Here is a 121,896-nt window from a genome sequence, read left to right as displayed (position 1 = left end):
ATGAACAAACTATTCCTAATAACTGAAAATAATTGTGTCTGAGTCACCATTTGACACACTACGTATATTTCTATATGAAATTTTTGTTTAAGATGGCACTCTGGTAAATATTTAATTCAGGAATCAAATTTCCAATACATGTAGATAACAGAAAAATATAAAATTATTCAGATAATAGAATAAGTCCATAGTAGAGTAGCAGTTCCCGAGTTCCACCCATTACTTACAGCAATAGCAGTAAATCAGAATTTAGTGACTATTCTGCAGATTTCTAAACACTAATCACCTACCCAAAAATATTTCCCTCACCAAACTTGCTCAGTTATTACATCTAATATAGTTGGTTAGTGCAAAACATTTGCATTAATAAGGAGATATACTCCAGCCTTCTCAGGGACATCGGGCCCAAAGAACACAATGTTTAGATTACAACATTTTAACTCCTAAGAGTTGAAAATATTGGACTGAGTCTACACCTTCCTTATTTTGTATCTTCTTCCAGGATGATGCAGAATTATCCATGAAGATCAAGCAGGACAAAGATATCCCCATAAAGATACCTTTTAACCCATATGTTAAGCAACATAGTCTCTCACACATTTCTATAAAAGCTAGTCTGGATTTCAGGCACAGTTAAGCAATTGTCACATACTGAGGGACATCAACCATAGCTCTTAAAACATTTAGCCGAGTTGCTTCTAAACATGTTAGAGCTTTGTAGATACAAGATTATATGCAATAGAGCAAGATGCTCAATACTTAAAAAAAACCTTAAAACAGTAGATACCTAGTTATTGCTTCTGTTATTAGCAAATCTAGTTTATATCAAATTGCACCAGTTCCTACTCTACCTGCCAATAACCAGGAAATCTGAGCAATGGAGTTATTTAAATAATTTATTTCTGCCCGTAGATCTCCTTTACAGAATTGAACATTTAAAGATTTTGAACAATTACACACTTCATATTCTTTTTTGTCACATTCACAAGAAACTTAAATTTTAATAAGTATTGTTTAATTAATATACAAATTTTAATAAGTATTAAATATTTGTATTATTTAATTAGTACACATGTGAAATAGTTTGAGACTAGAGACATAATGGACTCCAATTAAAAGTAGACATCCCAAATATGTATTTTACTGAAGTAAATATCTGACTCCTGCTTAACTGATTTTTAAAAATTCTTCCCATGTCTCATTTTCTATTAGTAAATTGTATCCTGCAAGTATGCAATTAAGAAATACATGCTCAAATCTGCTTACAAGATAGTACCAGGCCTTAATTTCAACACATTCAAGGCTACTGCAATAAACACAAGTCTGCAGATTTGAAGACATCGTTCCCAGCTGTAGATGTTCTCAAATTGCTCTAAGTCCTTAACTATATGTTCAACTTTAATTAGAATGGTGAACGATAGGACTTAGTCCTTTTTTTCCCAGTCCAGAGGGAAGGTTAGATGTTTATTTTGGTATCACATCTTGTGAACTGAACAAAATCCAGAGGCCTTGCCACTTTCTTCATGCTTCTGCCTGCAGCTGGGAAGAGCACCTTCCCTGATCTCAGAAAAAGTATAGAAATGAGGTACTTAATAAAGGCAAGTTCAGCAGTGAAGTCCTTTTCTTCACAAAAGCAGCTAACATGGTTTAACAGAGGTCTGTTAAGGCAGTCTAGATTGATGAATTCACCCACAGTTGTGTTGTATGCCATCTCAGCTAATGAGCAAAGATATTATTCCCTCATCTGGTTCCTAGATTGTTGAATGTACTAATATAGCTTAAGCTTATTCATCAAAATTAATTTTTAGTTATGCAGTTGTTTGGATTTGATTTCAGAATAGTCCTCCAGAAAATAAAGAACCCAACTTCTGCACTGTCCTGGGAAAATGAAGTTCTGTTGGAAAAATTTAAATTCAAGTGTTCTGTTTACTACTATGTATTCCAAAGCATTTTGGGAAGTGCAGCACAAATGTTGCATAACCTTGTTTACACTATGACTGGCTAGTGTAAGCTGAACATGCTATATGCAGAATGCACTGAGAACTACAGCAGATACTTTACTTCTAGCATGTTATGTCAAGTAAATGTGCATATGGACATCTGAAAAACACTGGTTCATCCAAGATGCTTCATACAAGTTAATTAGCACAGGTAAAGTCAATGGAATGTTATATTTAGATTGTTGGTACTATCTACTTGCTGCACAGACTTCAAGCCATTAAATAAATTTCACAGATGTGGCAACTGGTAGTACAAATATCAAAAATGTCAAATTTTGCCATACAGCTCAGGGAATATTTCTTCCTTATTTCAACTTTATAAATTCACAATGAAACGGGTGTCTCCAAGAGCTCTGTTCACAGAACAAGAATCTAGTAATCAGATGTGAAGCTTGAAGGCAGGAGCTTTGCTTATAGATAAGTACAGAAGGAACTACTTAACAATGCAAACAAAAAGCATTTGGCATTTTTCAGTTTCGATTCGGGGTTATGAGTCAATTCACAATGAGATAGTTTATTCAAAGGTATGATGTGTGCAAATCATAAATTATCTGTGATCATCTCAGGACTTTTGAGTTGAGGTTACTAATGTCAACTAAACCTGTCTTTAAAAAGGCAGCTTCTCAACACAAAATCTATATATACAAACCACATATAATGCCAGGGTTTAAAAATTCTGAGGAAAATTATTTTCTGAAGTCTTACAGTTCTTACATTATAAAAACATACCACTTTATGCACATTAATTTCCAAATGGGTTCATATTAGGTGGTACCATCAGTGTGGGGGTCTTTGTAGAAAGAAAAGAAGCAAGACCAGAAAATGAGAGTGTTGTTTAAAAAAAGCCTGGGGTTGCACCTCTAGTTAATTGTCAATGTGGTGCCAGTGGCATTCCAGGAGAGCTGTCCTAATAAGGCTAACACCTAGAGTTCATAATGTTTAGAAGGTTTCCCACCAGTCTTTGACAGCAGCTGTTTTAGTTGAAGAAAGTAAGATGAAAATTGTCTCATTTATGTTTTGTTCTCTGAGCCAATGCCTGCACATTAGCAGGACCACCCCAAACTGTTCCAAATACCTCTTTTTCTCTCCTCAAGGCAGCTTCTAATTGTAGCTCTCTCCCTGCTGAAACAACTTTCTTCACAGCCTGAATGACTTCAGCAGGGCCTGTGGTATATAGCTTAAGCCATGTGTGCATTTCTCTCAAAGACTCATGTTCATCTGATGAGGACAAGATGGAATCTACCAAACCAATATGAAGGGCATTCTGTGGATCCAGTTTCATAGCACCACTCAACAGCTTGAGGGCAGGGCTGCTGCCAAGGATTTGGGTAAGCCTGGCAGCTCCCCCCCAGCCTGGCACTAAGCCCATTTGCTTGTGGACAAACCTAATTTCACTCTCTGGAGTCATTAACCTGTCAATGGAGAAAAAAAAGATTATGTTTAAAGTGTTGCAATGATACAATTTTAGCTTCATTTCAACGCAATGCACAGTTCTGGATAAAAGTTGCTGACAATGAACACCTTTTAATACTAGACACATTAATCAAGTAACAAACAGTTGATTTGCTGCAATTTTGCCCTAAGTAATACAAAACAAAGAGATCATTTTTAAAATGCCCCATAATCCAGAATTTATAAATATTACTCTGTAGATCTAATGTTGACATTCTGGCTCACAAATTTGTAAATATCTTAAAGTTCATAGCATATCTAGCTTAAATATTTTCCTCCAGCTTTTACTTTTGGAAACATTTAAAAATGATAATTGCAGTGGGCAAACATGTATCACACTGTTAACAACAAAGGTGATAATTAAGTATTGGGGAAAATTACAATATTATCAAGCATCTCTTTTTCAAGTGAAAATTAAAAGATAAGCTGGAAATAACAGGAGCAAGCACACACAATACCCATCCAAAAGTTTTGACTGATCTTACAAGTCAGAAGTTGTGGTTGGCAGTGGAGCTGTGAAGACCTAAATGAAAAGCTACTCAAGTACTCTTGTCTTGACAATCCACTGCTGTTTTACTCCCAAAAATCGGTTCCTTTGAAGGCAAAGCCATCTTTGACATGTGGCCACCCAGACATCTTTTAATAGCTCCAGTAATGAATCCGTTATTCTAGACAGATCGTTCCATTGTTTACTAGTTTTTAATCACTATGAAAATCTTCCTAAAACTCAGTTTGAATATTTCTTTGCTTTTCAAACCACTGGTTGCTCTACTACAGACAATTTTGTCATCATTTTTTTTTGTCAGATACCTCTTTCATGGGACAACCTTTCATATACACTTATAGAGTACTATCACATCTCCCCTTTTCTCTTTTATGAATTTAGTAGCCTTTTCTGTATTGCTTGGTTTTCAAATCCTTTATCATTCTGGTAGCTCTCCTTTGAATTTATTATAACTACTTCATGTCCACTTTAAAATTATTGAAGATCTGACTTCTCTACTAAGCTTGGAGGCTGGCTGAAGATTAAATCCCTGCTTTGGAGGTGGGAATGGAGGTAATTGATTTTTATTTGTTATATTGAATTTGGGCTTCTCGTGGTCTTTTTTAAAAAAACAACAATGTTTTCCATTGTAAATCACCTAGAATATAAAATAAACATATGAATGAATGAATGAATGAATGAATGAATGAATGAATGAATGAATGTAGTTCAAGGAAGTTATTACCTCCAATGAACTGGATGCAATGCTTCTGATAAAACCCCCAAATAAACTTTTTACTCACACTCTGCTGCTAGTCCACTAGTACTTTTTGTTCCTGCTTTCACACACTCTCTCACTAAGCCAGATTTTCCCAATCCCATATCTATGCATTTAAAATTAAAGGGATCATACATGTATCACAGCTAAACATCCTACCAGGTCAATTTGGCTCAGTGTTCAGATCTGTCAAAGTGATTTTGAATTGTGCTGTTGCCCTCTGACGCATTAGCTTGCCTCCCCCAAATGTCATCCGTAAATCTGATAAACATCCCTTCGATTGTATCAGGTAGATCATTTTTAAATATGTTGAATGACATTGGGCTGAATACAAAGCTCTGGAAAACTCAAGAGTCCTTTCCTTCAGGTAGATGCAGATCCATTTATGAATTCTTTTTGGATGCAGTTGTTTAAACAGTTTCAAATCCACCAGACTTAGTCCACATTTATCCAGTGACTCCACAAACGCTTCTTCTAATATTTGCTTTTTACCAAAACTCATGCACAGAGGCAGGCTGTGCTTTTTAACAATGGATTGTTTAGTATATGTATTTGTATACGTGTCATCACAGAATTTGGAGGAGCCGTATAGATCATCAAGTTGAGTACATACTTAATTCAGGAATCAGGATTAAAGCATTCCTGGCATATGGGTTTCTAGCCTGTGATTCTCCATTTGTGCTAAAGGAAGTCTATCTCTCTACTTTGCCTTGTGTAATTACACTTACACCGTGCATGTCTTTCCTAAATAAAATAGACTGGAGGCTTTAAATATAAATCTTGAGTTAATTGCAATTATGAGGATGATTCCTCTCTTCCTGCCTTTCCATATCCAAGAAATAGAGAACTTCTATGGCTCTTCTCATCACCTTGATCTCTGAGCTAAAGGAACAGCTGCAGGAAGACAAACAGAAATATCAACTCCACCCCATCTGCACAAATGGTGACTATAGTAGTGTCAAAATTAAATGGAAATCTATTATTTATTTGCTGAGGTTTTTTTTTTTTAAAGGAAATTGCACTAGACCAGAGGTGTCAAACTTGAATTCATTGAAGGCCTCATCGGGGTGATGTTTGATCTCGGGGTGGTGGTGGTAGTGTGGTGGGGGGACGTGGCCAGCTCGATGTCACTCGTGTGATCAAATGCCACATTTGCTAGTACTTTGTTTTGCTAGCACTCTGCCATCAAAAATGGACCTTGGGAGGGGCATGTGCAGCTTTTCTGGGCTCCATTTTCGGCTGTGACAGCCTCCTGCAGCCCTCTGCCAGTGAAAACGGAGCTTGGGAAGCCCCATTTTCGTAGGCAGAGGCCCCGTGGGCCAGTCCTTTGCTTTTTCCAGGGCGGCTCCACAGGCCAGATCTAAGCACCCCACTGGCCAGATCTGGCTGGCAGGCCTTGAATTTGACATCCCTGCATTAGATTTTAGAAAAAGAGTACAAACTTTCAATAGACAGATTGTAATTAATCTCTTTCTTCAAAAAGAAGTTGGCACTCTAAAATATCAATCCAATTCATCGTTGACTGCACTCAATAAAGCAAGGACAAGTCACTGTATTCAGCACTAAGCTAAAAGCCATGTTCTATTGAAAAAATATATCCAGAAAAGTATAGGAACACTAGGATCTCAAAATATCTCCAGATATAGCATCTGAAATCCAGCATAGATAGGGAAGATCCATAAAACCAAAGCACAACATAATACAATACGTGACGTGCGTAACGCACACATACAGGAATTGTAATATCACAACAGCAAATGTAATTTTTTGGTCTTGAATTAATTTTAAACTGACCCAGATAGTGATGTACACTGAAAAGAAGGCTAATGTTTCATGTAGTTAATAGAAAAAAGGTAGGGCATACAAAGCATTTAACTGAAAGAAATAAGTGATACTTCAGAGAGGAAACTGGATAGCTTGCAGTATTTGTAAGTAGGACAGGACAGGCAAACTTTGATAAGAGTAATAATGAATGGGGATATTAATCTACACCTTGGAAAGTAGTAGGAAATGGCTCATTGCAACTATAGTTAAGGCTCTGCTATTTATCCCACTTTGTGGAAATACACCGTCATTCTTCATTGTGCTTTTTAAAAAGGGGGCGGAAAAATACAACATACCATACAATCCTGAAGCTAATATCACACTGCAGAAGAAGATTAGCACAGTTCTTAGGAAGCTAATGACACTGCTATACAGTGTTGGAATAGAACCAAAGAGCTGAATAGGCATGGCAGTGTAAATATCTACTTCTGACAATAGCTACATGTCTCCACAGTTTGTATCTTCTCCAACATGTGCTTGGGATTGTGGAGTGGAGCAGTTTTATGGTGAAAAGGGAAAATAAGGGCATATGGGCCAGAAAAAAGTGAGGATACAAATTAAGGGATGGAAGGAGGCTACACAAGGGAGGAAAATATAAAAGTATGGGACCTAATTATCTGCTAAACAAATAATTCCCTCAACACTGTTCAACTATTTACAAAGTGTACAGTACTATTACTGTTAATCTTCTCACCACTCCTTATCACCCATCCCCTCCCACTTGACTGTTTCCTAGTATGATTTGATTGTTGATTGTACCCTATGACTATCATCAGGTGTTGTATGTTATGATTCTTGATTCTTAATGAATGTACCTTTTCTTTATGTATACTGAGAGTATTTACACCAAGACAAATTCCTTGTGTGTCTAATCACACTTGACCAATAAAGCATTCTATTCTATTCTATTCTATTCTATTCTATTCTATTCTATTCTATTCTATTCTATTCTATTCTATTCTATTCTATTCTATGTGAAATCCATCAGGAAAGAAGACAAGCCTGAGAATAGACAATTGTGGCATGATTTGACAAAAGAATCAGGCAGGACAAACACCTGCATCCTGTCACATTTACCATTCAAAGGCCTGGCCACGGACTTCCTGTCTGGTTTGTTCAGACCTCTTTCTTTCCTTTATGCAGGGGAGCTCAATGCATTTTATAATAATGATGGCTTATTTTAAAATAGTAGACAAAAATTAATATATGGAACCCTATTGACAAAAACAGACCACAAGCAGAAATGTATGCAAACTACCACATCAGGTAACAATGGCCTGAATAAGGTAATAGCTCTACATTTTTAAGGCCTCTAGTGATGGATTTTACATGGCCTTTAAAAAAGGAGAGCCACCAGTGAAAAATCTGTCTGTCTTTCTGTCTGCCTGCCTGCCTACTATTTATACTTACTTCTTTGCACTTACAGACTGTTGTAAGGCAAATGGTATCTCTATTAAATCAGTGAAAATTAGTCTCCTGCACCCCTTTCTCAGCCTCCTATAAACAAACAGTCAGGCCAGAAGAGGACAAGGAACCACTGGTATGCGGAGCATCACTTCTACGGTTGGCATGGATACACAGAGCTGTGCCTACATATGAATACACCTCTATTCAAATCTTCCTTTCCGACCATTCTTGCCAAGTACATTTGCCTACTATGTGTGTGGTTGAGTATACAGTGTGTGTGCATGCATGTGTGTGTGTGTGTGTATACTCTATCTATCTATCTATCTATCTATCTATCTATCTATCTATCTATCTATCTATCTATCTATCTATCTATCGGTATATATATGGAACCCTATATATATATATATATATATATATATATATATATATATATACACATACATACATACATACATACATACATACATACATACACACATACACATACACACACACACACACACACACACACACCACATAAATATAAATGCACATAAAATCCCCCTGGTCTTTTTCCAATTGCTGGTGACCATAAGTAAGAGGATGTTATTGATTTCCTACCTGGGCTAAGTCTTCCTAACACACCTGGAAGGCCAATGTGGAACAGTATACTGAAAAGACAGGCATTTTGCCCAACTCGGTCATCTTCTTGTATATTTTTACAATCATAGGAAAGGGATAGCTAAATGATACAGCTTTCCCCCACTTTATTGCTAGTTGTGCTGAGATGAATTTTTAAAAAATCAAAATTCCTATAAAACCACATCTTAGGCTAGGAGAATTAAACGGTCAGAAATCAAGATTGTAGACAGTCCTATAACTTATAGTGTTCCTTGACTGTAATTATACACTGATATCAAATTTGTGTATCTAAAGCAGGGGTCCTCAAACTTGTCAATTTTAAGACTTGTGGACTTCACTCCCAGAATTCTCCAGACAACTATGCTGTCTGGAGAATTCTGGGAGTTGAAGTCCACAAGTCTTAAAGTTGCCAAGTTTGGAGACCTCTGATCTAAAGCAAAGGGGGTAGGGTGATTTTTCGGGGGGTGGGGGGGGGTGGGGGTGGGTGGGTGGAAGAAAGCTGAGAAAATGTCTGCATTGAGTTGATCACATTTGACCTTGTTTTGAGCCACGTATTCTGATTAGGGCTTTTTGCCAGATTTATATTATGTGAGCTACCTAATAACATAGACTGAAGTACAAGGAATTACATATAGGTCTTATATTCTAAATTCCAATCACTTGTACTTGCTAAAGGCACAAGGAAAAAGTGGGTGGAATGGGAGAATTCTGAACAATGACCAAAGAAAAAAAGGGTACCCAAATCTAACCCAATGTCTTGCAGACATTAATGCAATTGAGTTCATGTAAGTATTTTTATTCCTCACAAAACATTCTCCATGTGAACTTTACAAACTTACAAGGAACACAGATATAATTCTTATTATACTTAACATATGACTGCTTGTTCTAAATATTGTATACCATAAATCAAGGGTCTTCAAACTTGGCAAGTTTAAGACTTGTGGACTTCAATTCCTAGAATTCCTGTGCTAACATGAGTGGAGGAGAAGTTATGGGAGTTGAAGTCCACAAGTCTCAAAGCTGTCATGTTTGAAGACCCTTGCCATAAATAAATGTATATTTACTGTTTTAATTATCTGATATTCTGATCTGGTTAAAAGTCTATGCTCTAAACATATAAAAAGGAAAATTTTCATCACCCCACAAAGATTTATAGATTGCAGATTGATTCGATGGTTACTTGATCAATATCCTCCAGAGGACAGAATCCCATTGGAATATCTCAGGCAGGTATTTATGAATAAGCTGAATCCACCTGCAAGGGAGGGAATTTGGGGCACCTGAGATACAGCATGGGCTATACAGAGTGACCTCATTAAGGCACCTGGGCAGTGTTGGGTTTCATTTTTTTTTTACCACCGGTTCTGTGGGTGTGGCTTGGTGGGCGTGGCAGGGCTAAATCTGTAAAATCTCCAGTCAGAGGTGGCATTTGCTGGTTCTCTGAACTACTCAAAATTTCCTCTACCGGTTCTCCAGAACTAGTCAGAACCTGCTGAATACTACCTCTGCACCTGGGATATGGGTTATTGGCATGTAACAGCCTAGAAAGGTGCATGTAAAATGCCCCAAAGGTGCTTTTTCAAAAGGCAACTGGACTGTCTTTGTTTTTTTCTCTTGAAGACATTTTGTTTCTCACTCAAGAAACACCTTCAATTCTAACTGAATGGTGGGAAATGGAAGAATTTATATTTCTTTTCAAAAAGCACCTTTGGGACAACCATGACCTAGATGACTGAGAATCTCCATAGACATTCTGTATTAAAATAAGAACTTGAAGGAGACTTATTTTACCATTAACAGACAGTTTTAGTAACCTAGACAAAGGAAACAGAACAACATGGAAGGCAAATTTCGGCTGGTATACTTAGGAAATATGAAGGGAAGTTTGTGTAATGGAGATTATTAGGTTATTGCAGTAAGTGCATGGCTTTTAAATGACAAAGATCTAATTATCAGGCCTACAACCACAATGAATGAATCACAATCAAATAAAAATGGTGGGGGACATTGCTTAACATTTTTTAAACAGTTGTAACTAAATGGAACATAGGTTCTGAATTATATGATAGCTAAATGCAGAAACACACATCTTGTTAAAGTTAAGAGTTCTCTTAGGTCAGTGTTTTACAATATAACATTAAATCATCAAACAGTTAAAAAGTAAAGTGCACACATTAAAATATACTTTGTGATAGTTAGATCGATAGACAGAATAATAGAACTAAAGAAAAATTCTAAAATATGTCATAGCAGAATAGGGTAATTAGAACAGGAAGGAAATAAGAGTTAGGATAACACTGCATTTGCTACCACATTTCCTCTGGGACAATTTGGGGAGGAAATAGCATCTGAATGGGGCTCCATAATTATGAGTGATGCTTTGAAGCTTACCTGAAATCACATGCAGTAGTTAGTTCTGCTCCTCCGCCTAGAGCTTTCCCTTGGACTAATGCAGCTGTGATTAGAGGTAACCTACATAACAGGAGAAATAAAAAGGAAACCATTCAAACATTACAAACCTGAAAACACATTATATAAGCAGAAATTGGCCTATTCACGTTGAATAAATTATCAAGCAATTCAAGCAGAAGACTAGCAACTGCACAAGATCTGTGGAGATATTTCAGTGAGGTTTGAAACCCATCCCCACTAGAAATCCAAAAATAGCAACAAAAGGCTGAATGGGGCTGTACAATCCAAACCAACAAAATTAGGTTATTAGAGAGATTTTTAATTAAGAAGAAATTCCTGAGAATGTGTTTGTTAAAGGAAAGAAAACCTTCTCCATGGTTCTGTGAGGGCAATTAGATATGTTGGTTTTATTCAGTGTGGGAAGACAAAGACATCAACTAATATACGATAAATGATGCCAAGAAATAATATCCTTATAATGTACACAATTCTTGATATTTGCATTCAATTTCAGTAATATTTCCTATGAGAAATAGTTTTTTATATATAAATCTATTCAAAGTCCATTTTATCAAATACATTCCAAATATACTTTGCAATAATGCATATTTTTTCTAAACATGCTCATAATGGTGGGACTCATCTCCAAGAGGAATGAATCTGCCTATTGAGGTGAGGTAGACCGGTTGCTTTCATGGTGTGGAGACAATAACTTAGTCCTTAACACCAATAGGACCAAGGAGCTTATAGTGGACTATAGAAGGAATAGATCAGACATCCAGCCCTTGCTTATCAATGGAGACTGAATGGAGCAAGTGGCCAGTTTTAAGGTTTTGGTTGTTATCATAAAAGAGGACCTGCCTGGGGTGCTCACATTACAGCATTGGTCAAAAGGGCCCAGCAGATATTATACTACCTGAGACTTCTCAGGAAACAACAACTGAATGAAAAACTGCTGGTGACCTTCTACCGCTGCACCATAGAGAGTATTTTAACTTTCTGCACCTGTGTATGGTTTGCCAGTTGCACAGTGGCAGATAGGACAGCACTCAGAGGGTTAATGTCATTGCCCAGAGGATTATTGGTTGCCCTCTCCCCTCTTTGGAAGAGCTTTATAGCTCCCGCTGCCTTAAGAAAGTTCAAAACATTCTTAAAGATCCATCTCATCCTGGGCACCCTTTTTTTGAGCTATTACCACCTGGCAGATGGTACAGGATAATAAAACAAGGACAAACAGGCTGAAAAACAGCTTCTATCCTAGGGCAGTAACTCTACTAAATTCTACTGCATAGTGCAATTTAATGCAATATCGGGTTTTCAATTCAATTGTATGGAATATGAAGGATGTGTGTTTGTGTTTTATTTTTATATAGTTATAATTTACACTGAAGATGGCATTTAATTTCATTGTACAAGGTGCAATGACAATAAAGAAAAGTAAACTAAACTAATTCTGATGTATGCACTAATTAATCCAAGGAAGGCTGGAAATGCAGTGAACCCTTGATCTGTCCAGTCAAAACACCTAAAGTAAGTCTACTGAGGATCCCAGCCTATGAGTTCTAAAGCAAAGTGTAAGCCAGTAGTAACCCAATAGTCACTCTTCATCACAGTCATCCCAAAACTCTAAAAATGTGCTGTTGTAATAAAGGCATTCTTTATTATTGTTTTGTTTTGATGTGGCTTAGGGGTTTCTAAGGATCTCTAGCTGTGCTTCTGCTAGTCTCTATTAATTTGAGCAGAATATAAACACTGCGGCACAAGTAAATAAAGACGAGAACTTCCATTGTTGAAGCCTTTTGGCAATGTTCCCCTAAATTATTTGTGAATACATTCAGAAATTAATACATTTTCCCCTGCCCTTTTTAAATCCCTGTAGTGCAAATGGACAAAAAAAAAGTGACATAGCAACAGATACAAAATTTAATTTTAGGGTTGCTTCTTTAAATGTGCTTATTAAAACCTAGTCACAGAAAGAAATTAAGAATACACACTTCTCAGAAAGAAGCTGGGTCAGTCCTAGACAGTGTTAAAGTAACTTTCAACTGCCAATTCAGATGGCTTTTATCCTTGGGAGATTGAGGGTTGTCTTGTCCTTTCTATATCATTGCACGTCTTGGCCCTACTCTTCAGCACAGCACAAAATTACTTTACTAAGCATTTTCCTCCTAATTCTCTTCATTGTGTACTATCTCTATGTACCTCATTAGCCCATTATATACTGTCTCATAATTCTTGTCTGACCTTGAACAGGATTACTCAATACTTTTTTTTTTATTAAAGTAGGTTTATCACTTCATGGAAGTGATAAACCTACAGCTTGTTAAAGAAATATTCTAAATGATGGGAATGGGATTAAATGTGAAAGACCCACAATGTTTTCCACATCTCCAAGTGTGACCAGGTCAAATATTTCCCCAACAGCCTTCATAAAACTGAACTCAAAAATATGATATAAAATATAATTCAAGAGAAATATGGATCCCTGATTGCTACTATAGATAGTAAAACAGGCCGAAGAGTAGAATCTACTTATGTGGGAGCCTGAAGATAACAGATGGTGGGTAAAACTCATATTTTATTCTCTGCATGTGTTCCATTCATGGATTTACGTAGGTTGCAAAAAGAAAACTTGCCAAATTTTCAAGATGACTCACTTCTATGACAGGGAAGATGGATTTGTAAAAGTAGGGTATGTATATATATTACAAAACCTCAACACTTCTTAGTTTCTGGGATTTTATGTCTACAAAGGGCATATTCCCAAGTCGTAATTAAAAAATAAGACCACAAATCAACAAATTCTAAAAAATCAGGCTTTTTTTTAATAAGAATCAATTATTCTGTTTCCAAATATTTCTGGATCTACCAAAGTGCACCATAACATTATTAGATGATGCTGAAATTTCATATAAACCTTCATATGTTTTGAGGGGGAAAATACACAAAACAAAACACTGAACATTACTACCTCATGAGTCTGGTTAAGATGTTTTGCATGAACATACACATGTTCATTCCATCCTAGAAAACAGAAAGAAAATATCAAGATATATTCTAATAATAAAAAATGGAAGAAACTGCTTGATATATTTAGTGTTAAAAGTATCTTGATTCCCAGTGAACATACAAAGAATACATTTCTCAAACAATCTGCTCAATTTATTCATCTTTACAGAATAACTTTTCAAGGAGACCGGGTTCTTGTTGAAAGAAAGGTACAGAGGGAGAGTCCTCTTTTCTTCTATTCCTATTGCAAACAATTTCAGAAAAATTAAGTCCATCAGTTACCAGAGATTTTATACTTTTGCACAATTTTAGAAGTACGCACAGAAAGTAGCACAATATCATGAAGGTTTGCTAAGACCCTGCTGTTTTTCTTTGAATTTTATTTCATAACCCCCCCCCCCCCAAAAAAAAAGGCTTTTGGCCTTTGCCCTGATTTGGTTGTTATTTTGTCATTCTGCAATATTATAATCAGGATTTATTGACTTTTGCAAACTGATGTTTGATAATTTGCAGTGAAATCAATATACTAATCTATACTTGACCTATCTTGCTGTGCATTATTTTGTCTAAAAATAAAAAATAGTTTTCAAGAATTTCAGAACATTTTTACATATATTGTAGTGCTGTTCTCTGTCGTAAAGCAAAGAAACTCTGCACAAGTAAAGACTTGATCCGAGCGAAGTCCTACCTAGTCTGGAATTCTGTTTTCTCTATGTAAGGTGTTTCTACTCTTCACTGTAATATTTGATAATAGCTTTATCTCCACTCGCATGGTCTGAACTCTAAGCAGCTTAGAATAGAAATCTTTATCCTAAATTAGGAACAGTCATATTACATACACCCTATCCAGCAGTCATCCTTTACCTGGTGCCCTGGAGTTCTGTGCAATCAGAATGGGGACTGTAGCCCAATTGAATAGGAAGGCACCAAGTTGAGAAAGGCTGCAATATAGCTCTTTTGCGACAGTCAAATTGCAAGCGGTGGAAAGAGTAATGAACCTGTAAGCTCCCTCATTAACTCCTGAAAACAACACTCCTGTCAGTGATTTCCTGTAACATTATTGCTTTATTGGCTAGCAAAGTAGTCAAACAGGCCACTAGGTCAGCTGCCACTGTATTACAGGTGAAACTTGAAAAATTAGAATATTGTGCAAAAGTTCATTTATTTCAGTAATGCAACTTAAAAGGTGAACCTAATATATGAGATAGACTCATTACCTGCAAAGCAAGATAGGTCAAGTCATGATTTGTCATAATTGAGATGATTATGGCTTACATCTCATGAAAACCCCAAATCCACAATCTCAGAAAATTAGAATATTGTGGAAAGGTTCAATATTCTAGGCTCAAAGTGTCCCACTCTAATCAGCTAATTAAGCCATAACACCTGCAAAGGGTTCCTGGGCCTTTAAATGGTCTCTCAGTCAGGTTCAGTAGGAATCACAATCATGGAAAAGACTGCTGACCTGACAGTTGTGCAGAAAACCATCACTGACGCCCTCCATAAGGAGGGAAAGCCTCAAAAGGTAATTGCAAAAGAAGTTGGATATTCCCAAAGTGCTGTATCAAAGCACATTAATAGAAAGTTATGTGGAAGGGAAAAGTGTGGAAGAAAAAGGTGCACAAGCAGCAGGGATAACTGCAGCCTGGAGAGGATTGTCAGAAAAAGGCCATTCAAAAGTGTTGGGGACTTTCACAGGGAGTGGACTGAGGCTGGAGTCAGTGCATCAAGAACCACCACACACAGACGGATCCTGGACATGGGCTTCAAATCTCATATTCCTCTTGTCAAGCCACTCCTGAACAACAAACAACGTCAGAAGCATCTTACCTGGGCTAAAGAAAAACAGAACTGGTCGGTTGCTCAGTGGTCCAAAGTCCTCTTTTCTGATGAGAGCAACTTTTGCATCTAATTTGGAAACCAAGGACCCAGAATCTGCAAGATGCTTGAAGTCCAGTGTGAAGGTTCCACAGTCTGTGTTGATTTGGGGAGCCATGTCATCTTCTGGTGTTGGTCCACTGTGCTTCATTAAGTCCAGGGTCAATGCAGCTGTTTGCCAGAAGATTTTGGAGCACTTCATGCTTCCTTCCACAGATGAGCTTTATGGGGATGCTGACTTCATTATCCAGCAGGACTTGGCACTTGCCCACACTGCCAAAAGCACCAAAACCTGGTTCAACCGTGGGATGACCGTGTGCTTGATTGGCCAGCAAACTCACCTGACCTGAACCCCATAGAGAATCTATGGGGCATTGCCAAGAGAAAGATGAGAGACATGAGACCGAACAATGCAGAAGAGCTAAATGCTGCTATTGAAGCATCCTGGTCTTCCATAACACCTCAGCAGCGCCACAGGGTGATAGCTTCCATGCCATGCTGCATTGAGACAGTAATTGCTGCAAAAGTACTGAGTACATATGCATGCTTATACTTTTCAGAGGTCCGATACTGTGCTATGTATAATCCTTGTTTTATTGATTGTATGTAATATTCTAATTTTCTGAGATTGTGGATTTGGGGTTTTCATGAGCTGTAAGCCATAATCGCAATTATGACAAATCATGGCTTGACCTATCTTGCTTTGCATGTAATGAGTCTATCTCATATATTAGTTTCACCTTTTAAGTTGCATTACTGAAATAAATTGACTTTTGCACGATATTCTAATTTTTTGAGTTTCACCTGTATATGGGTAAGCGCTATGCCAGTGAGTTCTATGCAATATGCTTTTGTTCTCCTATGTTTCCATGTAAATTATGGTCTGATGTTAAATCCAAACTGAATATGTTATATCCTGTCCTTGCCACTGAAATGGGCAAACTATTCTGACCTTAATGGCCAAGCAGTCTACAAGTAGTTCTTGTTTAGCAACCACAGTTGGGATTGGGAGCTCTGTCGTAAAGCAAAGCAGTTCATAAATAGGAAATCACATTCCGCAACTATGCTTTTCTTGTCCTCACTCCTTCATCCTTTGGAAATCTCACATGAATGCTGGGATAATTAGCAAAAGGGTTTCTACAGGTAGCTCCTCAACTAATGACCATTTATTCTTCAACCATTTGAAAAATGTTGAAAAAGTTACGACTACTGAAGCACCCACGGTCACATAATCAAAATTACGGTGCCTGGCATTCACTTAGGAATGCAGAATCACTTCAACTCCTGCCACCACCTATCTCCCCTCTCTGCCATATCTAAGCACTTTTGGCCCCTGTGTTTCATGACCCCTGCCATCCTAGGTGACCTTCGCCATCTTCTTATTCCAGCTACTAAGTATGTCTGGTCTGGTCCTTTCTGAAGCAGATGCAGGCCATGCCAGGCCTTCTAGAGGCTACTTGTAGCCTTGTCCAAATTGTGTGCAACCTTCTCACAAGGTATTTGTTATCGTATATGTAGTAACTAAGTTCCAAATTTCCTTTCACACTCTTTATCCATCAAACCTTAAAGGAATTTATTAATAAATTGATCGATCGATCGATTGAATGAACGAATCCTTCTTGCAAGGCTCTGAAGCCTTTAAAAGAAGCTGCACATGGTTTGGACAAGACCATGAGCAATTTGAACAATGGCTATATGAACTCGGGAAGGAGGCTGCTTTGCAAAGGGCCAGGCCAGGCAGGCCTTAGCCACAGTGATGAAGGTTAGCTGGTATTGCAGAGAGCAAGGATGAAGGTTAGCTGGTATTGCAAAGAGCAAGGATGAAGGTTAGCTGGTATTGCAGAGAGCAAGGCGACATGGGTCTCAGAGTGCAGGGCAGTGTGTGTAGCTGGGCCAGGGTGGCTGGGCTGGGGCTTCCTGGGGGGAGGGGAGGAGGAGGGAAAGAAGGGCTGCTTTGCACCATGCCATTGGGACTTCCCTGACATTTGGCAGTCACAGACCCTTATGCTGCACTAGCAGCTAGATTGGGCTAGCTGAAGCTTCCAAGGGCAGTTCTGGCTTTGTTCTGGCTAAAGCTTAGGGGATTCTTGCAGTCCCAGAGCCACAGAACTGCAGTGTATTCTCTCCCTGACCTCCCTTTGTTTACATCGCACTGCAGCATTGCAACTCCTGCCAAGCCTGTTTCTGACCTCCCAATCCCTTCCGCATACTCCTGCATACCTCCCACCCTCTGTAGTCTTAACTTGGCATTCCCTCTACTTCCCACTTAACCATCTCTGTGTGTCTGGACTTACGAAGACCACCAGGACTATTAGGATGGCCATTGCTAGGTGAAGCGGTCACGTATGTCTCATTTTACAACTTCATTGCTTAGCGATGTAACTTCCAGTCCCAATTACGGTCATAAGTCAAGGACTACCTGCAGTTACATCCATTGGAGCATGTGTGTGTGTATGTGTGTGTGTGTGTGTGTGTGTGTGTGTGTGTGTACACATGTGTTTCAGTGAAACCTGGATGATGGTAAGTGCACAATTTAATGAGTTAAGAGAGCATATTTTATATTAACTCTCATATTTTGCAAACTGAGCCTACAGCAGTAGGGATCAGAACAGACTGAGGCCAAGGCTCAAAGCCTTCCTGAACAAACAATCTCTTTCTTGCTCAACCCAATGTTACTGGCTTCAGGAAAAACAGCACTTTTTTGCAATCCATTGTTGATTGCCACTATTACAGAAGTGGGCGGAGCATTCAACACCAAGAGTATCTTTCAGCTGTCTACATCCAAGCCCCTCATTGCCTCCTGCAATTATGTAAACAAAAGACAGTGGCTGAATATAGTTGCAGAAAGAAAGAGGTGCTTGAAAAGAAAATTGATAAAATACCTGCTGAGTTCAGGGACAATTTCTCCTGGATTTAGGGTATTTGTGAAAAGAGGGGAAAAATCTCCAAGGTAGAACTTATTTCCAGGCATGCTTCGGGCTCTAATTTTAGAATTAGCAAACCTTTACAAAACTCAGAAATCAGGTTCCATTCAGTTCAATGGAGCTGAAGTAAAAGTCCTAGGATTACACTCTAACAGTGTAACCATCTGGCCCCACGGAGTTCCAAAATATTAAAAGTCCTACCGGCCTATCCCAGAGTTTATATTTGTTGTCAGACCCTGACTGATGCTTCCATCTTTCTTTTATCCTATTACTACAAGCAATGGGAGAAAAATAATGTACGCCAATCCAAAACATAAATCTGAATCCTTTGGGGGAGGATTGATAGCAGGGGTGGGATGCTACCGGTTCTGTCCGGTTCTATAGAACCGGTAGCTCTGAAGAGCAGCAGACATAGAACCGGTTCGGTGTTTGCTGCTGTTTGGCCCACCCACCCACCTGGGCTCTTACCTGTCCTTTATTTCCTGCTTTTTTAACCTCAGCTGCTTTGCACGGCATAGCTGAGGTTAAAAAAGCAGGAAAAAAGAGGCTTTTCGAATGCTGTGCACCTGCGCGCAGTGCTTTTCAGCTGTCCAGGTGGCACAGCCTAAGGTTATGTTACATAAGGTTATGTTACATTGGGCACATGCGCATGCAAAACATAATCACCGAACCAGTAGTAATACCGGTTGAATCCCACCTGATTGATAGTATTCTTGTTGGAAAAGCTACTCCATGCAATCTCAGAAAGGAGGTATTCTTGATGTTCTTTGAGCTTGTTTTGTTTTCTTGCAGACGTTTCATTACCCTAACTGGGAAACATCATCACAGCTAGTCTGATGATGTTACCTAGTCAGGATAATGAAACATCTGCAAGAAAACAAACACGCTCAGAGAGCTTGTTTCAACCCTGAGCTACAAATATTCTTCTTTATTGAAATCTCAGCCACCAAAATTGTCCGTGTCATCCTTTCCCTCACTTCAAATCACCAAGGATTGACTGATACAGTAAGGTCTATGGAGGTTCCCACAATGGTGTGAAAGGTGTTCAGAGATTCTCTTTGAGGAAAAATTATCTCTCTCTTCAGAGAGATCTCTCTTTCCCCAATTTGCTTTCTTTTCCATGAGCTAAACTGCAATTTAAGGAAAGGAATCATGTTTGAAAAATTAAACCAAGTCTGTCTGTCTGTCTGCCCCCCCATCTCTCTATCATCTACCTACCTACCTACCTACCTACCTACCTACCTACCTACCTATCATCTATCTTTCAGTCTATCATCTATCTTTCAATCTATTATCTATCATCTTTCTATCTATCTACTGTGTTTCTCCAACAATACGACCTCCCCGAATAGGAAGACCCAGCATGTTTTCTAGGCATAAAATGAAATTAAGCCCCTCCCCCCAAATTTAGGCCTATTTTAAAACATGCAAAATGGGGGGAAGGGCGGGGGGACTTGCTGTTAGGAGTGCCCCGCGGGCAGCAATTCCTTGCCACCAGCTGCTCCTAATGGGTGATCATGGCAGAGCGCGGAGAGCTCCCTACTCCTGCCAAGCACCTTTGTGGCAGACCCAAGACCTTCAGCGCCCACTGCTGTTGATTTCCCTTCTGCCCATGCCAGCGCCGCGTTTGGAGCTGCCACTTCCACGTTTGGAGCACCGCTGCCATTTGGAGCTGCCGCTTCTGCATTTGGAGCTGCCGCTGCGTTTGGAGCTGCCGCTTCCACGTTTGGAGCGCTGCTGCTGTTTGGAGCTGCCGCTTCCGCATTTGGAGCTGCCGCTTCCGCGTTTGGAGCAGTGCCGCTGTTTGGAGTTGCCATGTCCACATTTGGAGCTGCCGCTACGTTTGGAGCTGCCACTTCCGTGTTTGGAGCACTGCCGCTGTTTGGGGCACCACTGCCATTTGGAGTGCCGCCGCCACTCCAAACACGGCGGCAGCTCCAAACGCGGAAGTGGCAGCTCCAAACATGATGGCAGTGCTCCAAATGGCGGCGGCACTCCAAATGGCAGCAGCAGCTCCAAGCGTGGCGGCGGTGCTCCAAATGATGGCGGCACTCCAAATGGCAGCAGCACTCCAAACACGGAAGCGGCAGCTCCAAATGTGGCGGTGGAATGGGTAGAAGGGAAAGCAACAGAGGCGGGTGCCAAAGGTCTTGGGTCTGCAGCAAAGGTGTTTGGTGGGAGTAGGGAGCTCTCTGCGCTTCGCCATGATCACCCGTTAGGAGTGGCTGGTGGCGAGGCTGCCCGCAGGGCACTCTAGATGAGGATGCAAGGGGGGGGGAATTAAGTCACCCCCGAAAAGACAGCCTAGCCATTTTTTCGGGGCTCAAAAAAATATAAGACCCAGCCTTATTTTATGAGAAACACTCTATCTATCTATCTATCTATCTATCTATCTATCTATCTATCTATCTATCTATCATCTATCTATCAATCTATCTATCAGCTACCTGTTTCTATCCAAATTAAATACACTGAAGAAAAGAGGCAATAACTCAAACACTTGCAAATTGCCATTTGTTTCTGGTATGCCAACTGCAAACTTAACACCAAACACAAAATTAGGGCAATGTTTAAGTTCTGTTCTGTTATTATTATGTTTTGCAAAATGTTCGGGGGCACCTTTCTTTAAAGGAAAAAAATGCATCCCAATTTGAAGGTCTGTATTATAAATTAATTTCTGCCATCACTTGCCTGAGAGCTGGAAAGTGCTCTCACTGCATTCAGATCAGATCCTGAGCAAAAAGTATTTCCCGCACCACGGATAATAAGTCCTTTCCCATCTTTCCAATCTTCTAATTCAGTAATTCTCTCCTGTAGTTCTATCATCATTGTGCCTGCCGTTAAGAGAAGAAAAAAACCAGTCAAATAACATCTTTAGGGTATACCTTTATAACAGCAATTGAATATAAATGTATAATTTATCCCTTTATAAATGCAATTATTATTCCCGGGAAGGAAAATTGCAAGGCAAAGTTTAAATCAAAGGGACAGAGGAGATAGGAGAGCTTCTCTACCAAAGCAGTATAAGTATCAGCTACATCCACACATCAAACAACATGCTGCCAGCAGCAAGTGACACTGCTGAGATCTGAGTATGAAAAGCAGATGCTCTTGCAAATTCAAGAAAGTGTATGTGTGTGTGTGTAAGAAAGAGGGAGGGAGGGGGGAAGAGAAAGGGAGGGGGGGATTGAGATTTCAACCATCCTTGTTCAAGTCAGAATGCTACTGTACAACTTAGTGATTAAATTTCCTCCCATAACTGATAGGCATCACTTTTCACATTTAAGTTTGCCCACTATCAGATTTTGACATTACCTGTAAATGCATTCATAAACCTTGGATTGTTCAGCGTAAGGAGTCCAATCCCATCATCTTCTTTGGACAGGTTGACAGATCCACCCATAAACTGCTGAAGCTTTTTCTTTATTTCATCTTCTTCAAAACCATGACTATTGTTATACAGACACAGCATTCTTGGCTGGAACAACCTGCTCTTAGGAAGCCTTTGGAAATTCTTCCATAATAAAATATTCATATCTGAAAAGGAATACATAGGCAGTGGTAATCTTGTGTATCTCAACAGTATCTCCAAATCAAGCAACTTGTTCTGCTGAAGAAAATCAACATCTCCTTCAACTTAATAACAAGGTCTCAAAACCAGTCTTAGATACCGTGAACAAAGAAGTAACAGAAACTGGTACAAACTAATAGGGAGAACTGATTAGGGGAGAAACAAGGACTCTCCTCTATATAGGCTAAGAATAAACATGCTAGGAATAGGCAGGTTTCTGAGTTCTTGGTCACTCATAGCAACCCTGCTTTTACGCTGTTGCTGCCCTTGTTATCAGTTGAAATAAATTCAGCCATCAATCCACACAATGAAGAAAAATCTATATAGGAACCCTCAGTCTACTGAGTGCATGGAAGGGTGTGATCAGCTTTAATAACTCCATACTTGACCTCTATGTGAATTATTTTTACAGAGAGCTGTAGACAATGATAATTTTATATGCAAGCACTTGTTTTTGTTTAATGTTTTAAATTCAGGTGTAAATTCCCCTTAGGTGTCTCAAAGCATGCAGTTTTGTCACCATGGCTGGACCAAAGCTGGCTCCCACTTTTACGATAGATGAAACTGTTGTGACTACTTTCACTGTTTTGCTTCCTGTCCCCATCAACTTCCAGGAGGTCCCGAGTTTTATGTGGACTGCTTTGGCCTGTAGAACTGGCTGCTCAGATATGTCTTCATTATCGTTCCACCAGAAACCTGGGTCAGAGAGGCTGCATTGGCTCTGACATGGGCAGGTCAGACCCCTGCCTGAACTCAGCAGAAGCTACCCAGATGTATTATTATTTTCATTGGGTTTTTTTATTTATTTAAACTATTTATATGGCTCTCCATCTCACTACTGTGATTCTGATGAATAAATACAGTGGAACCTCGGGTCATGAATGCTTCTGTCCGCAACCAAATCGGGTTCCGACCAAAAAATCCACCCGATTTTTGAATCAGGTCACGATTGGAAAATCAGGTGGCGAACAAACCCGGCCGTGGCAGATTCCCTTTCCGTGCCTATTTCCCCTTCTGTGCCATTTTTTTTGTCCGTGCATGTCATGCTTCCAGTCACAACCAAATCGGGTTGCGACCATAGTCCTGGAACGGATTACAGTCGCAACCCAAGGCTCCACTGTATATCATTCCATCTTACAATTAATGAGAAACTACAGAAAACAGCATTCCGTGCACCTTTGGCATATAGCCATGCTGGCCATGTGATCTCGGAAATTGTCTTCAGAAAATGCTGGCTCCCTTGGCAAAGAAATGGAGATGCGCACTATGCTGTAGTGTCAAACATGACTGACAGGGTGACCTTTATCTTCACCTTTACAGCAAACCAATCAAGAGGATTTACCTAATATCCTGGCCCAAATACCTCAGCAACAATCAAAGCTTTAGCAGTGTCACAGACATCAGGATCTTTAGGAATATGTTGTTCCACAGACAAGCACCATCGCAAGGAAGATACATCTTCCAAATCCCAAATCCGACTAAAAACTTTACTAGGCTGAAGACCCTTAAACATTACTTGCCCTCTGTCAACATGGAGATTCTTCTTTACTTATAGCACTTGGAGCTAGGCTACTTCTGACTCCTGTCATAACTATCATTTCTACCATGAGAAACTCTAACTTGCAACATTAATTCTACACATCGTACTTATAAAGGAGTCTGGATTGAATGGACAAATGCAGGAACATGTTATTCATGTAAATAGAATCCAATCAAAAGGAATACATGAAGTACGGCAGGCTAAATGTAATCAGAAGCCTTCTTGATTTAGGACAAGTTCAAAATTATCTGAATTAAGAGTTCAGAAATCAAACTTATGAATGTGTCCATGTCTTCCTCTGGCTGAAGTTTTCCCCAATATTTAAATAACACAAGAATGTTTTTCATTAACAAGTCAACTGGAATTGCTGGCCAGATGTCACTGTCATAGGGTATTCAGGCCACACAATGTGTAATAATTTAAAAATCATAATTTATGTATATATGGGTGAATACAATCATATAAAATTGTAAAAAGAGAGACTATGATAGAATCAAAAGTCCCGCAGCAGTTTGTCAGAAAATCGGTGTAATAAGAACCTGATAGTATAACCCAATTTTATTGAAAACTAGAGACAGAGGAAAAAAGGCAGTCCAGACTTCCATAATAGCCCCTGAGAAGCATGAAGATTTAAATTTCGAACTCATTTCAAGATTCAGTCCCAAATTGAATAAGCTGATCTCTGAATCCATAGAGGTCAGTAGGTTTAATTGCCAATAATTGCATCAATTTTTTGAAGTATCAGAAGTCTGTCAGTTACCAAGGTATAATAAAAGTTCCCTAATTCTCTGGGGTTAGAGAATTAAAAATGGACTAAAAAGGAAGAATTAAACACAAGAATACTCATTCCATGTTTGGAATGAAACTCATTTTCTATGCAGAATTCACTCCACTGTACAAGGCAAAACTACTCGGGTCTGCAACAGAGGAGGGCTCTTCAAAATGCATATAGAGTCACAGCGGTTCACAGGCTTTTCAGCAACATCGCTATGGTAATCACTATGGGAATTGAAAAGGCAGATGATAAATTGGGCATTACACCAACTGATACTATGAATCACAATGAAATACTTTAGACCGGATTCTACTGCAGAATGGCCTTTTCCCACTATTCTATTACACTAGTCGCTGCATGGCATTATCTAAGTTAAAACCCCACAAAAAGAGAGAGCAAAGCAAGCATAATATTGAATCTTATTCCTCTTCAGTTTAAAATGAACCATTTTTACAATCACGGGGATATTAAGATTAGGAAAAGTAAGGATAAAAAGTATCTCGCTCATTCTAAGGTGAATAGTGGAAATAGACACAAAACCAATTTGTCGGTTGTTGTGGGGGGAGGAGAGATCTTGCCAAGGCATCTCTGCAAACTCCCGCTCTCTGCTGCTTTCCATATCAGGAAGCCAATTCCACAGGAAGATCAGAACTATATTTTATTGAAATAAGCTACAGTACAGGGAGTCTTCGAGTTACAGCAACAATTGAAACCAGAATTTTGCAAGGCAGTTCTTAAATGAGTTAAATTTTATGGCCTTTTTTTGCCATGGTTGTTAAGTGAATCACTGTAGTTAAGTGAATTATGTGACCATTAAGTAAACCTGGCTCCCCCCCCCCCTTCGATTTTGCGTGTCAGAAACTGGTGGGGAAGGTTGCAAATGGTGATCATATGACTTCAGGATGCTGCTACCCTTGTAAATATATGCTGGTTGCCAAGTGTCCAAATTCTGATCACACGATCATTGGGATGCTGTGGCAGTCAAAGTGCAAGGAACAGTTGTAAGTCACTTTTTGGAGTGCCATTAGAACAGTCACTAAACAAATGGTTGTAAGTCAATGACTATCTACAATAGAATCAATCCTGCAGGCCTGATTGTACTTTACCTCCCCTCCCGCTTACACCCTACAGCAATGATGGCTAACCTTTTCTGGACAGAATTCCCAAAGCTGAAAGTGCACACTGTGCATACGCCCTCTCCATGCATGCGCAAGCAGCCCCCATACACATGGCCCCCACACACACGGCCCCCCACGCATGCGCACATGGCTCCCACACACGTGCCCTTGCATGCACAGCAGAGACCCGATGATCAGCTGGCCAGTGAGACGAGCGTGTGCATGCGCTGTGGAGCTGAACTAGGGCGACGGCTCATGTGTCCACAGGGAGGGCGCTGCATGTTACCTGTGGCACATGTGCCATAGGTTCACAATCACAGCCCTAGAGAATCAGAGAGGAGCTTGCCTGAGCCATTTTTGAATACTATACTGTAAAGTAGTGGTTCTTAACCTGGGCGATATCGCCCCCCAGGGGGCAATTTCATTTTTCAGGGGGGTAATGGAACGAAAAGGGGCAACGCGGGGGTGAAGGAACGGAAGGGAGTGATATGGGGGCGATGGAGCGAAAAGTTTTGGGGACACTTTTGAGACTTTTTTCGTACAGTGAACTGCTGTATATCTGTCATACAAAAACATCAGATCGCTCGCTATTAATGGATTGAACTGTGTTTTAAAATGTTCCTCCAACTAGCTTCAGTACAAAACACTGTACATATGTGAATACGCATCACTCATCTTCATGCACGTTGCGCAGCAGCCTCTATCACTCTACCCATACAGTGGCGCACCATTGGCCAGAATGGGCAGTGATGGAGGGGTGAGCGCTTCTTTGGAAACATCGCATGCTGAGTGGCTGTCCCCTGTGATGTCAACATAACTGTTGAAACTAGGTTTATCGACATCCACATGTTTTATAGTGTTCCAGTGCAGTCGAAAATTTAATTTGCAGTTAGTGCCTTTCATTTTGAAGACCTCTCAACATGACCGAGGAAGTGTCACCAATATTCGATGGAATACCTGAAATTGGGATTCATTCCATCTCATTCCAACATACAGCTTCCATTTTGTCTTCTTTGTGAGAAAACATTTTCAATTGAAGCGATGAAGCCTTCCCGACTGAAAGACCATTTGGTAAGAATTCATTCGGATAAAGCCGACAAACTGATATCGTTTTTCCAATCCTTAAATTGAAGAATTATTTCCCTGTGTTGTGATTGAGAGGTTATGTTCAGGGAGGGGGGTGATGATAACTTCCTCAATGGCTCAAGGGGGCAATTCTTTCAAAAAGGTTAAGAGCCACTGTTGTAAAGAAACCTTTCCTAATTAGAATATTTGAGAGGTCAGATAGCTACAGAGGTCAGATGGCTACTTATCAAGAAAATTGTAATTATGGATTTCCTGTATAGACAGGAAGTGAGAGTAGATTATCTTGGAAGACCTTTCAACAATATGATTACTTTAAAAAACTGTAGTCATTCAATTGTTTTCCTTATGATTTGTTGCTATCATTTTCAATTGCTTTTATTGATTCAAAGTTTTGCCGTTTTTTTTCTAATAATGGAACAGCAAACTTTTTGGTAGCCATACAGTTATTTATAATTTTGTGGCTTTTTATCTGAAATGTATTAAATCACTTTTACGGCTCACATTAGTTTCCTTCTATTGCCCATCTCATGATATGGAAACATGTTACCAGTTTTTCAGCAAATATGGTTAGAAGGTACACCCCAATAGCCCAAAAATAAGTGTTAAGGGGCAACCTGCAGCTCTGGTTGCCCAGTCTCATATTAACAAGGAAGGAATGGGAATGTTATAATCAGCTGAAGAAAGAAAAACATATTAATGACATTTGAACTTATCAGGCATGATATTCCCCTCTGAAAAAAAAATCGGGGCCGGCCAAGAGACCCCGTGCCGCGCGCCAAGAAATCGCACACACAACACCAACGCTACACCCCCTTCCTTTTCAGCCGGTCAGGTGTGGATCAGCTCCGGACCTGGGCAGCTGCTTCCCTGGTGGCGGGGCCGAGGCCACCGCCCGGGGAGCGCCCGCTGCTTTCCCTCGCCAGGGACAGGCGGTGGCGTGTTGCCCTGCGCCACGTGGCCCCCGCCTGGCAGCACGCTTCTCGGCACGAGGCAGCTGGGTTGCTCAAGGAGCCCGGCCGGCCAGGTGAGGGGAAGGCAGCGAGGGCAGAAAACCCGCTTGGCAAGGAGCCAGGGAAGCCTACGGGCGGAGAACCAAGAGCGCTGGGAGGCAGAGATTTGGTCGAGGCCGTCAGACGGAGAGACGACTGGTCTGTGGCTGCCCAGCTCCCTTTTCCTGCCATTCAGCGGCCTCCGCTCGCACCGCCCAGCCTTTGCTCAGGTGTCCAGCTGGGGCTCTGCGCACCTCTGCTGCTGTCCGAGCCACTGCGCCTGAGCCTCTGGTGCCGCTGCTGCCATTGCAAAGTGCTGCCGCAGCTCTTCCTTTTTGCCTACTATCTACTGGGCTGCAAGTAGCCACCCTTATTTCATACCACTTCTCAGTTTCACGCGCATATACAAGGGGTATGGGTGGAATAAAAATCATCAGGAGAAAGGAAAAATTAAATATCACAGAGATATTTTAGAGAATAGGAAGGTTAAGTATATGCTCAAAGCCACCCCCACCTTAACTAACATCAAATTATAACTGAACAATTTCAGTTACTAATGAAGAGCATAATTCCGTTCCTTATGCTGTGAAATACCTTAAACACTCAAACGAGTAAATATTTTTTTCTAAAGCACTATACTATATTACTGTTTTTAATAGAAATTACATTAGAAGCTAGCAAAACTCTATCTTTCAACTCCCATAATAAAATATTTAAGCTCTTAGACAAATAAGAAATGAAATGCGCAAAAGTATTTTTTTTTTTTACAAATTCAATCTTCCTTTTTAAAAAAGGGACAGGGGTACCAGAATAGTCATAACCAGAAAGAAACCCATGTGCTTCACATTTTTTGCTTTTCTTCAAAACTTATCACATAAGTTCATTTCTCTAACTTCATTTGATTTTTGTTGTTCAAACACTATTACTTTGAAGAGCTCAATATTTTGGTTGGTTAATCAAGTGTTTTCCAATTTACACTAAATTAATTGTTTACTATATCGCTTTATGATGGAGAATATATCTATATGGTCATTAAGAATTGACAATGACTTGATACCATATAATCAATCAATTAAACATTGCTTATAATAGACCAGTCTTTTTTAAGATGGTGCACTTTAGTTATATTGGACTGCAATCTTCATGGATAATGGAGGTTGTAGCCCTTAACGTCTGGAGAGAACTAACTTGATAAAAACTAATATTTACTATAGCAGAGCTTCTTGAACTTTGCTATGCCATAATTCCTTAAAATGATAAATGAATCTGAATGATTTCATTGGTGCTAGGGATGAGTAAGAAATAAATATACCACTTAATTTTATATTTAATGTTTAATCAATATATACATTAAACCAAAATGAGACATTTCTACTTTAAAAGATGCAACTTTTCCATAGAAAATAATCAATACAACATACAGATGTAACTCGAAAAAATAGAGAGAGAGAGAGAAAATATATGTCTGGAATACACTACCTGACTGTGGTTTCTTCCACAACCCCCAAAAACTTTAACCTTATACTATCTACTATTGACCTCACCCCTTTCCTAAGAGGTCTGTAGGGGGCGTGCATACATTTCATGTATTCATAACTATGTTTTTACTTATACCTTTTTTGTAAGCAATTGACAGTCCAAATAAATAAAATAAGTAAATAATCAAGCAGCTTGAAGAATAAAAAGCACAAAAAATAAACACACCCACGTACGCCCACAGCCCAACAGAGAAAAATACCTAATTCTTTCTCTTCCTTCGTAAATACAAAACGTAATTTGGGGACCATACTGTACAGCGGTTAATCTTCAACTATTTCCTCGAGTTTATGCGGAGTATGACTTTGCCAACTTAGTCTCCCATTAGACTAGAAGTCAGACACAGACACGATTTCACTTCGGGAAACAAACTCAAAACGAAAGATTATAAACTCTGTTCCCCTTCAGGTCTAGTCGACCAAGCTCTTTTCAACCACACATGTTACTTACAAGCATTAAATGAACTACTTGAGCGATCCTGCAAAACTACTACTACTACGGACAAACGGCGGGGGGAGGAGGGGGGGGACAAGTAAGAAAAGGCAATTGAGACTCAATCTCCAATAATCCCCCAAAGCTGCCCAGTGTCTAGTAATAAGGTGCGAGCAACATCGGAGAGAAGAGAGGAATCCACCACGGGGAAAAAAGCACAGACCTCTAACCTTGTTCTAATACACGCTGCCGCTTCCCAGAAAGCAAAACTCCGGTGTTACAGGAAATAAGCTCCGGAGGGAAAGCGCCACTCCGAAAAAAAAGAAATCCTCAGCCCAACAGACGGTGGGGAAAAATCCATATAGTGAAGCGGTGCGGTGAGAAGAAAAAAAACTTTTTTTGATCAGAACTCTCCGTAACCCTAAACCAGTATTGCCTAGGCTTGGGTGATGGATGCTGGCAATTGTAATTCAGCAATACCAAGAGCTTCATGAGTTTGTTCAAAATTCCTGTCCATCACGTCAGCGGGGCAACTTTCTAGGCATCCTTTCAGTAGATCGAGGGATTTTTGCCCATTACATTAATTAAGTCACAGCACAAAAAGGGAACATAAACAATTGTGGGAAGGTTCCCTTGAGCTCTGTGGTTTGACATTTGGTAATTGTATAGTGTATACAGCCTTTAAAAAGCAAAAATAATTGTGACCACAGTGCTTTTCCAGAAACACAAATTGATTTCCTCATAATGGGAAAATTATAGATAATTTGATAAGCATTGTTAGTGTTTTCCATTTAATTTCTGTTCGTTAGAACAGTTTTAGTAAAAACAAAATAATGGATTTAAGCAACTTGTCTATAAAATTTGTACATGCTTTATAGAAGAAAAAGAAATATATATATTATATGCAAGCAGGTTTTACAGTGTCAGCTAAATTAAAAATAATGTCACTGGCTGTATAAAAGTGAGTCTGTCTGCATGAAGCACACATAAAAAATCTTAAATAATCCTTTTTGGAGAGGGTTGTAAGATGTAGATTTCACATGGAAATCCAATCATAGTTGCTCAGAATTTCCAACATTATTTCAGAAATTCCTACAAATGTCAGAACTCAATTTGTTGATTAATGGTGTTAGTTTCCAAGTTCATATTATTACTTCAGGATTATATGGGGTTTGAGTGGTCTTATAGACCTTATGTCCCAGACAAGAACTCAATTGATTTTAGTGCTATTTGCTCCTATCTAAGACTATTTTGGATTGCAATCTTAGATTTGAGTTCTGAAATAGAACCTAGTGACAAAATTAAAAGGATCATTACAAGGGACATTGGGAGTGTAGGAAGTTAGCACCCACCCCTCTCCTAGAAAAATGAAATATCCTAGGAAATATTAAAAAGGCAGAATATTTCCCCTAAAAAGAGTAGAAACTTAGAAGCAGAAACTCACCTCAGAAGCAGAAACACAGCCCCCCTCCCACCTTTGCTAATGAGCCATTACTCTAGCCTAGGCCAACCTATTTTACATAACAAAGATCTCCAGGTAGAGCTATAATAGAAATTGCCCAAAGCCCTTTCATTACATCATCATCCAGCAAGGCTCAACCAACCCTGGGACTCAGGACATCCTACAGAATTGCCTCTGCATGGCGCCATGGGAGTCTGACAACCAATCAGAATACAAGCTCAAATTCAAATCCCAACAGAGGGTATAAAACCCAGGCACTTTCAGCATCTTAGCCCTTCCTTCTTTTCCTTCATCTTGAAGCATGTGATCATTCTTTTCACTTTGGAGCTCCAAGCCATGTGGTCTTGTCCACCATTAAACCATCTTTCCAAACAGCCTCCATGTTTTCAGTGTGAACCCAGAAGGATATTTCTTCCAACAGGAGAAGGAAGAACTGTAGCATTAGAAATTTATAAAAAGAGAATTTTGTAATCTTTACATTACAAGAGGGGAGAAACAAATGTTCCATAAGAAACATTATCCTGCCTCTCTTCTGGGAAGAACAGTTCAGATTCACAGGTCTTTTCATTTCTATTGAAATATATTTGCTTATAGGTGAAATAGAAGTGGGGGGTGGGGGTGAGGAAGAGTTAGAAAATATGGAGGTGAGTTCCAGGAATACCTTTAAACAAATTGGAAAACGGAAAACTTTAATCTGAACTGAAAAGACAAGATTCACAAAGAATTAACATATTTAAGTAATGGATCATATTCTCCAGCTGTTCTCACAACAGAGATGTCAGGCCTGTGTTGGAATGTTGTCTGGATTCCCAGGAGGGAGGGATAGCATTTGGGATGACACAGTGATATCCAACTGAGTCCAGTTCTTCATTTGCTTATACCTAATAGACAGAATCTTGCCAGAGTAAACCTTATAACCTAATACATATATAGTAGAAGATTCTAAGGTACAGGTACTCTGAAACCCACCACCACCACCGCCCCATCCAGTTGGAGATTGCACAGTCTCTTATTTGGGGCTTCTTCTGGAATGTGCTGCCTCCCCCTTGGGAAGCCATCATTCCATCACAATTGTTTATTTTCAATACAGCTCTGTCCATGAGGAAGACAAAAAGTTGATATAAGGAATTTTGATAAGTATAGATATGGGATGAAAGTCTTAAGTATATGAAGATTTTCCTTTCCATTAGCCACGGATAAATAATAATCTTGTGGTGTTTCATTTTAGTATTCTTAAACTAATGAGAATTCAACATACAGTCATTTCCTACCCCACCTGAGTAATAAAAGAGACAGGGCTATACTATAGCTCTCAATCTTCCAGGGAAAAGGGAAGAAGAATGGCTAAATATGGACAGAACCTCATCTTACAAATATATATGCCCATTTTGAGCAACCAATTATTATCAGTGATTCTCGTAATAGTGTTGCAGATATATTTATCTAGATTAACTCACAAGTATAATAGCAGTTAATAGCAGTTAAACTGGATTTAAACAAAACTGGATTTGAATTCTTTTGATTGTATTTTGATCATTTTTATCTTGTATGTCAGCTATGATATATATTTGTTAAATAAATAAATGATTTCTATGGTAAAAATGAACCATTCTTAGCTTCAAACATCAACAAGATACCCTTAGGCATCATGCAGAAAGCAGTCAGCTTTATAGAGTTCATTTCATAAAGTAATTCCTATTATCAACCACCTTATAGGAGCATGGTGGCTTACATGGTTAGGATGCTGGGTTGACAATCAGCAAGCCCATATTTGAAACTGGAGTGCTGCTGCATGATGAGGTGAGCTCTTGTTATTTGCTCCAGCTCCTGTCAATCTACCAGTTCAAAAGCGAGTAATTGCGAGTAGATAGGTACCACTTCGAACTGACACATTAATGGGGACGTGAAAGAAGCCCCCAACTGGGCATCCCCTGGGCAACAGTGATGTCACTGCTAATCCTTTCAACCCCGAAGTGCCTCAGTACTTCCAACACAAATGGGAAGGGATTAAGCACCTTTTCCTGAGCAAATACACAGCTATCCAAAACTCAGAGCTTCATTAACTTAGTACAATTTATAAGGAGATAATATGAGCCTTAAGGGCGTTTTGTATATGCCTACAAACTTAGTATTTATTAAATCTCCTTCACAGTCATTTCTGGAATGTTTGAACAATGCCTCACCACTTGGTGGCATATGTACATTTCTCTACAACTTTATAAGTGCTACAGTTTGCTAGCCCACAAGAATCCTCCAGCCACGATCTTTGCTGAAATGAACATTGTTGCTCTTGCTAAGCAACCAAAGTGTATTCTTACAGAGTATCAGAAGACAGATCTTTGACCCCAAGGGTCTTTTGGTCTATAATTCTATAGGAGAGAAAACAGGAAGGGAAGAAAATAAGGCAAAGATGAAAGAGGGATGATTTGAGTTCATAGTATACATGCATTTAGGTTTAGTTCCAGTAAAGCAGAATAGAGAGAATAATGAAATAGCTGGGGTTTAGGAAACAATTTGGAGGCCATATGAGAAAGCATCAGAAAAATCTGCAGGGAGGTGAGTACTACCAGCAGTGGAAAGAAAAGAACAATAGAGAAGACGAACTCCTTGAACAGCTGGAAGTTCTGGAGGAGGGGTGAGGATGGAGGGCTCAGAGGTTATGTTGGATCTAGAAAGTCAGTGAAAGAATTTTACATTGGGTGGGTAAGGAAAGTTAAGCCATAAAAGATGCTGTATCTTTGCCAAGGCAATACCAACAGGGCTGTCTTAATGCATGGGCCTGATGGGCGCTTGCCCATGTCCCCACGAGCATAAGGGCGCCATACTAATTTGTGTATGTTAACCCTTTAATGCACCTTGTATCATATAAATATACATATATTATGCAAACATATGTTTAATTTTATCAACCATTTACATTTTTATTCCTGTGAGTAGTTGTCGTAGGGGCCCCAGTACACTGCTTTGCCCGGGGCCCATAATGCTGTTAAGACAGCCCTGAATACCAATCCAGCAGTCCAAACATATCAAGAACTATGTCCCTGTTTAATAAGGCACATTTCCTGAATATTCTCTAAAAATACTCATTTCACACTGCTCTTCATGCAACATACACTTAATTATAAATGGGTCAGCAGATAATCAAGCACTTCTACATTCTATTTTTACACCAGGAAATAGGCCTAATCCTTGGTAATCACTTATTTCTGTTTTAATTAGCCCCACACATTCTTTCAGAGCACTGAAGAATTCTAGAGGAACTGCTTTTTTAATTCCATCTGCATAATTTCCAATTAGGAAATGCTTAATTCTACAAGGTACAAAAGAGGTATTTGATATAGCTTCTTACAGAAGAGTGGTAGACTGTTGTATTATGACTTGACTTAGCAAACAGCCACTTCCTGGTCATTCATTAGATTGAGTCTATATTTTATCCAGCCTTGTAAGAAGGCAGATTTGATGGATCTATTTTGTTTTTTTTGCTTTGGATTGCAGGGCTTTGGGATTTTTTACTAAAATTGTGAGATCTATCAATGGCATCTAATTCTTCTTCTTCTTCTTTTTCTTCAGCGTTTGTCTCGCGCTCGGGCGAGGTCCGCTAATGTCCTTAAGTACTGCTTCCACACCTCTCTGTCTACCACGTATGCCGGGTCTGCCTTTGCGATCTCTAGATCGGCCTTGATCGTGTCCATCCAGCGTTGCTTAGGTCTACCACGCGGTCTCGCTCCTCCGACAGTCACCTTCATTGCAGTCTCGCTCCTCCGACAGTCACCTTCATTGCAGCAATGGCATCTAATTACAAAAGGCAAATCTGGATAATGAAAGCACATACAACCTAATGAAAACTCAATCTTTCCTAATAAAATCAGTTCCTGCTGGTCCTTAAGTTTCACTGTGACCTTTTCCATTTTGAAAGAATATTTTGGAGAAAAAAAAACCTCACAAAAACTGTTCCTTTCTGTGTTAAACTGACCCAGGATTTCTCCACACTTTCTTCTAAAATAAGTGAGCCACACATGACAGCAGTAAAGGATTGCATGAAATCTTTGAAAAAGGCCTACATTGCTTCATATATGACACATTCTTGTAATGATATTGAGATCTACATCAATCTAAAATTATTACAAACCCAATAGAGTCCACGAATGTTTCATTTTTCTCTCTCTTGGCTCAGACTGAAGGATAAGAATTGTGGTCTAATACATGTAAAGAGTATCAAGTAGGCTAAAGTCAGTGGGTGTGCTTAGAAAAGGTGGGATTTAATATCCTTTCAGGCAAAAATGACTTGTTATTTCAGTAGAAAGGATTTAATGAGTAGACTTTTTGTCAAAATCTCTATGGTAGCAGGAACACTTTGAGATAAATGCAGACTGAAAACATCTCATTTCAATGAATTCTTATAGCAGAAGTAATTTATTAGGGTGCCTTTAAGACAAAATACCCTAGTGTTACCAGACAAACAGCATTGTGGAATATTTCCAGTTGTGTCTTCTTTTTGGATGGCTCCTGGTGGGAAAAAAACAACAACAGAAGAAGGTTAGAAAAATGGAAATTAGAAGAATTTAGCCATGAAAGTCAGCTGGGTGATTTTGGGCTAGTCACTCAATTCTCAGCCCAACCCACCTGACAGAATTGTTGTGGGAAAAATAGGAGGAGGAAAATGTGCTGCATATGTTCAGTGCCTTGAGTTGTTTGTAAAAATAATAAAGGACAAAAACAAATAAATCCCTCTGTATAACTGAGATGAGCTGATGGCAGAGTAAAAGCTTCATTTTCCTTTAAAAGATATTCAGATGCAAAATGTTCTCCTGATGCATTTAAAAGCAAAAATTCAAAATCATGATACTTCCCCTAGTTGGAGATCAGGAGCATTCACAGAAGGGAGGGAGATTTTGGGGAAAAAAATCCAGATTTGGGGATTCAAAGGATTGAGCACATGGTCCTGCCCATCATCTTGGGTTTTTTTTCTTAACCTCTCCAGTAGGGATAATGAGATTTTCAATCCAACTCATCTGGAATGTGCCAAAATATGAGAGGAATATTAGTTCTCCTGCTGGAGTTTCCTCTTCTCTCTGTCCCCAAAAGTATGCTTGCTCATGTGTTTAAAATGTATTTCTCATAACAGGACGTCTTAAATCATTAGATCCAGCTAATAGCCTGGTTGATATTTAACACTATGCCATAATGTGTGGTTTTACAGATAATGCTAAAATAAGAACAAATCACTGTCAGGCTGAGGAACTCAGCTATAGAACAATACAGAAGAATTCTAATTTTTATTAATGGTGCTCCAATAATTTAGTACTACAGGATGAATCCCAAGCTTTGTGTCTATCTTTAAAGCTTCTATGAGATTAGAAAACATCCATTTTTGCTGCAATTATTACTTTGATTGAACTGGAATAGTTTGGGGCTAATTTTTGGAATGGTTAACTAAACAAGCCAGGATCAATCTAATAATGCTTCTTTGTTTCAAACAGCAAGTTATTGGTACAGTTTACAGCATAGTTGTTTAATAAGCTTAATAACTAAAAGAAAATATATTCCAGTAAAAACAGATGACCAGTGGAACTTATCACTGGGGGATCCCTCTGCTGGCAGCCATCAGTCAGTAATGTTTTATCTAGATTCATTCATGGAACAGGGAGTTGAATCCAGAACCACAAATCATTACATGATGGTCCAGTTTAAAAGGTGACAAATGCAAGAAAGGATGAAGAAAAAATCAGGCATGTAACTCCTTTTCGGGCAGTATCCTCATGGCTTATTAGATAGAGATCATTATGTCGAAAATGTAACTTGAACAGAGTGTAAGCAGATTTTCTCTCTGTGCAGCAGCCACTTTACATGAAATGGCTGTTTCCAATTCAATATCAACATCTTAAAAGAAGTGCCACATATGCTAAGAAACAACAGGATGTATTAGTCCTTTTATGTATTAAACAATGCTTAAGCACAACTGATCAGTCCTGCAGGTTCCCCACATATTTGCTAAGGAGTTTTGCTATTGCAAAATTAGGCACCTGTCCAACAGAAGTGTGCCTGTTAATATTTAAGCCAGGTTCCCCCCCCACTCCCCCAAAATAGCTCAACTGCCTGCCTGCTGTGGATTTCCCACCACTGACCCTGGTCTATGACCAGATGGCTGTTCAGTCCATACAGCTGTACTCTGCACATGAAAACACGGCAGCACTGAGCTTTCTTTCCCTGGACAGTATTATTAACATTTCTTTCATCTCACAATGAAGGCTGCTGCTGTGTTCTTTCCATATATAGTAAGGTCAAGAAAGCACAGGAGTAACTGAAGCATTAATTATAGGTGACAGGTTTACTGAGTGAAAGCAGAAGGTTAGCAGCAGACAGGAGAAGCAAAGCAGGGAAATTGCTTTAGCATTTCAAAAATTTGTCTGAAGCAGGCAAAAAAAAATTCACTGTAGCCTTCACTCTTTTGTTTTTCCTAAGCTACCATCCCCACCACCAAGTTCACACATCATATTAAACCATAATGTAGTTCAATTGCTTGTTGGCTAAGTGTGATGTGTCAAACCACACTAAGTTTTGTTATAAGCTATGTTACCAATTTCTTGTCAGTATTCTGTCATATCCCAAAGAAGCCTTTTTCGTTATTATTTATTACATTTGTTATTCATGTATTGTCCAGTGTCTTTGGGGCAGCTTTAATGAATTAATTATTTAATACATTGATTTTTCAGCCCATGAATTAGATCAGGGGTGTCAAACTTAATTTCATTGAGGACCACATCAGGGTTGTGTTTGACCTCAGGGGTGGGTAGGGGTGACCAGGGTGGGCATGGCCAACTTGACATCACTTGTATTGGAGGGCACCTGTGGTGCATGGGTGGGATTCAACTGGTGTTACTACCAGTTCGGTGACTAACGTTTTGCCAGATGCGTGCTGCACGTGCGTGTAAAAAAAACCTTAAGCTGTGCTGCCCAGACAGCTGAAAAGTACAGCGTGCAGGTGCACAGCATTTGAAAAGCCTTTTTTCCCCTGCTTTTCCAACCTCAGCTGTGCCGCGCAAGGCAGCTGAGGTTGAAAAAGCAGGAAATAAAGGACAAGTAAGAGCCTGGGCAGGTGCGTGGGCCAAACAGCAGCAAATACAGAACTGGTTCAGTGTCTTCTGCTCTTCAGAGCTACCGGTTCTATAGAGCCAGGCAGAACCAGTAGCATCCCACCCCTGCTATGGTGGCCAAGTACTAAGGCAGGACTTCCCACAGACCATCCCTCCCTCTCATAATCTCCTTCCTTCCTTCGGTCAACTTGTAGTCGTTGGAACCCCGACACCTTCCTTCTTTCCTTCTTTCTCCTTCCCTCTTCATTCTCCTTTCTTCTTCCTTCCCCTCTTTCTTTCTTTTTTCCTTTCTTGCTCTCTTCCCATCTTTCCTTTTTCTTTTTTTGTTTGTCTTCCCTCTTTCCCTTTCTCCTTTCCTGTCCCTTCATGGATGCTCAAATGCAAATAGGGAAACAGTTCTCCTTTTGTTTTGTTTTGCTTTTATTTTATTTTGCTTGCCCTCTGCCAGCAAAAATGGAGCTCATTTTCGCTGGCAGAGGGCTGCAGGAGGCTGTCATGGCCGTAAATGCCCAGCATGGTTTAGGGCCCTCCCAAGCTTCATTTTTGCTGGCAAAGGGACCACAGACTGATCCTTTGCTGTTTCTAGGGCAGCCCATGGACCAGTTCTAAGCAGCCCTGAGTTTGACACCCTGAGTTAGATAGGCTTAAGTTATCCTTAGCAGTTCTGTTTTCTCTAAGCCAACAGTTACCCAACATATTTTTACAGTATATATAATCTGATGCACTTCCTCAGATTTTCTATTGCTGAGACGATCAGTTGACTCATAGAGGATGGGAAAAATCTGGATGCTAGTTATCTCTTAAAGTTGGCCCCTCTATTTAATATGCTGTTCCTCACCCTGTCCACCATCTAGTGAGCTTTTCATTATTATTATTTTTTGAATTAGGTTTAATGCTTCTTCTGATTTATTGGCAGGTTCTTCATCTCCCAAAACAGCTGTCCAGCAGGCATGGATAGGTTTTGACAGATTTCTACCCAAATGATAAGGCCATCTGCCAAAAACCGTGGTTTTGTATTGGGCCGGTGGTTTCTCGTGGACCAATGACATTTGGAAAGGGGAAAGGCAGCAAATCTAGAGGGTTTCACAAATGGCTTTGCTTAACATGCTTTGCACACCTGAAAACAAGAGAACTATTATCTGGTGGCAAATCAGACCTGGTATTATAAAGCAGAAGAGGAGTAAGGACAGTAAGTTTAGCTAGTATAGTTTTATGCCAGATCAAGGACAATTAAATAGTCATGGAGGGAAGTGCTAACTTTGTTGGGATTTCACTGATACTACACCAAACCTAAAAATGCATTCACTCTTAATTATATAACTAACATTATGAAATCAGATTGGGTTCAGTGTTGATCCTAAACTCTAAATCATAGAAAAATACTCACAGACCTCTTAATAGATTAAAAAATAGAAATCAACTAGGTAGTGTTATAGGAACAAAACTGAAGCTAAGATAAAGTACTAAGAGTCAATAGAAGGGTTATTCTTCAGAAAATATAGATTCAATATTGATGAAATAAAACTTTCTACTTTTACTCAAGTGTCAGAATATTTTTTATAAGCAGCCATTATATTGTAAATGTTCATTGTACATATTGTGATCACCATGCATGCATTTTTTTGTCCAGTCAGCATTGGGCAGATATTGTTATCTGATCACTTTCAGTAATTCCACCCCATGTCCATGTGTGCAGCTTTGAAGAATACTTCAGCACCTGTGGTTGTTTGTGAGGAAACTATTTATTGCAATGCTATTGGTATTTGCCATTTAGTTTCAGATTACAGATATGACAACAGGTCAGTTACCCTGAAATATGTCCGGATTATTTTATGGTATTAGTTAAACTATTCTGGAAAGTCCAATGTGACTTAGGACATACGCTTGGGATAATAAAGCAACAAATACTGAAGAAATCAGATTGATAAAACAATATTATGCCATTGTTTTTTTTAGCCTGCTATCTGGCTAATCTTTCAGCAGAGGTATCAGTAGGATGGGATGACATTACTAAAGATCCAGACATAGAAAGTGCATACACCAATAGGCCAAGGGTCTGAAAGAAATGGGAGAAAATATACTAAGTCTTATCAGCTAGTTTATTTATACCCTATGAGTAAACATTATTTTGATATCAGTGAAGCTGATCCTATGCTTTAGTAGTAACTTGTTATTATTCATTAGATTTATATCCCTCTTTATTTCTAGCAGTGAAGAAATAAGGCTCTGCCTTCATTTTATCTCCAAAAGAAGTTCCTGGTGTGGTAGAAACTGAACTGAGAGAAAGTGGCTGACTTAGTCATGGCCCAGCCCTCATCACACTGGCACAGAGATATTTTGTACACACACTAGTTTGAGTACAATAATTTCACAGTCTGTAGCACTTTTATTTTTAAATACAGGACTGTAACCTAGAGTACTGTCTAAAATTACTAACACAATTAAAGAAAGGCCTACATGGTTGGTAAAGTTTGAGCTAAAGTTAAGGTCAAATAATTATGGAGGCATAGCTGTGCAGTAAACAAGGTTATTTCTGATCAAGTAAATGTTTTATTCCAAGACCAACAGAGGACACACATGGATAAACTACTATCCTGGTGGTGGCAGTGGCTGCGATGGAAGCTTTAATCTCAATATATTTCAAGGATAAGCAGCGAGAGAAGGTTGTACGCCAGTGTTTGGTTCTTGTTCCTAATAGTTCCTCAAGTCTTTTGCTTGGTTGCTTCTTCCTGAATGTACACTGTTGCGTTGTGGGAAAAGAGACTTGAGACCCAGTTGACTTTTTTCTCTTTTTATTTTCTTCTAGGATCTGAACCTGGAGAAACCGCAGCAGCCTTTTTTATAGCCGGCTGCTCATGGCCAATGACGGCTCTTCAAATCTCCCGCTGCCATGGACTAACCCATCATAGGTAAGTATGCAAATATATAACATACACTGGGTGGAGAAATTGGATGAAGCACAAAGGGAGAAGGAAAAACAAAGCAAAACCAAGATAAATAGACAGTATACTGCCCGCATAAGTCTGGCTTATTCTTCTAAGGACTGAGTGGAATGACAATTCAAAAAAGATTGTGGGAAGAGAGATTAACATATATGCAAATCTTTTGAATGACATGCTCTCTGTATCAACATGGATACAAAAGGGTGGGGTTTTGTTCATGCTGTCATCTCCTCATCCTTGGGGAGACTGATTCTAGTTTATATTATGACTGTCATTAGAACTCTTTCACTTCAAGGCGAAAATCCTAATTTACCAGCTGTTATGTGCATCCTGAGTAACCAAAGTAACATGTAACAGAATATCAAATTAAAAGTAACTTTTGGGCAAAGAACAACTGGAGCTATGTCTATTCAATTCCATGTTTGATAAATTATTTATATTATTTTTATTTAACTGAAGGCATTTTAAAAATGGAAAGGTTTCATGTTTCCCTCCAACCTGGTCCTTTTAAACCAACATTAAGCAGTGGTTACACCAGAACTTATGAGCTGGTCAGTGATCACCATCATATGAGGACATTTTTGATAGATTATACATCCATAGCAGGAACAGAAGCAAGAGCAAAACTTCAGTTACTGCACATGGTATGTTCTGGATAAGCCATTGTAGCTCAGTACAAAGTCAGTGTTTCTAAACAAATATTTATTCTATTAATTTCTTCTGCAAGCCATTTTCTATAACTCTGAAGAAAAAGTGCTTTTCAGTGATGTGTGTTTGTTCTCTTGCCATCATCTATCTTCTATCTTTTCATGATAAGTGGGTCTCCTGTTCCACTTGAGATAATAATAAAAAGACAAATATTATTCAGCAATTGTGGAAATCCACCAATATTAAACACACTTTTACACTACATTGTTATGTGGAACTGAACACACTGAAAACCGTAGAAATGGTGGTAGACTTTAGAAGAAACCCTCCCATACTACCACCTCTTACAATACTAGACAACACAGTGTCAACAGTAAAGACCTTCAAATTTCTAGGTTCTATCATATCACATGACCTAAAATGGACACCTAACATCAAAAACGTCATCAAAAAAGAATGTTCTTTCTGTGCCAACTCAGAAAGCTCTAAGTGTCCAAGGAACTGCTGATATAGTTCTACAGAGGAATTATTCAGTCTGTCATCTACACCTCAATAACTGTTTAGTTTGGTTCTGCAACTCAACAAGACAGACACAGACTTCAGAGAGTAATTAGGACTACAGAAAAAACAATTACTACCCACCTGCCTTCATTCGAGGACCTATATACTGCACGAGTCAAAAAGAGGGCTTTGAAAATATTTATAGACCCCTCACATCCCAGACATAAACTGTTTTAACTCCTTCCCTCAAAGCAACACTATTAAGCACTGCACACCTGAACAACTAGACACAAGAACAGTTTTCCCCCAAATGCCATCACTCTGCTAAACAAATAATTCACTCAACACTGTCCAACTATTTACAAAGTCTGTGCTACTATTACTATTAATCTTTTCATCACTCCTTATCACCCATCTCCTCTCACTTGTGACTGTATAACTGTAACTTTGTCACTTGTATCCTTACGATTTATATGGACTGTTTCCTAGTATGCTTATTGTACCCTATGACTATTATTAAGTGTTGTACCTTTTGATTCTTGACTCTCAATGAATGTATCTTTTCTTTTATGTATACAGAGAGCATTTGCACCAAGACAAATTCCTTGTGTCCAATCACACTTGGCCAATAAAAAGAATTCTATTCTATTCTATCTGTAAAATAAATCATGAAATCAATAGCTTTTAAATATGATTGATTTTGTCAAGATTATCCTTTGGTTTAAGTTAGATCACATATGCACACCCCAAAAGGTTAGCTTCAATGCTAACTTTAGATTCATTACATGGACTTGTGCTTGCTTATAACATACAGATTTAGAGTGCAATCCACTAAGGAAAAAATAATTTACAATGTTTACCTCATGTAGGTCTAAATCAAAATACAATTTATCTGTAAATTTCAGAATAGCTTTGATTTCCCTCTCTGCACACCTTAGCCTGATCTGTCACCGAAAGGATGTTTAGTTTTATGGAAATTCATTTGTTTATAATGAAAACAGCAGTGTCAACTTATTTCCAAAAATGTATTTTCATCCAAAAGCCATATCAGGTTTTAATCTCCAAAAGAAAGTTTTCATATTGACTTGGAAAGCTTAAGTGTGGTGCAGTTCTATGTATGTTTACTTTAAAGAAAGCTTCACATTGTTCAATTGGACTTTCAAGTAAGCATGGATATGAGTCTAATGTAGATAGACTGTTTTCCTAATTTAGTGATCCAACTTGAGCCACAGCCAAGAGTATAATCAAGCTACTCTTAGCCAGCATTCTGTAGCAAGTTTGTTTATCCTAAACTTTCTAAATCTTGGTAATACTAGCTTTATTCAAATAGTCATGTTTTTCCAAACTGATCATCCTTCAAATAGAAGATTTGGGATTTTAAAAATATCCAGTGCTGAATGGAGGGAAGGAAAGAGAAATCCTGCCACTAATACATAACTTTGAAGCTGCTTCCTAGAAGGAACATGCATGTTGAAACATTTCTGCTGTGGATAGGTTTAGCTAAAATTCCCTGAGGAAATGCCCATTAAGAAAGCTAGGACCAGTATACAACCTAATCTAAGGAAAAGCTTAGCTGCCTTTGCTGCCTTTACTGCCTTTACTTTACTTTATCAAGGAACCCAAGTTCACCCCCTGAAGATCCTAAGAAACACTGCTTGAAAACCACAATATGATTCCTTCCTGGCATGAAATAGTAAGCAATTCCATGCCATCTCAGATTGCCAGCTCATTTGTATCAGTAGCCATTTACTTGCATGAAAAACATGACTTTACATAAACAAATTCATGGCTTGCACAAGCAGAGTTTCCTGCTACTTGAGTGGGAAATGATCCACATTATGCACTGCTCAAAAAAATAAAGGGAACACAAAAATAAGACATCCTAGATCTGAATGAATGAAATATTCTTATTAAATACTTTGTTCATTACATAGTTGAATGTGCTGACAACAAAAACACACAAAAATTATCAATGGAAATCAAATTTAGCAACCTATGGAGGTCTGGATTTGGAGTTACATTCAAAATTAAAGTGGAAAAAAACACTACAGGCTGATCCAACTTTGATGTAATGTCCTTAAAACAAGTCAAAATGAGGCTCAGTAGTGTGCGTGGCCTCCATGTGCCTGTATGACCTCCCTACAATATCTGGGCATGCTCCTGATGAGGTGGCGGATGGTCTCCTGAGGGATCTCCTCCCACACCTGGAAGCATCCCCCAACTCCTGGACAGTGTGTAGTGCAACGTGGTGTTGGTGGGTGGAGTGAGACATGATGTCCCACATGTGCTCAATTGGATTCAGGTCTGGGGAACGGGTGGGCCAGTCCATAGCATCAATGCCTTTGTCTTGCAGGAACTGCTGATACACTCCAGCCACATGAGGTCTAGCATTGTCGTGCATTAGAAGGAACCCAGGGCCAACCGCACCAGCATATGGTCTCACAAGGGGTCTGAGGATCTCACCTCGGTACCGAATGGCAGTCAGGTTACCTCTAGCGAGTACATGGAGGGCTGCGCGGCCCCCTAAAGAAATGCCACCCCATACCATTACTGACTCACTGCCAAAACGGTCATGCTGGAGGATGATGCAGGTAGCAGAACGTTCTCCACAGCAACTCCAGACCCTGTCACATCTGTCACATGTGCTCAGTGTGAACCTGCTTTCATCTGTGAAGAGCACAGGGTGCCAGTGGTGAATTTGCCAATCTTGGTGTTCTCTGGCAAATGCCAAACGTCCTGCACAGTGTTGGGCTGTAAGCACAATCTCCATCTGTGGACGTCGGGCCCTCATACCACCCTCATGGAGTCTGTTTCTGACTATTTGAGCAGCCACATGCACATTTGTGGCCCGCTGGAGGTCATTTTGCAGGGCTCTGACAGTGCTCCTCCTGTCCCTCCTTGCACAAAGGTGGAGGTAGCGGTCCTGATGCTGGGTTGTTGCCCTCCTACAGCCTCCTCCACATCTCCTGTACTGGCCTGTCTCCTGGTAGCGCCTCCATGCTCTGGACACTAGCAAACCTTCTTGCCACAGCTCACATTGATGTGCCAACCTGGATGAGCTGCACTACCTGAGCCACTTGTGTGGGTTGTAGACTCCGTCTCATGCTACCACTAGAGTGAAAACACCGCCAAACCATCAGCCAGAAAGCATAGGAACTGAGAAGTGGTCTGTGGTCACCACCTGCAGAACCACTCCTTTATTGGGGATGTCTTGCTAACTGCCTATGCTTTCCACCTGTTGTCTATTTCATTTGCACAACAGCATGTGAAATTGATTGTCAATCAGTGTTGCTACCTAGGTGGACAGTTTGATTTCACAGAAGTGTGATTGACTTGGAGTTACATTGTGTTGTTTAAGTATTCCCTTTATTTTTTTGAGCGGTGTATAAAAGTCAGCAACAGATTTTGTGTTATGTGCCAATATGGGTATGTGCCATGGTGGTGCAGTGGCTAGAATGCAGTATTGTAGACTAATTCTGCTGACTGACTGCAGTTTGATTCTTACTGGCTCAAGGTTGACTCAGCCTTCCATTCTTCCGAGATTGGTAAAATGACGACCCAGATTGTTGAGGGCAATATGCTGACTCTGTAAACTGCTTAGAAAGGGCATTAAAGCACTGTGAAACAGTATGTGTATGTGTGTGTGTGCACACATGTGTGCGTGTGTGCATGTGTGCACGATTGCTATTTCTATCTCTATCCACATAATTGAAATACTTTTAAAAACGTATGCAATGATTGGAATTTGTGAAAGGTTTGCGATATCAGGATGAGCATTTGTTATACATTTAAGTGACTAAAAATGCTATACATTGAAATCATGCAGAACTGATTAAAGGTTTCTACATTAGGTATATAAGAAGGTACAGGAAGGCCACTATCATACTGATTATTAAGAATTCTCCTTCCCAATTCAGTAAATGTATTTTTAGAAAGAGGCTATGACTTCCTGTCCATATACTGTGGCATAAACCTAATCAAGAACTGTGAATTAAACTGTTAAACATCTTCCTTCTGTACATATTTATCATTCATCAAAAATACTACATATACCAATAAAATATTGTTTTGGTCAAATATTTGTTTTGATTTGGATTTAACATTATTGATGACAACAGATAGAGAACTATGGGAATTATCCATAATACTTAAAGGATACCTCATTGCCAGTTCCAGTCATTCCTGGGAAAGAGAATAAACTCTTGCCTTTTCATGTGCTTTGAGCATGGAATGTCTGAAAGACCATAAGTTGGAGCAAATAATTCAGCTGTAGTTTGTAACTTGCAAAATTATGTCAAAGGGCACAACTGCATCCTTTCCATCTGGGAATTTATCTGATCTCTTATTTAGGTTGGCTTGTTGATACAGTGGGAAGTATACAAGGAGGACATCTGGAAACTGTGGGTTTTCTTTCTTTGGGGCTCCACTGAAACAGAATTTATTAGACAAACCAATCTTTGCTTCTCATTTTTGTCCTAATTTGGCATTGCCTCATCTGTTGCTGCCACTATTGAATTTTCCTTCCATGGATCCAGCACTGGGACCACCCTTTAACTCCATATGGGATACGTCTGACATCTGCAGGAAACCAAATGCCAACTGCAATATGTTTTTGGCAGCAGCTGAAATTTTGTCTCTTTTCTTGGCAGCCTTCCTGTATGATCTTTCCTTTCTTCAACTATTCAGTGCTGCCATGCCTGCAACTTTGCTTTAGAGTTAATCAACATGATCACATAGCAGAGAAGTTCTAGTCACTTGGCTTCGTAAAAACTAACAACTAACATCATTTTTGGCTGCTAGGCAAAAGATCAATTGCACTGGCATATAAAACAAGGGTCGTTTTTAGGATTCTGCTGCCCAATGGCAGCAAGCCAGCAGCTGTATAGATAAATGTTCTCTTGCTGTTACATATCTATTCCCCACCCCCTTTAAGTTAAAAGAATGTGGTTTCAATTAGCAAATGTGGTTCTTATATATCGGGGAATATCTTACGCAGACTCAAGCAGCAGTAATGTAGTATGGTGTTCCCATGTTTTCTTCTGTATCCTCATAAGAGAGCTTGATGCTATATTTTTAACTAGGTGATTTCAAAGGCTATTCAACCTATGTTTTCTTTTCTTAGAATACTTCTCTAGCTGTAGTTTAAGGCCATTCAGAAGTAATTATTTTGATTTTGTGTTAAACATTATAGATAGAAATTTACACATTTATTTAAAATATATATTAATATCTATGAATGTTGATATCATAATTATTTACCATACCGAAACATATATGCTTTCAGTAACCAAACCATCCCCTTCCATCCCACCATATTGATAGATAAAGCCAACAATATGATAAAAGTAAAGACAATATTTGTAGCTCAGGGTTGAAATGAAGGGTTGTTGCTCTCTGAGCTTGGTTGTTTTCTTGCAGTTGTTTCATTACTCAAACTAGGTAACATAATCACTGCTAGTACAACCAAGCTCAGAAAGTAAGAAAACCAAACTCAGAAAGCGCCAAGGACCTCTTGATATGATAAAATACCTGAAAAAGCAAAAAGTGTTCAGCTGGAATCTGAAAACTGACAGTGTTGAGCTAATGGCTGGTATGTTTTCTTAGTGAGGTGTTTCACAACTGATGCACACTTTAAAAAAGCTTGGAATTGAAAATGGACTTTGCAACATTTTAATTTGCCTATTGGTAGCTATTCACTATCAGTTCAGATCCTGACTTCCTAAGGTGATTTTAATCCCCATATCCACAGTCATGTGAAATACTGTAGATGATTTACATGTTTTGAAAGGAGTTGTACTGATCTTCTAGCACCTATCTGATATCTACAATATAAGATGATAGCAAATCCATTATGCCCCCTCTCAAGTTCTCATAAAGAACTAGATGCATTATGTTATGCACTAGATAAATATTTTGCTTCAAACTTGGCAAATCTGTATAGAATTTAAAAGCTATACATTAAAAAAATCATGCTGAGAAACTTCTCAACACATGTTAATTGGAAACATATGACAATAATTTCTCAGTGAGAACATTGTCCTTGAAGGGCACTGCATGCTCTTAATATGAAGAATGACTGATGACTAGTGGGTGGGGTGGGAAGCGAAAGCAAAAGGATTGCCAAGGAAATAAAGCTGGGGGAAGTTACAAATACATTTGTAATAGTCAATAATTGCTAGCCTTTATTTGTTAGAAATTGTCATGTCCTACTCTTGCGTGAATCACACTCAAGACGGCTCGCAACAAAGACAAAAAGCGCTGAATCTATTAATATATTTTTAAAGGACACAAAGATAAAATTCAAAATTAGAAAACGATAAATTCTTTTTCAAAAGTAAGCAGGCAAAATGTTAGTAGGATCGTAAAAAGACTGTAAGCCAAACAGACATACAGTTCAAAAGCTGGTCAAAGTCTGTTCCTGAGTAAGGAGTTTTCCACTTGGCACCAAACACTGTCAGAGAAAAACATGAGCTATTCTAGCATTTTACATTCTGGCAGCAGGCAGGAAAATGTCCCGCATGCTTGTTTTTACCAAATGTCTTAGAAATTAACAAGAAAGCCCCTGTCCAAGATTAAAGAGGATGTGTTGGTAAATATCTTATTTCATTAGTTATTAATATAGCACTAATACAATTGATTAAAATCTCTTACGGTGAACTGTGGGGAAACAAAATTGGTCACTGTCTTAGCATAGATTTCAGATTTTTTTAAAATATGGACAACCTTAATCTTTTATTAAATCACTTTGAAAATGTAAATTGAGAACATGGTCTCAGTTCATGGTCATGGGATAAAATAGTCATGAAATAATACCATGAGATAAAAGATCAGATAATGTCTTAGTGGCATAGAAACCTTGAAAACTACAAGTGGCCTTCACCCAAATATTCTACACTACTAGTTTAGTAAATTGTAAGGGACAAACATTGAACAGACATAATCATTGTAAGGAAAATAAAAGTAGCATATCAATTGGGTTGGTGAGAAACATTGCCCTAGTTCATGGTTTATTTAAATGTGGTTTATTAAATAAATCACAATGACATGGATATTACAACATGCTAGCCCAAAAAGAAGCAAATATGCAAGTTATTCATGGTATTTGACAAACATTTTGCCACAAACTGTTTGGATTCTGTTAGCAATTAACATTTTTAGAGCGAGGGCGCAAGGGATGTTCAGTCATCTGCTACCATCAAGTGAATGTGAGAAACAGTCAATTTACTGTTACACAGAGTAAAATATGGAAAGAAGAACTCTGATCTAGATTTAAATCCAGGATAAGAGTTTCATAGTCATATGCCTTCAGGCTTCTCCTTCCAGGAAGAATTTGGTTGAAGCTTCCTGATCACTCAGTGTAACAAACTAGAACTAAATCCTTAATTATTTAAGACTGGAAACCATTACCAACATTGAACACAGCACTTTTCACTAAAAATTGCACCTTGCCTTCAAATCTAGTCTTCTGTTTTGGAAAATGATTTTTTTGTTTCCCACAAAGAGTTATATCTGGCAGTCATCTGTTCATATACTCAACATTCTTGCTATGGAAATTTATCGCTATTAACAAAATGTCAACAGAAATAAGCCTATCTCCTAGGATCAAAAAAAAGAGACAAAGAATACATTAGGTCATATATGCTTTCCTAAATAATACTTTGCTTTAAACAGTTTATTTAAGACTACATTGTCTGGATTCGTACAACACCAAAATAAAACAAACCATATTAGCGTTTAGCATAATTGACATATTTTTCCATTGAGAAAGTATAATCTCAGGTCTTTTTCCTGTTATTATATATCTTTTTTTCAAGCTTGATGTTCTCCAAATATAACAATAGAATAGAATAACAAAGTTGGTAGGACCTTAGAGGTCTTCTGGTCCAACTTTCTGCTCAAGCAGGAAACTGTATGCCATTTCAGACAAATTGTATTCTAATCTCTCCTTAAAAACCTCCAGTGATGGAGCACCCACAATTTCTGAAGGTAAGCCATTCCACCGATTGATTATTTATTTATTAATCAATTATTTCAATAGACTAGACTAGACTAGACTAGAATTCTTTATTGGCCAAGTGTGATTGGACACACAAGGAATTTGTCTTGGTGCAAATGACTCTAATTAATTGTTCTGTCAGGAAATGCCTTCTTTTTTCTGGATTGGTTCTCTCCTTGATTAGTTTTCATCTACTGCTGCTTGCCTTCAGGTGCTTTGGAGACTAGGCTGACTTCTTATTCAATGGATTATAATTCCTATAGTTTGCCAATTACCACAATGACAATTGAACTGTCTAATTAGGCAAAAATGGAAGTATTAGGTGTAATGTAATTATTATTTAATAAATAATCAAATCTAGCAGAACTACCAGATTCTGTAACAGCTTTATTCCCTATACCATCCATCTGGTAAACTTGCAAGATCGTTTTTCTCTCCATGTACATGTATACATCCAGACTAGACTGTGTTGTTTCTCTATATCATATAATATATATGGGTATATGCATAATTCTGTATGTATTTATTAATTATTTATATTTATATAGTGTATATTGAAGGTGGAAACCTTTTGAAAGCTGTATGCAACGCGATTTGTGTACATTCAAAGAGACAATAAGGTTATTTTAAATCTAAGTTCAGCTGTAAGATAAAATTATTGGAAAGATAGTTACTCAGAATTAAGAATGTGGTTCATGGCACAACAATTCGAAAATGTAGCAAGAAGTAAAGAAGAAATAAGGCCAGTAAAGTTATGATATCACTGAAGCAATGTTTGTCACATTAGAGCAATAATATTCTTTTTGCTCTTTCAAAACATTCTCTGTGCAATCTGTGCCCAAAATCAAAACATATTTCTGGTGTTTTGATGGGTTATGCCATACTGAGACAAGGCTGACAGATAGAAAAAGGAAGAAAGAGAAGGCACTAGAAGAGCAGACAAAGTAACTCTGACAGCTGGGAGACAGTTATGATACATACTATAGACTTATCCTCTTGTTGATCTAGATTTTATTTCTTCCAGATCCTGGAACAACTCAAAAGTTCTAGGTTTATTTCTGCCAAATTGCAATTGATCTGAAACAGCTTGGCAGAATTGCTAAAATGAAGTTGTAGTGTTCCAAGTTCAAAATAAAATGATGTTTCCATTTTATGGACACCCTGCTTAGAAAGTAGAAGCAACAACTTGGCATAACTACAGAGTTCCCAGCCTGCCATTAGTTAACATTAAGGAAAAGGAGAAGGCCAAAAATGAAAAGTTTGAGAAAAATCACCATCATCTGCGTTGGTAGAAAGTTTTGTACAATTAATAATAATAAGGTACTATATTATTGATATTATCCATACATTGTTTTCTTGATTATAAACCTAGTATTTTAATTAACATAATGGCAATATTGGCTATGTGGGATTAGGTTAACATCTGAATGTCTTTTTGCTCTGTTCAAAGGATGTTGGGAAGATATGGCAAACCAGTAGATAATATGCCATTTTTGTCTATAAATTGCTTAAGGTAGGTTAGAGGTGTGGGGAGAAATATCTCTCTAAAGCTAGGCTACCTAGCTTTTAGCAGCTGGATTAGCCAAATTGAGATCTCTGTTCTGCAATCTTGCATTAGCCAAAAACCCCAAACGCCCAAAAAAAAAAAAAAAAAAGCCTAGCTCTGGTTTGTCAGAAGAGAAATGTCTTTGTTAGAATAAATATCCATCTGGTCCATTCCAAGCCGGGAGAAAGGCACTGAAGACAAAATGGAGTCTGGAGGCTGATTGGAAAGAAGGTTCATTTATTGATGAACAGAACCACATGTTTGTAGTTCTGGTACAGCGGGCCACATGGAATTGAGAGTGGGGGTTATTTATATCTTCTTTTGGGCTTTGCACTTGAACTTCCTGTCCTGTGCAAGAATATGTATTCTGTTTACGGGTTATAAAGAGGTCATAGCTTGTTATGTAGGTTGTGTGAGCTCCCAGATTTGGTTGAAGTTTGCTGCTGAGATGATGCAGTGAAGAGGCTTGTGTTCTGAAAGGGTGTTGGGCAATTCCTATTATGGCTTAATGGCTTTGTTCTGGTTTGGATCTTGAGTGAGGGCTATTTGCTTATGAATATAGCTATCTATCTCTTTATCTCTTAAGTGCTGACATCTGCTGTGGGCTATTAAGGAAAGTGGGGGCTGCTTTCCCAGAGCATGTTTCTCCTCTTCTCATCCAGGGAAATATAATATTCTGCCTTTTTAATATTTCTCAAAATATTTCATTCTTGTAGGAGAGATGGCAGAAAATCAGTAAAGAGACAAAGCCAGTTTCCCCATTATTTTCCTATCCACTTGCCCAATTTGTCAGCAATAGTTATTGGAAGATTGCTTCCAATAAAAACAAACTCCTTTTTGTAGTTTAATTACTGTAATATATAGTACTTTTGCAGATCTAGAAGCTCCCAGTTAAAAAAAAAAGTCTGTGCAGCTTGATTCAAATCCTATGAAAGGCCATTAATATGATTGCATGCAATTGTTGTTGTAAAATTTCTTTATTCTATTGTTCTTTCAGTTAAAGGTTGTTTTCCTTAATCAAATGTGCATTTATAGAGTGACATCACTGGAAAGGGAAACCTATATAGAGAGTGACATCACTGGAAAGGGAAACCTATACAGGGGTGTCCAACTTGTGGCATCATGTTGTCATGTGACGTATTGTGACTTTTTCCCCCTTCACTAAAATGAGGGTGGGCATGGCCAGTTGCATGACGCATCTGGGCTGCGAGTTTGACACCCCTGCTATAATACATGCCAAAAATAGCCTTATATTATATTAAATATTTATATTATTGTATACATTTACTTAAATATAAATTATTATATTAAAAAGGAAGCTTGATAATTGAATGACTTCTGATCAGTCCCATCAGTCTGACTCTCAAGCCATTCCATGATATCAGACAAATCCAATTTGGTTTGAAAATGGTAAAATGGTATTAGGGTCCCTATTTGCATGAAGTCTCTCTTCAATCAAATGCAATTTACTAGATCAAGTGAACATTCTGCAGCAACATTCAAACATCACTCTGAAGTCAGTTAAGGTTAACCATACAGTATCAAACTTTGTTGGCATTTTGGGTGGCTTACCCGGTTGCATGGACCCAGATTGTTTGGAATGTACAAAGCTCAATATACCCTGAAAAGAGACACTACAAGAACAAACAATAGATACAAACTCAAGGTTAATCACACCAATCTTGATTGCAGGAAATATGACTTCAGCAACAGAGTGGTCAATGTCTGGGATACTCTACCTGACTCTGTGGTTTCTTCCCCAAACCCAGAAAACTTTAACCTTAGACTGTCTACTATTGACCTCACCCCGTTCCTAAGAGGACTGTAGGGGGCATGCATTATCACACCAACATGCCTACCATCCCTGTCCTATTGTTTCTTTTATTTTTCTTATATGTATCCATGTATTCATAACTATGTTTTTACTTATACCTATTATCTTGTAAGCAATTGACAAACCAAATAAAATAAAATAAAAAAATAAAATAAAAGATCTGTGGGGCAGGTTAATAAATCCTGCAGGAGCAGACAAAGCACAATTAAACAAGGCTGAAGAAAGTCAGGGAGTAAAAAATGCTGTTAAATGTTTAACACCTAGTCCGCTCAAATTTAATATCACTCTTTCTGCTGTCTTCTAATCTGCAGTGTTCTAAGCTTAACAAGCTTAACAAACATTGGCTCTCAGAGAATTCATTATTAGTCCTTTCTGAACCAGGAAACATTTTTTTTCTTCTTTCAGACCATTTCATCCATATATTCTTCTTTTTAGAAACAGACTTTTCATCTTGATTGCAGTTTAAGATTTTCTTGCAATGCTTTTGTTTGATTTGAGAATGTGGATGTTATTAGAGTTTCTCTTGTAGGTTGCCGCAAGAGCTTCTAGCTATAGGTCAAGTAATACATTCTTAAAAATAATAGAATGTTTTTTTAATGACTTATAGCCAGGCTTGATACTGCAAAGCAGGGGTGTGGGGAGGGAGGTGAGAGGGTTACCATTTCCAGGAAACACATTGCAATAAAACCAATTGCTTTCTTTTGTTGCCTGCAATCCGACCAGGTTCTCCTGATTCATTCAAAAGTAAACTGACTGGAGATTGGAGAAGCAAAGGTTTTTTTTTTATTTATATACAGGGAGTCCTCAATTTACAACAGTTTATTTAGTGACCGTTCAAAGATACAAAGGCACTAAAAATGACTTATGACCATTTTTTCACGCTTACGACTGCTGCAGAATCCTCATAGTCATGTGATCAAAATTCAGTTGGTTGGCAACTGACTCATATTTATGACTGTTGCAATGCCCTAGGGTCATATGATCCCCTTCTGCTTCTTTTTGACAAGTCAAGTCAATGGAGGAGCCGGATTCACTTAACAACTGTGTTACTGATTTAACACCTGCAGTGATTTACTTAACAATTGTGGCAAGAAAAGTCGTAAAATGGGGCAAAATTCACTTAACAAATATCTCCTTTAGCAACAGAAATTTTGGGCTCAATTGGGGTGATACATCAAGGACTACTCAACCAAGTGATTCTGGTGGTTTTTTTTTCTAGTCCTACATTTTCATCATGAGAAATTTACTTCTTCTTTCTCTCTCTCTCTCTAGCAGAGATTATTAATTGAATTACAATTGCCAGGAGAAGACATACTTTTTAACTTTGCTTTTCAAAGGGGTAAGAGTAATGAAACGATATAGAGGTGTACAAAGTTAGCACCCAACCCTCTCCTAGAAGAATGAAATGTTTTGGGAAATATTTAAAAAGGCAGGATATTATATTTCCCTAAAGGAGAAACATGCTCTTGGAAAGCAGCCCGCACTTTTCTCAAGACTGGGCCAACCTATCTACAAGACAAAAGACATTCAGCTCCAGGGTGATGGGATTAAGACATGGCTTTTCAGGACATAATAGGACACAGAGCCCACTGAATTGCAATCTCCTGAGAACATTGCATTACCCAGCAAAGTTCAACCAAACCTGGAAGCTCAGACAAACATGACCCCATAGGAATCTGACCACAGCCAATAGAATACACGTTCTTGCACAGGGACAGGAAGCTCAAGTTCAAAGCCCAAGAGAAGGTGTAAAAGCCCCTCACTCTCAACTCCGGGTAGTCAGCTGCCCAGAATTACCCATGTGCTTCTGCTTCATCAATCAAGGGACCCTTCTTTCCAATCAGCCTTCAGCCTCCATTTTGTCTCCAGTGCCTTTCTCCCAGCTTGGCATTGGACCTGGATATTTCTTCCAACAGAGGGGAAATGCTACCTCCCCTCTACTTTAAAAATAATGGTTTTATAGGATGTCTGCAACAAAGCCATTCTTCATTCAGAAATGCTGCCATCACAGTTCTCATTTGTTCTCATTCCAACCATTCTCCAGATCCTCGGATCAGCATGTATTACCAATTTCCAGTGGACAAGAGACTTCTGTTCTCTTGCAGAGTAACTGCCATAGTCCACTAAGAGCTTTTGTTAGGTCAAAAGATTAGCCTACAGAGAAGATGATACACTCATCTCTGCAGAATTAGAAGGGGGAGCAATTCAATCTGCTGTTTACCATTTTATCATTCTACCATATAAACATTTTACTACATTGGATCCAGAGATGCAGCCAAGTAAATTAAGTCCCAAGGAGATTTGTTGTTTTACTGACATCCCATTTTCCCTGAAGATCTGAGAACAGCTTCAATGAAGGTTTCCTTTTACTTTAGCCTATTGTCTTTAAATTTGGGCTGAAAGTGCATGATTGTGCTAATGTTATGCACAGAGCTTTATATCCAGATGAAGACTTGATCCCCACATTCCAGATGCAAAACTTTAAAATTTAACCATTAGACTACACTGATTCTCTGTTGCATCACTGTTGTTGGCTTATTCCTTTTTCATATGGCCTCTGATATAGTCAGGGAACCAGGTTTCCAGAGGAGTAAGGCCCCTTTATTCTCTGGCTGTGAGTGCTCTGAACCCACATATTCATGGTACACATAACAAAAACACACTGAATGGGCTTGCAGCTGGTTTAAAATAACTATGCAAAAATGCTATTTTTCTCTGTATTTATTTTGGCTAGTTCAATGAAGTTTAGTTCTTGAAATAAAACCAAACACCCTTTCGTAGAACCGAGAAACAAAATCATTTCTACAGCCAATCTTTTCTAAACGATAATGTGGATGGACAATATATGCCCAGACATACTGATCATAAATGTATCTGTGATATGTGAAGGAAGTTCCAGAATTGTGTTTTGTATTCCTGCCAGCTGGCTGCTGCTGGGCTCTCCCCTCCTTGATTTATACAGCTTCAGATAACACAGCATTGGAAAAAAAAATTTCCACCCTCAAACAGCAGACAATTACAGTCTCTGTGAAGAGGTGAGAAAAAGGTTAATCATAGATAAAACATTTCCTGTTTTTTGTTCTACAGTGAGACTAAATGCAGATTCCTTTTGCATCTCCTTCTGAACTCAGTTCTCATTTTAAAAAGGAGACTTAAAAAAGTGCCTGAAGGAGGCACCCACTTCAGGCCCTCATCAAAGGCCCTGTATAAACTCAGCAGTCACAGATCAGAGCTGATCCTCTTGTGAATTGCTAACAGTTGAAAGAACATAAATGGATACTTTTCAAAAAGGAGAGATGTGCAGAGTGCCTTCACCCAGGGGTGGGCTGTTGGGCGTTTGCAGGGGTTTGGGAGAGCCCCTAGCTAAAGTTCTGTGCAGTTCGGAGAACCCCCAAATCCCACTCTTGGCTGGCCCCGCCCACCCGTCCCCTCCCAGGAGTCCCTAAGCAGCCTGTTTGGATGCAGGTACAGTAAGTGCAGGGTGCGCATGGAGGTTCGGGAATGGCAAAGAAATGGGCCTCCTAGAAGTTCAGAAAGGCCAGAAATGGGCCCATTTCCACCTTCCAGAGAGCCTCTGGAGCCCGTGGATGCCATTTTTCCTCTCCTGGAGGCTCAAGGAAAGCCTCTGGAGCCTGGGGAGGACAAAAGCACACATACCACCCCCAGCCTTGGTGCAGGAGGCCAACTAGGCTACACCCAGCATGGCCACGCCCACCCAGCAACCGGGCAGAGAACCCGTTGCTAAAATTTTTGAAGCCTTCACCTACAAGGATTGAGAACTGCTTTGACAATCCTTCAAGATACAGTTCCACATTGGCAGTAAATAACTCTCCACAATGTAAGAGGTTCTTGTTTCTTGATTTTTCCAGACTTGCGAGATTAAAAAGACTACCAACTAGCTAAATGGGCTTTAAATTAGCAAACTGAATTAAAGCAAGCTTATGGCAATTAGAACAAGAGCAACGGTTCTCCTAATGGAGTTGGAGGTAGCAATGCAATTGCTATAAAGAGAGGGTACGTTCCATAATAAGTTGAAAATGAAATCTAAATTGCTACCATATTACTAATGCTCTTCTATAAATCCATGGTGTGATAATTGTTGGAGTAATTTGTACAGTTTTGGTCACTGCACATTTTATAGTAAATTCTAGAACTGGCAAAATGGCAAAAGAAGTTAACCAAAAGACTGGGAAAGGTGTGCAACAAGGAAAACATTTGGCTTTTTGTTTTTTGTTTGCTTAGAAAGAAGTTAGCTACTGTATATAAAATCATGCTTGCTGTAAAAAAAAGAGGAGATAAAATTCTTTCCCCCTTCCTCAACTCAAGTAATCCATTGAAACTAAATGGAAATGACCATTATTTATAAAGTAGATAAATAAAAATCAAATAAATGAAATAAATGGAAAGAACCAATTAAAAGCCTCATACAAATATGGAGATAATTTTTCTGATAGCCCTTAATTACTTTAGAAGGACATAAATTTATGATAGACATATCAGCGGCTACTCCACTGAAGAAGTATGTTGCTCCTTTAATCGCAAACTGTGTTCTTAAATGCCACGGCTGTTGACCCATTGTGAAGTGGATTGCCACCATCATATCCTTCTCATTAGCTTCTTGGCCTGAGAATGGGTTTTGATCTGATCCAAGGAGGAACAGATTTCAGTTCTCATAGTTTAGTTTTCTTTAGTTCTAGATGTAAAAGAATACTGGCATCAATTATAAAAGTACGAGCTTCATACTGCGGTCCAAACTTTTGTTGTTTTATGCACAAGAATGGAAATATTGATTCCAGGCCATCAACAGTGAATGAATCATAGCACAACCTAAGACCAGAATCAAGAGGAAGCACTGAATCACTTCCACTAGAATAGGGCTGGTCGGGATTTCCCAGATGTGCCAGTTTACTACTCTAATAAAAGGGACCTTTGGGAAGATGTCTGTCTTGGAATTATTGGTTGGAGTTGAGGTTTTCTGGAACATTGACATTCACTGACCTGTTTAGCAAAGGGGAGGAAATCATGATACGTCATGTGACACTGCCGTGACACTGCAAGTTTGACACCCCTGCACTAGAAGAAGGTATGGTTTAATGGTACAGCATCAGAGATGGTATTCAGCAGGTTCTGACCAGTTCTGGAGAACCGGTAGTGGAAATTTTGAGTAGTTTGGAGAACTGGCAAATGCCACCTCTGACTGGAGATTGTACAGTATCCTTCACCTCCCACACCCACCAAGCCATGCCCACAGAGCCGATAGTAAAAAAAAAATGAATCCCACACAGCATATCTATAAAGTCCTAGGTTCATTCTCAGGTACCCCAGTTAAAAACAGCCCAGATTTTTTTTAACCAATTGGCATAATTGAACTCTGAGGACCAAAAATGGGTTCATTTTAGGGGAGGGGGAAACCTGCAGGTACTATGAATGTGAATCGAGTTTTGGTCTTTGTATCAGGTCTCATTTTTTTTATTGCTAAGTCTCAGTTCTAGAACTCTGAATGGATGGAAGAAGCAGCAGTGGTGGGATTCAAATAATTTAACAACCGGTTCTCTGCCCTAATGATTTCTTTCAACAACCAGTTCGCCAAACTGCTCAGAAAGTTAAGAACCGGTTCTCCCGAAATAGTGCGAATTGGCTGAATCCCATCACTGAGAAGAAGTCAACAGAAAAAAACATGTAGATCTAATTCTTCTGCCCCTTGCTGCAGATGTCATATTTTACTGCAGAAATTACAGGCGAATCTAAGCTGCGGAGGGGTTTTCTATTTCAACTCAGACAAGGTGACAATATCTGACTTGAAGGAGCCATTGCACACAAAGATTAGCTAAGCATTTTATTAAAGAACACTTGATATGGACAATGTTTACAGGGATAGTTGACCCCTCAATCATGCAGGCTATATACCTTGGCAAAATTTCAAGTCACTTTTCCAAAACAGAAATAGGATAGAACATTTCAACAAAACAAATAGAAAAGTGTAATAGTGGACAAAATATTGTTTTTTTCATTGTACCTTTTATATTTTTGATTTTTTGAAAAAAAAATAATGAACTGTAGAGGGACACAATACTGACTTAAATTTCTTCTCTGCTATTTTTCCATATTTGGTCTTGGGAATAAAAATTTACCATGCAAAGTTAATTAGTTCTCATCCTTTGGTAATTTGCCTTTGTTTTCTGCTAGGACTGGCATTAAAATGAGCTATTGCATTTGTGCAACTGCCCGCCTACACAAGAAATTTTAAACACATTTTGTAAAATACTCGCAGAACAAGGAAGATTGCTCTATGTTCCTAGGAACAACCCAGGAAATGGAACAGATTTAATATATTCTGTACCAAAATGTAGACCTGTTCTAATAAATGACAATATAACAACCAACAGATCGTTATAGGCTGAACAACACAGAGATATTTCACTATATAAGGAGAAATGCACAGCCATTGGTTGAGACTTTACAGTAACAATACCTTTCCAAGATACAATTAACTGAAGGCTATTAAGGCACAAACCTCACTTTGATGACACCTCAAGATATAATAGGGGCATAAATATTAGGTGGTATGTCCCACCATCCTATGGAGATTTATTTCTAAGGTGACCTGTCACAATTCTTGGAGTAATAAAAATCCCCATCTCCTCCTTCCACACAATAGAAAAACAATGAGTACTGAGATACCATTGTACTTTGTACTCTGGCACCGCACAGAAATACACAAGCATTCTGGGTACATGTTTCTGAACAATACTTTCCCAATTCCCTGCAATGTTGGAAGAGTGTGGTCACATTTTTGCAACCACGGATTTTCATGAAAGGTCTAGTTATGGCTACAACTTATGATTGCCTCAATATGTGTATGTTGATGTATGTGGGGGAAAGTAATAGAAACCAGAAACTAAAAGATCCAGCAAAACAGGAATTCACTCCTTATATAAGTGGAGAAAATCAAGCCAGGCTGTTTTAAATAGGATCCTGAAGTGACTAGAAGGGTTCAGACTGGGTTTATAGTACTGATAAGGCTGCAGGCAATTCCCATCTAATATTACAATAACAAATAAAATTGCTAAGTATGAGTTTAGTTGTAATCTGAAGCTAGGAAATGTGGAGAAGCAAGAATAATCCAAAATATAGACTGCCAATAACTCCCAATACTAACAATAAATGATTTTAGAGAAATCATAATGGAGCCAGGTGCACAATGTCAGATTTGATTTCTACACAAATCGATGTGATATTGATGGGCAAATTGAAAACTAGATACAAGAAGTTTCCATAAGTTTGACAAATGAGCAGAGTGAGTTTGCTTATTTGCAACAGTTATAGCTATTATCCCCAACATAGTTTGTGGATGCCCAGATTAGCAAATTGTTCTAGGCTCAGAAAATAATTTCATCTTTTACTGTTCAGGACTTGACAATGGAATGTGTACGTGACAAAAATTCTGGGGTGAACTTGCATCACTTTCTAAAGCTGCTAAATTGCAATAGTGTGGTTGTGACTTGGGAAATGCAGAGATTATTTTAAAAGTTATCTTTCCCATTGAAATTACTGTGAAGGACCCTGGTGGTACTTTTCTGGGCCAGTGAATGAGGAGACTTCTTATACCAGTAAAGCTAGATCATATTGAGGCTCCCATTTAAGAAAAGAAAACCCATTGGTGGAAGGCATTCTGTATTTTGTACATTGCTACAATAAACGGTTATTTTGCCAGTATACAAATAAACAACAGAATTGTAAGAGAACAAAAACACGTGAATATATTACTATGCAGAGCAGTTACACAATTTAAAAAGTAACTTGGGGATTATAGAAATTGGCAGAAGTCCACATCCTTAGAATTTCAGCTTTCCCCTGAAGAAAAAACACAACTTGTGCATCGAGTCACTAGAGTTGGACCTGGGATTGATAGGCAATTCTTCATGAAATGTCCAAAGCATTTTGGAGAAGAAAAAAGGGTTCGAATAATTTGCAATGCTTTTTCTTTGTTATTCACAAAAGAAAGGTAAAGATTTCCCATGTCTGGTCATGCCAACTCCAGGGGGAAGTGCTCGTCTCCATTTTATAGCCAAGGGAGTCAACATTGTCCAAAGACACTTCTGTGGTCATGTGCGCAGCATGACTATATACCAAGGTGCACGGAATGCTGTTACTTTCCCCCTGAAGTGGTACATTTTTATTGACTTGCCTTTACTCACTTTCAAACTGCTAGATGGGCAGCAGCTGGGATGAGTAATGGGAGCTAACCCCGTAACATGGTACTTGAACTTCCAACCTTCTGGTTGATAAGCCCAGTATCTTAACCACTAGCCATCATGCTCGCTATTTTGTTGCTCACTATGAATAGCAATTTCATAAAACATGGGAATGTGAAAATGAAACATTGACACAGGGTTGCGCACCAAGTATGACCTATGGATTGCTGTGAGAAGGTTCAATAAAATTAACTACTACATTATACATGCCAAGCAATTCTGTCTGGATCTTATGACAAGGCAATGATAATATGATTGCTGTCTGGAAAATATAACAATTTTCTTCAAGGTATCATGATTACTTCACAAAAGCAACTAAAGGATCTCCCTTTCTTTGCTATGCTAAGAACAGACCCCCTTAGACAGATATGTCAGAGATGTTATGGCCTGAAATGCTACTTTTTCTGATGTGCGGTACAGAGGGAGAAATTAAAGACCAAGCTGATGTAAGAGAACTGTCTCTTTGTTTTAGCTCAGCCTGGTAATTGCCATTCAATGAGTCGATGGACCCCTAAAGAGGAAGAAGATTTTTGATGACTTTCAATAAGGCAGCTTTGCAGAATTGATATTTCATTTGGTTGCTGGTAAGAGAAATAAACCAGGCTACATACATAGCATATCAACAGCCAACAACACAGAGATAGATTAAGGGAAATACATGCCTGCAATGGCATTCGTCTAGGATTTCTGGCACCACAGCAATCCCATCTGGATGCAATATTTACACACTCTGTCAAGCTTGTGCCAAAATCAAGTGAACTCGTAACTGACAGCCATTTCTATCAGTCAAGTTCAGTAAAATAAAGCCTTCCTTAAATCAAGCTCAACTTCTAGCAGCTATGTAGGAACGATCCTTTTATTTGCTTGGCAAACAGATCAGAATGGTTTGCCATTGATTTGTTCTGAGATAATTGTTTTGGACTTCTCAGTCTTATATAGTGCTCTGGGATTCCTGGTGAGCTTCTATGCAAGTACTTAGCAAGGGTGGTTCTATTTATCATGGTAAACTGGTAGCTTCCACCTCTGCTGGGTACACGTTCAAAAAAGTAGTTTCATGGCAGATAGCCATAATGTTGCTTATCTATCTGCCTCCGTGCTTTAACTTTGCTTTACTAAAGACCAGAGTCTCTAAGTGCAGGTAGGCAATCAAATAAGAAAGTTAACTGAATCCATATTAAGAAATCCTGATCCAGGAAAATCTTAATGTTAATTCTGTATGTGACTTCACTACTCCTTTAAAACATACTGGGTGTCTGCCCTACAAGGTAGACCAGGCTATGAAACCAATATCATATAGATCAAGACTACTTTTATTGTAACTGTTACAGTAACAGAATCTTGCAAATCTGAATGTGCTTCCTTCCCCTTTGCTCATTTCATCTGAACTAGGGAGAAGCGTGTGAAAGACATTTTCTCACACTGCTCTTTTAGCCCAGGCCGTTTCCTTGTTGAGGGCTCTTCCTTCTATCTTTCAAGGTTATTTCTTATGCTCTCAGATTGAGGCAAATGGAGAAAAAGGCTAATAAGTGGAATTAAAAAGACTACATAAGCCACCATGCGATCACAAATGCCATTTGCATTAATTTATCTGTTTGCATGTCTAGACATTGTTACTATGCACATTTATCTATCCCTGGATGCGGCTGGCACAAGTGGTCATATCAGGACAAGGGTTAATTTGCACGGAAAGATCTGTGTCTCTTGATAAGTTTAGCTTTGCTCTTGAGATGCTGAGTAGACATCTGTCTCCTTCTTTCCCTAGACTCAACCTATCCTGCTGATCAAATAAGCTTCCCATAGCTGTCAAGAACTACTGCATGTTATCTCCAAGTCCAAAAACAGACTACCTGAAATACTAGCTGCTGGGGGTGAAAAGAAGAGGCTTTCCAAGTCATATCCTAATGCATATGGTTGGTCACAGGGACAGGATGGGCATTTGGCATCATCCAACAAGTTTCTTCTGATGCTATTATCTGAGTCTAGTTTCTAAGCCATATACAGTAATATTGAATGAAATAATAGAAGTTTTTTTTAGAAATGCTTGTACTTTCAGAAAAGCTAATAGCTATAAGTAAATGCTTTGAATTGGAAAAAATGCTAGTAAAACTTCAGACTGAACATTGCAACATTTCAAGAATGGCAGATTAAAAGGGACACATGAAGCATGAATGAAAAACCAGTCCATTCAGCTTCAACAACATCATTGCAAATAACTTTCTATCTGATAAAGTTAATTTTTATATTAAATACTAGACCTGTAAAGCCTATAAAAGATATACAGAATGTAAGTATTGACAGGGACATATTTCCCTGGGATATAGTGGTCCCTGGGAGACATAGCATGTTGGACTAGATGGGCTTTTGCATAACTGAGCAGATCTCTTCTTATGCATTCTCCCAGGACTATATTGATATATTCATTCATTCATTCATACATACATACATTCATTCAAACCTTGAAACAAATCTCAAACATTGAAAACTACATGACTATACGTAGGCATCTTGGTACGGTAATAATCTTTTCTATAGTAGTTCCAAACTAAATGCACTTATTTCAACACATGCATCTAACATGACATGATCATGCACACAGCATTTCTTCCTACCCTTTGTGGGGGAAGTCAGAATGTACAGCACTCAATTTAAATTAAAAACAGATTAAGGAGATGAATAATGACATGATATTCAAAGAAAAATTAGTATGAATTAAATATATGTATCCACACAGTCAGGGAAAAGGGAATCCTTATCTAACTGATAAAACACTGAAGACAGTAAGAATGAACCAAGAATCCAAAGAGTTTTTTCAGCAAGTCAAAAAGATGGTTATTATTGACCAATGTAGTAGAGTTGCATAGAACTAGTTCTGGTTGTGAATATGGTAGAGCGTTTCAAAAAACATGGTACTTTCACATCACTCCTGAATCCACAAGTTGGTTCAGACCCACTGAAAAGTCTCAGGCAATTTCGTCCAAACGTGTTCTTCTCATTGCTGGTGGTGCTGAGGGAGACCTGGAGGCCCATCTGGAAGGTAAGCGCCTGTTTGCTGGGCGAGCTGGACGTGAGAATGCCTTGCCATTAGACTGCTTGGCTGCCAGAGATACCTATAACACAAATGTGTCCGCTTAAGTTAAGGTCTCCAAACAAAACCTTTCAAAAGCATCCAAGGAATCTGAAGAGAATCGCATGGTGAATGTGGCCAGCTTTATAACAGGTGGCCTCAAGCTATTAAAAGATCTGGGGAATGTATTTACCATTTACATAGTAATGTACAGATGTAATGACCAAAGAATTCTTGCACATGTCAAAGAAGTTTGTGACATGTAAGTAAGACACAAAATGCATAAGTGGCTTTAATTTAGAATGAAAGCAGATTACCTTCTCTTTGCCCCACCAACTGCTAGAAAGAACTGAGCTGCAAAGTAAATGACCATTTGATGACTTTGTTATGCATGCAAGTCCTCTGTCAACATGTACTCAGGATCTTAAATGCATAAACAATTTATTGTGCCCTATTGGGGAAAAAAAAAGATAAGACACTGAAGGATTAAATGGCAACTTGTCTGCACATTACTCATTAGGATCTTTGAAGGCTTTATGGATAAAAAGTCACGAGAAGGTGTGCAGGTGTGCATTACACTTACAGCCTTTTCACATATACATATAGAGAAACTGGGTTTCACAGTTGGTATCTCCCCTTAAATAGCTTCAATTCAAATTATGCAAAAAATTCTACATTTGGCTTTACTTGTGTTAAATCTATGTGTTATGTTGAAATATCCTTAATACTACAGCTAGATGTCTATGGGAATTCTCAGTCATCCAGGTCATGGTTGTCCCAAAGATACTTTTTCAAAAAGCAACTGGACTTAGTTATTTAGCTTCTCATCCAAGAAGCTTCCTGTATGAGAAACAAAATGGCTTCAAGGAAAAACAAAGTCCAGCTGCCTTTTGAAAAAGCACTTTTGGGACACACAATACTAGCTCAATTTTAATTTAAAAGATTTGCCTCAGATAAGAATGTTAGACATTATGTATTTATTCTTAATCTCTTCCTTTCTTCTTCCCAAGGAAAAATGTATGTGATAGAATTTAGTGCAGATAAAGAGTTATAGACCTGAGTAACAGTTCAACCTTGGTTCATCTTAAAAAGGTAACAAGAACAGTCCTGGTTAATATTTGGATGGAAGAGAACCTCCCAAAATGTCAGGAGTGTAGGCAAGACTAAGAAACTGAAAACAATCTAGAAGTGGCAATGGCAAACCACTTCCTTGTGTTGTTGTGAAGATACCACCAGAACTCCACCTTAGTTTGACAGATTGTTATTTCTTTTAAGGTATTACACTCACTTATTGCTTCTCTGTATCTCCTAATAATGTCAATTCCAGAATGTTCCAAGCCCAAAAAGAACCATTAGAGACAGTTAAACATGACTCTTTATTTCAGCTTTTACTTTTTTAAAAAAGAACAAAATTGGCTCAGAGATATTATGCTGCATTGATTGATAGTGCCATCTCTTGCCATTGCAGAGATGTGGATATTTAAAATAATTTGGAAGGGTGGGCATCATTGGTGCCCTTTTAAGTTTTGGTGTCCTAGGTCAGTGCCTGGTTAACCTTAGTTTAAAGCTGGCCCTAATATAAAGCTGGCTAATATAGGTTTGCATATTGAATATTCTGCCAGTCCAAGGGAGACTGTACATATTTTCTTGCAGGTTCCAGGTGTATGTCCATGAAAATTTAGTCATGGAATCACTAAATAACTGTATGTATATTACAGATGTAATTTAAAAGCAGTTTAGAAATGTTTATGTTTCTCTCCATTTGTAATAATCACTGTTTCAACACAACTGAGCTGGCAACTGCTAAAATTTTAAATTTTAAAATTTGTACGAATTGCAATGACAATAAAGTAAACTAAACTAAACTAAAAGCTGCCTACCTCAGAAATTCACTCTCTGCTCTGGAGCTTCTCTTCTGGATAGTTTCTATTTCAGCAGTTTGACATAGTTCATCAAACATCCATCCATATAATCAGGGCATCTTGTATCTTTTCCACAAAGATTTGTGGAAAATTTGTACATTTTCCTAGATGTACAAATGCTATATTTTTCATTATATTATGTATGGTAGTTATACCAAAATTATCTAAAAGTATTAGTGCCATTGATCCTTTTTTTGTCCCATACCACATCATTTTCTAACAATTGAGGATATTGATTAAAAAGAAAGAATGATGCCATAGCCATTTATAACAACATAAATAAGGTTAACTCTGGCCTTAATCAAGACTATGTTATCCACTTGGAATAGCAGAATATATTTTACAGTTAAAATAATAAAAAAAACCTAATTACTATTTTTTTTCCAGTTGAATTCCTACAGAATGATAAAGCAGCATCATTTTTCACAGCAGACCTAGCTTCTGCTTACATTCCAAACAGTTGTCTGTATTTATCAGCTGTGGAGGATCTGAGGAGAATAATTAGAATAGCATGCTGCTTGCGCCCTGAAGAATTCTGTCTTTGTTCTATGCATATTTTTTGCTGGCTACCTAGATCCTTGACCAGAAATCCCAAAGATGCAGTCTGGAAGCTTTACATGACTCACTGCATCCTTTCTGTGGACTTCGGAGCTTATTTCTTATATCTGGGAGAGTTTGGGGTAGTTTTAAGGGAGAAATTTGGGTGCCACACTGTTGCAGTTCTTTAAAGGACCATTTCTTCTCTCAAAAAATCCTGAAACTTGCTCCGAAAGTGAACCTCCCACTTTTAAAGCAAGCAAAGCAGAGCATTTTGTCCACCTACACTTTAGGTGGTGGAAGATCATCCAAGCAATCTCAAAGAGTTGATTGTGCATGAAATACTTCTCAACTTTGCTCAGTTTTAGGCACCCAGCTCTTTGAACAGGACAGAACTGTTTCTTCTGTTTCATATGAGCAAAAAGCTCTGTTTCTTCTGTTTCATATGAGCAAAAAGCCCCTGGGTTTAGGCACAATTGTGTTTTAGTAGATGCTTCTGCAGTACTTCTTTTGTGCACTGCTCTCTGTACTGATTGTATTTTATGGTTGGGTTTAATCACTGTAATTCCTCCTCACAGGTATGCAAATATCAGAACTGCAAATTAAATAAATATTAAATAAAAATAAATATGTGCCAGCAGAGAGAAAGAATATTGGCCAGCTAGTTGCCTCAACAACTGCCATCTTTTTACAGGAAAGAAACAATACTGAGAGTTCCTTCCCTTCATGACCTCTTACTTCATGATAACTAACTTTTCCAAATGCTGCATTTGCATACTTGATCAAAAATGCCAGTTCATTTTATTTCTCTGTAATATTGGTCTTATTGCTATTGAAGTTCTTTTAGCACTCAGTTCACTACTAGATACTGCTATATCTTGACCCAGTGATACATGAGCTGGCAAGCACAATCACCTTCTCCTTGCACCCATGCAGGTACATACCTTTGAGTCCATCCAACTGATTTCAACGTAAGAGTAGGAAGATTAATGGGGTAACTCACAAAGCCCCTTCAACTGGGATACTGGTCTATAGGATGTTGCTCAATGGAAATTGGCTTTCTCAGAGACTATCTATACAAAATGAGTTTGTCTGGTTTGTTACACATCAAGCAATGGCTCTGCTCAGGGAGCTACCCCAGCATGAAGTGAGGAGGCAGGAATCAGAAACCAGACCTTTTTGGCTGTAGCTCCAACTCTGTGAGATCAAGAGAGAGCTGGCCTCCTGCCCTTCTAGCTTACAGGGGGCTCGTAAAAACCTTTATTGTTAAGCAGCCCTTGGAGACCCTGGAAACTTAGTGGGAGAGCAACATGCCTGTTTTATTGTTTTCATTACTTTATTGAATTTAATGTTTGTACTATAAGATTGCCAAGAGTGGGACAATACAGATGTTATGTTAATACTGTAGATAAATGAAATATTGTATTACTAATTGGAATGCATTATCACTTCAGCCTAGTGCTGTAAGTTTATTCCCAAGAAAAGACAGTGTATAGTTAATGTACAACTTATCATAACTGAATACACTATCTACAATATTCTTTATGCATTTATTTTGGAATAAATAGGCCCTTGGACCTATTTTTGTTTAAAGACACACCTCTGCACCGTCATGTAGTTGGCCCAGATTGTGCGTGTTCTGCTCTTTTCAACAACTTTGCTGTAGTTTTAAAGAATTTGGGAATCAAAATTCTTTGCAGGGGAGGAATAATAAAGAAACCTGAACAACATTTTTACCATGGTTATCTATGTAAAATGCCTATGGAATACAAGCATCTGATATTTAACTTTTAACAATCAGCTACACAGTTTAGGCTCACCGGGCTCAAGGATGACTCAGCCTTCTATCCTTCCGAGGTGGGTAAAATGAGGACCCAGATTGTTGGGGGCAATATGCTGACTTTGTAAACTGCTTAGAGAGGGCTGTAAAGCACTATGAGGTGGTATATAAGCGCTCTTGTTATTTGCTATATGATCTTGACTAAACCACTATGTCCTCCGACACTTTCCTGCTTAGACCTTGGCTTATTAAGTCACTTTCTCAACCTTTCTTTTCATTTCTATCCACCATTATTTTTATTTTTATTTCAATACTTCTGAGCCCTAGCTGACTGTGGGCAGACATCCTAGAGTTGGAGTTTGAAGTTTTATTTTTGCTCTCTATATTTTTGTCTTTGAAACTGTTCTGATTTGTGTTTTCTGTTTGTTTGAATTTGCACATTGCCTAGAGTTCTTTGGGACTGAGAGGAGGGGTTGTAAGTCCTGTAAAGTAAAACAATACAGTAATCATGCTCACTCCCTTGTATACAGTTTGATGGTTAATGGCAAAGAATACGCCTCTCCTTTTCTCACACTTAAATCCAGAATGAGGAAATTGGCACTCTACTCAGCGAACACCTCAAAATTCTCACTTGATTCATTTCTCAGGGACAGTGTCTCTCCAGGGATCTAAAGATAGTAGACATGCCTGAATCTCAGCTTGACAACTTTCTGAAGGCGCTAGGCCATCATCCCTGGATGTACATTGGAGATAGGAGGTGGCAGCAGAAAAAGATATTTGGCAATCAGCATCTACCCCTATAGGTCCTACACCAAACTTCATGACTGGAATTCAGATTTCGGTCCTGAAGTCCAGTTTTAACAGCCTCAGTGACATGTTTCAGAATTCTTGAAGGGTAACACGTGCAGTTTAAAGAAATTAAAAGTAAACCAACGTCATGTTCAAAGCATACCTCAGGAAATTTCTGCTTCTCTTTTCCATGCTTGGTGTACAGTCCAAGGTGTCTCACTGAATTCTTCTGCTGCTCCTGCTTTCCTTGCTCTGTCTGGATTACTGGATAATGACCCATTTTTTTGCAGCTGCTCTCAGTAAATTCCGTCTCAGATTGCACTTGTTTTTCATAGTTTTTCAGCAACTTCTCAACAACACCATAGTTGGACCTTGAATCAGCTGATCGTGGACGACCAGACAAATTACTTGGCCTCCAGTCATGTTCATGAAGCATGTGCTGGTAGCTACTTAAAACTCCATTTATTTGCTTTTGTTGTCGTTTTGTTTTGATATCTTTACTGGGCTTGTTTGCTTTTTCTTCCTTCTTTGAAGACAGCTTGGAATTCAAAACACAAATCGGCTCTTCATTTTGTGTCCCATTGTTCAGACTGTCCTGCAGTCCACAGTGGACTTTAGGAACACCAGACGGCTCTGTTTGGTTCTGCAGCAAACATTTTTTACCTTTATCTGTATGAAATACAGTCCGGTTGAACTCGTCGATTTTAGCTTCCAGTGTTTCATTGCGTTGAGTTTTTCCAGTTTCATACCCAGAATCTTCCAGTGTATCACATGCCGCAACGTAAGGATTACTGGTACAATGTATACTACTTTGAAGTTTGGGATGCTGTTTTGGGGTCATCATATATCCATCAGAAGAGCACTTCTGGAGAGCATGTCTGGAAAAACCATTTTCAGGTCCATTTTCAATTTTGCTTGCATCACAAGACCACACACTGTGAAGAATTGCTGCTGGAAATTTGAGGTCATTATACTGATCCTGATTTTCCGTAGGGCCACTAAGAGATTTACATTCATCTGACACTGTCAGTGGAGCAGCTGGATAAATTAATGAACTTCCATCTGGATGTTCCTCGGTTTCCCAGCTATTTCTTTGCTCAACATGCTTAGCTAATGCTTCGGAAATGTCTGCAAGAGAGCTTGTCAAATGCCGAGAGGTGCTTCTGGGGGGAACAGGAGGCCCTTCTCGTCTTTGCCAAGGCAAAAAGCTGGTTTCCTCAACCCCAGGAAGAGCAGTTGATGGTGCTTCCTTCAAATGCCTGTTGGTGCTAACTAGATTCTTTCTGTTATTTTGCTTTTCCATCTCAGAGGCAGCCGCAGCCAGTTGTGGGCTCTTGTAATATGCATGGCTTGTCTCTTGGGTAATCGGTGCAGTCCCACTTTCAATGGATTCTCCAAGGAAAGGAAGCATTTTTTTCCTGTATAGGCAAGAAAAACAGTTAAAATAATAAACAAATTATTTGAAATTAACACGTTAGCATCATAAGAGCCTTGGTGGCACAGTGGTTAGAGTGCAGTACTGCAGGCTATTTCTGCTGACTGCCATTTCAAATCCCACCAGGCTCAGGGTTGACTCAGCCTTCCATCCTTCTGAGGTGGGTAAAATGAGGACCCAGATTGTTGGGGACAATATGTAAACTGCTTAGAGGGGGCTGTAAAGCACTATAAAGTGGTATATAAGTCGAAGTGCTATTGCTTTTGCATTATTTTTCCTCAACTGATATCAAAGAAGTACAATTAAAGATTTGATCTGTATTCCTAAAAGTACCTTTCATGCCACTCACAGACTCAGGAAGTCAGTCTCTCAGTCACTTTTTTGGGAGGAACAGGATGCTCTTGGAGGGGACAGTGGGGCTGGGTTTACATCCCATGCTTATCTTTCATTTATCTAATTATGCTTCCTTACTTAATTAACTCAGTGATTAGTATGCACAGCTCTTTGAACCATAACTAGTCCTGCTGATTGGGTTTCTATCACACTAATCAATCTCATCTACTATAGAAATATACTACATGCTGATATCTGTCTGTCTGCTTTCTATCTATCGTGGGATAAATGCTTCTGGAAAAGTGCTGAGAGCTTTCAACTCAGGCAATTTAATTTCAGGTAGAAAGTAGGACTTTGGGGTACTTTATCTTCTTTCATTAGAAAAGCAAATCTTTTTAAAAATCTGATAACTTTACCTTCGATGGTTGGCTTTCTTACGAATTTCTTCTTGGTAGGTACACAAGTCTTCACTTACTTTGGCAAGTTCTTTAAGGGCCTTGAGAAATAGAAATTGCAATATATGAGTACAATTCAGTTCCTATAGAATATGTAGAATAATGCAGAATTATGTTATAGGAAATGTCCAATCTTTCTGAAATAGAGATAAGCAACTAAATTATGGCTTTATTATGTTTATGCTTTTGTGCTACAGTATTTTCTTGTGAACCACCTTGGTACTTATTGTAGAAAAGCAAGATTTAAGTTACTAAAATAAATCAGGAGTAGCTTTCTATAATTTTTGGACACTAGCTCAGCAAAACAGCAAACGATTTGGAGAATTATAATTCAAAATATATATTGGATATCATAGCACCTATATGGGTAATTTGTAAATCATGTGCTAACTCCCAGCTAGGAATTCTAGAAATTGTGGTCCCAACACAGCACAAGGTTATATGATGGGGAAGACCCATACTTTCACTGTGTTTACTCCTCCCACTGCCATTGATTTCAAAGCATAGGAAATATTCTGAGAACTCCATGAGCTACTCAGCACCAATTATCCAGCAACAACTGAACAATGCAAATAATAATAATAATAATAATAATAATAATCCTCAACTGCCTAGTCCTGAAAATCAAAAATCTCCTCTCCCCTTCTCTATGCAAATCATAAAATAAAACAAATGGTTTTTGGCTCTCCCACAACTTGTAACAACATAGGAAGTTATATGAGAGATGATGGCGTGTTTAAAAAAAATTCAGACACACTCACATCACTTTGCTATGATCATGGAGTTGCATAGGAAAGCATCTGAAGCTATAGTCTCTATTGATGGTTTGGCAATTAAATTATTTCCCAATACTTTAACAATGGATTCAGAGAGAGAAACAGATGCTGAACAATGGGTTTGTGAACCATTATATAATTTACACAAGAACAGTTTTTTTCCTGAAAGCCATCACTCTGCTAAACAAATAATTCCCTCAACACTGTTCAACTATTTACAAAGTGTGCACTACACTACACTACACTACAAAGTGTTAATCTTCTCATCACTCCTTATCACCCATCCCCCCCTACTTATGATTGTAGGACTGTAACTTTGTTGCTTGTATCCTTATGATTTATATTGACTGTTTCCTGGTATGATTTGATTGTTGACTGTACCCTCTGACTATCATTAAGTGTTGTACGTTATGATTCTTGATTCTTAACGAATGTACCTTTTCTTTTATGTGTACTGAGAGTATTTACACCAAGACAAATTCCTTGTGTGTCCAATCACACTTGGCCAATAAAGTATTCTATTCTATTCTATTCTATTCTATTCTATTCTATTCTATTCTATTCTATTCTATTCTATTCTAATCCTACTACTGTCAGGTTCCAAGAAAGGCATTTTAAAATGCAACTAGGACTGAAACAGACTGTTTTCAATATTTGAGATCTTCACTTTCTTGCATATGCATGATAACCGAATTCTGTCAGTTTCTTCCTTCTCTGTTCTTTCATACCACTTAGGGTATTTTCCCTCAAGCAATTACTTTAAAATGAAATTGCTTACTTGAACCCAGAAATTAGGAAATAAAGGGAGGCAAGGATTTCTGCTTATAATGGAATGGGTAGCCTGCAAGCTCTATAAATACCAGTTTTGTTCTGGTTTTAAATAAACTGGCACAAAGCCCGAAAACAAAAAAGAAGATTCAGCATGAGAATCAAGCGAATATCATCTGATCAGACATATATAAAGCCAGTTTTGAGCTGCCACAAAGTTTTTGTGAGGAGATACCCTCTTTTTCCAATTTTTTGAGGTTTTTTCCCTCCTTTTAAGCATTTGCTGGCTTTGTACTGCATAATCATTGGCATAACTGTGATTACTGAAAGTCCAGATCCTCTTATTAATTAGGGTTTATAAACTGGATTTTTGTAGCATCACAGTAATGGAGTCTGGCTTACTTTAGCAATGATAAAGACTGGGGAAGGAATTCCTTTGCATGTTCAATTCCCAATTCATATTTCTTAAACAAACAAATATATATATATATATAATTGATAGTGATTGTGTTGACTTTCTTGCAATTCACAAATCATTAGAGAAATGGGACAAAAAGTTATAAGATCAGAAAAATTAGAAATTAGTCACATAATAAAAAAAAACCCTATGATTAATTTCATGAAGAGAATGTTTTTCAGCCCCAAGAGGTTAAAGTAAAAGATGGAGAAGCATTGGTTCCAAATTAACAAACCCTGCTTCACACAGACCTAACATAATGACTGCATCATGCTACCAACTGCTTAAGAAGTTCTATTAAAATAACAATAAACTGAAGGGAGTAGAAAAACATTGATTAAAACCTCTTCACTCTGTATTTAGTGAAGATATTTTTGGTACAGAAGACCTACATTCATATTCATGCAGCTATAGTTAGCATGTTCTCATATTGATTTAGTTCCAGTTAGGACAGTCAGCTGACCCACTCTTGTTACTTTCTGGCTGGTTTATAAAAGATGAGCAAACCACATTTAAGTGCTCAATAATAAAACTATTGCAATATTACAGGTTGAAGCTTGGTTAACACGCAACCTCAGTGAGACTACTCACAATATGAATTTACTCACAATATTGAGATCCTGAGTGTAATTCTTGGTTGTTTTCAAGTCTACACAGTCTTCAGACTCCTTAGAAGTTTGAAAAGTGAGATGATCTTTTGCAAAAGCATGGTTTCTCCTTTTGTTTTTCACATACTTGCTTTCCTTTTCGGGTTTGCTCTGCAAACTCTCTTTATCTGGCGAACAGCTGTGCAATCCTGGTGGGTCACTCCATTCTAAGGTTGGGGAGCAAGCTTGTTGCTCTGCCTTGTTATGAATGGGCTTATTCTCTGAGATACTCATATTGTTTTCACGCCTTAATTTTACCTCCTGGTAAAGCTGGAAAAGAAACAAAATGTCTCTCATGGATAGGAGATCGTACATATGATCATACATACATCTGATTAAACAAAAGATGTCATCAGTTTTCTGGACCTGAAATTACTAATTAGCTTAACTATCTGAACATTTTTGTTTTATTTAAGAAATAGCTATTACACAAAGGGCCGCAGCACATTTCATAGACTACAAAGAAAATCCCCAAACTCCTAAAATATTGGTTGGGTTTCAAACATATAGCATTGGAATGTATGTTTTCTGCCAAGTGCAAGGAGTTCTGACCAGACTCCAACTATACCCCTAATACTGTATCAAATTAGCACTCAGACTGAAGTGTTTCTCAGTTAAGTTGGAATAAGTTGGTTACAAATGGAAATAAATGTGCTGAAATGGTATACCATCATTTGGAGAAATAAATAGCATCCATTACAAAAAACTGTGGCAATTCATAAAATGCTACCATAGATGAACAAAACATCCAATAGATAAAGCACCAGACATCATTACAGTAAGAAATTTTATTGCGGATCTAGGATATTTTTTTAAAAAAAATGGTAAGGAAGAGGACTAGGGATCAATGGATCTAGGCGGCTAATTTAACATTCGGGCCAATAAATTATTTTTATCTTTATTTCAATAGGATGCTTTATTATGAGCACAAGAAAAATATCCTTGCTCTGGGCCCAAAGTAGAACAGAAAATTGGGAAAACAGTAGGTGGCAAAATTGGGTGCTGAGTGATATATATATGATTTGTCTGTTTGTTTTATATAACCGCCTATCTCACGTTTATGTAACTCTAGGCGGCTTTATATCTTGGCTATGACATATTGGTTAGTATAATCACTGTGAATATCATTAATTATAGCAGAGTTGACCAGAATAAAAGTGTTCTGATCTTACGTCACTTTCTTCTACAAACTAGGCATTTTTAACATGTTAATAAACAAGATGAGTCATTGTTTATCTTTGGATTTAAAGTATATCTATTAAAATCAATAGGTCTGAAGTTAAGTATATATTTTTTTGTCCCTATAAGTTGTCGACTCCTGATTCCTTCAAGTATAGCCTCTTGGTGATTGCCTGTACTAGTCCCTGGAGTTTTCAGATTTCAAAAGTGCTTTGCCCTTTCCTCCTTTCTAGGGACTAGAATTCATGGTTTCCTGGTTTCTAGCCTTGTTTCTAGCCTTAACCACTACATCAAACTGGCTTTCTATACATCGTTATCAAGCTCCATACATTTTAACGGGTTTATTCTTCTTATGAATCAATCCTAAGCTAAGCAAAACACTGCTTCTGCTTAATACCTAAACCCAAGTATTAGCTTTGAAGTCTGCTTTGTGATTAAACAATGAAAATGTGGCATGAAAATAATTAAAATTTTATCAGTAAAAGACATGCAAAATGCACGCCAAGAAACTGTCAACAATTTTGTAATTTCCGATCATTATCGACATAAATAAAAAGTTACTTTAAATGCACCTACTGGTTTATCTGTGATTATCTGTTCCTCAGTTTTAAAGAATGTAGTTGACATGAAATACAGTATCACGTTTGGTTAAAATAATGTAGGGAATGTTAGGTATTAGTTCTGTTGCAACAAGTAGTTTTACAGAGTAAGACACAATAGATTTACATAGAAAAATAGCCAGTGAAACCTTTTAAATTGTAATGCCGGGTTAGTAATGGAACAAACAGCTTTAGAGTGATTACAAAAAAATTGTTCCATGGCGGTTTTTACTACAGTATGTGCAACCATTGTCAAGGATTGCTTCAAAGTAAGATACAGTTAATATATGTCCTTAACTTCATTATCCTGCCTATAATTCCTACATAAAGCAATCAGCAACAAGCACGGCTCAGAATTTTGAAAACTGGAATTTAGAAAATATTGGAAGACTAAGATCACAGTATCATCAACCAACTTTAGAAAACAGTAGGTTCATAAGTACTAACCAATCCATTGCAATCTAAAGCCTTGTGCCTTAAAAAACAAAACAGTACCACCATATTAATTTGCTGGTGTTGAAAATAATCCACAATACCTCTTCTATTTTCTTCTGCATGACTTTCCACTGGCATTCCCATTCTTTCCTTTCACTGTCGAAACGTTCCAACAATTCCATCTTCTCTTTACTCCAGTTCTTCTCAGTCATGTGCTCTAGCTGGGTCTGAAGATCCATAGTGTTGCTGGGTCAGTAGAGGAGAGGATGAGACCTTCTCTCTTCTCTTCTGAGCTTTTCTTGGAAAGTGGGAATAATGATATTAGAGCAAGCTTTGTTTCTCTTGGGTTCCACCTTCTGTTTTTGGGTGAGAGCGGTAGAGGAAAAAAGGAAAAGGAACACTGAAAAACCAAAAGATTCTATTGCATTAAAGGTTAGTTTACAGACTGTATTCTACAAATTCTGCTAGCTTGTTTATATGTTTATTTATAAAATACAGAATGCCCTCTGATGGCATTCTATATTTTGATGATTCTGGGGAGCTTAAAAAAGTAATGTTTAAAAATGTAACAAAATATCAAAACAAAACTCCCCAAAAGAATAAAAACATTCAATATACTGTTGATGCTTGTAATAATAATAATAATAATAATAATAATAATAATAATAATATTCCAGAAACAGGCTCAGATATTGCACCAGCCGAGTGCACAGGAAAAGAGCTAGATCTTTACAGCTATATGAAACAGGGTTGGGACACAAGATGAAAATGAAAAAAATTCCAAAGCACTATGTTGGAATTACATCTATGAAAGAACAGATGTTCCTCTCCATAATTGTAACATATGCTATTCATTTTTTGTAATGCAGTGGTTCTGTATGTTCACAATAATTCTTCTAAAATGTACAAAAGTGTTCAACAAGACCTTTTTTTAATCATTATTTTGGAAAAACATGCAAAGTATGGAAAGCTGTTTTAATTATTGTCTGGTTTTTTATTTCTTTAAAAATACTGTTTTATGTATTTTTTATTTTATTTTAAATATATATTTTAATCATTGTGATCTATCCAGAATTATATATTTAAAATGGGTAGCTATACAAATTGAAACAAGAACTACAATACTTTTAAAGCTGAAATAATTGCTCAGCTCAGTTAGAAAAGTAGTGCGATTAGAAATGTAGCAAGAATAATGTAATGTGCAGAGAATGTAATAATAACAAATTGATTATGATTATGAAACAAATCATTTCTAGAGGTATGATTACGTTTTTGATAGAAAAGTATGCAGCATACCGAAACAGAAATAATCTCGGAATAAGTATATACATATCACTGCTACTAAAAAATAACCTTTTGGTCATTGCCCAAATTGATTAATACATTTTCAACATTCTAGACTTTTGTAACATTAGAACTGGATTTTTAGTCACCTACTTGCACCATCATTTTGAAAAGGGAAAGTATTCTTTAAAGCTGTGCCATATAAAGTATGTGGTCAGCACTGAGTAATTAATTATTACTCTGCTGTCATATTATTAAGCAGCTTCTTAGAAGAGACAAGAATACATACTACAAAATACAGGGTATATTCCTGCAAATAAGAAACACATGTTCACACTTCAGTGCCTTTTCAGTATCATGATATCCAACCTTTCAAAATAATGTAAGGTCCTTCAAGGATTTCACACTGAAACTATGGCCTACTCGACCTTGCAGGGCCTGGAATGCTTAAGACGCTTGTCCACTACTATGTTCCAGATTGTTGACAAGATAGCCTATAACATAAAAATAAACTGTTTGCTAATATGCTTTTACAAAGTTACACAGCTAAGCTCTCTCCCCACCTTCAAACAAACATATATAGAAACATAAACAAAATGTTCTACAACTGTAGTAGGCCAACTTCAGAGTTACACAGTCTCTCCTTCACAAGGTCCACCTATTTACAGCACAAGAGAAAAATCACATTGGACAGCTATGTCTAAGCAGTTTTGAAGCAATTTAGGAAGTAGCTTGCAAGATAAGACCAAGCTCCTTTTCTTTGTAAATGTCTCATCAAACTGCAGATACCAGCTGTTAAATGTAAATTGGCCAGTGATCTGGTTCCTGACCCATGCTCTACCTTCAATGGCTGTCCTACAATGAAGAAACTAGCAAGATAGATAGTATGTACTTAATTAGGATTTAATCCAAAATGTCTGTGCTTTATAAAAACATTTTAATATGTATAGATGATGGCTTGCCAAAATCCTCTTCACACAGCAAGGAGTGTGAATTCAATTCACAGGGGTTGAGTCAGGATCACACCCACTGTCCCTATCTGGCTTACGTACAATCTACAAAATTTGTAGGCTGAACTCACAAGTGTGCAACATGACACTATTCATTAAAAAAAACAAACTACTACTGCAGCCAGTGGGCGATTGAATATAGTTCTAAATGCTTATGTTGACCCATTCATTCTGTATGCCACATCATGTGAACAGGAATGAAGAAGGCCTAGACCAGTGGTGGCTAACCTTTTTGGACTCCTGTGCCGAAAATTGTTTGTGTGCGCACTTGCATGCCAGCACCCAGAAGGCAATGTGCGCAGCCCCCCCGCATCTCTGCACATGCGCAGTCTCCCACATCCCCGCCCATGCGCGCCAGATATCCAACAATCAGTTGTTGAGCAGGCAGCACACGCATATGCGCAGTGGGGCTCTTCCGGGCAACCTCTTGCGTGCTAGCAGAAGTGGCTCTGCGTGCCACTTCTGGCACACATGCTATAGGTTCGCTATCATGGGCCTACACAGATGCTACAGAGAGCGAGAGCCCTTGTTTTCCCCAATCCTCATCATATTGATGGACTTCATGCTTCCTGGCAGCCTTGAATAATCCCAGTTACAAAAATACTAACATCATCATCAGTAATTTCCTTTGCATCTGAAGTGTTTTCTTTTTACTCTTTGAAAAATAAGAGGTAGTTGCCACAAAGGAAGAAAATCTGTGATAAAATGGTATCATTATATTTGGCAACTTTTGATAGCTTTTAAATAACTTGGTTTCTTCTATTTATAGTTTCTTCTGACGTTCTCACTGAAATGCTATAGAAAGTACATTCATTAATTTGAGCCAGCACTTGTCTGACATTACAGAGACCAGCCATAATAACGAAGAATACTTTTCTATCTTGAAGAAGCAAAGTAATAATATAACTGACACAGGTTTCAATATAACTGAAGCACAGGTTTCTCTGGCAATAGGTGACTTGGAATAAACAATACTTTTGAACTTTCAGATTCCTACTTTTTCACTCAGCCAGTATTAAGGATCTTCATCAAGGCAAAGTTTATAAACCATGATTTGTTCATATCTTAGAATAAGAACCTAGGCTAGAGAATTTAGCTTGAAGGCGTTGGTGTTAATGTTTTCTATAATGTTAATACCACTCTGCCATCATACTTTGTTTAGGCAAAACTATTTTGCATTTCTCTCAAACAACAAAAACAAGGCATCATGTGATAATTTCAGCAATGCTGTTCATACTTTATATCTAGTATACATTTTGCTTTTTTGTCTCATATCTGTTTTCCGTAATTTTCTCTTCTTACAAAGCAAAACTAATGATCAGTGAAATGCCAACCATCAGATCGAGAAACAGCTTCAACCATGAATAATTCAAAATATTTTCATATTAATGAAAGTCCCTTTAACACTTCTATAAAATGCAAAGACTAAGTAATGGATCCAATGCTCCAGGGATGTAGCTCATTCTTCAATAAGTCAATGCTCCAGGATTAACAGGATAACAGAATAACGGAGCATTGTGGTCGCTGGTGGCCAGCGGTGCTGGCAGCAGATTTGGACAGTGAGGCAGTTGGGGAGGAACATGGGCCAGTCCTGGAGTCTGAGAAAGGCTCTAACAAGTGCTCGGCGTCGGAGGCAGAGATGGGGCCAGGGCCATCTGATAGTTATCAGCTCCCTTTGGAGTCAGATATCAGTGAGGCAGAAGAACAGCTGGAGTGTGCATGCGCGGAGCTGCCAGAGGAAGGGAACAGCTAAGTAACAAGGGTCGACTTGGGGGTAAAGCCACATGTAGATGGTGAATGGCCCCTCCCATTGGGAATAAAAGTGGAGCTAAAGGGGAGTGGGGTTTTGCAGGAGACAATTAGTTCATTTGGGTGAAGATCTGTTCCTGCATTCTTGCCAAGTATTGTCTATTATAGTGTAGCATCTGAAAGATATCGGCCTGGCAACTCTTCAAGCCCGATAAAGGTCTGTAATTGGAAAATATCTTGAAATTGGCCTGAACTTTGCTGGAGAGGAATTCACTATAAACTAAATAAAAGGGGTTTATCGAGATGAGGAGTCAGTTTCGTGCTGCTGGGGAAGCCTAGGTCAGAACACAGAATTGGAAGGGACCTTGGAGGTCTTCTAGTCCAACCCTCTGCTCAGGAAGGAAGTTCTATACCAGGGGTGTCAAACTTGCAGCCCATGGGCCGGATGCATCACGTGCTAGCCACGCCCGCCCCAGTTTAGCAAAGGGGGAAAAGTTGCAATGCATCATGTGATGTGTCATCGCGAGTTTGACATCCCTGCTCTGTACCATTTCAGACAAATGGTTGTCCAACCTCTTCTTAAAAACCTCCAGTGTTGGAGCATCCACAACTTCTGAAGTCAAGTCATTCCACTGATTAATTGTTTTAACTGTCATGAAATTTCTCCTTAAATCTATGTTGCTTCTCTCCTTGATTAGTTTCCATCCATTGCTTCTTGTCCTGTCTTCAGGTGCTCTGGAAAATAGGTTGACCCCCTCTTCTTTGAGGCAGACCCTCAAATATTGGAACACTGTTATTATGTCACTCTTAGTCCTTCTTTTCAATAGACTAGACATGCCAATTCTTGAAGCAGTTCTTCATACGTTTCATGCAAATATGAAGAAAAATTTACATATAACAAGGGAGGAGGAGGAAAGAACCAGCCTTTTCTGCATATTCTTGGGGTGCTCCATTCTAGAATGAGAAGACTAATTGTTTTACAGAGTCCCAAATCAAAAGAAGTTGAGAAGCACTTTAATTTATTAAAAGGCCAAAGTTTTTGTGAACTATAGCTCATTAGAACGGCTATATTGATACAAGATTTAGACTGGAATAAGATCAGGATGAAGGAAAGACAGGATGGTTTTGCAAATGTAAATTGGACTGTTCTTTCTCAGGCATAAGCTGAGTCCATATTTGCATTCAAACAACTTCTCAATCCAAAACAGATTTTCACAAGCAAAAAACAACAGGATACTAATGCTAATACACAAACATATAAAACAACAAGCACAGCTATTTATTTTACCCTGACATCTAAGTGAACAGCATCATCATAAGACCCAATATGTACACCCATAAAATTAGAAGTCCCTTCACATGTTCTTCCTCCTATGAAATATAAACCATCAAATACCACCATCTCTCCTTCTGGATTCTACATAAGATAAATTTTGTGCTTAAAAATTAATGGTGCAAAAGTTTGACATCAGCACCCAGAACAACGATAAAATAGTATTAGAGCATTTCCACTTTCCAGGACATTGTACTGCAAAACTTCCAACATCACCCTTTGGGAAAGAGCATTTTAACCACCTGATTAAACAAGAGATTGCTGAACTCACATACCTCAAAAATTTGGGCTATCTCAAAAGATTTCAACAGACATAATGGTTTTTTAACACATTACAACTGAAAATTGATACGGTAGTTTTAATCTGTGTCACATATGACCTGCATCTGTATAACCATCCCGTCTTTACCCCCTTCTCACCTCTCATTTCATACCATTTGAAATTGTACCTTAGTTTAGCCACTTCATGTATTTGTAGGTTTTTCTGGTAGCTTAGGTGGCAGCTATCATCTGTAACGTTTTCTTTTTGCCATATTTTTTCATTGCCATGGCTAGTTTAAAAAAAACTTTTCATGTATATTCTGATCACTGGAAGGCATATATACCATCCAAATAAACTGGAATGAATTACAAGCTTTTGCAGCAAAGTTGTCTTTGCTTCTTAGAAAATTCCAGTTGACAGATTTCCCTCTGCAGCCCTCAACACCTTTTCAAAGCTTTTCAGAGAACTCAATGAACAGAAAAAAGGGCAAAAAGCCTGAATCAATAACTTCCTGCTCATGAAAGAACATTTCTATCTCTGACTGATCCAATCCTTTGTTTTAAACCCATTTTCCCCTTGAATTCTTTTTCTTAGCAATCAAGACAAAATGAAATGTTTTTTTAAAAAAAATGCAACTGATGAATACGCTTTACTGCTTCTCAAAATCAGGTGGGTTTAGATGGCAACATACCATTTACCTGTTTGAAGCTCCAGGCAGTGCTGGTTTTATTTCTCTCTTCCAACTTTGCTATAAATATTTGCTCCAACCAACTTGAGGTCCAGGAACTTTTTTGGGGGTGGAGGGGGTGGGGTGGGGTTAAGCCTGTCTGGATAAAGTAAAGACAGCTTTATTAAAAGCAATGTTGCTGCAAATAACAGAGCTGCTCCAACAGCCCCAGAATACTGCATAAAGGAAGACAAAAAACGTTGGTTATTTAAGCAAATTATCTTGGCTCGAAGGAGCAAGAAGGCAAGCAAAATGAATTTTCTTCACTTCTAGGGCCAAAGTTCTAGCTCAGTGCCAGAGACTAAAGTGATGATTTCTCCAAAACAACTGGCTTAACTTTTCCACTCTTCTGAAAGCTTGTTTGCATTCCAAGTGCCATCTGAAGATGATCATGTGCATTTCAATATTTTTTAATGAGGATCATTTGGCCTCTTGCTTTTTATTTTTAACTTTTAATGTACAGTATTTGGAGGCTGCTACATTTGAGTAGATTTGTTCAGAATGCAGAAAAATTTTAAAGGGTCCTCTGGCTTAAATATCTTTCCAGCAGCCTGTATGAAAGGAACGAGTAGAGAAACTGGAGAAGAATTCAATCTAGTAATTCGAGGAGAAGCAAAAGACAAAGAAAAAAAAGATCAGTACTACACCGCAAACATGAAAAGAAGACATTTCCCCATCAAATGGATATTGATTTCTCTCTTGTAATGGACTTATTAACATGAGTGTTAAAAAGCAAAAGGACTCAATTCTAAAATTGCTTGGTTATTTAAATCAATCTCTGCAATGTACAATTGGTTTCTCACCAAGCTATTTTTCGGAAAGCCACACTGGAGGCAATCAAAATGTAATCAGATTCTGGAACAGAGTTACGTGTTGCACAGAATGAAAATGACCAGAAGAGAACCAAGACTCCCACAATTCAATCACTTACCTTATGCTAGCTCTTTTACCCAGAAGGTCCTAGCAAATTTGCATGTATCTGCAAAGTTGAAATGTGGTTTTGGCCAACAAAGTTGTGGAGCCAGAATCCAGAAAATCCAAATTTGCAGTTCTTTTTCTTCCTGGATTCAGTCTGTGGCAAGTCACTTCATAGCCTCTGATTTCCCCTTGATAAAACAATGACAAGAATTGTCTTAATTCACTACTACAATATTTAATACCAATAAAGCAAATAAGCAAATTTGCAAACTATTCCATTTAAACCACTAGAAAACTTAAGCAAAGTGTGCCTATAAGAACAGCCTTTTTCAACAAAGGAATGTCCTGATAAATATAACTACCCCTCCCATCATCCTCAACCAGTATCATCAATGTGTGGTGATGAGGGACAGAGGGCATTAAATTATAGAAGTAAACAAAACACACACTGACTTTGTCTAGATTGCCTGCTTTGTTGTCTATTCATATGACTGCTATCCTGATATCATTTTTAACTATTTCCTTGGGGACTGAGCCTCCAGCCAGATATTTACATCCAATGAAATAGCCTACAGTTCAATTTTATCCCAGATGCTGAAGCTCGTTTTACAATGAATAAAATCTTCGCGGGTGCTTTACTTATTGCCTTGCCTTGTCAATTTTTTCTCCTTTAGAAACTAGAATCAAATGTCAGTCCCCTCACACACATAGGACCAGTGCAAGAAAAACTGAATTACTAAATCCTTGGAAGCATAAATAGATTGGTGGCTTGGATACATGCCTGCTATGTGTAACAATCAAGAATATGCTTTTAATCCAAAATCATCTGTCCGTTTGTTGTACTGATAACTTCTGTGTGTCCTAGACAAGGTCAGGATCTCAATATCAAAGTAAAGATTCCAAGAACGAGATCTATGTCATCTGCATTGTTCACAGAGCCTCTCTTTCCCCCTCTATCTTTACAAAGACATACAAACTTTCCTTAGAAACACAATGTGAAATACTTTTACTCTCTTGTTTTTCAGCACTCACACAAATATACACCAATCCATTCTGAAGTACATACTCTCTGAAATAGGGAAAGCAGCTACTAAAAATACAAAGCAATGACATCAACCAAGAAGGTTGTTTTTAACAGAGATGAACAAAATGGGATGCCCAAGACAGATAAACAGAGTCTTCTTTCGATTTATAAGCAAATGCCATTCAGCTCTGCCAGGTTTTGAGCTCACAGTGCAAAACCATTATTTTTGATCACAACAGCAGCAAGTTTCTCTGCTATTGTGCACAACAGTTATACAATTCCAAGGAACATTTTTGTTGAGAAATCTGAAAGACTGTTTGAAACTAGGCTATTTAGCTTAATCTTTTCCTTAAAAGTCAATTTCTTTTACAGTTACTGCCTCTAATTCAAATCCAGAAGAACTAACCAGATGTAGAAATAACCTTTTGGGCATCACATTTACATTCCTGCTTCTTTTGAAAATATTCCAATTCATTTCAGTGAAGGACCTGCAGTAATTTTTTTGGGGGGGTGGGGGTGGGGTGAGGACAGGAGAATAAAAAGCAAGTGCTTAACTTACCCTTTGCAGTGGAAGAATCCCTTCCATCCAAGTGAAACCAGGAGTGAAAAGGGAGGTGAGGAAAAGCCTTTGTCCAGTTCTGCAAACAACGACCCTTCAAAGAGATATGAAGCATCAGAGTCTCTATCAAGAGAAAGTCCTTAGAGTAACGGTTACTTCAACTTTACAATTTTCTGCAAACTGACAAACAGTTCCGTTTAGCATCATCCCAGCAGCTGGTTTCCACGTGACGTCAGCCTTCAGAGGTTGGTTTTAAAAGCTCTTCCAATCCCAAGTCCTGTAACCTTAGATCTTCTCATATTTTACATAAACAACTTCATGGCCAGGACATTTTTAGGTTTTATAGTGAAGCAGAGTTCTTAACCTTGTCAAAGCAGCCAGGGTAAGCATTCGACAATAGGCAGTTTTAGATTTCTTTTATAAGATATACTTGCCTTTTTTCTATATAATTTTAGTATGCTTTGTTGAGTCAAACTGCACAAATAGCACTGCTGCTGCAGCTGCTTAAAAGAACAAGTATTATCAAACTCTGGCTGACAAAAAGATTAATTTTAAATAAAAACCAAATCTGGTATTTTTTTCCCCTACCGCCTGGACAGAGTGAATTCTGCCTATGCCTATATTTTAAGGAACATCAACAGCTGTAGCTGCCCTGGAATGCAGGGACCCCACCTCAGGATGGGTGGGGCATCAGACCAAACTCTGAGCAATCTTCCAAGGCTTTTCTAGCTGCTTTTGGCCAGCTGCATCAGCACAATTTAAGGATATAATTGATGCATGAGGAGCCAAGCAGTTAGGCCTCTTATTTTATGGGCAATTTGTAGGTTTATATTAGAACCTGTTTTATACGTCAATTACAAGCCATAGAGACAGGCCCGACTTCTGGTGATAAGAATGAGCAAGACCCTCCATCTTGTCCATCTAGTGACAATCAGAACAGTGACAAGATTATTCTGTTGATATCTCTAATTCTGTCAATCAATCCAACTTACCTGTTACCTTCCTCCTCTTCTACTTCCCTCCGCCCTGCCAAACTTAGTCATTTTTTAGTCCATCATTTACTCAAATACATGCCCCCAAAACATACATTTCTTTTTCTGGTCATTGCCTTTATTTCATTGATTGGTTCTTGTGGTTCATGGCATTCTTATTAATCAACTATTTTTCACTTCTTCTCAATGTCCAGCTTTTGCAGGTGTATTTAACTGTTCTAATATTTTGACATGCTCTTTTCTGAATTTGCTATTGTTTTCCTCCCTAAAATTAAGTTCTTTCTCTTTCTAATACATTGCCAATCTTAGTATTTTATTCAGTTTGAATAATAACCAAAGGGTCAATTACTTTCACTTCTTCACCATTACTTGTGAATGCACTAAGCATGCTAATCAATACCTTTGTCTTTTTTATATTTAACATGAACTGACATTTTTGCATTACATTTTTATTCTCCTAATGTGCTATATCTTTTTTATTTTCAGCTAATAAAGTGTCATCTGCATACTTCAATTTGTTAGTATTTAAACTCCTTTCCATTCCAGCTGTCATATGTTCCAATTTTAATCTATATGCTATACTTGTTAAAAATAATCGAGATAATATGCATACTTATCACGTACCTTTTCCTATTTAGAATCTTCAAACTCAAGTTATTACAGGAAATTGTTGTTTATTCCAAAGGCTCCTCAAAAGAATAATCAGGTGTTCTGACATGCTCATTAGCTTTAATATGTTCCACATTCAGGAATGTTCTATATAATCAGGCCTTGCTATAGTTATTAAAGGAAAGATAAACTTCATTCTTCAATTCTCTTATAGTCATGCTTATCCATCTTATGTTAGTTGTCTCATCTTGTGTCTTTTTGAAAATCTGCTTGTTCATTTTGTAATTCTCTCTCCGTGTGCAATTTTATTTTATTTTTGTAAATCTTTAAAATAAAATTTTTGTTGTGTGGAAAAATAGGAGGGTAATAGTTCAGTGAATTGCATTGTCTTGCAAAATATCATTTTCTTATTGGGACTTAGTTCTTATGTCTGTTAGTTTTCAGATGTTTTGTCAATTATGTACCTCTTGGAACTAAAAATGTTGCTAAACTGGGTGGAAATAACAAAGAATAGTACATTTGGTCTAGGAAGTTTAATTGATTTTCTGCTTCAGAAGAAGGAAAATTACAGAATTGTTCTTTCCATTACTCAAGTTCAAAGAACATGGAGGCAGGGGACAGCTTTGCTAAAAATAGCACTTTCCCTTCTGATAAAACAATTCCAATCAATCAAAGCAAGTTTCTTCTAGGCACCATCAAGATTAAGATAAAATATACGTAGGATGGCTGCAAATGGTCAAACCTATTGTCTCCATAAATAACCTCACATTTGGAAAACTAAGGAAAGAGATGAGTTTGAGACAGGAGAAAGCATGGGGCATAAACAGAAAAAGCAGGGTATAAAATTCATTCACAAATGATAAGAATGATACAAGAAAGTGAGGTCCCTCATTCCTTTAAAATAGTAACACTCTGAACATGTAGAAGTTGTATGCCAAGGAAAAGGAGATGAAGTCTCTGGTACAGAGAAAGGGACAAGTGACGTTCCAATTTGAGACTTCCAGAGAGTTCAATATTTTCTGCAAATTCGGTAGATGGGTGGCATACAAATGTAATAACTAAATAAATAGATGCTCAGGGGCACTGGAGGGAGGAAGAAGGGGTCAAGTTGCAAAATGTACATTCATAATTTTACAATGAAAATATGAAAGAGATAGAATTTGCTTTGTCACATCACAACACACATTTTGTCATTTTGACATCATGGCTTTGGATAATGAGATGGGCAACATTTAATAAATAAAATAAATTTAAATATGGCTAGATGTAGTGGTCTCTGCATTAGAAATTTGCTTTTTCTGCAAACATTAAGGATGCTACTTGGATTTTCATTTTTTTCCTCAAATATATTATGTGCTATTCTGTGCATTACATGGCAGAGTTTTTTTTTCTTTCATAGGCTGACAACTGTAGTTTTAATAGTGCTATCTCAGAATATCCAAAACCAAAGTCTACAGCAACTGAGAAAAACATGATATAAATTATCCAATAATATCATGTTTTACATTTCTATGAATTAATTTGACCTGGCTGCCAATTCACTTCTGACTACTTCAACATCACAGGCAAGCAAGTGACCATTTGAAAGCAGGGATGGGATTATACCAGTTTGGCTGGGTTCGGACAAACTGGTATTTCTGAGGATCATCTGTGAGTGAACTGGTTTGCTCAAACGGTCAGCTGTTGGGCCTACCCGCCTGCCCAGGCTCTATTCTTACCTTTATTTCCTGGTTTTTGAGGTTACACGCGGCACAGAGGATTGCCGCATGTCAGCTGTTTAACATACAGGGAGATTGCAGGATTGCAGGAAAAGGTCAATAGCAAACCCTCTACGCATGCACTCAAAGTACGCACTCACCGAACCGGTTGCTACACCAGTTGAATCACATTTGTCTGGAAGTCTAAGAAATGAACTTTTACACACAAGGCACAACATCCAAATCACAGCTTTGGAATGCTGGGCAAGAATGGAAAGGAAAGGAACAAGCTGAAATATGATTTTAATGTTTCCAATTTGATGGCGAAAAATTCATGAGCTGTAATGCAGCTTCTAAAAATATAGGTTCTTTGGTACACATTTTACTATGCTGAATCCTAGTGAAAAGGGATGCTTATTCTTTTCTGTTTATTTTCAGATCTTGCATAAACAGTATTATGTCCTGATAAACTTGTCTAGGTAAAAGATTTAATCCTGCACTTTTTCTCCCTTTGTTTTAGCATCAGCCGAAATTTAATCATCTCTGCTTCAAGCCAAGCAAAAGAACTGGAGTGTGATGTTCTGAAGACATTGCACATGTTGTAAACAACTCCTCAAGGTCATCCAAAGTTCATTTTTTCTTTTATGACATATTCAGGCACTGTTTCTGAATTTTTAAGGATGGAGCATATTTCTGCTTTAGCATGGCAACTATTTTCTTCTGCTCTGACTTTAAGGCTGGGTGACATATGTCAAGCTGATTTTGGCATTTGAAATAGAACGTTCACATTGTTTAACTTATGAAATATTATTTCAGCAGCATATCTATCCTTCAGATTCCCATTTTTTTACTATTGAGATTCGAGACGACTTACAATCCATGGATAAAGCAAGAATAAGCCTAGCTCCCTCTTATTCTGTAATTATTTTGAGATAATACAGTGGTCTCAGCTTACAAGAAATGATAAGAAAACCATGGACTCTGCAGATGCTGCCAAACTGGCTCCCAGCATTTCTTGCCGTTAACTCTATATCCTTCAACTGAAAAGTCTAAAGCTGAGTCAGGTAATGTAATTCTCAAAGGCTCCCAGCTGTCTTTATCCATCTGTATTGTTTCAGTATATAAAAAGTCTTTTCAGCAGCATCTTAAGAACCATACTTAACTACTGCTTTAGAAGTGGTATCTTAAGAAGCATGAAAACCGATATTTTTTGGAGGATGCTACTCCAAATTTGTAGTGACAGGTTTAAGAGCAACATAGCATGTGTGAGTATGTAGCAGAGTTAGACAGAGCCCTAGACCATAATTGTACTAGACAGATATCACAATGTTGTAACTTCATAGTAAACCAATAGTTGCTACTTCTATTTTTGTTACAGAATTTTGGTCAATAACATATCTCTGTTAGCTACTTTAATTTCTTGATAGCTTTTACCAAACGGAATTTAGTCCCATAATGCATTTCTCCTTAATTGTTCCTATGCCAATGATATCCTAATGTTGAGCATATTGTCAAATATGAGATGTAGCTGGACAAAATTGAGAAGCAACCATGTATGGAGTATCGTGTTTATCTTTAAAAAGAACATGGATCTGATCACAGAATCAACTTACCGAAAGAAATAAAGGTTCCCTGCATTCTTCTAGATGATGTAAGTGCCCCCCAGGACAGTTTTCCTTCATGTCAGAACTTTTAAATGTATCTCTCAGGACTGAGACCATTGCAGCTGTTCGCCTCCATAGAATAGTGGTAATCCATTACTATCTAAATCTAATTCCAGAAAATTCTGGAATTCAGTATCATCATGATCCAGTGTTGTGGGGTTTTTTTGTCTTGAAGACAAGCCAGATCATTCAGTAATTTTAATCTGTAGCAAGGCATAGTGAAGAAAGTATTCCTTTGACCACACAAAGAGATAAACTGTTCCTCAGCAGCTGTTCCATTCAATCTCTAGACGGGCACTCCAAATCCAAATGAAGTTCTAGATCCTGGAATAAAACATCAGATTGTATTAACAGATTTCACTGAGACTGTCAATTCTGCTAACTTGGAAGAGGAGCATGGTTATTGAACAGGGTGAGAAACTGTCATTCCTCTGAGGTAAACCAGGTCAGAAAAAAAAGACACCAAAAGAAACCCTAGAATATTATTGTATTACTCTACAATAACAGAATCTTGAAAGCCTGACGGTCTTTCCTCTTCTGTCCCACTTATAACAAAGAGAGTTGAGGAAGCCATGAAGATGATCTAATGGAAACCAACCGGAAGCTATTGAGATACTGTTCCTGTAGCTTCTCAAAAAAGTATAATTCTAGTCTTAATATGGAATCAGTTTCCAGATATAAGATAAAGGCAATTTTCTCACACAACCTTGTCTCCTGGACTGAGAGCATGTTTAACATATCTTCTCCAAAATCATCTCTATGTTTCGCTCGAAGAACTATCAAAATGATCTAGGCTCTCAGTTTTATCATGCCGACTATTGCACACTTGGGAGGCAAAATGACATTTAGTTTCTCAACTGTGTGGTCCTAGAAGCAGTGGGAGGCTCATTTCATGATCTCTCGAAAAACATCTCCGGATGAAGGCAGTGAGATACACTGACTCAGCAATTTGCCGTGACATCCGAAGAAGCTTTTATATATTCTCTGGCAGCACTTAACTGACTTTGGCTGACCTCAGAAAGTTAAACAAGTTTGTAATTTGATGGGATACCATCAAAAAAAAATCCCAGGGATTTGAGAAAGGGATTTGGGAAGTAAAGAATATATCCTAGAAGAATGGAATAGCAGAGCATTCCTGTACTGTTGTCAATGACTATTAGTGTGCAGATATCAGCTTTGCAAGGTAGACCAGATAGGAAGCATGGCCAGAGAAACTAATTTTACTTTATTGGAGGTTACATTAAAACAATCTTGCAAGTCTGAAAGTATCTTTCTCTTGCATTCCTTTACAACCCAAGAAACTAAGGAAGTCCTGCTGTGGGCTAAGCCACCTTTAATCTGGTCTTTCTCTTGGCTATGTCACTTCACTCTGTCTCCCACATATACTTACCACACTTTAAACTAGGATTTCTTGAACTGCAGTGAAAGCCCAATGAATATGAGATGCCTCGCCTTCAAATTCAGGTGTTTTTGTGGAAAATAATATTCTGGCATGATGATTAAACTTTTAAAAGGAAAGAAAAAGAGCCTGGCACATAGACTGATCTGAATCCTGTGGGTTCCCTTGGTAGTGTAGATTAAGGCACATTGGAGGATACTAGCTACTTTTAATAGAATGGATTCTGCTAGGGATTAAAGATTGAAAAGGAAGAGGCAGGAAACTGAAGTGAAACTGAACCTGTGGGCGATCATCATGCCTTGCAGATGAGGTGGCCCTGTCATATTTGGCTGTTAATATGAGAGGAAGTGTCTAACACATTTCTGTAATTTGATCAATCATTCTTGCAACCAAAATAGCTTCCACTTAAGACTTGATCAGAATTCTCAAATGCAGTATTCATTGGGATGAAACCAAGCCACCCTTGGCCACAGTCCCTGTAAATCCATGCACCTAGAAACAACATAGGATGGGCCGTACAATAGAAGTTTTGCCTATGGAGAGTTTTGCCTCTAAAGAAGTCCAAATACGCACTGTACTTTCTTTGCACAATTATGTCCCCAGGGGTGGGATTCAACCAATGTTACTAGCAGTTCGGTGATTACGTTTTGCAGCTGAGATTGAAAAAGCAGGAAATAAAGGACAGGTAAGAGCCCAGACGGGCAGGTGGGCCAAACAGCAGAAAACACAGAACCGGTTCGGTGTCTGCTGCTCTTCAGAGCTACCAGTTCTATAGAGCCAGGCAGAACTAATAGAATCCCAACCCTCTATGTCCCACTAGGGATGCCATAACTGGTGAAAATTCTGGAATTGAATTGAAACTGAGAGTTGCAGATAAACTTGAGCTACCTCCTATGAAATGGACATACGGTAGCATGGAGATAGTTTTTCCCATGTTGATGGCATTAACAAAATCATCTGGGAGAATCTACATTCTAGTTGATCTCAAGGTTTATGTCAGGAATATTCTGGGTCTGATGAGACCCTCCATAATGACTATGGAAGGGAAAAAGAAAGAAAAAAATAAAGTGTAATGAAGCGGATGCATGTTCTTTTGGAAGAACAGAATGGGGGGATTGAGGATCAGAGGTGGTATTTAGCAGGTTCTGACCAGTTCTGGATAACCAGTAGCAGAAATGTTGAATAGTTCAGAGAACCAGCAAATACCACCTCTGACTGGCCCCACCCCCATCTATACTCTGCCTCCTGAGTCCCAGCTGATTGGCTGGGTCTTCTTTTGTTGCCCTCCACAGGAGAACAGAACTGGAAAGCAGGTTAGTGGGGTGGGGAGGGAATGGGGATTTTGCAGTATGCTTCCCCTGCCACACCCACCGAACCATACCCACCAAGCCACACCACGGCCACTAAGCCATGCCCACAGAACCAGTAGTAAAATTTTTTGAATCCCATCACTGTTGAGGATCTACTTTCAACTGAAGAAATTAATACTTGGCTGGTTCCACTCGAATATTACTGAATGTGTGGAATGTGGGTGCCTTTCGTAACAGAGGTTCCACCAATTAGCACGCTAAAATGTGCAGTTAACAACAAGTGTTAACATTAGAGATATTCTACTTGAACAGTTTGGGAATGAATCTCAACAGCAACAAATTTGCCTGCTCTTTTCACATAACAAAAAGCAACAACTTCAGTTTGTCATATCTCAACAACCAATTCTGAAACATAAAATTTCCACTGAGTTCTTCCATAATTTTGTCCACCAAATTTGGGGTAATCATGATGTACGTTGTTTGTTTCACATTGATTATATAGATTAGAGTATTTGGCATTTTAGGGATCTTTATCACAATTTCAGAATAATTATGACCTTTCATGGCTAAGGAAGGACAAGAAACTGTATTTCATTTTTATACTGCATTAATCCAACACCCTAACTACCATACACAGTGTCAAATGATAGCATTCATTTTCCCTGTATCTGACATCTTAACCCAAAATTATATTAAGGCAGTAAGATAGTTCTTTCACTCATTGGTTTCTACTTCAAAGATATATACAAGATACTGACATACTTTTCCTGGGAAAGAGATTAGGTAACAGAAACTAGCAGTTCAAAATTTCAAATGGAGAAACTCAGTTTTCCTTTTTGATTGGAGTATTCATTAAAATGTAAGAATCTGTCAACTGCAGTTGCCAGAAACTGACTTAAGCTAGGCTTCAGGATCTCTCAAGACATCTCTCAATAAGTAATAAACTGTCAGAACTCAGCACTACATCACGAACAATAGTGTTGTGGTAATTAAGACCACCGTACTTCGCTAGTGAAGAAGCTTCATGATAACCTCTATGGGGATAAATCATCAACATCCCCAGATGGATCAATTCAGAATGAATGCATTCTTCTTAACATTGGGTATAACTTTTCTTCAGGTAAAACATGGACTTGAGGGCCTAAATAAAGTTGTTTCTATGTTTTCTGCACTGCAGCTTTCAGCAACTAATGAGCAGTTGCAGGCAGCTGGACAACTTCTGGCCATGAAACACAATGACTCTGATATACTTTCTGGTAATTGCTCTCAATTAGATCATGACTGAAATCCAATAGTGCTAAAACAGGGGTGTCAAACTCATGTCATCGTGAGTGTCACATGACATATCAGGACTTCCCCCCCTTCGCTAAACCAGGCGTGGGCGTGGCCAGCGCATGATTTATCCAGTCCGTGGCCTGGGAGTTTGACAGCCCTGTGCTAAAATAACAGTAAAGGAAGTTTTAGAACACCTTATGATTGAAAACTATATGAGGATTTGGATTTCTGAATCTTAAATTTACATCACTATGCATATTTTTCAACTAGTACCAAATTCCAAAAGCTTTCATGTAGTATCAAATTGTCCTTCCTAAGAATATTTGAAATATTCACATGCAGCATAATTTGAGTTCAAACTATCATTAGTCAGATATATCTCTATTGCTATTTTATTGACTTTAAAATTGTGATATATTATTTCTGGAAAACTGTGTGAGTATTCTTTTTTTAATGTAGATGTGAAGAAATAATCTCATTCTTAAAATTGGTAATAATGAAAATAAACTTGTTATGTGGGAGATTTGGCTAGATAATGGGATTTTTATTTTAGATCAACTAGTAGATAATAATAATGAGCTATCATTTTCTGTGTTAAAAGACAATTACCATTTGTCTGTTGCCACCCAATGGCAGTTTTTACAATTACAACATTTACCGATGACTCAATTTGCAGTAGCATTTTCAGCTTCAGAAACACTTGCATTATTAAAAGCGATCACTAAATCCAAGAGACGAGAAAATCCACAATTTATTTTTGTAAACAATTGATATCAACAAATCAATTTGATATGCCTATTTTAAAGACTAAATGGATATAATCATTTTAAAAGCTGAATGGAACAAGGAAGTGGAGACCACATTTTACCTACAAATTAGGGAATGGGGTTTTTTTGTTTATTGATTTTCTATTAAATACATTTCTTAGTGCTTAATAAACATCATGTTGTCTGGGTATTTAATTTGCTTAACAATACAAATTATGGTATTTAATCTCAATAACAAATGTCTCAGTAGATTTTGGGGTGGGGGGTGTAGGTGTGTGTGCCTTCAAGTCAGGTAGTTAGAATAGGATCCAGTTAGGATTTTAGAGATCCTTGTATATTTTTCCGCCAACATTTATCAAAATGGTTTGCCCTTGGATTCTTTCTAGGTCTAAGAGAATATAACTGGCCCAAGGTCACCCAACTGGCTTTGTGCCCAAGAGTCACAGTCTCTTTGTTTCTAGAAAACTATATCGAACTGGCTCTCCAACAGATCTTCAACTATGACTTATTCAACAAAAAAGTAAGATTTCAGGTTTATAGGACACCATTGACCTTGTACAGAAAAGTAATGAACAAATGTTTTTGGAGATGCTATATTTGGCAATGTTCTTAAGAGATTGTCCTCTAGGAAGAAGTAATTAGATACATTTACTTGACTTTGAAGTAAACTTTTTGCTAGGTTAATAATAGCAGTAACTGCAGAAAGGTCATTCTTCAAACTAAAGCATACAAAAGAATCATCTGTGCAACAACATTCCACAAAAGGTTGTTGCTACTCTTGAATGAGAATGAGCTTTCCAGAAAAATATACACAATATTCAAAAGATAAGTCAGGGTGTTATCAGATGACAACACCCAGGACTGTTAAGCATCCCTTTATAATACACCTGCACATGACCTAGGAGGATGACATTGTATTCCTGCTGTATAGGATTGGTTCACTGTGACTGCACAGTACGACATGCAACATGTGAGACCAATAAACTACACAAACAGAAGAAGGTAAGAGTGATAGTAGCCAACTTCATTGAGTGCCTGGCTGCTTGCCTACAAAATAAGTCACTACTGCTGGTGGTTTAATTATTGGGGATTTAGTTTGGGTTGATGACAGAATGAGATATTATTGATATTACCATTATGATTGCACTTTGCATATTGCGATCTGTGCAGATTCTAACCAGTTCTGGAGAACCGGTAGCAGAAATTTTGAGCAGTTCGGAGACCCAGCAAATGCCACCTCTGACTGGCCCTGCCCCCATCTATTCTCTGCCTCCTGAGTCCCATCTCATTGGCTGGGTGTTCTTTTGTTGCCCTGCACAGGAGAACGGAGCTGGAAAGCAGGTTAATGGGGTGGGGAGGGAATGGGATTATGCAGTAACCTTCCCCCAGGAGTGGGGAGGGAATGGAAATATTACAGTATCCTTACCCTGGAGTGGGGTGGAAATTGAGATTTTACTACTGTAAAATCCTTCCTCTGCCACACCCACCAAGTCATGCCATGCGCACCAAGCCACGCCCACAGAACTGGTAATAAAAAAAATTGAATCCCACCACTGAATCTGTATTAAAAAATGCAAGAAGGACTTGCTCAGCCACTGATTTTTTGCCAAATTTATGCCATTATTATTCTACTCAATATATGTCCTTGCTGTGATGGACATGGCATGACTGATTTGTCATGGACCTATTCTGCCTTAACACACACTCACATATAATTTGTTCTCAACACTCATCTTAACTTTCTTCCACTTTTGACAAAGTTGATATAAGTATACATAAATGTAGATGAGTTGGCAAAACCACCATCCTATTGTCAACATAATTTTATCAATGTTTTAAATTGTTCTGCATTTCCCATTTATTACTCCTAATCATAGGAATAAGGCAGAAGGGAAAGCAAAAAAGATTTTTGGTGAAGTAATGATATGACAAATGGTCTATTGCTTTGTTGTTGTTTTGTTTTGTTGCTGGAACACTAAAATCACTCAATGCATGGGGATATTGTCAAACTAAAATAAAATTAAGAGTTCCCTTGCTTAGCACAAAATCTGATGTAAAGGCAAAAAAGCTACATTGGTTTTATGACCATACATAGGTCATTTTATTAGTTAATGAATATAAAAGGAATCTCTGGAGTAGAATGATTTGATATTCAAGACGACTGGGTCCTTCTTGGCTGCTGAGCATGCTTAGTCTTTACTTCTGTGTGATATTCTCCTCCCCCAAATTAACAATCATATAGGGGTAAGAATAGCTGATCCCAGGTATTACAGCATCTCACACACACTTATCTAAATGCACATTCTGCAGGGAAAAAATCTACCTGCTTACCTGACTATTTGGATAATGCTAGTTCAGATTTGATTGTGGAGCTCTTTGGTATGGGCGCTTGCATCACCTGCATTTTGACATGGAGGTTGGTTTCTCTTCTTCCTATCGAACAGTCTTCAGTGTTTTTACAGCAGCGATTACTACACAAACTATAGCTCTTGAACTTTGTAGCTTGGGAAGATGGACAACATAAAACAAACTGAAAATAACTCTATACAAATGATTAAATGATTAAAAAACGTCTACAGCACAAAGAACAATGTGAAAAGAAAGACAAGTTTAAATATTGTTGTGTAAGAAAGGGATGAAAACAAGACAAGGATGAGTATAAGTAAAATGATAGGCTGGAACATCTGGGGAAAGTAAATACAAAGACAAGATAATGATACATTAATAAAACAGCAACCTTGACTTTTCAAGAGGGAAAAAGCTACATTAAATCTTTCTGCTTAGTCTAGTGAAAATTGTATATTTCAGTTCCAAATGCCTGGGCAAAAGAATCTGAGGGAAATTTGTAATAGTAATATTGGCAATTTAAATATTGTAACATTCTCCTGAAATATCTATGAATTTTCCCATCTGGGTGCTGATTGCTGTTAGGGAGATATGTTGGTCTTATAAACTGAGTTATAAACTGAGAGCAAACCCTACTCCTTACTAGCACTAATGATGCTACCTAGTAATGAATACATGAATGAAACATCTAAAAGAAAACAACCAAATTCAGAGAGAAGCAAGGACCCCTCATTTCATCCCTGAGCTACATATATTCTCCTTTATTGGTAGAATTAACAAATTAAAAAGTGGAGTGACTCAAATACGGTAAGCTGACAGTTTCGCTATTCCCCATCATTCCTACTTTTGCTTATATATCAAAATGAAGATTGACAAGGGAGCTGGCAGGCCCTGGCTGCAGTTACTCCTTCAGCTAGTCATCCACTTCCCTCTCTTAGCCAAAGAAAAAGGAGGCAAGCAAACCACTCCAAAGGGGGCTCCAGAACAGGGGGAGCAAGAAGGAAACCTTGAAACCAAGCTAGAAGTCCCACTCCCATTAACCTTGTCACTTTCTACTTCATCCTCATCGTCCCAGGCCTTTGCCCTGAAGATAGGTTGCTGTAAATTCTTTTGTAGTTATGTTGCTCTATGGGCTCTAATGGAGTTAATTAATTGTAGTTATGTTGCTCTATGGGCAGAAAACCTCTATGGGCAGAAAGCCCATAGAGATTTTCTGCCCATACAGCAATTAATTAACTCCATTAAGGGAATCGCCCAACACCCACCTGGTTACCTATTTTCCAAAGCCAAGTTAAGACATTCTCCCAGGTATTTTAGAATTAAACATTTAAGTTTCATTTGTAAACTTTAAGTATCATATTATGTTGGGATAATAGATTTTATATATTTTATTTTTACCATGCTATTTATTATGTATTTCAATTTTAAGTTAGAGTTTTTTGTCTGTCTTTTTTCTAACTATATACGTTTTATAAATCCTTTAATACTATGGGTACATTTAAAAAAAAGCTAAACAAATGACTCTTTACTATTCACATTTTTAACCAACCCACAGAGCTCTTACTAGGTAAGTATCCAATAATGTCTTCCTCTTATGCTATGCTTGTACAAAACCTAAGAATCCAATATTGGAACAATAATCTGGGAAATTTAAATTGCAGTCATAGGAATTAAAGGGTGTCTTCTTCATCTCACATAAGCACACATGAAAGTAGATCAAGTATCTAACTTTTATCCTGGGCTGAAACTCTTTCTCCTCAATGGCTTGACTAAATAAAAATCTACCTGACTCACTGACAAAGGTTCATCTGTACTTCGATCATCAGAAGGCTTTGGAACTTCTAGCTTGTCAATGAAGGCCTGGAGCTCTTTCCTAAATGCCTTCATCTGGGCATTGATCCGATAAAGAAGTTCGTGCTCCCGTATCCCACTTCCATCGTCTTCATCATCCATAAATCCAAATAGGTCCCCATTTGCCACGTAAATTCTTGCCTCAGCTATGATAGTGCTGGTATCAGAAATCAAGCGGTCAATTGTCTTGCCCAGGCGTTCAGCTTCACAGTGGATGTCCTTGGCTTGCTGTCGGTCATTAAAGCTTTTCTGCCAACCTACCGGGGTTGGATAGAAGGATCTTGTAGGGGTCAAACAACGGATGTTGCGGACTTCCTCTGAGTCACTTTCTCCCCCAATGGGCCCTTCTCTTTTGCGGTGAGGGGGACGAGAATCCTCATCACTTTCTTTCTTTCCTGCCTCACTTTCAGCATCACTGTCCCTGGGACTCCCTCGGATCCCCAAATGAGAGGCTAAATCATAGCGCTGCATGTTGGACAACAGTATCCTGTTCTCATATTGGAGCTGCATGACTTTACCACTGAGTTCGTTAATTTGCATGCGGGCAGCCTTCAATTCTTCCTGAAGGACTTCCGTCTTGGCACTGTCGTGGTGTCGTGAACTATCATGAGTTCCACTCTTGTATTTGTATTTGTTCAGCTCTGCAGTGACACGTTTGTTTTGTTCTTCTGCATCAGATAAATTCCTCCTCAATAGTTCAGTCTCATCTTCAACTAACTGCAGATGCTGCCGTAACTCTGAGACAGATTCATTCGGTTCTCCCAGGAGGGGGTTGGCTGCCCCAGAGAAATCATCTCCTCTTAAGTCATCAAGCTCTGCTTTCAGTCCTCTGTTTTCCACTTCCAGTTCCACAATTTTCCTTCCAAGGATATTGGCTTCTTCCTCTACTAACCTCAGACGGAGCTTGAGTTCTGCTTCTCTTGTGCTAGGTGGACCTCCTGCCTCCCCTTTTGGTAAGGGACTGTCTAGATCACCATAAAATGACCGATACTTCTGAAGATCATGCTCAAACCTGTCCTTTTCCTTGTCAACTTTGGCTAATTTTTTTCTCATCAGAGTAGCCTCTTCTTTGACAAATTGCAACTGGCATTTTAGATCTTCACTGTCCTCCTGTGGCAAAGAAAGAATAATAATCCCCAGTTATATTGCTTTACTCATGGGAATGCTAAATGACAATTTAGCACAAAATACCAGTATATTTAATATATACAAATATATGTATATACAGTTGGTCGATAGACACAGACAGACAGATTAGAGGCATAACATGGGAACTGACAGGGTGTCTTGATGCCACACTTGCAACAAAAACTGTGACTCAAGTGTTCAATTGCAATCTTTGCCATCTACAGAAATATGATCATTTGGGTCCTAATCTGATGAATGGGTTTCATAAAAAGAGCTCTGGTTTTCACATAGTTGACTAAGGAAAGGTTTGCAATCATCTATAAGGAGTCCTCGACTTACAACCACAATTGAGCTCAGAATTTATATTGCTTAGTAAGAAATCTGTTGAGTGAATTTTGCCCCGTGTTACGACTTTCCTTGCCACCTTTGTTAAGTGAATCACAGCAGTTGGTTAAATTAGTAACACGGCTGTTAAATGAACCTGGTTTCCCCATGGACTTTGCTTGTCAGAAGGTTGCAAAAGGGGATCTCACATGACCCTGGGATATGGCAATCGTCATAAATATGAGACAGCTGTCAAGCTCCTGAATGTAAATCATGTGAACACGGGGATGGCTGCAACTGTCATAAGTGGGAAACATGGTCACAAGTCACTTTTTTCAGTGCCGTTGTAACTTCAAATGGCCACTAAATGAATTTAAAAGGTCATATGGTTTGCTGTATTGTACCACGGGACAGAAAAATATATTCTGTATCACCTCAGTGGGCATCTGCTGTGACCTTTTTTCCGATTTTTGCAAATCTTTGCTTCCTCTTCTTTTCATGGACTGTTATAAAAAAAAGAGCAGATATGACAAATACTTTACTAAATGCATTGCTATCCAGATGTATTAAACCAGTACTATACAAGATTATTAAACCAAACAATATGACAATTCCCAGCTTTTTTTAAATAATATTTTTTGCTTCATCACCCAGAGATGGCTATGTTGAATTGCTGCCAGGACAGATTACTTGAATGTTCTTTAAATGTCCTTGTTTTTATTTCATTGAAATGCAATAGCAAGGATCATGCTGAAAAGTAGTTCATAAGGACCAAATAGCATTTTTAAACACGTTGAGTCAGGTACTGCCTTCAGCACAATTGTATTCACTAAAGAGATCAAAATAATTTTTTTTAAAAAAAATACTCTGCAATAATCATTTCTCAGACCTGCAGGTTGTTTACCATGATAAAATTGAACTGAATTGGCATCCTTCAGTCTCAAGAGACTATGATATCATGCTATGAAACCAGTAACTGCAACTTCCTGTGTTGTTTCAATGTCGTATGCAAAGCTGGAGTGTCCTTTCCAGAGCATGAGGTCTGGATAATTTAATATGGAGGATAAACTGTTACCTAAGCAGCAAATCCTCCTTCTCCACGTCACTGAAATAGTCTAATGGAACGGCAGAGCTGCTACCATTAGTTCCAGCCACGTCTCAGGAGTTACCAGAACGTGATTGTACACAGTCACGAACTGCTTCCAGGACTCCAGCTCGGGATTTTGCCTCGAGGTTGACTCCTGAAGCCTTTTCCAATAATACATATAGCCACAAGTCAGTGGAGGTTTGAAATCAGAGTTTCCCTTCTCCTAGAAGATGGTTCTACCATTTTATCTGCCATTGGGACATAAAGCCCTCTTCCGCCTTCAAAACTGTCGACCATCTTCTCCTGTAACCCTGGTAAGGGGCCCTTATGAGGTGCTTCCAACCGGGCCAGCTGGACCAAGGTTTTTTTCAAGGAAATATTACTCTTCCGGCACTCCTCCTCACTCCAGGAAGCTCAGCTCGACTCCATTTACAGTCTCCATGATAAAATAATAAATGGACTTTCAAACCTGTCTGAAAGGCAGAACTGCTTTTCACTTGCAGATCAGCTGTAACCAGTGTGGTCAAAGAGGCAGGAGACATAGCGAAATTGTATATTCAGAGGTGGCATTCAGCAGGTTCTGACCAGTTCTGGAGAACCGTTACCAGAAATTTTGAGTAGTTCAGAGAACCGGCAAATACCACCTCTGACTGGAGATTTTGCAGTATCCTTCCCCTGCAATGCCCATCAAGCCACGCCCACAGAACCAGTAGTAAAAAATATTGAATCCCACCGTGTATATTACAACACTTGATGTACCTATCCCACCTCAGCCAATTTTGCCTGTTCCTCCTCCTGATAAGAAGCTTATCACTGACCTCTTTTATTTTGTCAAATTCATTCTGAAGGGCGTGTTTCGCAATCTCAGCTTCTATCAACTGCTGCCTCAACTTTTCATTTTCATCTTCTGTGCTGGAGCGTTTTTCTTCCACATTTTCCAACTCATGGTGAAGTCTTACTGAAACATCTTTTGCAACCTACATGGAAGGACATTTAACATTTTCACGCAGGAAAATAACTTTTATAGTAGATCTTACTGTGTCCGTGAAGTTCAGGAGCATGTTGTGACAACTTATATCGGTTCTATTAAATACTGAATAAAATGTTCTTCCTAACTTTTTTTTAAAAGCGTACAATTAGGGTTATTTCAGGCACTCCGGTTTACTCTTTTGAGATCTGGACAGGACAGACACAGACTTCAGAGGATAATTAGGACTGCAGAAAAACAATTACTACCAACCTGCCTTCAATCGAGGACCTGTACACTGCACGAGTCAAAAAGAGGACTGTGAAAATATTTTACAGATCGCTCACATCCCAGACATAAACTGTTTCAACCCCTTCCTTCAAAGCGACGCTATAAAGCACTGCACACCAGAACAACTAGACACAAGAATAGTTTTTTTCTGAAAGCCATCACTCTGCTAAACAAATTGTTCCCTCAACACTGTCCAACTATTTACAAAGTCTGCACTACTATTACTGTTAATCTTCTTATCACTCCTTATCACCCATCCCCTCCCACTTGTGACTGTATGACTGTAATTTTGTCGCTTACGATTTATATTGACTGTTCCCTAGTATGATTTGATTGCTTATTGTACCCTATGACTATCATTAAGTGGTGTACCTGATGATTCTTGACTCTTGATGAATATATCTTTTCTTTTATGTACATTGAAAGCATTTGCACCAAGACAAATTCCTTGTGTGTCCAATCACACTTGACCAATAAAGAATTCTATTCTATTCTATTCTATTCTGTTCTGTTCTGTTCTGTTCTGTTCTATTCTATTCTATCCTATTCTATTCTATTCTATTCTCAACAATATGATGAATAGAATTCCCAAAGATTAATTCTTTGATCATTAGAATCAGGGCCAATCCAGCCAGCAACTGGCATGAAGTCTTAGTCTGAGTAGAAATACAACCTCAGGGGAGGGAAAGCAGGGCAAAAATTGAATTAACAAGTACAGGTAGTTCTCAACTTGCAACCGCAATTGAGCCCAAAATTTCTGCTAAGTGAGACATTTGTTCAGGGAGTTTTGCCCCATTTTATTATCTTTCTTGCTACAGTTGTTAAGTGAATCACTGAAATTGATATGTTAATAACCCGGTTGTTAAGTGAAACTGATTCCTCCATCAACTTTGCTTGTCAGAAGGCCACAAAAGGTGGTCACATGATCCTGGGACATAGCAACGGTCAAAAATATGAACCAGTTCCCAAACATCCAAATTTTGATCATATGATCCTAGGGACACTGCAAAAGTCATAACTTTGAAAAACGGACATAAGTCACATTTTCAGTGCCGTTATGACTTTGAACAGTTACTAAATGAAGTGTTGTAAGTTGAGGACTACCTATACAGTAAATGATAAGGAGACATGTTCACTGATAGATCTAGAAAAGCCAAAGCCATCTTGGTATAAAATATTTAGTTTAACTATTGAACATGTTTTACTGCAGCTGTTATTAAAAAATAAAAACTCTTAGTATTATTGCAAAGCAATGCAATTATATTTCATACTTTAATTCAGACAATTCTTTTGTAAGAGCTCAGCTTCCAACCAAAGCATTGGGTAATAAATGTGTTTGATTTGTAGCCCAGGAAAATGTCTCATAAAACTCATTTTAATATTCTTCCTCCCAAGTTGATATGCAATGATTTATGGTTTAATATCCTTTTTCTTAGATTGAACATTTCAAAAAGAATATATATATATCCTATATACATATACATACATACATACATACATACATACATACATACATACATACATAATCATTTGCCGCTGACTGTCAATCCTTCAAGCTAGGCCACATCAGAAAATAGACTCCACTGGTATAACTGGAACTATACTTTATTGATTTAAGTAATAACAGAATGTTGAAAGCTGGGTTCTGTTTTCCCATCCCTCTCTCTTATATCTCACTGAATTAGGTCAGTCTGAGCTTCTTTATCGCACTTTCTATTTCCAAAACTGAAACCATGCTATTGTTTTTAAATTTATTTCTGCATATTGTAGTTTCAGAGATCCATTTCTGAATATCTCTACATTGATCTTGGGATTACAACATTAACTGAAGTTATATCTTTTTTTTTTGTTTCAATTGAAATGTCAATTGCACGACAGCATGCGATAACACACCAGCCCCTCGCTCGTGTCGTCAAATCTGCTTTACCAAAGTCTACCCTGATGGACGCTCAGAAGCAGTGAAGATGTATGTAATACTGGATCCTCAGAGTGATCGCTCACTAGCCAGGTCTGCATTCTTCGACCTCTTTGATGTTCAGAAGGAAAAAGTTGCACTTCACGATATCAATGTGCACTGCACCAAGACGCATGGCGGGGAGGGAAGCTACTGGACTCTGTATAGTCACTAGATGGAACTTCCCAGTTCCTACTGCCACCCGTGTTGGAATGGGACAGGATATCAGATAAACGCAGCCACATTGCAACACCAGAGGTAGCTAGCAACATACCTCACCTGAAGCATATGGCTCATCACTTTCCCGCCCAAGATCCTGAAGCCAAGATTTTGCTCTTACTGGGACTAGATGCCCCTGATGCTTTAGCCTACACTGAAGTAGTAAGAGGCCCGAGATACTCATCCTGTGCCTTCAAAACAGACTTAGGTTGGGGAATCTCAGGAATTGTCTGTGTCGATAGGATGCAGGCCCCAACCCAGACAGATGCCTTCACACCATCCATTCCAACAGCCTTACGACACCCTTTAGCACCATCGAAAACAAGAATGCCGGTCCATCCTAAGATGCCTCCAGCAACCAGTAAACTTTCACTAAGACATTCTAAATGGCCGCCAGCGACCACCAGACTTTCACGAATACACTCTACAAGGGCAGATGTCTTCTCAACATCCAGTTCAACCGCTTGTCAACACCCCTTTGAACTGTTGGAAGCAAGAGTACCTGTCCACCCTAAACGGCCACCAGAGGCGACCAGCAGATTTTCACCAAGAAGCTCTACAGCAGACCAGTCACCGACCTAGTGCTGCTGTGGAGAAAGGCTGAACTCGAAGATTAAACCTCAAGCTTTGAATGTCTTGCTTTGTTTGATGCTTTATTATTTACTGTTTCTCTTAGTTATACAGCTGTTTATTTTAGTTATATAGTTATCTGCTATTCAGTTAGTATTACTCTTTACTGTTTATCTTAGTTATACAGTTACTTTAGTTAGTGGAACTTACAATTCCAGGCGGGGAGTGTGCTGTCCAGACAGTTTAGAATTAATGGGATTTGGGATAGTTAGTTAGGAATTTAGAGCTGTCCCCTTAAGGGAATGCATCATGGTAAATGTAGTTAAATGTAGCATCCTGGGAAATGTAGTCCATGTCATGTGGACTGTAATCTGTAATCCTAATTGGTCACTAAATTGACCCTTGTTGGGTTGGGGGAGGCTCTCTCACTCTTGTCTGAATCCTTTACCATGCAGCCGCTTCAATCATCATGGGCATGAGAATTTATTATCTTTCTTCACTATAATGCAGATATGCAAAGGATTAGACATTAAGAAGAACCTCATCATAAATGTGAGTTGATAAGGATGCCGGATGAACCAATAAAAAGACTTTGTATGGATGCTTTGTGGAATTGCTCTGTCTGCTTTATATCCATCCAGAGCATAATAAGCCAAACAGGTATCCTAATCTGATTGTTCTTCTCACTAATTGCTCATCTTCTGATACAAAATTACCTTTAGATCCTGTTCCAAGCTACGGAGAAGTTCTCCATCAATTTCTCCAGTTTGTGCATAGCGGAGCTTCTTCCGCTCTGCTTTTCGAAGACGATACTGAAGGATCCTGCAGTTTTTGTTAGCTCTCTCCAATTCATGACGCACTTCCTGAAGCTGGCAAGCATCCTCTTCAAAAAAGCTGTCCCTCATCTCATCCATTTCAGTTCTAAGTTCGTCTATTTCATTCTGGCACATGTTCAGAAGGAAGCAAATACAAAAGTGTAAAATGACATCAGGTCACATTGATACAGAACACAAGATATGGTAATTTACTCATGGTTCTTAATTAACTGTTATAAGAGAAGCATATGGTTTACCACCTAGCTTCCTTATGCTTGCAAGTATTAGAAATGGCAGAAGAAAAAACTGTGATCCCAAATTAAGAATCGATTCATTTATATTTCAAATATTCCTTGAAAAGAAGGCACTAAAAGAAGCGTGTGCACATGTAGTACAATGAAATTGCTTCATAAGCCAGGAGAACCCCCAAATATGTCAGCCATGTATGTTCTATAATATATGTATGTGGCAATGAGAAGCATGAAGAATGGAGAACATCTGGCAAATCATATTCAACTTCGTACATTTTTTTATCTCTCACAGGTGCAATAACCGTAGAACATTTATTTAGAAAATAATAATTTCTAAATGTCCATGACTCAGGGAATCTCAAATTGGGTTGAGGCCACTAGAGAATCAAGTGTAATTTAGAAGGTAGTCACAATTTCTCTAAAATGCAAGCAAAGCCGAAGCATTATCAAATCAAAGTATGGCCTTTGATCCACAGTTTGCCTTAGCAAGTCCATAGTGGGCAGTTACTGTACCACAAAGTCTGAAAATCTTTGAGGAACATAGATAAAAATGTGACTATTAAACGTGTGTGTCATACTCACGTCTTGAACAACTTTAACCTCCATGATGCCATTATCTTTATTTTATATATTTGGTTCATTTATTAGATTTATATCTTGTCTTTATTTTGTGCAACTCAATTTATGGGAAGTCACAGATTATTATTTCATGGAGTTATAAGTATCAGTAGGTTATTAACTCAGTTACTTCAGCAGTTTGCTGGATTGAATTTCATATTAACTTATATAGCTATAGTCAATTTGGTATAAAATAGAAAAAGCAAACCAGAGGTTTAGAATATAAAGTAAAATATTTTTAAAAAATCCCGCCTGATGAGGGAAATACTGTATTATATTCCCATCAAAGTTCATAGCCAAGGATTTATGCACTCCCTCCCCCACCCTTCTCTTAAACCAGGAAGCAAACCAATATGTATCTCAACAACTATTTGGTCTCCTCAAAGCCGAATTCACCATTACCATTCCTTCTCCTTTCTTCTGTGGAACAGATTAGACCACCACCAGCATGTGCACTTATACACTAGAACAGAGGCACGACCCCATTATTCCTTCCCTTCTGCATCGTTTGCTCACCTTGAGGTTTTCATTCTCCTCCTCCAGTTTCTCCATCTCTTCCTGCAGCTCCTGCTGCTGAGATTCCTGGGTCACGTTGCCTCCCATTGTTCCACTGAGACCACTGCTACCTTCATTTGCAGGCAGCAGGATGGGTAAGGATGTCGAGGAGGGCGAACTGCCCCCATTGCCATTAGCTTTGTTGTTACCTTTGTTCTGCATCTGGGTTGCTGATAACCCTTTCCTGAGATGAAATTGCATGAGCTCACTTTGTAGGCATCCTTCTTTCCAGTAGTTGCCATTGTTCACTGATAGAGCCTGGCCTTTCCCTGAACCACAAGAAGACGAAGAAGCTGAAGTTGCCTCTCCTGCACTCTTCTGCGGAGGCTTGTTGGTTTTACCCCTGTTCCAGCTCTTGGATGGCAGCTGAGAAAGTACAAAACTGCCCACCCTTTCCCCCTTCCCTCCAGATACAAGCTGTTGCTCTCCAGCCCTAGGACCTGTAAGCTCAGTGTCTTTGGGAGGTGCCTCTCGTGCTTCAGCTGCAGGCCCTGGATTTGGTCTGGGACACCCTCCTACCGAGACCAGGAATGAGGCAGGCTGTTCTTCAGCACCATCCCCGGCATGGACAGCTCCCAACAGCACTGAGCTCCTTGTTGGTGTAACCTGTAGGGGCAGCTTCTCTCCTTCCACTCCTCCACCCTTGACCCGGCTAGTTTTCTGTCCTGTGGGTGACTGCTGCAGTAGCTGCTGCTGCCGGGTAGAGCTAGCTTTCGAGGCAGGAACTGCAGCTGCTGCTGTTGTGAAGCGGGATGAACTGGCAGCTGGCAAAGGCTGGCGGACAAGAGATTCCTTGGGTCTGCCTGGAGAGAATGCACGCTGCTGCTTAGTTCGGCTGCTGCTGCCCTCAGGAAGCAAACGAGGAGAGACGGTTGCAGCACCGCCTCCGCTAGGTGGCTGGCTCATGGCTAAATCAGAGGTGTATCTGAAATATTCAGCCCTCTCTGGCTCATTGTCTTCTTGCCTTCCCTCCCTCCCTCCCTCGGCTGGTGAGCGAAGCACACACAGAAGCTTTGTCAACAGCCCCGCCACTCAACACAAAGCAAGCCTATTCACCACATGAAGAACAATGTGCTTATAATAAAAGGGGTGGAGTTTGAAATTGCTCCAAGAGGTTAGCTCACAATCTTAGATGCAAAAGATGCAGTCACTGACTGGAAGTTTGCTTTTAAATCCATGAAGCAGTTCTCATTTCTCATGTGAACAGACCAAATCCTCTGGCTGAAGTGACTTTTCTTAAAGTGCTACTTCCACAAACCACATGTTCCAAAGTACTTCCACAGGTCAGTGAGGATGGATCCATTCAGTAGCTTCAAAACAGATCTTTCTCTGGCTACAAGGTCCAGCATAGTTAAAAACAGTCTCTTCCAGCTGGGAGAAAAAAACTGTGACCAGACTTAAAGTAATCCATATTTAACATGCTGTAAAACAATAAGAGATCTGTTAGAAAATTCTAATTGCATCATATGCATCATATCTCTAATATTGGCTTTTAATGAGATGAAAGAACAGGTTTTCCGCTACCTCCTTCTCCTATTTTATCTATGCTTCCTAACGAACTCTGAATGTGTTGAGGGGTAATTCAGGGACAAAGAAAACTCAAACAATTAAATTTATTCAAATAAGAACATTAGTGAAGGGAGGAAGAGATTGAATAATGCTTTCAGTAGGTACATCTTTAAACTAACAATTGTAAAATCAAAAACAATATTACGACACTTTAGTTTGAAGCAAGCCCCAATGGATTCAAGTTGAATAGAAAACAAAGTGAATGCAGCATTGCAGCCTTCATGTAATTCAAATTCATATTTTGCTGTTAGCTTTTAAAAATTGTCAATTTGTTTTACAGTAGAACCACACTAGCCAAGAGTTTATTTCCAAGTACTAGAAAGGAGAGTGTGAAATATGAAACAATCTTAATTCTTGAATAAAGGATGGTTTGATTTGTAAGGCTTACTATAGCTAGATTTGCATATACATCAGTTTGCAAATCTAACTTCTGTTTTACTCCACCTCACATGAATACCAAAGGAAAAGTCTGAAAAAGTTTCACACAAGAGTATGAACCATTTGTTTAAATTATGAACACAGATGAACCACACCTTTCCTAGCTGGGTATTCTCCAAACACTTTTCGTGTCCTGTTTTCATTGTTCTACCTAGCTGATCACATCTGGCCTGAGTTTCTGGGAACCATATTTCAATATAAGAAAGGCATCAAGTAAGAGAAGATTGATGTAATTACTAATCTCTGATTAAGTAGGATTTTTTCTTGCTGCATTTGCATAGATGTAATTGTTTGCATAGCAGAAGCAGAATCCCAAAGTGGATTTGTTCAATTAAATATAAAAAAGTAGTTTACAATTCTTAAAACTTTCTCAAGGTGACCTCTCTTAGCCAATATTGTTATTTACTTATTTATGTAATAGATTTATAGGGCTGCTCAATGTAATTCTCTGTAGCATGCAGTAAGACTCAAACAAAAACATCCTCAAAAATCACATTTAAAAAAATAACCTATCTGACGCTAATATTTGGCACAATAATAATCTTTACCATGTCACTGAAGCATTAAGTTTACTACCAGTATATCAATCTGAGCATTATTAATTGTATAAGAGCGTGCACATTGCTTACCTATTTAATCATGTCATGAGTAAGCTGTTCTCAGATCCTAACAATTTACAACAGGTTATGAACTAAAATGTGTCACAGTAAGACAATGTTTATTTGCGTACCAGTGCTACAAAGATTATAATAGCTGGCTCACAAAATTATAACAACAATGATGGCAAAATATTTAAAAGTGCCACTAACATAAGTATCTTACAATGCAGGTAGGTACAATCAATTAGTTATCAAAGGATGGGGGCAATTAAAAATGAGAATCTTCAATACTCCAGAATCCCAATTTTAACAAACACACACAAATCATGAAATGGACAAGACAAACAACAAGTCTACTTTGTGTATAACTTTTTGAGTTCAGTGATGGGTAAATAAGTTTGGGACAAACTTACTCAATTGCCTTTATTTACTTACTCAATTGCCTTTATTGGCAAACAAACTGTAAAACTCACACATAAGATCTATGTAAGTAGCTTTCACTCCAATGTTTTATGAGTACTTTAAAATCTGAACGTCAAAGTTTATTTATTTTATCAGAAAGCCTTTTCGGTTGTTTAAAACAAAGGAAAAGGAACAATATTCTCTTTAAGGCTTGAGGATTCTCCGAATGCTCTCTCTCTCTCCTTGCAGCAATTAATTGATGAATACAGCAATGAACCCTTACAGCAATTGACCTACCAGCCAAATACCAGCGTTTTTCCCTCCGCAATTTCCGCGGCAGCACAGCGGACCGCCAGGTTCTGCCAACGCCGGCTCTCAAGGGCATCCGCCGAGGGATCCCTTTCGCGGCTTGGCCACCCCAAGCAAGGGCTGCTTATCCATCCGGACAAAGGTGGCTCGCACCCTACGGCGTCTTAACGAGAAACCTGGCGATGCTGCTCTCCGTTTAAGCCCGAGCGGCTCGCATTCTCTTCCGCCGGTCATTAGAAACACGAGGAGCCAACCTGGACCCGACCACCAAAGCGTCTCCCGCTACCTCCCCTCTCCCCAGCAGCTCCGCATTGGTCTCCCGGGATCTCGTCACGTGGAGAATGAAAGAAGCGGCGCAACGTCGCGACGCTGCCCGTTTCCCCCACTGAAAAGAGTTGCCGGGAGTGGGGGAGGAGGAGGAGAAACAAAAGAGAAGAAGGTCAGGAAGCGCCAGGCTAGTACGAGATGTCCCTCCATCACCTCACACGCCAGAATCTCTTTTGTCTTTGCATTGGCTTCCCATTTGGAATCGCTTCCCCTTTTTGTTGCAATCGATGAATCAATCAACACCCTTTGCTTGCGCACTGGAGGTCTCTCTCTCTCTCTCTCTCGTTCTCTTTCCCGTCTCTCTTTCTCTCTCTCTTTCTGCCCTCTATTTCTATCTCCCCGCTCTTTCCCCCCCCTCTCTCTCTCCCCCTCTCTTTCTCCCCCTCTTTCTCTCTCCCTCCTCTTTCTCCCCTCTCTTTCTATCTCCCCTCTTTCCCTCTCTCTTTTTCTCTCTCCCTCCTCTTTCTCTCTCTTTCTCCCCTTTCTATATCCCCCCCTCTTTCCCCCTCTCTCTCTTTCTTTCTCTCCCTCTCCCTTACACTCTAAAAGACTCCCAAACTTGTTCTGCTTTTCGCTTTCCCGAGTAGCGATGCGACGCCGCACGCCCCCCCACCCCCCAAAAAAATAAAAAACCAAGCTGAGCGTTGACTTACCCTGCCCGACTTCAGCCATCCCGGGGAGGGGAGACGCCGAGCCAAGACGTCTCGGGAAACTGCAGCTATTTTATTCCGGCGCTGACCTCATTGGGCCTGGGAAAGAGCGGGAGGAGGGGGGCGGCGGCGGGGAGAAACAAGGGAGGGACGGAGAAAGAGAGAGAGAAGCGGCGGGTGGGGGAGGAAGTAGCGAAGCCAGATGAAAAGCGCAATGCTGGGCCACGCCTAGGCTGGCCTCGGGGTTCCGGCCCAAATTAGATTAGGGCTCTCCGTGGCAGGAAGGAAGCCGGGGTGTGGGCTGTTTTGTGCCCCTTCAAAAATCAATTCAGGAAACGATCGATCCTGATCAAATATTTATTCCCCTTCGACTCCGCAGCAATACCGTGCAAGGTGCTTCCCGATGCAACGCGATCGCTCTGGGGCTCCCTTTTGTTCTGGAGCTTAGGTTAAATGGTGCTTCGGACGTATATCTTGTTCAAGGGCGGAAGGCTATTCGTGCCAGAGGCGATGCCTACGACTCCTGCTAATTTCTCCGGATGCAGAGACTAATCCTCTTGTGTTGTAAGCAGTGGTTTCCAATTCCCTTTGCACCTGGGGTTATTTTGTGAATGGACCCACAGCTTGCCTTCAGAACTCCTGGATGCTTTTCATCATTGGAGGTTTTTTTTAAAGAGGCTGGACAGCCACTTGTCTCAAATTGTATTGGGTCTCCCACTTGGGCAGGGGGTTGGACTGAAGGCCTCCAAGGTCCCTTCCAGCTTTATTTTGATTGATTGATTGATTGAATTAATTTCAGGGATTTCTGGCTTAGGCCTGATGTGCGGCCACATATAACTTTCTTTTCAGTATAAAACTTGCCCCCATTTCTCATTTAATTTTAAAGCTGCTGACATCTAATTTAAGGAGTTAAGAGAAGTATCAGCTTCAGATATGGTATCCATCAGGTTCTGACCAGTTCTAGAGAATCGGTAGTAGAAATGTTGAGTAGTTCGGAGAACCGACAAATACCACCTCTGACTGCCCCCCACTATCTATTCTCTGCCTCCCGCGTTCCAGCTCATTGGCTGGGTCTTCTTTTGTTGCCTTGCACAGGAGAACGGAGCTGGAAAGCAGGTTAGTGGTGGGGAGGGAATGAGGATTTTGCAGTATCCTTCCCCTGCCACGCCCACCAAGCCAGACCACGCCCACAGAACCAGTAGTAAAAAAAATTGAATCCCATCACTGACCTGCTTCCTACTGCATGATATCACAGTTGTTTATAGAGCCTACAGAAGATCCATTTCCATGAATTTTGTTAAACATGCTTGATTAGATTTCTATCCCACCTTTTTTCCAGAAACTCAAAAGCAGCACACATAGCATCCTTTTTTCCAATGTTTCCCCAAAATGCCAACCCTCTGATGTTGAGCTGTAAGTGACAGGGCCAAAGTCACCCCATAAGCTCCCACAGATAAAGATGTCCTGTAATGTTGATCTGTCCAGTTTTAGTCCTTCGCTGCATTTGCTACTTTTATATTATAGATTATAGAAGTACCTTATCAATTAACAGTTTAATGTGTTAAAAAATCTCATTGTGTTGTTCCAACCGAAATTATTAACGTGACCCAGGCAATTACTCAGGTACAGCATGGACTTTTATTTCAGATGATATGGACAGATGTTCTAGGAGGAGAGCCATGGGAATCCATGGTAGCAAAAATATCAGGAGTTTTCCAGCTAACAAATTTGATTGAAAGGTCTGTACTTTTATGACATGCAGCTTGCTTGATCAGATGCATTGAGGCTAGTCTGATGAAAAATTTAAATTGGAGTAAGGTGGAGGGAAAGGACGTGACAATAGTTTGTATGTGGGACAGGGTTTTGTTTGGGGTTTTTATTTTATTTTGGGGTGTCTTCAAGTCCATTTTTGACTCCTGGAGACTGCCTGAACAAGTCCTTGCAATACCGTTGGCAAGGTTTCAGAGGTGGTTTGCTGATGTCATGTTACTAGATTTGACAGAGGGATCGCCACCCAGCTGGCTTTGTGCCTCGGGCAGAAAGTCCCCTGGTTTTTAGCTTGGTGCCTTCACCACTACACTAAACTGGCTATTTAGATTACGAGTGTCTTAAAGTTTAAAAAAAGGGGAAAGGTTTCCCCTGTCCAGTCATGTCCAGCTCTAGGGAGAGGTGGTCATCTCCATTTCTTAAGATAAGGGAGACAGCGTTGTCCAAAGTCACTTCTGTGGTCATGTGGTCAGCATGACTGTCATGCCCCCCTCCCCCATCAGAATCTTAATCTGCGGGGGAAGATGAGCTGGAACAAGAAGTGCCAGACATGGATAGGGTGGCTCCAGTTAGCCTTGGAGGAAACTGGGGAAGGGCAGAGTCAGTCCAGGCAAGGTTTTTCTGAAGTAGTAAGGCCTGCAGGCAGGGAGGAACAGAGGCAGGAGGAATAGGAGGGACAGAGCTCAGGCGAGGAACTAGGATCACCCCCTCCTGATCCAAGGGCTCAGTGAGTGGAGAGGAGGTGTGATCAGCGCAGATGGAGCAGTCTGTCTCCTCTATCACTATCTATCTCTATCAGATATCTCTATCTATCAGATGGAGAGTGCCCCGCCCATCTTCCCAAGGCACACTGGGTGGATTGAGACTTAATCTGTGGGGAGGGGCATTTGTCGGGAACAAACACTGGGTTTCTGAAGTGTGCATGCCAATGTTTGAACTGGCCAAGAGTCCTTGCATTCAGTGGTGGGATTCAATTTTTTTTTACTACCGGTTCTGTGGTGTGGCTTGGTGGGCGTGGCAGGGGAAGGATACTGTAAAATCTCCATTCAGAGGTGGTATTTGCCGGTTCTCTGAACTACTCAAAATTCCCACTATCAGTTCTCCAGAACTGGTCCAAACCTGTTGAATACCACCTCTGCTTGCATTCCTTTGAGCGTTCTGGACTAATTACCTGGATCTTTTGTTACTTGAACTCCTTGATTTACCCTTGATTTGCCAAATACCTTTGGATTTATTGCTGAGCAGCCTTGGTGCAGACAAGCACTGGGCTGGGCTAATTGCAGTCAAGAAGCTGCTTGAGGTTTGTATGGGGTTTTCTTATCATTCTGCTGGAGACTTGCCAGAAACCTGGGAGCATTTGGAGAACTTTGGAGCAATAAAGGGATGGTTTGAACTGCCAGCTGTTTGTGTGATTTTTGTTATACTGTGCCCTGGGTCATCACAATGACTATGTGCCAAAGTGCATGGAATGTTGCCACCTTCCTGTCGAAGTGGTCCATACAATTTCAATAACTGTAGAGCCAGGCTGCGGCATAATAAAATTGGTAACAGTGAAGGGGGTCTGAATACTTTCTGAATACACTGTATTTATTGACTCGCCTTTGCATGCTTTTGAATGGCTGGATTGGCAATAACTGGGGCAAGTAACAGGAGCTCACCCTGTCGTACAGTGCTCAGCTCTCAAACCCAGGTCTTCTGCTTTCCAGCAGACAAGCTCAGCGTTTTTAACATCTGAGCCATCACATCCAGAGGTGGGCTTCAAAAATTTTAGCAATTTTCCTGGGTGGGCATGGCCTAGTCGGCCTCCTGCACCATGGCGGAGGTGGGTGCGGTTTGCTCTCCCCAGGCTCCAGAGGCTTTCCTCAATCCTCTGGGAGGGCGAAAACGGCCTCCTGGGCTCTGGAGGCTCTCTGGAAGCCAGAAACAGGCCCATTTCTGGCCTTCCTGAAGTTCCATTTTTTAACCCTCCCTGAGCCTCCGTGCATACCCTGCACTTACCTGCATTCAAAACGGGCCACGTGGGGTCTCCTGGGAGAGGTGGGGCAGGATGGGCCAAGAGTTGGATTTGGGGGTTCTCTGAATTGCACAGAATCTTAGCTAGGGGCTCTCCCTTGCAAACCCCCAGCGGCCCACCCTGATCGCACTCCCTACTAGTACCTTACCAATTAATAGCAATCGCTTATACACCGCTTCACAGTGCTTGACAGCCCTCATTGTGTTGTGATCCTGTGAAATGGCCTGAAAGGTTGTGTTGTATGTAAATTCAATCCATTTCTCAGTGAAAGGGGGCAGTTAAAGTTCTTCTTTTTTTAAACGTCCAGTTTGCCATGGAATGTCCTTGAAGGTTGACATGATCTGAAATGACATTGTTCTTGTTTTTAGTTATGATATCAACATTGTATTCATTGACTTTTATGCATAAAATTTATGTAGAATCCAGAGTGGGGGTTGCTGGAAGAAGATGGCATATGTCACACTGGGGAGGGAGGAGGGAAGCATGCGCAGATATCTCTAAAGTTTGTACATGTGGGTGTGTGTGGGGGGCTATAATGATGCATTAGCATGGATGAGGGGGCAACTGGATTTATTGCAGAATCGGCCAATGTTTGCATCCTTGTCCTGTTGTTGCTGCTTGTGAGAATCTGCTTCAGATTGAGTTGTTGTCTAGAATAGATGCAAGGAAAATCTACCACCCAGTGCCTGAGAAAATGCAGTGTCATCCAGTGTTTGCTACAACTAATTAATATTAGGTCTAAGTGATTTGATAACCAGCAGTATTCTGTTATTCTGTTTCAGTCTATCTTTTAATGGGTCCTCCCTGCAATGTGATATGTCTCTGTTGATTTATCTATGGGATGGGCAGTTTAGTCTCCTGCATGCATTAATTCCATTGGTTGAGCATCTCTGTCAAGTAAATCAAAACACTTAAAGGGTGAAAACCTACTTGTTTAATTCTGTAAAGCAGCCATTTCCAACCTAACCCTTTCCAGATGGATTATCCATGCTGGGTGGGGGATTCTGAGAATTGTACTACCAATTTCGAAGGTTGAGGTTCCCCATCTTCAGGCTTTGCAATCCAACCATGGGCACCTGCCACTATGAAACTGAAAGAATTGGCACAACTTGATGGACTTCCCATATTTTTGCCCTAGAATTTGTGCTTATAATTGGTACAACTTAATGGACTTCCCATATTTTTGCCCTAGAATTTGTGCTTAGGTCATTCAAGAAGCCATACAGCATTGATAAATGGCAAGGAGGTGTCTATTAAATGTTAGACTACTTTTAAGTAATCAGGTATGAGTTATAAGTCAGGAAAGGCTGGGCAGGAATTTAAAAACCCCTTTTATTATCATTTTCCATTTTCTGCCCATTTGTATTATTTGCCTTTCCTTCTTCTTTTCTCATTTTTGGTGCCTAGATGATTGAACCCATTAAAGAGAGCTTTTGAAAATAAACTAAGAAGTCAAAAGCTGCCCTCCTTTGCCACATACCCCTCCCTTTTGCAGAGAAATTGGCAAAATTAAGAAAGAAATCTGCTGCAAGAAAGACAGAAGCCACACAAAGTACCTGTATGCGAGACATTCAGAAAGCTTTTGAATTCCAGTGAGGTGCCACAAACAATAGCTATGTAATAAAAATGCTTTGGGATTGTACAGATGGAGATGGGCATGACTAATTTCTTGAACAACATCTCTCTTATTGGTGCTCATCATAAACCTTACGGGATATTAAGAAGCAGCATGCAGTAAGTTTTCACAGGTCTGAACTGCATTGCTTCAAAGAGCAAATGGTGCAGATGAGTACTTTTTTCCCAAGAGGGGGAAAGAATAATTACAAATGCAAAAAGAAAGAAAGGAAGAAAGAAAAAAAACACAAAATAACTTACATCAGTATAATTTATTTATATCCATCACTCTTCTGAAAGAGAAGCGATCGTTTTAAAATACAGATGTCACTATCTTCAATTTCCGTTTAAAGTAAACTGCTGAAAAGCAGGTTAACAATATGAGCTGTCATTTGTAATATTTGTTTGTTTGTTTGTTTAATTTAGGCACTCCCTGACTCCAAATGGACCCTGAGCAGCTCATATTGTTACAAGGCATTATAAAATGAACTGCCTATAGGAAAAAGATTGTTAAACTGGTCAACATATGAAAGAAATATGCATCCAGCTTAGGAGAAGAACCAGGTCTTAAGAACCCTTGAAATGATGTCAGGGTTTATCTTGACAAAGTTACTAAAGCTACTGAAAAGTCATAGCCAAAAAAGTATCTCTATAAGATACAAAAAGCTAACAGTATTAGTCCATTATAGCAAAAATAACTTTGTAAAGTAAGCATCTTAATCTAATCAGCCATTCCAACAAATGCCCCAATTGAGAAGTGACAATATAAACAACCTGTAGTAGAACACAATCTCATTTGTGTGCTAAACAGAGAATACCTGGGAGAGAATGAATATGAGAAAATTGTTCCAATTATTCACATTCCTACAAATTCTCAGCTGGCAAGAGATATAGATTAACTATGGCAGTTTATGTGGAGAAAATGATGGATTATCTGATTGCAATTTTACTTACAATTTCAATAAACTATTGAATCGTGGGCTCTTTTTACTGAGCCATCATAAAAGACTGAAGTCTTCCTAGGTATTCTGCCTCAAAGAGCAGTGAAAGGAGAAACAATAAAGTTGCCATAAATTTTTAATTTCTTTAAGATCTCGTAATGGACAAAATACAATTGTGAAAAGAATGCCAGGAAAAGAAGCTATGAATCAGAATTCATCAATTGCTTACTGGAGCAATCTAAACAAGGATTTTTTTTTTCTAAGTGGTTTTATGAACTGTGCAATGACATGCAAAAGTTAGAATGAGGTAGCAACGAGTGGGTTAAAAATAGGAGGTGTTGGCAATGTTGGCATTATATATACGATGTAATAACATCGCAAGATCTGTAAGCTCAGAATTACCCCTCCTTCCTCCCTGGAATTGTGCTGCATTGCAGGCCATTACTGTTGCAGGAGGACAAAAGAATGGGATGAAGTAAGTTCCGTGCCAGCAGCCGTGATCAAAATTGTAGCAGCGATTCTAAAAGAATGAACAAAGACTGTAGCTGGCACATGGTCAACGATGTCCGGGCAGATTATCAGAGCGTGATAAATGAGGTCTTCCAGTTCGTTTTCAGAAATAGGGATGAAGTATATTCTCCATGAAACTGTGATATGGCAGTCAAGTAAGCCAAGTATACCTCTACTACAGGGGGGGTCAAACTGGATTTTTTCGAGGGCCGGATCAGCATTGTAGTTCTCCTCCACGGGCCAGCCAGGGTGTGTGTGAGATGGGATGGCCGACCTCTTGCAGCACTCTGTCAGCCAAAATGGGATCCAAGGGGGCATGCACAGCCCCATGCCTCATTTTGGTCAGCAGGGTCCTGCAGGAGGCTGTCCAGGCTGAAAATGCGGCACTGCGGGCTGGTCCTTTGCTACTTCCAGGCCAGCCCCACTGGCTAGATTTAAGTTCTCCATGGACTGGATCTGGCCTGCGGGCCTTGAGTTTGACACCCCTGCTCTACTATAACTACAGGTAGTTCTCACTTAGTGACCACTCATTCAGCAACTTATCAGACTTACAACAGTGTTGGACAGAGGGTGCCTACAATGTCTTCAAAGTTCTGGCCATTGCAGTGCCCCTGTGGACACAAAATTGCAGTTTGGGGGCTTGACAACCAGCTCCTATGATAGTTGCAATGTCTTACACTCACATGATTGTGACATTTTGTGACCTTCCCTGCCAGCTCCACACAAGTCAAAGGGGAAGCCGTTAGGAGAGATCTCAAGTCGCTCTGGTGAATGCTCCATACCTGCATTTCTTTTTTTTTAATATAAATTTCTTGTTTTTTAAGACAAACATAGATAAACAAAACATAAAAACATTAAGCCATCTTCCATATATATACATACTGTGTGTTGATTGGTTTACAAATTGTTTTGTGCTTCCATTTTGTAGTCTTCAATTACAATTACATTGTTAATATTCTCATATTTTCAATCAAATATTAAATACATTAATATTGTTAATCAATCATTTGACTATACTATTATTCATTCATGTTTTATGAAATAATCCATATTTTACTTAATTTGTTTTATGACAGTTCATATTATCATCCCAAATCTATCCTACAATCATTTTGTAGATATAATAAGAAAAAAATACATCTTTATATATTTATTATTTTCTAAAGATCTACATATTTCATTACCATGTTTTATTGTCTAACCATTGATAGAATAGATCCCAAATTTTATACAGTTGTTTATCATCTTGTTCTTTGATTTCAAATGTCAATCTACTCATTTCAGCACATTCCAATATTTTCTTAATAATTTCTTCCTGTGATGGTATTTTCTCATTTTTCCAGTTTTTGGCAAATACAATCCTAGCTGCTGTTAATACATTTACAATCAGATATTTCAATTCTTTACTGTATGTTTCAGGTAAGATTCCCAATAAAAATATCTCTGGTTTCAAGTCGGTATGCTTTTTTGTCATTTTTTTCCAACCACATGTGGATTTTAGTCCAATATTTTTTGGCATCTGCACAAGTCCACCACATATGGCAATATGAGCCAGGTGTCTGATGACATTTCCAACATTGTTCAGATTTGTTCTTGAACATTCTTGCTATTCTTGTTGGGGGAAAATGCCACCTGTAAAACATCTTATACAAATTTTCTTTATATGCTGTTGACATTGTCATTTTATAATTTTGAGACCACAATTTTTGCCATTTCTCTAATCAATCCCATATCCAAAATTCTTCCCCCAAGCAATCATAGTTTCTTTAACTTGTTGTTCTTCTAGTTTAGTTTCTAATAAATATCCATACAATTTTTTAATCACCTTTTCATCACTACCTGTCAAAATCTTATCTAAATCAGTCAGTTTATCATAGAAACCTTCTGTTTTAGAATCTTTGTCAT

The 121,896-nt window shown here is 38.8% G+C and overlaps 3 protein-coding genes and 1 long non-coding RNA gene across 9 annotated transcripts; 1 reads left to right on the top strand and 3 right to left on the bottom strand.

Annotated features, from left to right (window-relative positions):
* Window positions 1-882: 882 nt before the first annotated feature.
* On the bottom strand, window positions 883-53,792 carry ECHDC1 (ethylmalonyl-CoA decarboxylase 1). Of its 5 annotated transcripts, none has more exons than XM_087941477.1 (6): window positions 53,771-53,792; window positions 22,111-22,332; window positions 21,487-21,629; window positions 13,956-14,008; window positions 10,964-11,044; window positions 883-3,412 (listed from the first exon to the last, which is right to left on the bottom strand). In XM_087941477.1, exons 2-6 carry the CDS (start codon window positions 22,328-22,330, stop codon window positions 3,007-3,009), a joined length of 903 nt encoding a protein of 300 aa, XP_087797603.1. In that variant the 5' UTR covers window positions 22,331-22,332; window positions 53,771-53,792; the 3' UTR covers window positions 883-3,006. The 5 variants fall into 5 exon arrangements, with proteins under 5 accessions (XP_087797603.1, XP_026561259.2, XP_087797596.1 ...); XM_026705474.2 differs by lacking the exon at window positions 53,771-53,792 and adding an exon at window positions 30,073-30,385; XM_087941470.1 differs by lacking the exon at window positions 53,771-53,792 and adding an exon at window positions 30,066-30,123.
* LOC148127725 (uncharacterized) lies at window positions 40,971-64,296 on the top strand. The gene is made up of 3 exons (XR_015745124.1): window positions 40,971-41,061; window positions 41,205-41,307; window positions 63,883-64,296. It is a non-coding gene; the product is annotated as an uncharacterized LOC148127725 (long non-coding RNA).
* KIAA0408 (KIAA0408 ortholog) lies at window positions 59,689-77,535 on the bottom strand. 2 transcript variants are annotated; one of them, XR_015745110.1, is made up of 6 exons: window positions 77,398-77,535; window positions 75,045-75,353; window positions 72,397-72,476; window positions 70,376-71,630; window positions 64,335-65,227; window positions 59,689-64,233 (listed from the first exon to the last, which is right to left on the bottom strand). XR_015745110.1 is itself a non-coding variant. In XM_026705477.2 (5 exons), exons 1-5 carry the CDS (start codon window positions 77,533-77,535, stop codon window positions 65,081-65,083), a joined length of 1,929 nt encoding a protein of 642 aa, XP_026561262.2. In that variant the 3' UTR covers window positions 59,689-65,080. The 2 variants fall into 2 exon arrangements, 1 of the variants encoding a protein (XP_026561262.2); XM_026705477.2 differs by having other exon boundaries at window positions 59,689-65,227.
* Window positions 77,536-98,206: 20,671 nt separating this feature from the next.
* On the bottom strand, window positions 98,207-113,241 carry MTCL3 (MTCL family member 3). The gene is made up of 7 exons (XM_026705475.2): window positions 113,149-113,241; window positions 108,813-110,272; window positions 107,329-107,553; window positions 103,430-103,588; window positions 101,959-102,027; window positions 100,007-101,182; window positions 98,207-98,559 (listed from the first exon to the last, which is right to left on the bottom strand). The coding sequence occupies exons 2-7, from the start codon at window positions 109,755-109,757 to the stop codon at window positions 98,449-98,451; spliced, it is 2,685 nt and encodes an 894-aa protein (XP_026561260.1). The 5' UTR covers window positions 109,758-110,272; window positions 113,149-113,241; the 3' UTR covers window positions 98,207-98,448.
* Between the last annotated feature and the right edge of the window lie 8,655 nt (window positions 113,242-121,896).

The sequence above is a fragment of the Pseudonaja textilis genome, chromosome 1, assembly GCF_049901715.1.
Source record: "Pseudonaja textilis isolate UNSWEBS1 chromosome 1, rPseTex1.2, whole genome shotgun sequence".
Lineage (NCBI taxonomy): Eukaryota > Metazoa > Chordata > Lepidosauria > Squamata > Elapidae > Pseudonaja > Pseudonaja textilis.
This window is presented reverse-complemented; position numbering and strand designations above follow the sequence as displayed.

Excerpts from the sequence above, each read along its gene's own strand:
- ECHDC1 (XM_026705472.2), bottom strand. The coding sequence starts at position 22,348 with ATGTATTCCTTTTCAGATATGAATATTTTATTATGGAAGAATTTCCAA. Across the intron at positions 14,009-21,486 it reads GAGCACTTTCCAGCTCTCAG|GATGGAATGAACATGTGTAT; the intron begins GCAAGTGATGGC and ends TCTGTTTTCTAG. Across the intron at positions 11,045-13,955 it reads ATCTTAACCAGACTCATGAG|GTTACCTCTAATCACAGCTG; the intron begins GTAGTAATGTTC and ends CCTGTTATGTAG.
- KIAA0408 (XM_026705477.2), bottom strand. The coding sequence starts at position 77,535 with ATGGATCTTCAGACCCAGCTAGAGCACATGACTGAGAAGAACTGGAGT. Across the intron at positions 75,354-77,397 it reads TGCAGAAGAAAATAGAAGAG|CTTTACCAGGAGGTAAAATT; the intron begins GTATTGTGGATT and ends TTTCTTTTCCAG. Across the intron at positions 71,631-72,396 it reads AAGAAAGCCAACCATCGAAG|GAAAAAAATGCTTCCTTTCC; the intron begins GTAAAGTTATCA and ends TTGCCTATACAG.
- MTCL3 (XM_026705475.2), bottom strand. The coding sequence starts at position 109,757 with ATGAGCCAGCCACCTAGCGGAGGCGGTGCTGCAACCGTCTCTCCTCGT. Across the intron at positions 107,554-108,812 it reads AGGAGAATGAAAACCTCAAG|AATGAAATAGACGAACTTAG; the intron begins GTGAGCAAACGA and ends AACATGTGCCAG. Across the intron at positions 101,183-101,958 it reads CACAGCAGATGCCCACTGAG|GAGGACAGTGAAGATCTAAA; the intron begins GTGATACAGAAT and ends TCTTTGCCACAG.